General features: G+C 40.0%; 1 protein-coding gene and 1 long non-coding RNA gene across 3 annotated transcripts; both read left to right on the top strand.

The window, feature by feature from the left end:
* Positions 1-43,336: 43,336 nt before the first annotated feature.
* LOC309842138 lies at positions 43,337-54,604 on the top strand. Its single transcript, XR_014299519.1, has 3 exons — positions 43,337-43,407; positions 52,351-52,554; positions 54,200-54,604. It is a non-coding gene; the product is annotated as an uncharacterized lncRNA (long non-coding RNA).
* Positions 54,605-55,076: 472 nt separating this feature from the next.
* Positions 55,077-100,531, top strand: ZNF326 (zinc finger protein 326). Of its 2 annotated transcripts, XR_014300040.1 has the most exons (13): positions 55,077-55,500; positions 57,839-57,883; positions 64,611-64,646; positions 64,744-64,855; positions 66,994-67,399; positions 69,787-69,985; positions 73,860-73,995; positions 79,057-79,204; positions 80,935-81,034; positions 83,270-83,400; positions 85,389-85,484; positions 91,060-92,467; positions 98,725-100,531. XR_014300040.1 is itself a non-coding variant. In XM_082688627.1 (12 exons), exons 1-12 carry the CDS (start codon positions 55,485-55,487, stop codon positions 91,426-91,428), a joined length of 1,770 nt encoding a protein of 589 aa, XP_082544753.1. In that variant the 5' UTR covers positions 55,085-55,484; the 3' UTR covers positions 91,429-92,260. The 2 variants fall into 2 exon arrangements, 1 of the variants encoding a protein (XP_082544753.1); XM_082688627.1 differs by lacking the exon at positions 98,725-100,531 and having other exon boundaries at positions 55,085-55,500; positions 73,884-73,995; positions 91,060-92,260.
* Positions 100,532-144,179: the final 43,648 nt, after the last annotated feature.

Raw genomic sequence — 144,179 nt, forward strand, 5'->3', positions numbered from 1 at the left:
CTGACTTAAGGTTCTGGGACTTCATCAATACCTTAGCATGACTTGAAGGGTCTTGTCAGAGAATGTGAGAAGACGGACTCACATCCTTTTCCTCCCAAAACTGGTCTCGGAGTCCTGGCCTGTTGCAAGTGGTGGTCTGTCTGTAAAGTTTATAATTACTCTCAGAAGTGGGATCACTCCCAGAGAAAGCCTTGGCCTCTGTGGCTGAATTAGAAACTGACCCCAGCTACAGCATCCCAGCCACTCTCTCTCCTCATAAAGGATGAGTTTATAAAATCTCAAGTTCAGAAAATTAGCAAATTGGAGATATAGAAGCACACTGACGATTATGTCCGTACCTTCCATTTCTCTTCAGTATTCACTGATGTATTCAGTAGTATTATGCACCTACTCTGTGCCTACCTGGTCCAGAGAACTGGGAATTCACTGTTGGAATGAGTCTGAATCCTTGGCTGCTGGAGCTTTACTGCCATCAGCACCTTCAAGGTTAGTTGCGTTGACTTTGAGTTTACGGGAGGCAGTCAGAGAAAGTGCTAGCACTAAAATAGAAGACTTTTTCCTTTATACATAAAAAATGTCAAATGGGCAGGAACCGTTGGCAAGGTGGGGGAGAGGATGTTAGTCATGCAAATTATACAAGTGATTGTAATGGTAATCTAGACGGCATATGGAATCTGTGAATGAACTGTGGTTGGGCGGGGACACACTTAGAGAGGAGCTTCCTCGAGGTTTTGCACTTAAAAACTCGGCCTGTAAACACTCCTGAACGCGTCCTTCCCACCAGCCACACAGGGCGCTGTTCTCCCTGCATAGTAATGCCGGCTTCAGACATGGGTACACCATTTTTAGAAGGATGCTTCAGGGGCACCTGGGTGGCTCAGTTGGGTAAGTGTTTGCCTTCAGCTCTGGTCATGATCCTGGGGTCCTGGGATTGAGCCCCACATTGGGCTCCCTGCTCAGCGGGAAGTCTGCTTTTCCTTCTCCCTCTGCTGCTCCCCCTGCTTGTGATCTGTCGTGCTGTGTCTCTCTCTCTCAAATAAATAATTAAATCTTAAAAAAAAAAAAAAAAGGATGCTTCATTATCTTGCTTGTGACATAAACAGGCCAGATCTTATGACCCTTGCTTTACAGCCTAGAAAACTCGTCTTCCTTTCTTAAAACAAGTGCGTGTTGTTTTTGAAAACAAAAATGACAGGACTGCCACTGTTCGTCTTGTTTTTCAGAGAGATCTGTAGGAGCCGGTCTGTGTGACACTGCCAAGCTTGACAGCTGGCACTGCCCGTGGGCACCTGTTTCCTAATCAATACTTGGGGTTCAGTCGCTTAGAACTGATTGGCGTTACAGGTCTTCAAACAACATCAAGGGGGACCTTTTCTCTTACCCAAACTACTGTTGACTTTATCAGCCCTTAATGATTTCCTTGAACTCTGAAGAGTTCATGGTGAATTGGTTGAAGTGCCTCATCCCTTGCCACTGTTTGCAAATAGCAGTATTTTAAAAGAGGTGGCCCAAGAAATGCTGGTTCATCTATCAGACTTTAAATATACTTGGTCTTGGAGTCTCAACAAAACAGCAGATGAGATTATGGAGAAATACACCGTCAGTCCATGTGTTCAGGAATTTCCGTTGGCACTGCATGCACCAGACATGGGAGAGAAGTTAGAATGCACGCGTTTTGGCTTACCGGGATTTTCGTATCTTTTTCCAAAGACCTCTGAACACCATCTGAAGAGAATTAATTTAAAGAATCTTTAAATGTTCTGTGTCTGTGTGAGTCCCACAAAGTCTGAGGTTTACTTTTGGCTGTTTGACTTTTTTCCCCCCAGCTTTCATTTTGGCTCAGCAGAGAAAAGTGACTTTTCTAGGGAGTCAGAAGAATGAACTGGGATTGTTACAGGGACCCCAGTCTTTGTAGTGGAGATTTAGCAGTTTAATAGTAGGTAGAAAGAGTTCATTCTAGATAAGCTCTGGCCAGCAGTTCTGCCCATTTGACACTTTTCATACAGAAAAGAAAAAGTCTAATACTTTTTTGCTAGCGCTTTCTCTGACTGCCTCCCCTAAACTCAGAGTCAACCAGCAACTGAGCTTGAAGTTGCTGATGGCAGTGAACTCCAAAGTGCCCTTGATACCGATGCCCAGTAGCTGTTTCCATTCACCTTGCTGAATAAGAGCCAGAGTGCTGGCCTCTCGCTAGGGTTTCTGGCAGCACTTGCGTCAGTAATTCATTCCAATAAAATGGTCCCTTTATCAACTGAATCCCCAAACAAAGGCTGTACTAACAAAAAGCCCTTTTTATGAAAAGAAGAAGGAGGGGGGAGAACTTTGGAAAACAGTTTTCAAATGTCCTCTAACTTGTGACTGACACGAGAAGTGGTCCCATCTGGTCCTGGCCAGCTGTGGCTCTCCTAGGACAAAAGCTCCAGGTACTCAGGGTAGCGTCTGCTGCTGGGGGAGGGGGCGGTACAGACCACAGCAGGGCCACAGACCATCACCTCTCAAGCCTGGGATAGCCTGAGGTGACAGCCATGCTGCCAACATGAGGGGAATAATAATCTTCTTGGTTCATAAATCTTAAACCCTGAAGGAGGACGCCTTCATTCTTCTGCCTCTGGAAATATGATGTATACATTGTCTTTCTCAGTGGAATGCACAAGATGGTTGGTGTAGTCGGTCCTGTGGGATTCGTCTTGTAGACTCAGGGCTGTCCCACAGCTGGGGGCCCTCTAAGGGTTGAGGAACCTGCTGTTTCTATCATCAGTCCTTTCCTACTCCTAAGATTCCAGGCTCTGGAGTGACAGTGACTGGATTTGAATCCTGACTGCAGCAAACTACTTAAATTCCCTAAACCTCAGTTTCTTTATCTGTAAAATGGGAACAAGAAGAATATCTACCAATAGTGTTTTGTTTTGTTTTGTTTTGTTTTGTTTGTAAAGATTGAATGAGGCAATTCATTTAAGGCGCTGTGCCTGCCAGAGAGTAAGGACTCAATAACATTCCAGTGTCGCCATTGTTTTTATCCCCAACTATGACAGAGATTGCTAGTGTCTCCCCACTATGCATTCTCTCTTTTCCTTGGTATGGATGCACACCTGGCAGCACAGCATAAAATATGCATAAGGTAAAATATGTCCCAATCTTACTTGGGGCTAGATGTGGCCATGTGACTAAATGCTAGCCAAAATAATAGGACTAGAGGGGGGAATGTGCAATTTCTGGATTAGGCCCTGAAAGGGAAGGGCATGCCATCCCCTTCTCCATGGCTGCTGGTTAATTTGCAGGTTTTAGAAGTGAGCTCAGTGTAGACTGCAGAGGCAGGGCAACAAAGCAGGTATGGCCCAGCAGTAGGACAGTGGATCGGGCTCCTGGCAACTTCAAAGAGCAGGGTTACATAAAGGAGGAGTAAACTCTTGTCTTGTTGAAGCCCCTATTCCTTAAGGGTTCTCATACATGCGAATCCCACCAAAGACTTCACTACTCAAACTGCTGTGCAGGGAACTTCTCAGAAATGCAGAATCTCAGATCCTTACCCAGACCAATGGATTCAAAGTCTCTATTTTAACAAAATGATACCCAGGTGATTAATAGGCATAGTAAAACCTGTCCTAAAGAACACACCTGTCAAGAACAAGTCAGCCGGTCACTATCAGGAGCTGGGAAGAGGACGGTGCTGGTGACGGGTGTTTGTACCACCAGTGGGTTCTGCCTCTCTCACTGGGCTCTCCTTGGGGAAGAGTTGGGTTTTTGCTGGTGCTTGTGGCTTATACCAATTTCCATGCCTCCCTTCTGCTCCTGCCAGCAACCGTAGCATTCATATCACTATGGTAACCATAGGAAGGCAACATGGTAGTCACGCTGCTTTTGTTGACTGCTTGAAGAGGTGGTGGGAATAGAGATCATTCTCTCAGGAGTCTGAGGCTTTTGAAAGTCCTATAACTGTTCCAATGACCTCCGTGCCTGTGCTCAGACCATAGATATCCTTCCACAAGTCCAGGTAGCTAAACTACTCTATTGCATTGTTTCACCTTCAGACTGGGCGTCTGGGTTAGCTGCTTAAAGTTCACTCAACCATGGGATAACATGCTCATTTGAGCCTTTCCAGAATGTCCCTGGGAAACAGCCAAATCGCCTGGCACGGAAATTGGCTGGAGTCATTTCAGGGGAAGACCCGCCCAAAAGACTCACCCAGGTGTTAAGCCAAGCTGTGTATAAACTGTAAAGAAACCTATGTTTTCAATTTTCCACCGGGAAACTCTAATTCAGTAGTAGCCTCATAATTCAGGACTTTGAACCAAAGTACTGCCTGGATGGAAATCTCGTCAAAATCTATCTCCAGGGGTTTAACCCAAATCTTCCCACGACTTAGGCCTGCCAGCTCTTTATCTGGCTTGGGTGGTGGTGGAAACTGCTGGTCACCAGCCAGACGACAATCCTGCATCCTTCATCATCTTGAAGATGGTGATTAAATCACTCATCATCTCCTCTTCACCAGGATGTTGTGAAGATTATGCCCAGAGACAGTGCCCAGAGCTCACTGGAGATAAATGGTGAGCAAACACAGTCTGCTATTAATTTATCATCACGCTAGGCAGCAAATTCAGTCCAAGTCAGTATTTTCATTCTGGCCTGCGAAGTAGTCAATGCATATACAAGATTACACCTTCCACTTCGCAGTCCGAAGTAACCGTTATCATTTAGGGGATTGTGTGTTTCAGGTCTCCATGTCCGAAGGTGGAAGAAGACCTTTGGACATGGAATGGACAATATAAGTATTGTCCAATATAAGTAGCAATAAGAGCTCAGACTGTATACTAGATGGGCCCTTGACTTTGACTTACTTGTCACAGCAAACCTGGGAGGTGTGGATCATCCCCATTTGACAGAGGAGGAAACTGAGGTTTTAGGCAGCCTTCCCCGGGTCACCCAGCCAGCAGGAGACAGGGGCACTGTTAGATAATGTGCATAGTTTATCTCATTCGAGCCTCGCCAGACCACCAAGAGAATCACATATCCCCATTAAAGAGGTGAATAAACGGAGTCAGACCGGCTCTAGTTCCACATTGTAAGCAGCAGACAGCCGCCTCAAACTCAAGGGTGAGCAGAGCCAGAGCTATGCTCTCCCACCAAACTACACGGCACATGTCTGGTGCTCTGTCAGCACTTCAGAAAGAGGTTGTGAAAGCTGTGTTGACATCTGGTTATGTAAATCTGCCCCAAGCTAAGGTTTTCCTTCATTCTTTAGTAATAGAGGTTTTTGATGTGTCTCAGCATCTGTCCTGAGCGTTCCGACTTGTTTCCTCCATTCGGCTGTCATGAGAGGGCAATCCACCCAAGGTAACGTAATTATCTCCCCTCGCTAAATGTTCAAGGCATGACCGTCTTTACTCATAGTCGTTTACTCAGAAATGAGAAAGCTCTGTCTTAACCACTTGATGCAGAGAGTAAATGTGGTGAAGAGTGACATTCAACAGGTCCAGAAAGGTGGGTGCAGGAAAACACTGTAACATTTGCTGGGCCCTCGGGGCAGATGTGACTTTTCTTTCCAGCGTGGCATTTCAGACAGATTCTCAAGCTGTTACCAACCCAGGCGGCACCCGGCGCCTGCATCTCCTGACCTTTATTTTTACTGGAGCTCTTTCTTCTTCTGTTGACGGTCACTGTACTCCACCATCTGGGCTAGGACAAGAATCAGATATTTGTGGTCCCTGGGGAGAAAGAACCAGTTTTACTGGAAGAAATTGTTTAGAAGAAAGAATGTAAAAAGTTGAGGAAACTAACATTCCCACCCCTTCCGGCGCCCCTCCTTTGGATTTACATTTCAAACCCCCAAACTATTGTTGTTGTTTTTCCCCTTGGCCTTTCTTATCCTTTGTAATTGTTCCTTATTTATTGTAATTTATTCTAATATCTTACCTAAAGTGAGCTCGGGGGGGTGCCTGGGTAGTTCAGCGGGTTAAAGTCTCTGCCTTCCGCTCAGGTCATGATCCCAGGGTCCTGGGATGGAGCCCCGCATCTCAGGAGCCTACCTCCCTCTCTCTCTCTGCCTGCCTCTCTGCCTACTTGTGATATCTGTCTGTCAAATAGATAAATAAAATATTTTAAAAATAATAATAATAGGGACGCCTGGGTGGCTCAGTTGCTTAAGCGGCTGCCTTCGGCTCAGGTCATGATCCCAGCGTCCTGGGATCAAGTCCCACATCGGGCTCCTTGCTCAGCGGGAAGCCTGCTTCTCCCTCTGCCTCTGCCTGCCACTGTGTCTGCCTATGCTCACTCACTCTGACCAAAAAAAAAAAAAAAAAAAAAAAAGTGAGCTCAATTTGCCAGAGAGTAAATTTTAACCAAAACATGAAATTCCATTTGGAAAACGTGTGTTCTGTTTTGTCAACCCCTCGTAAAAGTGAGCAGAGCTCTTAACAAGATAAAACAGCTAATATGCAGACAATATAAGCAGAAGACTCTTCTCATTCACCAGGACTAAATTTAGAGTTAGTGGTGACCAAGAAAGTATGCAGATGGAGCAATCAGAAGGAGCTCAGAGGAGGCCTGGAAAAAGGTGGGGATGTTTTAAAATATTGTAAACAGTTATTCTATTATTTACAGAATAAAATTAGCCCAATGACACATCTAGGTATGGCCTCAGTTCTTCCAGCAGCCAGAGCTAAAGACATGGGAAACAACACCGGCGCTCAGTGACAGTGAATCAGGACCCTGGTGCAGCTGCTTTTGGGAAGATTGCAAGAGGTAGCCCACTAACTACTCAAACTGAGTTCTTCCTTGCTAGAACTTAGTTGCTTTTTTGATTGTATGAAATGAAATTAATCCTTGGCCTCAGCTTTGATTCCCCGCTTATAAATAGAGCCTTTTGCCAATAGTTTAACCACTTGCTCTTTGTCCCTGGGACTGAGAAACTGCGGAGTGTGGTGGTGAGAGCTCCAGCTTCTGGAACTGCCCTGGAGGCAAGTTACTTCACATGGGTGTGCTTCTGCTTCCTCATCTGTGAAATGAGGTTAAAGACACTGTTCACCTCATGGCATTGTGTGGATTTGGTGAGTTAACACACATGAAGCACTTAGGAAGGTGTCTAGCATGTTGGGTGCTTAATCCATTTTAATGGTTTGCATTAATGAAGGTTCTAAATATTTGGAGGATATGTCCATAAGCAAAGAAAAAAAAAATCTGGAAAATAAAGCTATTCAAATGTAGTATTATGCTAGAGCTAAGAAAATAGACACTGCCCAAGTAGGAACAGATTGTGCCTTTCTCTCCTTTCAAAAGTCAGCAATGGCAAGTCACTGGGGACTTAATGTCTCACAAGCAGCTTTTCATACATTCATTAACTTGTTTATTTTGTTCAGCAAATCAGAGTAGCCAGACTATGTATTATTAGGAACCCTCTTCGGTTGGTTATGAATGTTTCTAAGTAGTTCTCTAAGCTTGGGTCAGACTCGATGACCCATCTGGCCAAAGGCCTGAAGACAGATTTCTGAAGAATAACTAGCTGCAAAGAACTGTGTCTTAGGCTCATTTATGGAGTCCTCGATAAGGAATGTTGACTCTTTTAATTGTGTAAAGGATAAGGAATTGGTTACTGATATAGGGGAGGACAAAAAATTGTTTTCCATCCACCCATCTTAGGGTCATTGAGCTGGCCCTGAAAGTTAGACTGACAAAAGACACTAACAAGAGGAAATCAACAGATGTTTATTAACAAGTGTATGGTACATATGCACAGGGGCACCCAGAGATGAGTAACTGAAAGGGATAGATGGGATTGTGTTGGTATTGCATTTTTTAAAAATTCTTGTGTAACTGAGATACGTCAGATTAGTTTCAGTTGTACAGTAGTGATTCCACTGTTCCGTACGTCACTCAGCGCTCATCATGATGTGCGTCCTGTTAAGTCCCTTCGTGTATTTCACCCATTCTCCCACCCACCTCCCACCTGGCAACCACCGGTTTGTTCTCTATGTTTTAGTCTGGTTTTGTTGTTGCTGTTGTTGATTTGTCTCTCTCTCTTTTTTTTTTATTTTTATTTTTATTTTTTTCAAGATTTTATTTATTTATTTGACAGATAGAGATCACAAATAGGCAGAGCAGCAGACAGAGAGAGAGAGGAGGAAGCAGGCTCCCCGCTGAGCAGAGAACTCTGGGATCATGACCCCGAGCCGAAGGCAGAGAGGCCTTAATCCACTGAGCCACCCAGGTGCCTCTCTCCTTTTTCTAAAGTTGTATTTATTTATTGAGAGAGAGCATGTGAGCAGGGTAGAGGGCAGAGAGAGAGGGAGAGAATCTCAAGCACACTCCGTGCTCAGCGGGGAGCCCAACTTGGGGCTTAATCCCACAGCCCTGAGATCATGACCTGAGCTGAAACCAAGAGTCAGATGCACAAATGACTGAGCCACCTAGGCTCCTCATCTCTCCTTTTTTTTTTTTTTTTTTTTTAAGTAAGCTATATACCCAAGGTGGGGCTTGAGCTCATGATCCGGAGATCAAAAGTCACAGACTCTTTGTTTGTCTCTTTTGTTCATTTATTTGGTGTCCTAAATTCCAAATATGGCCAAAATCCATGATATTTCTTTTTCTCTAACTGACTTACTTCACTTATACCCTTTAAGTCCATCCATGCTGTTGCCCCAAGATTTCATCCTTTTTTATGGCTGAGTAATATTTCATTGTATATGTATACCACATCTTCTTTATCCATTCATTTATTGATGGACACTTGAGTTGCTTCCATAATTTGGCTATTGTAAATAATGCTGCAATAAAAATTGTGGTGCATATATCTTTTCAAATTAGTGTTTTTATATTCTTTGGGTAAATACCCACTGGATCATACAATAATTCTATTTTTAATTTTTTGAGGAAATTCCACACTGTTTTTCATAGTGACTGCACCAGTTTGCATTCCCACCAACAGTGCACGAGAGCTCCTTTTGCCCCCACGTCTTCTCCAATACTCATCATTTGTTGAGTTTTGATTTTAGCCATTCTGACAGGTGTGAAGTGTTGTTTCATTGTGGTTTTGATTTGCATTTCTTTGATGATAAGTAATATAGAGCATCTTTTCATGCGTCTATTGGCCATCTGTGTGTCTTATTTGGAGAAATGTCTACTCATGTCTTCTGCTCATTTTTAAATTATATTATTTGTGTTTCTTTGGTGTGAGTTGTATAAGTTCTTTACATATTTTGGATATTAACCCTTGTATAGGATATGTCATTTGCAAATGTCATCTCCCATACAATATGTTGTCTTTTTGTTTTGTTGGTTGTATAGCATATTAACAGAAGAACAATATATGTTTAGTGAAGTGTCAAAGAAACAAAAGGACTTTGAGCTTCTATGGGTGGCAAATTGTGAAAAGGCAAATGTATGGGGAAATGAATGATAAATAAGGGGTAATTTTAGCAAAGATTGTTTTGTAGATTTTTCTGGTGCTATCTCTGAGCTTATGATAAGGGTCTAGAGTTGTCTCCAGTGATTAACTTCTTCCTGGTAGAGAGAAGAGACAGGGGACCTTTGGAAATTTACATCCTACTTTTAGGGAAATAGGTGTGGGCAGAAAGCTTTTTTTTTAAAATCTGCTTCCCCTCAATTGCCTTCAGCTCAAAATAATCCTTATACCAAAGTGGCGTATTTTGGGATGGCATATTCTGGGCCCCACCCTCCTCTGGGCTGATCTGATTTTGCATTTCTTTTTCATTAACTTGAAACTTGCCCTAAGACAGGTCAGTGGGGCTGCACATAGTCAAATTTTTCTAATCTATTGAAGAAGAAAAAAAAAATCACTGTATCAGAAATAATTGGTCATTGTTTCCTTCAAAGAGTTTTTATAAAATACCTGACTGATCCTTGAAATGCCAAATTTACAGAACAGATGATTAAGGGGGTGGTCATTCACAAAACACAAAGAATCTTTCCTTCTGTTCAGCAGAGTTAGTTCCTCTAGAACTCAGAAAAAGAAGTGGGTTATACGTAATATTTATGAAATGCATCTGTTGCTTATAGCAAAGCACATTTGCACTTTAAACAGAATGCTCATTTAAAAAGCCCAGGCTTGCATTGAGCATCCTTGTCTATTCATCCATCCCTCTGCCAGCCAAAGAAGAAAAAAAAAAAAAAAAAAGTGAATGGGTGTTTGCAAGACAACACAACTCATCCAGTCTTTCCATCGCCCTTTGAACTCCGCCAATCTCAGTCCACACTTAGATATAAACGATGGCGTGATGTAAAGTGTTATCTGAGAGCCTGTGAGATCTCAGCTTCGCTTGAAGGTTCAGCTCAATTTGTTACATGTTTTTGAACCAGACACAGATCATGAGGTATACGCAAAGCTTAAGCCTTCATTTTATTATGTCAACAATCCATCTTCCACAACGTGGTCTCTGATTTAAAGATCCCCTTTAGAATTCAGCTGTACTAACAAAGAAGAGGGGTAAGGAGGGGAGAGTAGGGTGCAGCCTAACAGGTCAGTTCATTCATTTCTTCAAGGAATCATCTGGCTCTTGGCCTACAGAAGCAGGGCAATGTGCTAAGTGCTGCGGTAAATCAGATTTACCGCAGATTCCTTTCAAGGAAGAAATCAGATTCCTTTCAAGGAAGAATTCAGTCCATGGTTTAGTCTCTGTTCTTGCCCCCTATTCGGCTCCCCGCCCCCATCTTTGGCCCAGCTCCGTTCCAGAGAGCTGCAGTTCCCCAGTGGGAGAAGAATCAGAGCACAGGACAAATCCTCAAAGAGTCCAAGGCCAGTGGCCCGATGAGACTGGTACTTCTCATCAGCTGCAACCCACCACCCCCACCAACGGCCACCCCCCCTCTGCCTCTCCCTGCTTTTCTCTGTGCCCACATGTTGGCATTAAAGGACACAGCTGGTACTTGTTAGCTGGCTCTCATGGAGTCTTCTAAATGGCCTGTGTCTTTTTCGTCTTTTTCTCTGATTACAAAAGTAACACATGTTCATTGTTACATAAAAGTCAAATATTACAGAAATGCATGGCTTTTGAAAGCATACCGCTCCATCCCTCCAAACTGCAGACTTTCCTTTTAACTTCAAGTAAAAGACAAAGCCTTTCAAGGGCCTACTGATCTGCATACCCTTTCCCTCTCGACCCCAACTCAGGGCCCTATTTCCTGTGCTCTGGCATTACAGCCTTCAGCTCGCCTGCATTTCAGCACCTTTATCCCAGCTGTTGCTTCTGCTGGAATGTTCTCCTGCAGATATCTGCGTGGCTTCTGTCTTAGTCAGCTTGGACTGCCATAACAAAATACCATAGCCTGGGTGACTTAAACAACAGAAATGTATTTTCTCACAGCTCTGGAGGATCTCAGTGCAAGATCAAAGTTCTAGCCAATTTGGTTTCTAGTGAGAACTCTCTTCCTGGCCTGCAGACAACCGCCTTCTTGCCGTGTCCTCACATGGCCTCTCCTTGGTGAGTGCTCACAAGCTCAGTGAGCCTCCGGGACTTCCTTAGAGGCCCCATCTGCAAACACAGCCCCTGTGGAGGATATTATTTCTCACAATTCTGTGGGTTTGCTCGGTTCCCTGGGGTCATTGAAGAGCTGCAATCATCTGAACCCAGGGGTGTGCTAATGGCCTTCCCCCCATGCCTGGGCCTCAGTCTGCTGGTATGGGGCCTCTCTCTTCAGGAAAATCCCATTCGTTTATGGTCTAGTCCATCACAAATGTTGGACTAAGGTCAAGAATGGAAGCTTTGGGGCTCCTCCAGGCCTGGGTTCCTGATGAACAAGCCAGGGACAGCACACCCCCTGGCAAGAAGATGGGGACACATTACAGTCTGACAGCTCAGGTGTCACGACCATAACAATCTGCCACAGGCTCCGATGACAAGTTGTCCCTCCACTGTTACTTTCTTTCACAGCTATTATCCCTGCTGAACAAATGACAAATATGACACCAAGAGAGCTTTTTGCCCATTTTTGTTCACCATCGTTTCTCTGTTGCCTAGAATCGAACCTGACCAATGGTGGGTGCTTAATAATGATTTGTTAAGTCCCTGGAAACATTCATTTGAAAATGTTTTGAAGCCCTTCATCTTTAACAGCTTTAGGACTGTGGACATGCTTCTACTGTTTGTTGTTGTTGTTGTTGTTGTTATTGTTTAAAAAGCACTTTCCCATAAAAATATCCCATATTCTACTTTTCACAACAACCTCATGAAGCAGGTGGTGTAAGTATCATCACTCCCACTTCATAGATGAGCGGGAAGAGGCCTAGACATGGCGAGTGTCTTGGCCCAGGTCACATGCATGATAGGAAGAGAGCTTCTGATTTCTGGTGCCAGGGTTCCCACCAGCCAGCATGCAGCCTTTCAGGTGCAATTGAGAAACTCACCCTCTGCCTCCCATAGTTTCCTCCCCCTGGGACTTAGTGGTTGAGGAGTTCTGTAGGATAAATAGTTTTGGCTACCCAACTGGCTGCAGACCATGAGGTCTACCAGTGAGAAGAAGTGTTATCTCTTTGAAATCTCCCTCTGGAGGTCAAGACCTAAAGTTCTCAATGATCCAGAGCCATCAAGACACTAAAAGGTAAGGGTATCGGGACCTGTCTCTGTGGACCTTGCCCTGGATGGCACTGCACTGTTTGTGTAAAGTTAAACTTTAAATCTGCGTGTCTAACCTGTGGTTGCCAGGTGGTTCTGGTCTGAACAAGTCTTGGTTTAGCCTGTAGGGAACAGAAAACAGTTGCCTTCCAAGCTTTAGGCTGCTATTCCATTCAGAGAAGCTTTGGTTAATGAGGATACTTTCACCTCAAGGGGAAATCACAGCAGATGGAGAAAGTACTCAACTCTGTATATTCAAATAGTTCATGGTGGTTTAGAGGGTAGAGAGGAAGGTCATCATCTCCTTTAAGAAAAGCCCCTTGAGAGAAAGCTTGCAGACCATAGCCAGAAGCAAGTTAGAGGTTAGAGTAAAAGCAGTCATTTTTAAAGTAGGAAGTTTTCTCCTTTCTGCCTCATTCTTCCTCTTAACCGGTGATGGTGTTTTTTATTTGCTACTTAATGTCATTCTAAATTACAATGTTACATCATGATCATACAATGTACCTTTCATCTTTATATTATGCAATGACCTTTTCTCTTTCTTTTTTCAGTTGAGGTATAGTTGACACACCTGTTACGTTAGTTTCAGGCGTCCAACATGGTGACTTGACAAGTCTGTACGTTATATTGTGATCGTGACAAGGGAAGCTCCCATGTGACAGCAGACAGCACTATTCCAGTAACACAGGCTCTATTCCCTATGCTGTGCCTTTCATTCCTGTGACTTCTTCATTCCATAACTGAAAGCCTGTGTCTCCTACTTCCCTTCACCCATTTTGCTCACCTCCTTCAATGTACATTTTAAAGACCAATATAAGAGTATTATTAAACTTACATGCCAAATAGTTTCTATCTCGTGGCTCAGACACACATGCAGGTTTGGTTCTCTACCAGGAGAGTGGAAGTGCCAGACAAAACTAACTCAATGTTTGGATTTCATCAGATCACACACACACACACACACACACACACACACACATTCCATCAACACTGCCTTTGGTTACTGACGAAGAAAAGACTTGAAAACAGGAAGAACTTTGGGTTTTCATCTTTCCCTTTCTTTCTATGTTATCATATTTTGTACAGGTGGTTGGCTAATTCAGGGAAGTAACATGAATAAGAAAGGATATGATAGGGTTCTTCAGTCATTTGTTAAGTAACTAACATTCTTTACATTTAGAGCACCATTACTTTCTTTCTGCATTCAAATCAAATTCTGGTTCAACTGGGGAGCCAGTGCTCTCAGGACTCTGGATGCCCACCCCCTCTTCACAGACAGAATTCACTTACCTTGTCCTTGCCTTGAGGAGTACTGAACTCCCGGGCACTGTGGAGATCCCTGGTAACGCTGTGCTCATGGGATATCAAGAATGTGACATGCAAATGGATCAGTGAGGACACGGAGACACTTATACCTATCTCCTCCACTCACACACATGCTCCTGGTCCCGTCAATGTATAAAATCCAAGTTCAAAGATAAAATTATTAAAAACCTCAGAAGGCAACAGCAGAGCATTAAACTAGGTGGGTGTGGTATGACTAAATAACTCTTGCATTCTTTTTTTTTTCTTTTTTTAAAGACTTTTTTTTTAGTTATTTTTATTAACATATAATGTATTATTTGCCCCAGGGATACAGGTCTGTGAATCATCAGGCTTACACACTTCACAGCACTCACCATAGCACATACCCTCCCCAGTGTCCATAACCCAGCCACCCTCTCCCTACCCTCCACCCCCACACCACTCCTTTTTTGAAGGAGGTGAGCAAAATTGCTACCCCCTCAGTGTGTTTTGTGAGATTAAGAGTCTTTTATGGTTTGTCTTTCTCCTGATTCTATCTTGTTTCATTTTTTTTCCTTCCCTACCCCCACAATTCCCCACCCTACCTCTCAAATTCCTCATATCAGAAGGAAGACTTTGTTTTTAAGTAACCTCTACACTCAATGTGGTGCCCAAATGTAGAACCCTGAGATGAAGAGACTCATGCTCTACTGACTGAGCCAGCGAGCCAACCCCAACTCTTGCAGTTTCCATGCAGGCCTTCCTTGTTCCTTGCTCTGCACACCAAGGGGAGGGATGGCATGCTCTAACAGACTCCCTTCCAACTGTGCTCCCCAATGTTCTCACCACACAGTCTCTATCTTTGGCCAGGAGAGTGTTAACATTTGTTTATAGAGTTACCCATCCTGAAAGAGATGAGGAAAAGGAACCATTTTTTTCTTAAATCATTCAGTAAGTATTGATTGCCTACTGTTTGCAAGGCACAAACTTTCGATGTCTAATTACCTAATTTGACTCTCAGTAGAAATGCACTTAACATGAGGAAGTCTCCATAAAGTCTCAATAGTATAGGCTTTGGGAAGCTTCCACGCTGGTGAACACCTTCACCTATTTCGGAGGATGAAGCACTTGGAACCCTCCCTGACAGTATCCTATGTACGTCTTCATCTGGCTGTTCATATGTATCCTTTATCACATCTTTTTTTTTTTTTAAGATTTTATTTATTTATTTGACAGACAGAGATCACAAGTAGGCAGAGAGGCAGGCAGAGAGAGAGGAGGAAGCAGGCTCCCCGCTGAGCAGAGAGCCCAACATAGGGCTCGATCCCTGGACCTTGGGATCACGACCTGAGCCGAAGGCAGAGGCTTTAACCCACTGAGCCACCCAGGCTCCCCCTTTATCACATCTTTTAATAACCTGGCAAATGTATATAGTTCCTTGAGTTCTATAAGCTGTTCTGCTAATAATCAAATCCACGGGGTGGAGGTCATGGGGACCTCTAATTTTAGTTACATAAAACAGAAGTTGTGGGTAACCTGGTGACCCTACTATATAAAATTGGCATTTGAAATGGGGAGCCGTCCCATGGGACTGAGCCTTTTACCTGATCTGATGCCATCTTCAGATAGATGTCAGAATTGAGATAACTTGTAGGACACCCAGCTGGTGTTACAGAATTGCTTGATGTTGGGGGCGGGGGGACACACATCTGGTCTCAGAGGCATCATAAACATAATTGTCGTGTGAGAAAAAGTAGAAACATGGGACAGAGGTTTTTCACTATACACATGTTGTTAACATACTTTTTTCCTTCCTAATGACTCTTAATTGGTGATATATTCCTGACAGTACAATAGGAAATATAAAGCGTCCATCTTCAGTGTTCTACAAACTCTAGAATTTACACCACACTGAAAGCCCACTGTAATCTTGTCTTACTTACCTCTGTGATCCTATCCTTGGCAGTCCTGTGCAATCCATTTCATTTATTATCCTGCATCTTCCAAGGCCAGCCATTCTTCTCTCCTTCCCTCCGTCCCTCTCTCCTTCTTTTCCTCCTTTCTGTCCTTCCCTCCTTCAGATTTAAGTTGTATTTGAATATTCATTTATCTATCAAATATGTATGGATGAGATAGGCTAGGTGGGAAAACAGTAGGGGACAACATAAACATGGCCCCTGCTTTTCACAGAGCTAACACTCTGGTGGAGAAAAACCAATAAAGGGATTAGTTAACAAATATTTTCATCTAAAGGTAACTGCGAGCGCATCTGGGTGGCTCAGTCAGCTAAGCATCTGACTCTTGGTTTCAGCTCAGGTCATGATCTCAGGGTCATGGGATCGAGCCCGCACGTTGGGCGTGCTCAGTGGGAAGTCTGGTTGGGATTCTTTCTTTCTCTCCCTCTGTCCCTCCCCACCCTACTCTCTCTCTGAAATAAATAAATAAATCTTTAAAAAAATAAAGTTAACTGCCATCAGAAAAAAAAAAACAAAAAAACAAATACAGGGGTGCCTGGGTGGCTCAGTGGGTTAAAGCCTCTGCCTTCAGCTCAGGTCATGATCTCAGGGTCTTGGGATCAAGCCCCGGTGGTGGGCTCTCTGCTCAGCAAGGAGCCTACTTCCCCCTACCCTCTCTCTCTGGCTGCCTCTCTGCCTACTTCTGATCTCTGTCTGTCAAATAAATACAATCTTAAAAAAAGAAAAAAACAAAACAAATACAAGGTGTAATGGCAAGTGATCTGGGAAGCTAATTTGGATTGAGGGTCAGCTAAGCCTTTCAGAGGAGGTAATAAACTAGACCTTCTCTAACTATAATTTGCATATGAATCAAGTGGTTTGAGTGCAGATTATAATTTAGTAGGTGGGGGTTGTGCCTGGGATTCTTTCTTTTCTTTTCTTTTTAATTTTTTATTTTTTATAAACATATAATATATTTTTATCCCCCGGGGTATAGGTAGGTGAATCACCAGGTTTACATACTTCACAGCACTCACCATAGCACATACCCTCCCCAGTGTCCATAACCCAACCCCCTTTCCCCCAACCCCCCTCCCCCCAGCAACCCTCAGTTTTGTGAGATTAAGAGTGGGATTCTTTCTTATAAGGTCCCAAGTGATCCCTCTGGTGCTAGTCCTTGAAGCACCTGTGGGGTAGAAAGGACAATGAGAAGAATCTAAAGAGACCTCCAGAAAGAATAAACAGCATTTGCATAGGTGCGGAGGTGAGAAAAAGTTTGACGTTTGGGTTAGAGAAATACTGTTTGATAGAGGCTAGGAGCAGTGAGTAAGGGAGAGGAATACACAAGAAGGTCAAAGAAGTAGGCCAAATCATGCAGGGTCTTCTAGGCCAGAAAGTCTCATTTTATTTTAGTGTAATGGGAGACACAGAAGATGTCAAGGGGATGAAGAGTAATGGTGTAGGAAAGACGTTAGGGTTTGAGGCTGACGGCGAAGAAAGAACTCTTGAGATATCTTTGGTGCAAAAAGGTGGTTTTATTAAAGCACAGGCATAGCACCTGTGGGCAGAAAGAGTTGTACTGGGGTCCTGAGAAGTGGCCCATTACATACTTTCAAGTTGGGAGGAGGTTAGGGATAGTCTAAGTCTCTAAGGAATTTTGGAAACAAAGTTTCCGGGACCTTGAGGGGGCTAGCTATTGATGGGAAAAGGTCATTTATTACTGCCTAATAAAACCTGAGTCATGAGACCCTTTAGATGTTTATCAATGCATCGTTTGCTTGGGGGATGATTGCCAACATGTATCTTGGTGTGGGTGTGGAGTGGGCGGTAGAGATAAAGAAAGTTTCTGAAGCAGTTTTTGTATGTTAAAACAGACTTACAGGATCCTGGGGTTTGGGATAAGATTGTCTTTTGGCTTAGCAAAGTATCAACATTGAAGCAGTTGTGTCCCTGGAGGAAAGTCTCTCTGCCTGTTTCAAAGACTTGTCAATGGGCTGTAGGTAGTAAGGAAACATAATAATTTTTCTTCTGCTTTTGTTTCCCACATCAAGTAACATGATCAGATTTAAGCTCTTGAAGGTAAACCTGATAACTATGGCAATAATGCATTTTAGGGGAGCGGGTAGCGAGAGTAGAAGGAGAAGAGATTTTAGGAAACCAGAGTGGCAGTCCTCATGTGAGATGTTGCTGGCTGGGACCTGGACTGCAGCAATGGACATCGGGAGCAGGAGTCGGCTTGGATGGTGATACAGCGGCAGAGCCGAAGGACAAGTGCCTGAATCAGATATAGGGGAGACGGGAAAGGGAATTAAGGAAGTCACCTGGATTTATGTTCTGATCGATAAATACCAGGTGACACCATGTCCTCAGATGTAAACCCAAAGCAAAAACAAGAAAATCAAAACTTGTATTTTTGGTAAATTGAAAAGGGAAAATCATCTAGAATGATTCTTACTTCTAAAGCCTCTGTTTGGGGGTGCGTGGGTGGCTCAGTGGGTTAAACTTCTGCCTTTGGCTCGGGTCATGATCTCAGGGTCCTGGGATCGAGTCCCGCATCCGGCTTCTCTGCTGGGCGGGGAGCCTGCTTCCCTTCCTCTCTCTCTGCCTGCCTCTCTGCCTACCTGTGATCTCTGTCTGTCAAGTGAATAAATAAAATCTTTAAAAAAAAAATACAGCCTCTGTTTGTGTGCGTACTGGTGTAAATTTCATTTAGAATCTGACATTAGAATCAAGGCAGAAGGGCCAATGCGACTGAGAATTCCTTCCCTCCCTCCCTCCTTGCTCTCTTTCTCTCTCTCTCCTGTCCTCTCTCCTTCCTTCCTTCCTTCTCTCTCTTTCTCTCTCTTTCCTTCTTTCTACCTTCTTAGCCACTCAGGGTGCTCTCTCTCACAAAGCCACTCTCCTCCTCCCTCTCACAAAGGAAGAGAAGAAAGATCATCAGTGATGGATGTGGGTGGCTCAGTTGTTAAGCGTCTGCCTTCAGCTCAGCTCATGATCCCAGGGACCTGGGATTGAGCCCCACCTTGGGCTCCCTGCTCAGTGGGGAGACTGCTTCTCCCTCTCCCTCTGCTGCTCTTGCCTGCTTGTGCTCTCTTGCTTTCTCTGTCAAATAAATGAAAATAAAAATCTTAAAAAAAAGAAGAAGAAAAAAAAAGAATGTCAGTGGCAGAAGCAACAGTAAGAGACAGTTGAACCCTCAAGAGAGAACACTACCTCTTTTCCCCATGGTTTCCAGTGCTCTACATGATCAGGGAAACTTCTCTAGTAACTATAGAAATGATGCCTGAAAATATGATCTTGTATCTGAAAATTCAGAAACATTTGGTAATGTATCATTTTATTCTTATTTTTTAAAAACATTTTATTTATTTATTTGACAGAAATCACAAGTAGGCAGAGAGGCAGGCAGAGAAAGAGGGGGAAGTAGGCTCCCTGCCTGAGCAGAGAACCCGATGCGGGCTTTGATCCCAGGACTCTGAGATCCTGACCTGAGCCAAAGGCAGAGGCCCAACCCAGGCATCCCAGTAATGTATCGTTTTAAAGAAAAAGAGAGAAGCAGTGGCTACCCTGATAGGTGATGGAAGTTCTCTGGCAGACAAAATTTTGCATTATAATGTAAGTTAAATAGACTCTTTTGCCTAAGCCTGGAATTTTCCCATGGAAGTTGATTTCTTAGAACAGGGATGAATGGAAAGTTAGGGTATTTCTAAAGACCCACCAGTAAAATAGCAGTGTTTTACCCTCAGAGACTGCTCCTTTTTGGATTCCCATGAATAATTTCTGTCATTTGAAAGAGTTTAAGAAAAAGTTACATTTTCTTTTTCCAGTTGAGCCTCTTTTAATACATTTTCTGGTACCATTAAAGTACTCATATATTTCCTCCTGGAAGAATGTTAAGATTGAATTATTGTTCAAATCCTTTTTTTCTCTTTTAAAGTTATTTTTCCTTCAAGAAGTTTCTTTGTCACTGTCAAGGTTAAGTGAAGTCACTAGTGAAGGAAAGCATAGAAGGAATTTGGAATGCTTTTCTGTAAACCCCAGTGACCTATCCCATGAGAATCCCCTGTAGGGCTCAGGGTTTTTAGGATAAATCATTTTGGGAAAATGTTTTCTTCCTTTACTGTTAGGTTGACAAGGCAAAAGAAATAATACTGTTTGTGTCAACCTTTCTCAAAGCAGGTTATAGAAACCATGGGAATTTCTACCTGAATGGTACAGAATTGCATTTTTATCACTCAATACTGCACATAGCAGATATTCAGTAGATGTTAATGTTAATTGAATTACATTGAATTCCAAGAATCTTCTAGAAATCTTAGATTGGTTTCTTTCATCTTGCTGATAGTGAGCTGGAAATGGAGGGGGACAAGTCTAGCCCCTAGGCAAAGAGACACATGTTGGTTAGGAATCTCACAATTTCCTTTGAAATTGAAGATGTCAGTTTCTGAAGGACGCTTCATAGATCAAGGCCCTGAATCCATAAACATTCCCTTTGCAATTATCTTGCTACTTCTACAGGCGAACTTTTAAGTTTTTATTTACTGCTGTGGCAGGATAAAAAGTGATCCTCCCCGCCCCCGCCCCATCTGGGGAGAGATTTGGGGATCAACAAATTCTATCATAGGAAGTAAACAAACATCCTCAACTAACAAGGGACTTTTGTGATGAAATAAATCCAGGAAGGAAACAAAAACTACTTTACCACAATAATGCCAAAGTTTTCATCATAGGGCCAGGTGAAAAACATGTTAGTGCCTGAAAAATACTTTGCTCCTGTGTTACTGGCCTACATTATCTTTGGAAGATGAGTAATACTGACCACGGAGAGACATCTGTCCTTAGGTAATTCAGGATGAAACTTGCCTCTGTCTGCAGACTTCACTGCCTAAGAGGGGAAAAGCATTGAGGGTCCCCATGTGTTCTACTACATGTCTGGCCCATGTTTGTTCTGTGTGAGAGCTAGCAGCAGGCTGGGCAGAGGAAGTCTTCCATTAAGCATCCAGCTGAAGCCCAAGGCATTAATTTTGCACTTAAGAAGAGACAGCAGCAACTTGGGACTGCTTCCTCTTGTAAAGAATCGGAGCAGTTTTCTGTGGCAAAGGGATGGGGGTGTTACCTAGGCAACTTAGAGGATGTGAGGAGGATGACAGAGGCCTGGGGAGGCACATCCATGTGGTATATAGGTCCCAGAGGCTCAGTGTGGGCCCCTGTCCTATCTGCTCCCCTATCTCCTATCCTTTCCCCACAAGGTCATAGCGAACAGGTTACTAAGACAGGATATCACTACTGGTTCTCTACTAGGAATGATTTTGCAGCCCTCACAGAACTTTTTTGGTTACACTTTTGTCAGTGTTCAGGGGGTGTTTAGGCCCACAAAATTGGGTGTGGATGTGTTTAGGAAACACAACTAACTTGCCAGGTGAACCTGGGTAGAGATGGGTCTAACAGGGACCCACTCCAGACTCTCCCCTAACTAAGATAAAAGGGAGTTTACAAGCCAGCAGATTGCCCCCGCAAATTATCAGACAAGATGTCTACTTTGGCTTGGTCCCCCTCTTCAAACGTTAGCAAAGCCCACATACTTCATAGTTCATGTGACAGTTAATCATGACTATAGATGCTGGGCACATTATGGCATGAGTATTCTTTCTATAAATGCTAATTAAATGCTCCACTTAAAAAAAAAAAAAAAGATTTATTTATTTATTTATTTATTCATTCATTCATTCATTCATTCATTTATGATAGATCCAGAGAGAGCACAAGCAGGGGCAGAAACAGAGGGAGAGGGAGAAGCAAGCTCCCTGCTGAGCAGGGAGCCTGATGTGGAGCTCGATTTTATGACCCTGGGATCATGACCTGAGCCGAAGGCAGACACTTAACTGACTGAGCCACACAGGTGCCCCTAATGAAACGCCTTTAGATGGTAGACCCTCTAAACTTATTTCTGGGGAAATTAATTCTTTGGTCTCTGACCATAGATCTCATAATCTACTGAGGAAAACAACCATGAAGAGATAGTTTATTTCATTTCAATTAGATTGAAGAAGGGACTTTGAAATGATTCCAATTCGTTCACCTGAGTGACCAGAAGGACCTGAACAGGTGCAGTGGCAAGAAGGCTGAAGCAAGAGAGTGAGGCTGAGTCTGAGAGACATTCTGAAGAAGTTCCAAATGGCTTCCATAGGCAATTAGATACAGTGGGAAAGGGGACAGGGTATGGGAGAAGATGCTTGTGGCCTCCTGTTACATCCTTCTGAGCTCATTTATGTAGAAAACCTAAAGCAGAAATCTAAACATCAATATTGTCAGAGTGGGAGGAAGAACTGAGGGGCTCCTCTGACTTGCTTCTGTCATTGATTGCTCCACGCGGTAAGACTTGGCATTGATCTGTTTGAAACTCGGAGGCTTTCAGTTCGAGTTCCCAGGCAACTCCAAGTGGAATTCACTTCCAAGGAGTGTCAGAGCTGCTCCTGGACGTCAGACCCGAGACACTATCACAACTAAAGGAAAGGGTAAGGGCAGCTGCCTTGTGGCATCAGGGCCTTGCTATTCTGTGTCACGAACGAGGGTGTTGTTTTGCCTTTTTGGACAAGTATGTGTGTGTGTTGGAGACTTTGTAGATTCTGGCAGTCCTAGGAAGGGTGGGGCAGAGGACTCACCTCAGGGAAGGGAAGGGAAGGGAAGGGAACAAAGAACATGGACAGAGTAGCTTGTCCAACACCAACAGCAGATACACTGCTATTTTTCTCCTGCAAAAATGAGACAAATGTCAAGATGAGGAAGATACGTTTAGTAGGACAGTGAAGTATGGGCTCCAGAATCAGATCGGATTAATCCCTACTAGCCCTGGGGCCCTGGGCTGGTTACCCAAGCTGTCTGAACTCTTGACAAAAACCTGGCACATAGTAAGTGCTTAGTAAATATTAGCTTCTACTATTCTAAGTAACTCAGAGCAGGAAAGGGAAATCAGAACTATTTTTCTAAACCTGAACAGGAAGCTAAGTAAAAGTAGCTTTCAAAACAGCACTAGAATGTAACTCCAAAAGTACTTGCAAAAAATAAAAGAAAACAAAAAGATTATTTGGACGTCATCAAAATTAAAAACTTTGTGCTTCAAAGGACACCATCAACAAAGTGAAATGAGAACCCACACCTTGGGAGAAAGTTTTGGAAACCATACACATAAGAGACATATATCTAAAATATGTAAAGAACCCTTACAATTCAATAATAAAAATCACATAACCTAATTTTAAAAAATGGGCAGCAGACCTGAATGGACATTTTTTAAAAACTTTATTTACTTAAGCAATCTCTACACCCAACATGGGGCTTGAACTCATGACCCCCAAATCAAGAGTCTCGTGTTCCTCTGAGCTAGCCATGTGCCCCAAATGGACATATCCTTAAAGAAGATATGCTAACAAGAAGTAAGCGCAAGAAGATGCTCAGCGTCTTTAGCAGTCAGAGATGCAAACTCAGCTACAAGGAGATACTACACATACACTAGGATGACCTTCATGAAAATGACAAGTAACAGGTGTTGGCAAGGATATGGAGAAATGGAAACACTGTACACTGCTTGTAGACATGTAAAATGGTGCAGCCACTTTGGAAAGCAGTCTGGCAGTTCCTGAAAAGGTTAAACACAGAGTTACCATGTGATCCATATGAGTGGAGCAATTCTACTTCTAGGCATCTACCCAGGAGAAAGGAAAATGTATGATCACACAGAAACTTGCACGTGAACGTTCCTAAGCTATCACTTGGCAGTAAAAAGAAATGAATCCCTGATATATACTGCAACATGGCTGAACCTTGAAGACAGTATGCTTAGTGGAAGAAGCCAAACATAAAAAAAACACATTTTATATAATTCTATTTATGTGAAATGTCCAGAATAGGCAAATCTGTAGAGACAGAAAGGAGATTAGTGGTTGCCAGAGGCTGGGGGTGTTTGAGGAGGAATGAAGGGTGAATGATAATGAACATGCCGTTTCTTTGGGGAAATGTTTCATCATTTGATGAAAATGTTCAAAAATTGAATGTTGTGATGGTTGTATCGCTGTGAATAGACCAAAATCCATTGATTTATACACTGAATTAATGAATTATATCTTAATAAAACTTTTAAAAAGACAGTACTAGGAGATGGAGGTATTAGTATGTTAAGAATATTCCTTTTAGGGGCACCTGGCTGGCTCAGTGGGTAGAGAATGCAACTCTTCTTTTTTTTTTTTTTTTTTTTTTAAGATTTTATGTATTATTTGACAGAGAGATCACAAGTAGGCAGAGAGGCAGGCAGAGAGAGGGGGGGGGGAAGCAAGCTCCCTGCCGAGCAGAGAGCTTGAGCCTCCCAGGACCCTGAGATCATGACCTGAGCTGAAGGCAGAGGCTTAACCACTGAGCCACCCAGGTGCCCCTCATTATACAACTTTTAAATAGATGTTTATTTTTATTTATTTGAGAGAGAATATGAGCAGAGGAGAGGCAGAGAGAGAGAGAGAGAGAGGGAGAAAGAGACTTTCTGCTGAGCAGAGAACCTGATGTGGGCCCTGATCCCAGAACCCTGGGATCAGGATCCAAGCTGAAGGCAGAGGCTTAACCATTGAGCCACCCAGGCGCCCCGAGAATGCAACTCTTGATCTTGGGCTCATGAGTTCAAACCCCATGTTGGGTGTGGAGCCTACGTAAAATAAAAATTAAAATTAAAAAAGACACCCCAAAAGAGAATATTCCTTGTGATATTACACCATACGGATATTATACCATACATCACCATATGGTGATATTACACCATACGTGTGTTTCAGAGTAATAGATCAATATTCAATGCAACATTTCTAGTGGTTATGCAAGAGATTTCCATTCATAGTGCTGGAAGTTTCTACATTTTCATTAATGACCCAGAAAAGTCCACTTGTGCTGAAAATCTTGCCCTTGTTCCTTCAGATCCATTCTTCACTGTCCACCCTGCTCTCTGTGGAGGCTGACTTGTGTGAACTATGCCAGGGGGCTCCTGTGGCTTATGGTCGATGCAGCAAGAGATCAAACCGGAGGGAGTAGCAGGAGGAGTCTGGGGACGTTAGCTGAAACACCACCACGCCCAAGAGGCAGAAAAAAGCAGAATCCAAAGACACCTGGACTAAGAACAATGGGATGATTCTAACAAGAGGATGTTTACTGCAAAGTCCAGGTGAAGATGTGGTGAGTACACTGTGTGAAGTTTTGATTATTGCTGGATCACTGTGAATCAAGAGGTGACAAAGTGCACACCCCCCGCAACCCGCAAATAAACGTCTAGCTTTCTAAAGCCCAGGTAAGGGAATGTTTGCATTCTCTTCCTTTGTGGTCCAACCACTCTCAGAGTGCTACGTTCAGCTTTAGGTGATACGTGAAAAACCTGCTGCAGATTTTAATACATCTGCTTTAATTTCAGCCCATCTCTTGGGTACATGAACGTGAGTGAATACATGCTACAATATTGGATAATTTGCTACGTAGATGAGGCTGATTCTAAAATCACCTTTCCCTTCCAATTTTGTGTTGTTGTTGTTGTTGTTTTAAGATTTTATTTATTTATTCGACAGAGAGAAACACAGCAAGAGAGGGAACACAAGCAGGGGAAGTGGGAGGGGGAGAAGCAGGCTTCCTGATGAGCTGGTAGCCCCCATGCGGGGGTGGATCCCAGGACCATGGTTCATGACCTGAGCCAAAGATAGACACTTAACGACTGAGCTATCCAGGCACCCCTCCCTTCCAAATTTTAAGAAATTGTTTTCTGAACCACGCTCTCACTTCCATTAGAGTAAATTCCCAGGAAGCTTCTGGAATTTTTTTTTTTTAAGATTTTACTTATTTGACAGAGAGATCACAAGCAGGCAGAGAGAGAGAGAGAGAGAGAGAGAGGAAAGCAGGCTCCCCGCTGAGCAGAGAGCCCAATGCAGGCCTTGATCCCAGGACCCTGAGATCATGACCTGAGCCAAAGGCAGAGGCCCAACCCACTGAGCCACCCAGGTGTCCCGCTTCTGGAATTTTTATACAAATAGACTTAATAATTGACCCCATAGACTTTAAGCAAACCCAGACCTGTGTATATATTTTAGCCTCAAACCAAGCACAGATGGAAGAACTATCTAATTAATAAAGTTGATCAAAAATCATTTCTCATAGGCCTACCTTTAAATGTATAGTGAAATTTAAACTGAGGTCAAGAAATGTCAGAACGTTCATGCTAGAATTGCCTTTGATATCATTTAGTGCAAACCTCCACTATTTTAAGTAGGGAGACTGGGGCCCTACTGAGGTTAAAGGATGGGTTCTCATCTGACTTCGCCTGATTTTTTTTTTCTTCCAAGTCTATTACACATGCTACTTTGCCTTCCTGATGAACTCATACTTCTAAAAGTTCATGAATTTGGGCCAGCTTGGAGTAGACTTAGTGAATCTTATTTCCTCAGTGTTTATTTGGTATCTACATTGTGATAATGCATCGTATACCACATATCCCAGGCATTTGTCTGCCTTACTCGAAACCAAAAAAATATAGTATTTACAATGTTTTACTGAGAGACTTTAAAGTTTTCCTGATTTCTTGTCTTATCTACTAATTACACCAATATTTATCAAGAATCTAGTATGTTCGGTCATGTCCAAAAGGGTAAGCACCACAAAAAGAAAAAAAAAGTTTTTGCCTTCTTAGAACTTATTTGTAATTTTTATTTCTATATCTGGAGTGGACTTCAAGTGAATTGAAAGAATTCTTGCCTTACTTCCTGTGATAGCCAGCCTCCAATAATCCTTACCTCCTGGTATTCACACTGTGTATAATGCCCTCCATGTTACCCTGTATGTGGGCTAGAACACTGTGTAAGTGACCGTGTGTGAGTTTGAGTTTCAGTCATAAAAAATAGTACAGCTTCAGTCTTTGCCTCTCTTGGCTCACTTACACAGGGGAAAGGACCCCAAACAGCTTTGTGGAAAGGCCATGTGTAGGGAAGAATTGAGACCTGCTGCCCACAGCCAACACCAAATTTCCAGCCATATTGAGTGAGTCTGGGAAGTCATGTGGGACTGGATCTTTGGCTGTGTCTTAGAAGCAGACCTTTAGCCTCAGATCAGTCTTTAGATGACTGCAGCCCTGGCTGACATCTTAACTGCAACTTCCCAGCGACCTTGATCCAAAATTTCTAGCTCTGTTATTTCCGAATTTATGACTCACAAAAATTGTAGGAAGTAGCAATGCTTATTGTTCTTTTACACTACAAGCATTCGGGTCACTTGTTACGCAGCAGTAGGGAACTAAGATACCTCCCACGTTTTAGGAAGCCTTCCTAGAGAAGAAGGATCTGAGAAATACCCATGTGTTATAAAGTGGGGAGGGAGCATTATTTTCCCACACTTCTGAGTCACAAGAGAGTCAACACTTAGTGGGAAATACATATAAAAACACAGGCCATTGCAAATCCATGGTTTCTGACAGAGTGTTCAATGTTTTTGATGCTGTCAGAAATGTGGGGTTTCAAAATATGATTAGGAAAAATATAAAGGAGCTACACCTGTATTCCATGGGCAAGAGGAAGAGATCCATGGATGATGAAAAGGCCATCTTCTTGACTACAATAAAGAAGCCTCCAGAAATTCACTTAGTGTAGTTAACCCCAGCAGTGGGCATAGCAACCGAAAATATTGTGAAAAGTGCAACAACTCAGCAAGATTATTTGCTAATAATTTATTTTCATCAAGAAAAGAAAAACATATCCTTGGTAACGTGCCAATTCTCAACAAGAAAATTCATGGCAAGTCTTTCTCTGGGAAAAGAGATAATTAAATCGTTCTGAAGTCTTTGCTCCTTAACTACAGTAGTCATTAAGGCTGTTCACAAATATTCTTGTTCTCTTTCCTTCCTGACATATGGTGGGTTGTACTTTCCCACCCACTTGAAGGTATCACCATGTGCCTCGCTTTGGCCAGGGAAATGGGAATGGAAACTTTGGAAGTCAGGATGCTTCCCTTTCTTATCTTTTTCTTGTCATAGCAACCAGCCATATTCCAGTTAGTGGCTGCTTTGTCAGCCTGGGGCCTGGGGTAAAGACGACAATGGTATGGAATAGCCCCCCCCCCCCCGACCATGCTAGGAAGTAGGGTAAATAAGATACAAATAAGAAATAAATCTTCCCTGGGTGGCTTAGTCAACTAAGCCTCTGCCTTCAGCTCAGGTCATGATCCCAGAGTCCTGGCATCCAGTCCTGCCTCAGGCTCCTTGCTCAGCAGGGACCTTGCTTCTCCCTCTCTGCCTGCCAGTCCCCTGGCTTGTGTTCTCTCTCACTCTTGCTCACTCTCTCTCTCTGACAAATAAATAAAATCTTTAAATAAATAGATAGATAGATAGATAGATAGATAGATAAATCTCCAGGGTGTTTGGCTGGCTCAGTCCGTGGAGCTTATGACTTTGGATCTCAGGGTCGTGAGTTCAAGTCCCATGTTGGGTGTGGAGTCTACTTAAAAAAAGAAAGAAAGAAAGAAAGAAATCTTCATATTTAAGCCACTGAAATTTTAGGGTACCTTCTAACCACAGCATAATCTGGCCTATCCTGGCTGAAATGCTAATAAATAAGTGAAGTCATGTTCATTGGCCCTGCCTGTTCAGACACTGGCTCAGCAGCTCCCTACTGGTTAAAGGGAGCTACCAAGAGTATAAGAGTTGTGCTGGGAGCCAGGGGCCTTTCTTCCTATATCTCAGTATATTTTCACAATAAGCCAGATATTATTAATGCCATTTTACCTGTAAGGAGGCTGAGAAGTGAAGTGCCTTCCCCCAGCTCACTGGCGGGCAGCAGAGCTGGGACGAGAAGCCAGGTTTTCTGAATACAAAACCCAAGCCCAGTCACTGAGCTGTACCAGGGCCCCCTAGTACCGATTATGAATCAAGGTAATTTTAGCCTACTTGATAACTCAGCTGTGACCTCTTCCTGCCTTAGTCACTTTTGTATCCTCCTTCCTGTCTCTGCTTTGCTATTTTCTACAGGAACCCTCATCATGTTCCCCCACTCTGAGGTAATTGTCACCCTCCCACTTAAGGGTGAGTAAATAAATACTTGATTTGCAACCCCAGAAAGGTGTGCTAAACATTCTCTATACATTGGAATTTTACTTAGTCTGTATATGAGCCCTGTAGCAGAAGTATTATTAACTTCATTAGAAAAGCGGGGAACTGAAGCGCAGGCAAGTTATGTAAATGACCTAAGGTCTTTGTTAATTATCATTGGTGGGTAGATTTCAAACCTGTGTCCACCTGACTCCAAACTTCTTGCTCTTTCTAGCATCTGTGCCCACAGTGATATTCCCTGCATGTAAGTTGGAGGGGTTGAGGTGGGGGCAGAGAAAAAACAAAGTTGGAGAGGATAAAACTCCGCACCCCGATTGATTGGGCTTTTCTCTCAAGCAGCAGCCCTTTGGTAACCCAGAGTCTGCAAAGATCCAGGGATCCAAACATCATGAAAAAACAGGGCCCTCCGATCTCCTCAGAAAAATCCAGGGACAAGATCAGCTGGAAATAGTCATTTAATTTCCATCCTTTGATTTGCATATAGAAAGTGCACCATATGTATTTGTTCATAAATTTGAGTTCCCTAGTGGCTTCTCAAAGTCTATGATAGACAAACATGGTCTCCACAGCTTCTGGCTTTAAGGCAGGCTTGGGTACTTAACTGGTCCTCCGGATGGGCCTCTGGCCGCTGCATTGTCCTGGCGGTCTTTTTAACACTTCTTTGCACCCCAATGGACTAGGTTACCACCTTCTTAGCCCTTGGCTCTAGCTCTACTCCTATTTCACTTCTTTGTAAATTAGTTGCTCAGATCCCCCTGGGGAGAATGAAAATACATAATGTTCCTGGGTATTTGAGGCTAAGTATGTGAACCGTTACTCCCCACCTCTTTTTTTTTTTTTAAGATTTTATTTATTTATTTGACAGATCACAAGTGGGCAGAGAGGCAGGCAGATAGAGAGGGAAGGAAGCAGGATCCCCAAGCAGGGAGCCCAATGCAAGGCTCCATCCCAGGACCCTGAGGTCATGACCTGAGCTGAAGACAGAGGCTTAGTGCACTGAGCCACCCAGGTGCCCTGCATTGTCTTATTTCTTAACTCATTCATTGTAAGTAAGTGTAAGCAACTCATTATTCGGTGGGTATTCTAATGGAACATGCCCCAAGCAAAGGCTTCTAATGCATGTTAATTTATTTTTAATTATTTTATTTCTTTTATATATTATAATTAAGAATTAAGCTGAAAATCATGTGCCCCAGAAAGTTCTCCTGTCCCAAGTAAACCAGAGCTGTTGGTCATCCTAGATAGTGTTGTTATTATTATTATTTTTAAAAGATTTTATTTATTTATTTGACAAAGATCACAAGTAGGCTGAGAAGCAGGCAGAGAGAGGACGAAGCAGGCTCCCTGCTGAGCAGAGAAGCCCGATGTGGGGCTCGATCCCAGGACCCTGGAATCATGACCTGAGCCGAAGACAGAGGCTTAACCCACTGAGCCACACAGGCACCCCGATAGTGTTATTATTTTTCCAGAAATTATGTGAACAGGTTATATTATCTAAGAATTTAATTCTGTGATGGCAAAGGAAGGGTTACAAAAGATTTGTTGTAAGAAAGGAGTATTAGGTCTGATGGGGTGGAGAACCTGCCATAGAGAAAGCCCTGAGTCATGAAGGAGTTTAAGAACAGGATCTGTTTCCACAGGCTATCCAGAATGGGAAACACCCAGGGCTGAGTCCAGCCCTTCCCACATAGATAAGAGTTGCACCTCTGGGACTGGGCTGGTGTGTGGGGGTGGGAGGGTAAATCCTGGGGCATTTGACATCTATATTCCTAGTAGGGTGGCCTCCAGCACACATGTCCAGATTAATGCACACAATTATAATTTTTATTCTCGCAAAATCACAAAGCAGGACAAGTTTGTTTCTGCTGCCCTCTTACCTCTCTTTGACACTCCCGTTCTAGTGCTCTCTATGTCCTCATGTGGAAAACTGTCGCCAGACAGTAGCAGTGTGGGCTCTGGACTCAGACCAACTCTGATTTGGACCCCAGCTCTGAGCTAATCATCCTCTGTTTATGCTCCCTTCACTGTAAAATGAGAATAATGACAACATATCGTCTGCATTGAGTTAATGTTAGGAATAAGTAGAAGAAATAGAGTAATGCAACTCATTCTTAGCATGACACATACTAAATGCCTCATAAATTGTATTTACCATTATCCGTTGACCTATGTATCTCTGCCCTTCCCAGGAGCAACTTACAAGCGAAATTACTCATTTCTCATTCTTGTCTCTCCTCTCTCATCTGTGTCACTGATGGCACACAGTCAGAAAGCATTCTGCTTCATGAAGCAATTTGTGTTAAGGCTAAAGTTTCCTGCATTTTAAAACTTACTTATCTCCACCAGAGGATGGTGTATGAGTCATTTTTAGAAGTGAGAGAAGAGGGGCACCTGGGTGGCTCAGTGGGTTAGGCCTCTGCCTTTGGTTCGGGTCAGGATCTCAGGGTCCTGGGATCGAGCCCTGCGCTGGGATCTCTGCTTAGCGGGAAGACTGCTTCCCCCGCCCCCCGCCTGCCTCTCTGTCAACTTGTGATCTCTCTCTCTCTCTCTTTGTTAAATAAATAAAATCTTAAAAAAAAAAAAAGGAAGTGAGAGAAGAGTAGTAGTAGATTTTCCATTGCTCCTTGTTATGGGCTGAATTGTGTCCTCCCTAGTTTATATGTTGAAGCCCTAACCCCTAGCACCTCAGAATGTGACTGTATTTATAGATAGGGCCCTTGAAGTGGTAATTAAGTTTAGATGACATCATTAGGATGGACCTTAATCCAATGTGACAGGTGCCCTATAAGTGAAGTGAGGACACAGACATACACAGAGAGAAGACCAGATGAAGACATGGGGAGAGGACAGTCATCTACAAGATGAAACCTCAGAAGAAACTCGAGCTACCGACACCTTGATCTTGGACTTCTAGCCGTAGAACTACAAGGAAACAAAGTTCTGTCCTTAAGACACGCAATCTGTGGTAGGCAGGTTTAGTAGACTTACACACCCTCTCCCTCCTGTTACAGATCTTTTGCAGATTGAATTTCTAGGGGCCAAATCCCAGATAAGTTCCTCGAATTGCCTTTTCCCTTTTTTTCATCCTTATGGCAAACCCTGGAGATTCAGGCTATGGGTTCACAATGGGGAGGAAAGGAATGAATATTTTTGGGTTCTAGACATGCCAGGTACTTAATCATCATGGTAACTTATAAGTAGTTATTATTACAGGTTAGGAAACTGAGAGTCAGAGGGGTTGCATATCTTAAGTAATCATTCATTCATTCATTCAACAAGAATATTATGGAACAAATATACCCATACCTGTATATCAGGCAATATGAAAGATGCTGAAGATACGTCAGTGAATCAAACTGACCTACTCCTTGTTCTCGTAGGGCTAATAGATTAGTGGGAAAACAGGTTTTAAACAAATAATCATGGGGTAGCTGGTTGGCTCAGTTGGTAGAGCACAAGATTCTTGATCTCAGGGTTGTGAGTTCTACCCATGTTAGGGGTAGAGTTTACTTAAATAATCCCACAAGTAACTATATTATTATAAATGGGATAACTTACAGAGGAGCACAGCATATTAGTAGGAGGGTCAGATCAGTTTAATTCCATGTAATAAAAATTTACTGAGCATCTATTCTATGCTCCATGTGCTAAGTGCTTGGGAAGTATCAAGGAGCATGACAGATATCGACTCTATCCTCTTAGAACTTCCGTAGCTAGTGGAAAAGAGGATATCAAACAAGCCTTACAAACGAGAGAGAGAGATACAGATGTGAGAGATGACTTCAAGGTTGTCTGGGACATTTCACAAAAGCATATTATTTGGTATAAGAAATCAAGGTAGGCTTTCTGGATGAATTGCTATACTTACTGGAACTTGAAGAATCAGGTAGCAGTTAGCCAAGCAGATGTGTGTGAAACTTTCTTCAGTCAGACCATTTCCAGCTCAGACAGTACCTTTCTTCCCATAGACTTTCTGAGCAGGCAAATTTCTCTGCCTGGTCATCTACAAGTTGTCCAGATACAACACTGGGCACTAACCAGAGAACTATTTTCAAAGTCTTGTCTTGAAAGGGACATTCACTTTAGAGGGTAAGCCTAGGAAATTCCATCTCAGTGGGTGACTTTAGGGCACTTCCTTTCCTTTACTGTTCCTTCTTTGTTAGACACTGGAGGTTGGCTTATGGAAAGCCTTCTTCCTATTGCCCTCTGCTATACAAGCCAGAAACAAACAGATTTATTTACCCAGAGTCCCTTGCTGGGATGGTCGGTCATGTGGCCTAGTTCTGGCCAATAAGCAGAAATTACTGAGTAAGCTTTCAGAAAGAACTTTTTAATTATTTTTTGTTGTTGTTATTTTTTCTTTTTAAAGAAAGATTCTGAGATGCCTGGGTGGCTCAGTAGGTTAAGCCTCTGCCTTTGGCTCAGGTCATGATCCCAAGGTCCTAGGATCAAGCCCCGCATCAGGCTCTCTGCTCAGCAGGGAGCTTGCTTCCCCCTCCCCCTCTGCCTGCTTCTCTGCCTACTTGTGGTCTCCTCTCCCTTTCTCTCTGTCAAATAAATAAGTAAAATCTTAAAAAAAAATGGATTTTATTTTTTAAGTACTCTCCCCAACATAGGCCTTGAACTTACAACCCTAACGTCAAGAGTTGCATGCATGCTCTACTGGGTGAGCCAGCGAGGTGCCCCAAGGGAAGAATTTTTTTTTTTTTTTCCTAAGTTGGCTCCTTGCCCAGTGTGGAGCTCAAGGCGGGGCTTGAACTCCTGATGCTGAGAGCAAGACCCGAGTTGAGATCAAGAGTCAGATGCTTAACCAACTGAGGCACCAATGCGCCCTGAGAGAACTTTTTTAAAAGGGCAAATTCACCTGGCACTTGTTTTTTCCTTTGTTCATGCCTGCTTTCTTCTTCTTGCCTTGAATCTGAATGTTTGAACTGGAAACACAGCCGCCATCTTGTGATCACAGGGAGGAAAGCCACTTGCTAAGGATGCTGAATTGTAAAGAAAGGGCCTGGTTCTCTCATGGCTTATGTTGGCCCTGCTTATGCCCGGACTTTGTTTGAGAGGCTACTGAGCCTTTCATTCTTCAGCGTTTCAGCTAGTTCCCCGCACTGTTGTTCTTATTTGCTACTAAACGCATCCCTAACTGATTTGTTCATTACCCTATCTCCCTGGCAACCAAAAATAGGGGCTTGAACATTTCTACCTTAGTTTTGAAAGGTTGTAGATGTTTTCTACAGTCTGCTTCGCGTCAGGATGTACCTGGTTGGGAAGGTCTAGGTCTTAGCACAAATGCATACTGAATCACATTTATTTAGACAATTGTACCCCACGCTGCAGAGCCAGCTGCCTTTTGAAGTGCCCCTAATTTAAACCCTTGGGGCACGTATATTCTAGCATTAAACTTCATGTTAAAACAGGTACAAAGTAGTCAGGGAGTGGCTCCTCCCTAAAGTCTAAACACAATAAAAATGATGCATGTTAACTTTAAAAAGAATTATTGTTGGAAAAAAAACAAAAAACAGAAAAGGAAAGATTGGAGAGAGAGAGAAAAAAAAAAAAGGCAAGAGTACAAAAACGAGTTTTGGGTAGTATATCAGATAATCTTCCCTTTTGTAAGATCGAGATGAGTAGAAATATATTCTCCTGAGGGAAGTCTTTCCTTGAGGTAGGAAATTCCTCAGACATCTCCCTTGCTCCAAATATTACCTCTTTTAGTTACAGGGAGTCCCTTACAAGACAGATTTTCTAAGGCAATCCCATTGCTCTGCAGTATAATTTCAAAAGTATTTTCTTACTGAAAACAAAATTTGCCCTTTTGTTTATAAGAATCTTCCCCTTGGAACACAGCCTCGGAGTTGTAAATCAAAACTACATGTTTACCTTATCGTAGATTACTTTCTCTGATTCAGAAGTTTTGATCTTTGTGAAGTTGATCTTCAAAGAGCCAGATCAGCCACCTGGGTTCAGTGTTGTCCGCCTCACTGGCTGGACTGGAGAGATTGCAGTGAACTGTGTTTATTGACTGGGCCAGATCGTTGCCTTGTGGGCAGAGGGCGAGGAGAGCAGCAGAGAATCTGGAAATAAGACCATCCGCCTCTCACAGTGGACTTGGAGAGACCCACTTACCTAACCCCTCCTCCTCCTTTTGGGTACCTGGCAGGGGCCACTGCTTCGGGAGTAGGCAAAGAACACAACAAGGTGGAAAGTGGAAAGTCTTCCAAGGAGCAGAGAAATATTGAGCCCATCTGGGAAAGAGAATTTATCACAGGTAGAAAACTGGAACCAGAGAGCTGATCAGGGGTCGAGGCAGTGCGAGGGACCGGCTGTTTCCTTTGTCTTTCCCATGGTATGGATCTTCTCCCTCCCGTGCTCTTTCCGCCTTTCTTCTAAGCTATGTCTGGTTTGTTTTTCTCTCTGTATTAATGGGCCAATTCTTCAATCCAAATGCCAGGAAAGAGCTAGTCCAAATGACTTTGCTTAATCACATTGTCCTTTTGGGCAGTACTCTTGGCCCAAGGCACCTTCATGAGCCATTAGCTAGCTGATGGACAGGCTGCCTCAGGCTAGTGCCTACCTCTGGTCCCCTCAGTGATCACTGATGCACAGACATCAGCCTAATCTGACTTTCCTGATCTGAGGGGCTGTCGTCAGGGCAGTGTATGCTAGAAGCAAGTGTCAGATAACACAGTCTCTGGAACTTGCATTTAGACCAGGTCCCAGTGCCATCACATGCCCACTTTGCTGGACCAGATTTGCACTCAGATTTCCTTTTCTGTAAATAGGGAATAAAAATGAAACCTATTTCACAGGATTGTGATGAAACTTGAGCAGGCTAACGTATAGGTGAAAGGGCTTATTAAATTATTAAATATTATACTCATGACATTATTATCAGAAAGAGATCATCTCAAGCCATGGTGACCCATTTTGGCTTCATCTATAAAGAGAACAGTGACAGGAAGCATGTAAGGAGTGTGGGGGTAGGGAGGGACAGGAATGCCCGGTGACCCTGAGTTAAGAGGTATCCAGTCCTGGTAGCCACAGTCCTGGTCCTCAGGGTCTAACAAGGCTCTCGGTGCTTGGTGTATGTGTGTTTGTAAACGCACATGCACACACTTGTGTGTGTGTGTGTGTGTGTGTGTGTGTGTGTGTGTAAAACGATGGACAGAGAATAGAGAACACTCTTTTTTTAAAAAGAATTTTAAAAATTTATTTACTTGAGAAAGAGAAAGAAAGAACACAAGCAGGGGGAGCAGCAGTCAGGGAGAGAGGGAGAAGCAGACTCCCTGCTAAGGAATGTGGGACTTGATTCCAGGACTCCCGGATCATCACCTGAGCCGAAGGCAACACTTAACCAACTGAGCCTCTCAGGTGCCCCTAGAAAACCCTCCTCTATGTCTTCAGAGTCTCTCTTCCCCTTTACTGATGGTCCCTCTCCCTTTTTAAAAACATATTTTATTTTTAAGTCATTTCTACACACAATGTGGGGCTCCAACCCACACCCCTAAGATCAAGAGTCGCACATTTCAATAACTGAGCTGGCCAGGCACCCTCTAATGGTCCCTTTTTGCCACTAACCTTTCCAAATTTCTTTAAATACCAGGAATAAAGTAAACAGGAAATAAAAATATCAGAGCTGAAAAGAGAGAGGTGACAGTCAATAGGCAGAAGTCATATGATACTGGGTGTGAGTTCCCCAGGAGGCCTGGGAGGTTCAGTCCATAGAACTGGGGAATTCTGGCTCATAACCAAACATCCTGTAGATGCCAGTAAGTCTCAAGCTCTTTGTATGAAGAGTGGTCCTAACCTTGGCCAGAGCTGCATCTGGGCACCCCGGGAACTCCCTGATTCACGCCAAGGTAGCTGAATGAGGGTGTGCTCCTGCCAAGTCCAGTGGCTTTACATGCTGAGCTCCCCAGACCCCTCCTTAAAGCACGGGAGGGAAGGTGGGGGTGGGGAGAACTGCCTGCCAAGATCCTTCTTTAGCAGAGCTCCTCTCCTGGATTGGAAACCTTGGCCCTGTTCAAGTAGGCTCCAGTTGCACACATTCAGGCTGTCACATAAAAATGTACTGAAGCATATAGGAAAAATGTAAAATTTATTCATAAAAACAAAGCTTTCCAAAACACACTGCAAGCTGGAATGTCTTGGTCCAGCAGACTATCTACTGAATTCTGCTGGCTGAGATGGGCCAGGGACAGGCCTCATGGGGGAGGAAGATTAAATAGCGGAGCAGGAAAAGTGGAAGCAAAGTTTGGATATGTTCCTCTGAGAAGCACACAGGAAGGGCTAACAAGGGGAGATAGGGAAGTGAGGACAGAGATGAATCATTCTCCTCTATATTTGGCTAATTCCCTCATTGGCATTGGCAGATCTGACTGCCAAATCGAAGTCCTGGGGTCCTTGTTTTCTTCTCCCGGGGCTTTCTGTTCTATGTTAATTAGGACATTGGAGAAATTGTCATGATAATTATAGTGTCTAGACTTGGGAAACTATGGGAAGCAGTAAGTGAATATTTAATTGCAGAGTTGAGAAGACACGTGTAGACAACAGTATTTTAAAAGTCTCTTCTGAGAACAATGCCGCACGGAGCTATATTTCTTGGGATTGCTCTGACGTTGCCTGTTATGTAAGGGGAATCTTGGATGTTTCATCTGAGCATCTAGGGTTGTCAAAATTTTCATTTCCTCAAGAAGATTCCAAGGATCTGCAAAGAAAGCTGTGCTGTAGAGCTCTGATCTTTATCAGTTTTACCTTCAGAGAGTATCGTCATAAGGGGTGGTGGAGACAGATGTTCTAGTTTGTTGCCCAGACTGGAAGATGTTGACTGATCCTCTTGGAAAGATAGGTCAAGTAATTAGGATGGGAACCTCCCACCTTGCTGCATTTGGTAATCATATTTTCCCTTCCACAGAGTCAATGACACACTTTCTTTAGCTGGTTGGTGGAAGCATGGAACAGAATGTTTTTCTTCTCAAGATACAGTTAATCCATGCTTATTGTTATCTAGTTAGAAATCCCCATTATTCAGCATTTCCCCACTGGGAGAGGACAAAATGATTGGTGTTCCTAATGATGCCTGGAAGGTTCCTGGCCATCTCCAGCTGCCTTTTATTTTTCTGGATGGAAATATTATTACTGTTTCTGCTGATTATGCATGTAAAACTGGCTTATTGTAAAGATTCAACATTGAAAAAAGAGAAAGTGGAAAACCCCTTTGTAAATGCCTCACCCATGGCTAATCCCCCAGGTAAACACTCCATAGACTAGTAATAGTCCCTTGAGAATTTTCATGCATATAAATATGCACATGTATAAAGAATATATTTATGCAAATAAGATTGTATTATGCATACTGTTGAGTAAACTACCTTCTTATTTTATGTGTCATAAACAACTATATTAAAACATGTAGAACTACTTCAGTTTTTTTTTTTTAGAGTGGGGAGGGAGGGGAATCCCAAGCAGTCTCCATGCCCAGCACGGAACCTGATGTAGGGCTTGATCTCACAACCCTGAGATCATGACCTGAACTGAAATCAAGAGTGGGACGGTAAACTGACTGAGCCATCCAGGCACCCCTTTAATCTTTTTTAATGGTTTCACAGCATTAAGTAGTACAGATTCATCATCATTGATACCTTTAAAGATTTTATTTATTTACTTGAGAGAGAGAGAGAGAGAGTGCATAAAGGAAGAGAGAGAAGCAAACGCCCAGTGAGCAGGGAGCCCTGTGTGGGACTTGATCCCAGGATCCTTGGATCATTACCTGAGCCCAAGGTAGACACTTAACCCACTGAGCCAACCAGGCACCCCACCACCATAATTGATTTTACTCTGTATCTGTTAGTGAATACTTAGGTTGCTCCCTATTCATTGCTATTAGAACTAATTCTGCAATAACATTTTAGCAGTTCTTTGATTAATTTTTAAAAAATATTTATTTATTTATTTTAGAGAGAGAGAGCAAGCAGGGGAGACAGAGGGAGAGGGAGAGAGAATCTCAAGTAGACTCTATGCTGGATATAGACCCTGACACAGGCCCAATTTCATGATGCTGAGATCACGACCTGAGCCTAAACCAGGAGTCAGATGCCTAACCAACTGTACCACCCAGGTGCCCCTCTGATGATTTTTTTTTTTAAGATTTTATTTAAATAAAATAAAGAGAGAGGAGAGAGAGGAGGAAGCAGGCTCCCCGCTGAGCAGAGAGCCCGATGCGGGGCTCAATCCCAGGACCCTGGGATCATAACCTGAGCTGAAGGCAGAGGCTTTAACCCAGGCACCCCCACTCTGATGATTTTTTTAAAGATCAACTATATTGGGACACCTGGGTGGCTCAGTGGGTTAAGCTTCTGCCTTCAGCTTGGGTCATGATCTCGGGGTCCTGGGATAGAGCCCTGCATTGGGCTCTCTGCTCAGGGCGGAGCCTGCTTCCCCCCTCTTTTCTCTGATTGCCTACTTGTGATCTCTTTCTGTCAAATAAATACATAAATAAAATCTTTTAAAAAAAGCAACTGTATTAGTGCTTCTTTTTAAAGTTAACTTAATTGAAATATAGTTTAATACGATGAAACAAACTCATTAGAAGTGTACACTTCCATGAATTTTGACATAAGTATCCACCCATGTAACCCATATCACAGCTAAGGGATACAGTGTTTCCATCACCTCCACAATTTCCTCCTGCCCTCTTGAAGTCACCCCTCTCCTGGCCCCAGGCAACTGTTGGTTTGCTTTCTGTTACTATAGAGTAGTTTACATTTTCTATAATTTCATGTAAGTGGAATTAGATAGAGTGTACTCCCTTGAGTTTGTCTTCTTCCACTTCACATAATGTTTTTGAAATTCATCCACATAGTTGCCTGCATCAGTGGTTCATGTTCATTTCCAAGTGTTGCTGAGTCCTAGTCCATTGTGTGGGTTTACCACCATTTTTCTATTCAACTGCTGGTGAAAATGTGGATTCTATCCAGTTTGGGGCCATTATGAATAGAGTTGCTATGAACGTTTGTGTAGAAGCCTTTGTGTAGGCATATGTTTTTATTTCTGTTGTATATGAACTTTATAAGAAACCACCAGACTGTTTTCCAAAGTAGTTTGCACCAGTTTACATTCCTACTGGCTGTGTGGCCAAGTTCCAGCTACTCTACATTTTTCTCAATATTTGACATGTTTGTCTTTCTAAGTAGAGCCATTGTATTGGCTGCATAACAGTACACCATTATCACTTTAATTTCTATTTTCCCAGTGATGAATGGTGTGGAGAATCTTTTCATAAGCTTTTGGCCATTTGTATATCTTATTTTAGGAGGCACCTGATGAAATATGTTGCCCATTTAAAAAAAAATCAGGTTGTCTGGGGTGCCTGGGTGGCTCAGTGGGTTAAGCCGCTGCCTTCGGCTCGAGTCATGATCTCAGGGTGCTGGGATTGGGTCCTGCGTCGGGCTCTCTGCTCAGCGGGGAGCCTGTTTCCTCCTCTCTCTCTCTGCCTGCCTCTCTGCCTGCTTGTGATCTCTCTCTGTCAAATAAATAAATAAAATCTTAAAAAAAAAAAATCAGGTTGTCTTCTTATTACTGCATTATTTTTTTTTTTTTTTTAAAGATTTATTTATTTATTTATTTGACAGAGAGAGAGATCACAAGTAGGCAGAGAGGCAAGGAGAGAGAGAGAGGAGGAAGCAGGCTCCCTGCTGAGCAGAGAGCCCGATGCGGGACTCGATCCCAGGACCCCGAGATCATGACCCGAGCCGAAGGCAGCGGCTTAACCCACTGAGCCACCCAGGCGCCCTTATTACTGCATTATAAGAGTCTGTTATATTCTAGATACATCTCCTTTGTCAGATGTGTGCATTGCAAATATATTCTCCCAATCTGTGACTTGCTGTTTTTTTTTCTTAATAGTATTTTCCAAAGAGCAAAATATTGAAATTTTTAATAAAGTCCATGAATTATTTTTTGAAATGTAAAAAAAAAAAAAAAAAAAAAACAAACCCACAACCCCACAAAAAAGAATGAGATTAAATAGTGGTTAGTGCAGTTTTTGTACCAAGCGCATAAAATATTTCAATTCCTTGGTAATTGTCAACGGTGTGTTAATTAGAGTATTGGATTAAACAAAGCATCCCTTTTCTTTATTGCCTTGGCTAACAGAATTCACTATACTTATGTGTCCTCATGCAGTGACTCTGAAAGTCATCTTAAGCCCCTTCCCCCTTTTAAAGAAACTTAATTGGGAAATATAGAGAAAAAAGAATACATCAGATCTCTGCTGACCATTTATAACAGAATACCTTTTCTCTAAATGAGCACTCTATAAAAGTCTGTCAAGAGTTATAATGAAAGCCTGTATCAAGTGCTTACTACTATCAGGCAGTATGTGCTCAATGGATTCTTTCATTTAGTTCTTACAACAATGACCCTAAGAATGGGTCACCATTCTTATTTCCACTTTTGTTGTTGGGGGTGTTATTTCCACTTTATAAAGAAACTTTTCAAGTTCACTGAACTGAACGGAGAGCTAGGATCTAAACTCCAGCTATAGATGTGTCTATATGTTTTATTTTTTTAACTGACTGAGCCACCCAGTCAGTTAAATGTATTATTTAATTGACTTCTCTCTAGCAACTTAAATTATTATGCTTTATTTTTTTTTAATAACTTATTTATTTGAGAGAGGGTGAGAGGGGCAGTGGAAGAGAGAGGCTTAAGCAGACTCTGCACTGAGCACAGAGCCTGACTCAGGGGTCGATCCCACAACCCTGATACCAGGAGCTGAGCTGAGACCAAGAGTCCGAAGCTTAACTGTACAAAAAAGTGTCCCTGTGCCTGTGTGCTTTAATTACCACCCGCCCTTTACTCATTCTATAAGTTTTCTTTGGTGCATTGAAAGAGATGCATTATGTGTAGATCGTAACTTAGCAGTGTAACTCAATTGTTGTACTCTAAGATTATTTACTACCCAATCTGTATTCTGATTTCCCCCAGTCTCCCAACATGTCCCCCAATATATTTTTTTTTTAAAGATTTTATTTATTTACTTGACAGAGAGAAATCACAAGTAGATGGAGAGGCAGGCAGAGAGAGAGAGGGAAGCAGGCTCCCTGCCGAGCAGAGAGCCCGATGCGGGACTCGATCCCAGGACCCTGAGATCATGACCTGAGCCGAAGGCAGCGGCTTAACCACTGAGCCACCCAGGCGCCCTCCCCCAATATATTTTAACACCAATATTTAATCCTTATTAATAGCATGTTTGATGCTATTTATAGGCCAATAATAACCAGCCATTACATCCCAACCATATATTTTTATTTTTAAATAGCATTTATAGGGCTGCCTCCTCACTCTTATTTAGGCATTTGATTTTAAGGGTAAACTTTTTTGAGATTTTAATATTTCATTTCAACTGTAAAAATAATTTTTCCAATGTAGAGACTTCATTTTTAAACTCACACTTGCCACTATTCTTAAGTAAAAAATTCAAAGATTCTGGTATTGAATCTTCTAACTCTCTGACAAGGTAGAACTCAAAGAACAAGACTCTGGAAGGCTAGAGAGAAGTTGCTAAGGGAGACGAAGGCTGTCTCTCATAAATAAGAAATTTTTGCTGAGTCACAGCTGTCCTTCTGCATTTTCAGAAAAAAATAATGCAAATTAGTGGAGCCATGTAGTCGTGAGGTCTCTGTGCCTCACAGAGCTGACTTCTGGGAAGGGGTGGTGCATTTTCAACATGGGGCTGGGAGGGGTGGTAGAGCATGTTAGCGCCATGAGCATTGTTGATTGAATATGGCAGTTATTAGGCTCTGCAGTTGCATATTCTAACGGTTGTCCTGGGGGGGAAATGTCTAAGCAGAGTTGCAGAAGCCAACTCTAGGACATGCAGTAGTCCCTCTTCCTTGTTACTCTGTGCTTTAAAAATTAAATAAAGTCAAGCGTACCATGAACATTTCCTTTCTCCTTTTCAGTTTCCTGAAGCAAAAAACAACACAGAAATTAAGGGGTTTGGAAAAAATTCCGCTGTCTTACATTAATTACAGAACTAAATATCACAAAATTATGACCTTTCTTCCCTTAATAATGTGTAACAGTGGGAATATTTAGGTCATAAAACAATTTGGGGAGAATGGTATTCTGTGCAAAGGACATCTACTACGTTCTGAGAGCATCATTCATTTCCAGGTTTGGGGCACATATTTTGTCAAAAAACTAGAGCCAAACCTACCTCTCCCAGGCAGTTTTGGAGAAAGAGAGGGAGTACAGGGAGAAGAGTGAGTTCCCAGAGTTAGGAATTTTGTCCACTGATGGCAGCCAGGCAAGTAGATCCCTGGAAAAAAACAGTACAGACCCCTTCCCAGCTACAGCTGTCTTATCCTCCTACTCCATCCTGCCCTTGGCTCCACACCTCTTTTTAGAGTTCCTGCAAGGATGTGGTTGGAGGGGAGGAAATTGCAGAGAAGCGAGTGGAAAAGAGCTCTTCAACACTCAGCATGAGGTGTGGGTAAGAAATCTCCTTGGGTTGACCTTACCCATTTTCTAGTCTTCTTACTTTCACTTGTTAGCTAAGTGACCTCAGAAAAGTACCCCCTTGTCCTCATCTGAAAAGTCAAAGGTTGGGATTAGAGCTAGATGATCTTCGAATGCCTTTTAACACCTGACAACTGGGGCTCTCTTCTGTAATTCTTTGGGACAGCTTGAACTTTCTTCATCCAAGACAATGCAAAGCAGCTTGTGCTTTTCATAAGGATCTGTTTTAAAAGATCCAGGTACTTTCCTTTTAAAACAACTTACTTTTCTAACTCCTAGGTTTCTTTATTTTTTATTATTTTTAAAAGATTTTATTTATTTGACAGAGAGAGATCACAAGTAGGCAGAGAGGCAGGCAGAGAGAGAGGAAGAGAAGCAGGCTCCCCGCAGAGCAGAGAGCCCGACGCGGGACTCGATCCCAGGACCCTGAGATCATGACCCGAGCCAAAGGCAGCGGCTTAACCCACTGAGCCACCCATGCGCCCCCATAGGTTTCTTTAAAAACAAGTTTGGGGACTGATTGGTCATAATAATGTGCTTCTAGGAATATCCGATGGTAGGAAGGTCATTGATTGTTCAAATGCACTCTTGCTTTCTCCTTAAGGACTGCATATTGGCCAGAGTATGACTCCATATATTTTTCCTCCCTTCCTTCCCTCCTTCCTTTCTTTTTAAGAGTCTCATGCTCTTCCGACTGAGCTAGCCGGGCAACTCCTTTCTTTTTAATAGGCTTTAATCCACTTTCTTTTTCTTTTCTTCTCTTTTTTTTAAGGTTTATTTATTAGAGAGAGAGAGAGAGATCACAAGCAAGGGGAAGGGATAGAGGTACAAACAGATTCCCCGCCGAGTAGGGAGCCCGATGCAGGGTTCAGTCCCAGGGTCCTGGAATCCTGACCTGAGCCGAAGGCAGATGCTTAACTGACTGAGCCACCCATGCACCCACCTTATTTTTCCTGTATAAAACTGTGGTGGCCACAGTGGGAGCCAGGGTCCTCTGCACAGACTCTGGTGTGGTTCTCTACAAGATGGTATGTGAATTCCTGATAGGGAGACTTGGTGCATACAGTCTCTTTCCAGAGGTCAGGGGTGAGATACCTGTAGGTCTTAGAAATGGCATAAAAATGACCTCAGCCAAGTTGCCCAGGGCGGGCATGCAGCCCCTGGCCAGGGTGTAGCAGTTGTTACTACTGGCCATTGTCGGAAGCTTCTAGGTCACAGGGGCTGAGGCAACCCCTCTGGGGGCAGGGATAAGGTCCACGAGCACAGAGCCATAGCAGCAGGTCACCTTGTATGGGACAGCATGGGCCTTGCCAACCTTGTTCCCCCCATGTGTGGGACAGTGTTGACCTTGTTCCCCCAGCCTCACTGCATGGGGGTGATGGATGGCCCCACGGATGGCAGTGGGGTTCTCTACCTCCTCAGAGAACTTAACACCCCGAGGTATCTATTGTGATCTTCAATGGCAACAAATGCCTTGAACCCAGTCCGCTGGCCCACACAAGGCTGCTTCCGCACAGGCATCATCTTCAAAAGGGATCCTCTCAGGAAAAAAGTCAGTGTTCTCAGATTCCTTGATGAGTAAGAAGAAGAGGTAGATCTCCTCTAAGAACTTGATCTTCATGTCCTTGGCTCGGTGGTCCAGCTCAGTGACAGTGATCCTTTCCTTGTCCTCAGTCTTGACTTTGCCAGCTCTGTAGCCCTGGCCTCATTACCCCACACCCACCCCTGCAACACCATGTATCCATTTGGTGTTTTCTCTGCGAGGAAGCTACTTTCCTTTCTTTAAGCCTGATCTCAGCTAGCTCACTCTTCATCAGGACTGAGGATGGAGCTGTAAGCTTCTCTTTCAAGACAGGAGAGTGAGCCTATGTGCATTACCTCCCTGCTAAGACTCCCCTGGAATAAAAATAAACAGGTATGGAGAAAAGTGTGTGAGGGGAAAGGATAGAAGCCAATCGAGTGGAGATTTAAAAAAAAAAAAAATGTCTGAAAGATAAAAAGTGAAAGGGGAGGATTATGGTCGGATTAGGCAGAAAGTACCACAGGCTAGAATATACAAGGTAAAACGGCAATTAGAAACTTGAGAAAAAGCAAATTCTGAACAATGAAGTCACAGGCCACACATGACGCAAACTACATCTAGGCATGAATATAAGCAGTTAGCAGAGTGTAAGAAAAGGCAATCCATTTGACCTTGATGCTAGAAATAGCCTAATTTGAGAGACCAAGGGGTTATAACACTGGGTTCGTGGAAAATGTCATCCTAGTATATTAATGTTGAACAATGTTCCCATTGATCATAAAATATATACAGCATATTGGCTTATTTCCATTATTTTATATTTTAATAAATTTTATCTTTTAAAACAGTTTTAGATTTACAGAAGGATATAAAGCTAGCAGAGAGTTCCCCTATTATTATCATCTTAAAGATTTTTTTTATTGATTTATTTGACAGAGATCACAAGTAGGCAGAGAAGCAGGCAGAGAGAGAGGGGGAAACAGCAGAGAGCCCGACACAGGGCTTGATTCCAGGACCTCAAGATCATGAGCTGAGCCGAAGACAGAGGTTCAACTCCCTGAACCACCCAGGCGTCCCTATTATTGGCATCTTATGCAAGGATTATCCATTTGTTCTAATTAACAAATGAATATTGATACATTGTCATTTACTAAAGTTCATGTTTTATCAGATTTCTTTAGTTTTTTCCCCAGTGTCTTCTATTCCTATTGCATTTAGTCATCCTGTCTCTTCAGGCTCTATTTGGCTATAATAGTTTTTCCGGCTCTCCTTGTTTCTGATGACCTTGATAGGCTGAGGAGTACTGGTCAGGTATTCTGTAGAATGTCCCTCATTTGGAATTTGTCTAATGTTTCCCTTATGATTAGATTGGGGTTGTGGGTTTTGCAGGGAACACCACAAAGGTCAGTCATTTTTGTCACATCAAACCATGACTTATTGACTTAGCACTCTTATTGACCTTGATAGCCTGACTGTGGCTGTGTTTGCCAGGTATTTCCAGTGTAAAGTTACCTGCTCCCCATTCACACTGTACTCTTTGGAAGAAAGTATATAGGCTTTTAACGTCTTTTTTTCCCCCAAAAGATTTTATTTATTTATCTGACAGAGAGAGAGAGAGAGAGCACAAGCAGGAGGAGCAGCAGGCCTCCCCACTGAGCAAGGAACCCAATGCTAGGCTCAGTCCCAGGACCCTCAGATCATGACCTGAGCTGAAGACAGACACTTAATTGACTGAGCCACCAAGGCACCCCTAGGCTTTTAACGTCTAAAGTCAATCTGTAGACAAAGTAAAAAAGAATATTTTGTGGTTGCAGTACAGAAGGTAAATATTAACAGTTTTGCTGGTGGTAAAGTGGTACTGACAACAATGAGAAGCAGAGGAGAAGTGGAGCCATGAGAAGGGGCACAATACCTTCCATTCATAGAAGAGGAAACGCACAGATACCCTATTAAAAGAGATAGAAATTTGAGTCCTCATTTGAAAACATGAAAATTTAGTTTTAATAGAGGAAATAAAAAGCTATTATTTCTATTGAAATTTGGAAGAGAAGGATAGTGTGAGATACATGCTTATTTTCAAACCGTGGAATCAATTGATATTCACTAAAGTTGGTAATGTAAGAGAGGTAATAGTACAGTGGAAGGAAACGCCACATGATCTTACCCCAGATGACACCAGAGTTTTCACCTGTAGAGGGGACTGGAGCTAAGCAAGGAGAAGAGGAAAGGCTGTTGCTTTTCATTGGAAGTTCTTTTATACTGTTACATTTGTTACCCTGTGCACAAATCGTTTGCTTTAAAACCAGAGATGATGTTTAAGGGGATGCTGGGACTTGTACTAGATCTCCTAGTATGACCCCTTTTGCTAACCCACCTTCGGTCATCCAAACCAAGCAGTCGTTCACAGAAACCACGCTACCATGGTTTTGTTGTGGCGGGAACCTTACTTCTGAGAAAGTAAAAGGGTAATCTTCTTAGGTCTTTGATTTGTAGGAGAGGCATTACCTTAAAAAAAAAAAAACAGCAACAACAACAGCAAAACAAAACAAAAAACCTCCTTTTGTTTCCCTTGAAATAAAGAATAGGAAGATTTCAGTTGCAAAAAGAGAAATTGGCTTTAAGATGCATCAACTGTCTCTGGTTGAAAAGTATTGGCAGTCAGTGGAAATCCTCTGTTTCCTGTGTTTAGCATTTATACAACCTGTTTCAGTTTAAAAGCCCTTTACTGTCATTAGTTAATTACCTCCCAAGGGCTGCAGGGTAGTTATAGGGAATACTGGAACCAAGCCAGCTTTTAGAGCTCTTGGATGTACAAGTGTCTGTACCAGCCCAATTCAGATGTAGTTTTTACACCATTTCCTACACATGGATCGATTGGTTAATGTGTGGCTATTCAATCTCTAAAGTTTCATCTCTAAACTTGACATCTTCTCAATAAGTACAAGTTACGGAAACAGAAGAGAACTTATTCCAATAGCATCTCTTGTAAGTATCTTGAAAATCAACAGTGGTAATGGTTTTAGGTTTATCATTTAATAAGATTCTCCAAAGTGAAGCCCAAGTACTGGCACTTATTAAAAGTGCCCTGGATGATTCTAGAGTAGAGCCAGGCTTGAGACCACTGACTTAAATGGCCAATCAAAGTGCCTTCCCTTATCCCCAACAATAATTTTATCTATAAGGAAAATGAAATACAATATTTGGCTAAGGAGAACTAATTGAAATAGATGTTACATCTTGTATTATATCAAATACATATTTTACATTATAAAAGTGCTAAAGGGGAACCCAGGTGACTCAGTTGGTAAGTGTTCGACTCTTGGTTTTGGCTCAGGTTGTGATCTCAGGGTTATGAGATCAAACCACGCATTGCGCACTATGCTCAGTGCAGAGTCTGTTTAGAATCTCTCTCCCTCTCTCTCTGCCCCTCCCCCTCCCCCTCAATAAATAAATAAATAAATAAATGATTTTTTTAAAAAGTACTAAAGAAATTTGGAGAACATAGAAGAGTAAGTATGTAAAAATTGAACACAGAAAGAATCACTGTTCATGTTTTACATTTTTTCTTTCTGTTTTATCTCTATGCTTTGTCTTTTAAAAAATTATTGGCATTGCTGGGGCACCTGGGTGGCTCAGTGGGTTAAGCCTCTGCCTTTGGCTTGGGCTGTGATCTTTGGGTCCTGGGATCAAGCCCCACGTCAGGCTCTCTGTTTGGTGGGGAACCTGCCCCCCCCCCCGCCTACTTGTGATCTCTGTCAAATAAATAAATAAATAAAATCTTAAAAAATTTATTGGCATTGCTGTTATCAGATTCCATAAAAATTTTTGCATCTTCTTTTTCAAGTTTGCCATTATAATAAGCATTTTCCACTGTTCTGTGCCTTAAAAGATCATCTCTAAAAACAAAATCTACTGAAATGAGGCAAACAGGGGGATTTATAACCACAATTGACCCAAAATAGAAATTCAGGTACTTTCAAAGAGGCTCCCAGGCATATTCTCTACCCCATGTCCCTTTAGAACACTTCAGACCCCCCAGGAACTAGATAGACACGTGCTCCATTTCTGTTGTCAAACCTTGACTATATTTGGTGTGTGGTGCCCTCTACTGGGTGTCCTGGGACTGTGCCCTTTTTCTGCTGATAAACTGTTGGCTAAGGAAGGGGTTAGATTGTATGGGTACATGGCTGAATTTCTTTTGTTTTTATTTTTTATTTATATTTGTTTCCCTAATACAGAATTGAAGTTATTTAAATACAGGATTTGACTGCGGATCTGTTTTCTTCTTATTCATCCAACAACATTTTAAAGTCTACCATGTGCCAGGTATGGTGCTAGCACAAAGATGAGATCTTCACCTTCAGGTGGCTCATAATCTAGTGGGAGAGTCACAGTCAGGTGGGATAACCTACTTACTGAGTCCTGGACAGTCCTATGGGAGAACCTGACTCCGTGTAGATCCTGGCTCTCCTTTCTCCTCAATGAAGCACACAGCTTTCGGAGAGACACATGTTGCAGACCCAGGATGAAAGGGGGCACCTTCCTAGCAGGGCAGATCCACCAAATCAATTCTGGCAATCAGTGGAGTTGACAGATGACACAGACAGCTTGCTTTACATTTACTTAGAAGATTAAAATTTATGGTGTGCTAAACACATTAAGAAGATAAAATGAGTGGCAATAACTCAGATATTTAATTGAGCCCCTAGAAGGGAATAAACCTAATTTTCATAGAAATGTATATTTTATATAATACACACCTAAGGAAGAAAGGTAACACTTATATTTTGAAGTTTTTTTTTTTGTAAGATTTTATTTATTTATTTGACAGACAGAGATCACAAGCAGACAGAGAGGCAGGTAGAGAGAGAGGAGGAAGCAGGCTCCCCGCTGAGCAGAGAGCCCGATGTGGGGCTCTATCCCAGGACCCTGGGATCATAACCTGAGCTGAAGGCAAAGGCTTTAACCCACTGAGCCACCCAGGTGCCCCTGTATTTTACTTTTAATGGAGGGAAAGAGAGAGGTGGGGAAAGTAGAAGGAGAGGGAAAGAATCTTAAGCAGGCTCTTTGTCCAGAGTGGAGCCCAACATGGGGCTTGATCTCATGACCCTGAGATCATGATCTCAGCTGAAATCAAGAGTGGGTCCCTTAACCGATTGAGCCACCAGTCACCCCAAACTGCTACATTTTTTTTTTTTAAGATTTTATTCATTTTATTTGACAGAGATCACAAGTAGGCAGAGAGGCAGGCAGAGAGAGAGGAGGAAGCAGGCTCCCCGCTGAGCAGAGAGCCCGATGCGGGGCTCGACCCCAGGACCCTGAGATCATGACCTGAGCCGAAGACAGCGGCTTAACCCACTGAGCCACCCAGGCGCCCCCAAACTGCTACATTTTGAAAGCAATTTTGCTTTTGGAATTTTACTTTGCTTTTGTGGGGAAGAAAATGCATATGAAGCTAACTGAGTTCTTCTAATCTGAGGAAGGCCTAAAGCACAGGACAAAGTGGGGAATCTCTAAAGCAGTCATGATCCCTTCTTTGCTGTATACTCTCTTTGATTGTGTTAGGTACTGTTACGCAAGATGATCTGTAGATTGGCAAAATCTCTCTTCTTTTTTACCTGAGCACCTTGATGATGACATTGGGTGTACAAGGTTGGCTCCATACGACAACAGACCTAAGCATGACTGTATAATATTTGTCAGGAATATAGAGACAACAATTGCTCATTGCACAGTCTTGGACAAGTAACTTAATTTTTCTCTTTAACTTCCCTCATTTGGAAAGGATATAATTTAGCTTTTTGTAAGGAGGAGAACTAAGGCATGTAAAAGCTTCTATCAAAATATTTGGCACATAATAGCTGCTCAGCAGAGCATGATTGAGATGCATGTGTGGGCTCTGGAGCCAGGCTGCTTGCGTTTGAATCTTGGCTCTACTCTCTGTTTCAGTGGTGTGACCTTGGGCAAGTAACTTTACCTTTCTGGGTCTCAGTTTCCTTATCAGTAAAGTGGGTGACAGTACTATCTACATTTTTTTTTTTTTTAAAGATTTTATTTATTTATTTGACAGAGAGAAATCACAAGTAGATGGAGAGGCAGGCAGAGAGAGAGAGAGAGGGAAGCAGGATCCCTGCTGAGCAGAGAGCCCGATGCGGGACTCGATCCCAGGACCCCGAGATCATGACCTGAGCCGAAGACAGCGGCTTAACCCACTGAGCCACCCAGGCGCCCCACTATCTACATTTTGGGTAGATAAAATGAGTTAACACATGTAAAGTGCTTTGAAACATTTATTTATATATAGGGTTTAATAAAAGCTAATTATTATTTTAATTGCTATTCCTTTGAGCTTCGAGAGACACCTGCATCTTTTCTAAGTTGTGTATTAAAATCAGAGACATCATCTTGTCCTATGTATAAAACACAACCATTCAGTGCTATCCACACCAGTTTTTAGCAGCTTTCTATTGCCATGGGCTCTGTAACCAGCTCTCCTTTGATAAGTCCCACAGTAGGAATTACTTTGTTTACTTAAGTTTGGCTGCTTTACTTTAAGATGGTCATTTTCAGTTCTTGACCTCCCTGAGTATTTATGAATTCCCTAAAGAACATGGGGAGGAAGAAAGAGTTATTTGGAGCAAATCAGGAAAGCATCGTGATATTAGGACTCCCCTTTGTCACCCCATAGTCACTTACTCTCCAAAATCATAAAATCATAGGATGCTGTGATTTTTTTTTTTTTTCAGATGAAGCTCTGGGCATTTAATTTCAGTCTCATTAGGGCTTTTCTTCAGTGGTGATTTTGTTGTCTCTCCTTAACACACAGTGCCAATGTGCTACCTATAGGTCACCTAAAAATGGTACAAAGGAGGGTCTCCGAAGAATCTGAATAAAGAGTTAGACAAGGTTATAACTAACTCACTACAAGAATCCAACTATGCTAATCGCTATTAAGGTGACATGGAGGGAAGGGGTTTAAAAAGAGGTCCCGTGACTATTGAACCTTGAAGAATGGCAGATGAGGAGAGGGACCGCAATAGAAATGGAGAGAACAAGGTGAGCAGGGGCTTGTGAAAATGCATGGCTTGTCTGGAGAGCAGCAGATGGTTCCGTGTTGCTGGAGCAGAAGGTGTGTGGGTGGGGGCTTAGGAGAGGAGGAACAGAGGCCCCTGTTTCCTCAGGGGGTCCATTTACCCAGTTCTCCGGTTCTAGGGAAGGAGGTGGTGGGGCTTCTCTGACAGCTCCCTCAGGATCAGGTCTTAGGGGTAGCTCCCCATCGCCTCCTTCTCTCTGCAGGCTTCTCTTGACCTCACACCACATATCCTTTTAACCGCTGCACTTAAAACAAAACAAAACAAAACAAAACAAAACATAGTCTCTTCTCTTTTCCAATAGGCTTTGCTGGTCTGGTGTTGACTAACCTGCCACCTATTGTGAAATGAATGGAAGATGTAAGGGCCTAAGACTTCGTGCAAAACACTGGCCCCTCAGGATAAAAATCTAAGCCTAAGCAAGTGGGAACAAGCCCAGGAGCCTGGATAGTTTCTGGGGAATAAGAAAGAGATAACAACGAAGGAAGAAAATGATGTTTGGCACATGGTTGGTGCTCAATCAATATTTGTTCGATGCAGAAATTAAGGGATGACTTGATGGACTGTCAGGTATTGCAAGGTGTCTCAGGTCTTGTGGCATAACTCAGGTATTGCCACCTCTGTCAGAAACTTCCTATTTGGGAAAGAAGAAGGGTGGGGAGAAGATATCTGTGTATTCTGGCTCTCCAAGCATTTGTTCTGAGGCCAGATTTCTTCTGGAGTGAGGAGTTCCTTGACCAGCAGTTTCCTCTTTCAGAAAAGAAAGAAGTGTATGTGTGTGTGTGTGTGTGTGCATGCGCGCATGCAAGCACATACAAATAATACACAAATACAAACGGTGACCCAATTACTTATTCCTTACATTCACGACAAGACCTGAATACCACAGGTTAGAAACCATCCCTTTGCCATGATGTCAAAAAAAAAAAAAAAAAAAAAAAAAAAGTAAAAAACGTCAAGAGTGCTCACTTGGACTTGATAAACATATGTGCTCAGCACTTAGGATACAAAGATGACTTGGTTCTAAGCTCAAAGGGCTTTTAATGTGGATAGACATAAAGCCAAACAGAGTATTTAATGCAAGGGAGATAGTGTTCTATCAGCGCTTAGCCCAGGGCCTTGCTACTGCGAGTATGGTTGGACCAGCAGCAGCAGCAGCAGCATCTCCTGGGAAACCTGTGAGAAATGCAGACTCTTTGGCTCCAACCCAGACTGACTGAATGTGAATCTGAGTTTTAATGAGATTGCTAGGTGAGTCATTTAAGTACTGGCCTAGTGTGTGGGGATGGGATGTGGGAGCATTTCTTAGAGGAAGTAAATCCTGAGCTATGTTTTGAGAATGAGTAGGATTCACTGGGTGGTATAACAAGCAGCTAGAAAAGCGTAAGTAAAAGTTTAGGGGCATGAAGAAGCGTAGGGATGTTTGGGGACTAAAATTGCTCACCAAAAAGGAGACAGTACGGGAGAGGAGGAGGGAGAAATGGAGGAAGATGGCCGCTTAGGCAGTGGCCAGATCCTGTTGCACGTGCTCTAGGTTTCAGAGCTTGGCCTTGGCCTAATCCATAATAAAGACCCATGATGATGACATATTCAGATTTGTGTTTAGAACACTGCAGCCCTGAGAAGCCTGAGAAGGTCAAGGCCAATGGGCAGAAAAATGATTTAGGAAGCTACAGCAATAGTGTGGGAGGGAGAGAATCAGAGTTGTGCAGGTACTGTAGGTAGTGCTGTGGGAATGGAGAGAAGGGAACACGTTTAAGAAATTTTAAGAGGTAATAAGCAGATGAAAGACTTCAGTGTGGATGGGGGAGGGAGGATGGGAGAAGCCTGTGTCTTGATGAGATGAATCGTGCATGCTTCCGGCTAGGATTAGTGGGTGGTTGCTCAGGACACCACTAAAAGAGATGAAAGAATAGAGGAGGATGAACAGGTTTGAGAAGGAAAATTATGAGTTCAGTTTTCAACATGTTCAGCTCAGGTGAATAGAAAACATGTATAGGAGGGAGAAAAAAAAAAAAAAAGAAGAGAATAAGGGTGGAGAACTGTGTGAATCAATTGGGGTGGAGAAGGAAAGTGGTGAGGAAGAAACAATGCCCTGTGAAGATTTGGGGCTATAGTAATGCACATAATGTATCTGCAATTTTGTTTTCCAGTCCTATTTCCACAGGCTGCTGTTATGGAACTTGGTTCCAGCAACTGATTGGACCCTAAAGAAGAGAAAATGGTTTTGATTCATGGTTTCCCATCTTGTGATCAACCCATTGTTGACACTATTTGCTCTACTACAAAAGGAAAAAAAAAAAAAAAAAAAAAAAAGGAAAGAAAGAAAGAAAGAAAAGAAAAGAAAGGGGTGCCAGGGTGGTTGGGTCGTTCGGTATCCGCCTGGGATAGAGCCCACATCCGACTCCATCTTCAATGGAAGATCTGCTTCTCCCTCTCTCACTCCCCGGCTTGTGTTCCCCCTCCAGCTGCCTCTCTGTCAAAAAAAATAAATAAAATCTTAAAAAAAAAAAAAAGAAAAAAAAAAAGAAAAGAAAAAAGGAAAGAAAGAAAAAAAATTAACCTGGAGTTAAGCTGCTGCAGAATCAGAACGAACATTTTTTTTTTTCCATATTGCCCTGTGGGGTGAATAATTTTGCCCACTTCCCCAACACTACTTCCAAAGTGGCAGTAACACGATATCAATATGTGTGAGGGTTTGTGCATGGTCATTCTTCAAGCTCTTGGCGACTTCTGTCACAAATCTTCCCTGTCATTGAAATTTTACAGCCCCTTTTTATTTTGCACCTTAAAATTCAGAAACTGGTAATAACTTGTCTTGGATCATTCCCGTAATTATTTCCTATTCAGCAATCTGTTCTCCTCGGCTCACACAGTTGTCAAAACGGTCCGGGACTTATGCCTCTCCACAGCAAAAAGCCCGTTAAGTACTTGAACATTTTCCGCACAGTCGTCACCAGCCAATAAAAAGCAAAAGGTCGGCACGTGGTGTATTAGTTTGGGCAGGAGGAAGGTATTCCGATCCAATCCTTTCGCTCTTGCCAGGATCAAACATGGCGGGCCGCCGCCAGAATTTCCCGAACACCCAGTTCGCTTTCCCGTGACCCCAGTCAGTCTTCCGCGCTCCTCTTCCCACCTTCCTTCCTCCTCCGACGCTCGGAGAGGGTCAGCACCCTGGAGCGTGACAGCCGACCTGCTTCCCGCCCCCACCCGAGAGCCCGCCCACCAGCCCGCGCCAACCAATCGCAGGCCGCGCTGCTGCCGCTGGCAGCGCCGGCCGGCCCCGCCCCTCCGCCTCACTGTGGCCTGCGGCTCCCGGGCCGGTAGCGCCGCTTTCGGTCGCGCGGACTGGTGGTGTGGAACCGCGGGTCCCGGGTGTTCGCCGCCTGCCACAGTTCTGCCCAGCGCCGCCGAGCCGGTGAGCCCCGAGCCTCCGCCATGGACTTCGAGGACGGTAAGCAGAGCTTCTGGCTGGTCGCCACGGCGGGCGGGAGGCGGGGTGGCCGCCCCGGGGGTCTGTTTACGGTCTCAAGATGGCCGTGTGGGCTTTGTTCTGCGGGCCCGGAGGCCGCCCGCCCGCCGCGGGCCCAGTGCCCGGAATCGGCCTGTGTGGGGACCCGCGCGCCCTGTCGCGCCGGCCCGGCGCCCACTGCCGCCGGAGACCTGGGAGTTCCGTGCCGGCCTCGGTGCGGGGAAGGGCGCGCCCAAAGCGCCACGGCCTCCGGAGTGGGGCCCAGACTCGCGCCCCGGACTGGCCCCGGCCGTGGTGCGTGGAAATTGCCCCGGCGCCTCCAGTTCCTCGGTGTCGGGCAGAGAGGAGAGTGGGGCCTCCCCCGCCTCGTCTCGCGTCCGCCCCACGGGGCGGCGACCCAGCTCGTCCGTTTCGTAAATCCTCTACCCGGTGGCTTCTTAGCAATTTTCAGAGGCCCGATCACAGTGAGGTTTCTTGGTTTCGTTTAAGCTGAGTTTAAAGGGCGTCTGTAAGTGACAAGTACAGGTAGATATCTGTACAGCATGGAAATAAGCTGTTCCCCGTTGGCAAGCTAGGATGTTTATCCACCAGAATTGCCTGGTCGTTAATCCCTAATCTGAAATACTTCTGTGAACCAAAGCATTTTTCTTCTGGATTGTGTATGGCTGGGACTTAAGTTAGTCAGAATTCTGGCCCAGCATCCCATGCCCTTCAAATTCAGTTCTGTGCCCAGCCGCCTGGGTTAGACTTCCCGTTTAAATCAACTGTACTTCAGCAATGCCTTTCAGTCGTCTCTCACGCTGGTTCTGTAAACCATTTTCACGGGCTCACAAAGTAAAATGAATTTGGTCTTCACCTTGTCTTCGGAACTTGCCTAACTTTTATAGGAATCGGCGTCAGAATGCGTCCCTCATGACAGCATTAGGGAAGGGGAAGAAGGGTTTGAATGGTTAAACTGGACCTAATCCTGAGTAGCCAGACGTTTCTAATAAAACAGATCGACTAACTAGTTGTAAGTCACATACCCAGCCAAAACCCAATCTTCTTTAACATTGTAGTTAGTGTGATCCCAGCATGTGAGTCTGACTAGATGATCTTTTGATCTTTGATTTGATTTCATGCCACAAAGAATTAAAGCGGCCAAATCTAAGTATGTGAAAGGATACTAGAATAACCCTTTTCTGAATCCTTTTAAATTACTTTCAAATAGGAAGTTCAGCTCTTAAGAGTAGCACACTGATGTTTTTGTTTGTTTTGGTTAAACGGTGATTTTGATATAGATACCTTTAAACTATGAATATTTGAGTGCCAAAGCTAGGAATGAAACTTGAAAAAAAAATACATGATTGTGTTTTCATGCCAAGGTTTAATGACACCCAAGGTACAGCAGCAGCCCCTAGTTGGGGGGAGGGAACAATGGGAGTGGTGTCTCCCCGCCCCCACCCCCACCCCACCCCCACCCCCGCTGGAGAATCCATTTTCTGTAGAGAATTGAAAAACAATAAAACTTAGTATGTTTGCTTTTATTGTCACCATGTGCCTACAATTCCAAACAGTGTCAGTAATAAAATTATAAACAGTGTCAGTGAGAAAATACTCCCCCTCTCTCTTGCTTCCTCTTCGCCTATCCTGCTATATTTGGGAGTGGAATTTGACTAACAGTATATCTGAATCTAATCCTATGTAGTGTAGCTAGATTCTGTTGTATCCGAGTGATTACTATATTAATTTCCTTTCTTTTAGTATTTATGGTAAAATTAATTAAAGAATTTAATGATTATCAAGTCAGTTTTGACAGAAATTGCCAATATGGTTTTTGGTGATGCCACATCCTGGATAGATAGGCACAGATGTACATATGTGCATATGCATTCTGCAGTAAGATCTTGAAAACCTTAGAGAGCAAATAGGTAAAAGAACTATATTAACTTTGAAAAAATTAAGTTACATAGAATCAATTCTCAGGTGGCCCTTTTTGCAATGGTTGATACATAATTTAATCTATCTGGCTTCCCTTTGTTACCCTGTATATATCAGTACTGGATTCCTCTTTTGGCAGTTATTATATATTAGGTTTTATAAGCTAATTTTTACATTATTGTAATTTGGATGATAAACCTGCCTCTTGGGGAGATAGTGAAGAGGAAAAGATCCTATGTTTTCCCATATAAAATATTTGTAATTATTTATACCCCATTTTTACAGATAAGTGAGTTAATGAGATTTTTAGAAATTGTGTTTGATTTGAATAGATGAGTATGTAATTTCAGATTTTTGCCAATATTGTACTAATTCCTTTCTGTTAAATGTGTCTTCATAGATTACACACACTCTGCTTGCAGAAATACTTATCAGGGCTTTAATGGTGAGTATCCTCTTTCGTTTGTTCTTAAATGTGTTAAGGGAATGCATTTCAGTTTTTCTTTACACACACAAAATAACAATATAAAAAGTCAGTTCTACCTTGTTTCAGTCATTGTGTTTTCTCTTGATGTATCACTGCTCTGTGTTAATGTTGTCATACTATGTATAGTATTTGAATTAGGGAATTTGGGATCAGAAAAAGTTAGGACTATTCAGATTAGTTTGACTCTTTGTTTTATTTGAATTATGATTTCTTTAATTTATTCCAAAAGGCCTTGACTGCATTCTGAATGATGAGTTACAAGAAACTAGCTGAGTTATTTTTGCTGAGGGAGAGGCTTTGGTATTGAATAATGTAGATTAAGTAGATTATTGGCTTGGTTTTACATTCCTTCTAATGTAATGCATTTTGACCTTGTTTTTGAGGTCATTTGCTTTAGTGTGTCAGAATGTGTTAGTATATAAAGAGCTGTCTAGAGGAGCACATAAAGAAGCCTGATTATTTATTGACTTGAGTGTGACGTTAGAATTGTGACTACAGAACTAGATAAAATCAGAAGAGGTATGCAGAATACAATTGGATGTTATTTTGATAGTTATTAAAGTTAAGACTCTGCCAGTCAGGATGATAACATAAAAGAATGTGGAACAATTCAGTGAAGTTAAAAAAGGACCCGAGAGTGGAAGTAAATATCCTGATTGCCAGAAAATGGAAAATTCAACTGTTGTACAGAATATAATATATTCATTAAATAAAACTGAAGCAAATGTATTCCTAAATAAAGCTGTGCCATTTTGTGAAAATAATTACTATCCAATTAATTTCTTTGTATCATCTCTAAGAGTTTAGAGAAACTTTATACTTGATGTGAGCTAGAAAGTCTCAAGATATGGGAAGGGGTTGGGATGTATTGAATGCTGGAGAATATAGTTTTGTTTTGTTTTTTTAACTTTTATTTTTAAATAATTTCTACATCTAGCCTGGGGCTGGAACTTAACAGCCCCGAGATCAGGAGTTAAACCCTCTACCAACTGAACTGGTCAAGCTCCCCTGAAGAATATAGTTTCTTTCTTTGTTTTTTGTTTTTTTAAAGATTTTATTTATTCATTTGAGTGAGAGAGAGAGTATGCACAAGTCGGGGGAGAGGTAAAAGGAGAGGGAGAAGCAGACTCCCCACTGAGTTGGGAACCCAGTGGATTGGGAGGGGGCTCCATCCCAGGACCCAGAGATCAGGACTCAAGTTGAAAGCAGACGCTTAGCCCACTAAGCCACTCAGGTGCCGTTTTGAATAGGAGAGTGACATAATAATATTAGCAAAGGAAGTTTAATTTGTATCCATACTTAGGTAGATTGAAAACTGGAAAGTTAGGAGTGCTTGGCTGGTTCAGTCAGTCAGTAGAGCATGTGACTCTTGCTCATGGATTGTAGGTTCAAGCCCCACATTTGGTGTAGAGATTACTTAAAAATAAAACTTTAAAAAAAAACTAAAACAGAAAATTAGCTAAAAAACATTTCATAAATTTGGTTGTTAAGATTTAAAGACCCTGAACTTGGGAGATGACAAAATTAATTTTTTATTTAAAGATTTTATTTATTTACTTGAGGGAGAGAGCACAAGTAGGGGAGAGGGGCAAAAGGAGAGGGAGAAGCAGACTCCCCACTGAGCAGGGAGCCTGAGTTGGAGTTAGATCCCTCTCAGAACCTCAGGACAATTACCTGAGCCAAAGGCAGATGCTTAACCGACAGAGTCACCCAGGCACCCGACAATAATAATTTTTTAAAATATTAAGATGTTTCTAGAGAAAATTAGAGAACTTGTAAGCTGACTAGTAGTGAGTAGAAAATTGAGAAGGACGAATAAAAATGGGTCCAAGATTTTAAACTGGAATGAGTAGGACTAATACTTTTACCAAAGAGAGATATTTGGAAAGATAGAAGGCTTCATTTTCTAGTAGTGTTTACCAAAGAGTTGGGACTTACTGTCTAAATGTAGGACTTTGAAATGCAGAATCATACCAGGCCAGAGGTTTGTTCTCTTAATTTACAGTCATCATGCTATATACGTAATATCCCTGTAACTTACTTTTTTATAGCTGAATATTTGTACCTCTTGATTCCCTTTGCCCAATCCATCCTCCCCTTTATAACTACCAGTTTGTTCTTTATATCAATAAGCTTGTTTTTGTTTGTTTTGTTTGTTTAGATTCCACATACATGTGAAATCATACAGTCTTTGTTTTTCTTTGTAACTTATTTCACTTAGCATAATGCTCTCAAGGTTCATTAATGTTGTTGCAGATAGTAAGATTCCATTCCTTTTTATGGCTTGAGTCCTGTTCATTGTATATGTGTACCCATCTTCTTTATCTAGTCATTCTTCAGGGGGGCTTTAGGTTGTTTCCATATCTTAGCTATTGTAAATAAAGCTGTAGTGAACATGGGGGTACATACATCTTTTTGGATTCATGTCTTACTAATGTTAACGATTTTCATTTTTTTCTCTTAATAGAAGTTCCAACATTGTGATTGTTAGATTCCTCTGGAGAGGTTTTTCAAAGTATATCTGTTCAGGTCAAAGCCTAGTCCTCTTGAATCTTAGTTTTAGACAAGTGGTCCCTGGTTATGCATGTTATAAAAAAGTACTCTGAATGATTTTGGAATGCAGTGCTGGTTAAAGATCGTTTTTGACATTATTTTGAGGTCTAGGTTATCTACATTTTACAAATGAGGAACTTATTTTCAGAGACATAATTTGACTTCATTTAACAAATATTTCTTGAGTGAGTGCTGTGTATCAGATACTATTTTAGGAGCCCATATTTTTGCTCTTGGAGGGAGCATGCAATCTAGTGCGGTGAAATGGAAAGTAAACAAGATAAAGAAGTAACATATGTTGTATGTTAGATGGTAAAAATTGTTTAGGAGAAAAATGACAGAGGGGTGGTAGTGGTGGTGGTTTGGTTGTGTGTGTGTGTGTATATGTGTTGGGGAAGGACTTATTAAGGAGGTGACATTTGAGCACAGATTTGAGGAGGTGAGGATGCAATCCATGGGGCTGTCTAGAGGAGAATGCTGTAGACTTTAAAAAATAAAAGTTGTGTAGTTACCAAATGAAGCCAACAATACAATTAATTGTTAGCATTGTATTTTTCAGTGACTGAGATGAAGTAAAAGGTACTGGAAAATATGTCAAGTTCCAAATTTCCTCCATATCATTTCTTAGAAGGAAGTTTTATTTCCAGTGTTTCCATGTTTCTTTCCTGCTTCATAATAACTTCTTATATAAATAGGTGACAAGAAAGAGAGAGCATTCCAGATAGAGGGAAAGCAGGAATAAAGGTAGAGTTGAGTGCATTATGGTTCAGAGAGACTTAAGAATAGTATTTTGTTTTTTGTTTTTTGTTTTGTTTTTTCTAAGTAGGCTCCATGCCCAGTGTGGAGCCCAGCATGAGGCTTAAACTCATGATCCTGAGATCAAGACCTGGATGCTTACCTAAGAGCCACCCAGGCTTTCCTACCCTAGACTTAAGAATGTTAAGAGCATATGATACTTGCCAAACATTCTTAAGACAAGGTTAGAGTAGTGAGAGTTGAGCCAAAGGCATTGAAAAATCAAAGATAATTTGTTTATATCTAAGAGAGAGAGTAGGAAATAAAGACTTGAAAGAATGGAGGGATTGAGAGGTACAGTTACAGAGAAGAATGTGCCAGGCAGAGAGAGCAGTGCCAAAATGGATGTATATTTATTATATTTCTAGGGACAGCAATGGGCCTAGTATACCTGGAGTGGAGTGGTAAGGGTTTGGAATAGCAGATGATGAAGTTAAGAAGTGATGGGCTGGATTATATAGGGCAAGATTTCTCAACTTCAGCAGTATTGACATTTTTGACTAGATAATTCTCTGTTTATGGGGGATGTCTTGTGCATTTTAGACTGTTTAGCTGTATCCTTAGCTTTTGCACTAGATGTGAGCAGCACCCACCCTTCAGTTTTAACAACCAAAAGTGCTTTCAGGCATTGTCAGATGTCTCTCCCCTGGAGGGCAAAATTGTCCTTGGTTCAGAGCCACTGTATAGGGCCTTACAGATTATTTAAGGCCTTGGCTTTTACTTTGAGTAAGATGGGAAGTCACTAGAAGTTACTAAGCATTGAATATGATTTAAACTTAGACTTTAACAGAATTATTTTGGCTGGTCCACTGGCCACATTGAACACTTGCAGTGTAGACAGTTGGAATTGAGGTGAGCCGTAAATGTAAATTACATATATCGTAGGCAGTCTTAGTGTGAAAAGAACAATGTAAAAGAGCTCATTAGTACTTTTTGCATATTGATGAACTTTTTGTGCTCTGTTATGCATATTGGTACATACAAGTTTTATAAAATTCTAAATTCCACTTGAAAGCTCAAATTTTATTGGCAGCACGTACTGATACTTGTTTTCCTTGAATTGAGTTTTACTTTGTTCATTTTTGAGAAAATGTCTGCCAAATGCTCAAGTATGACAACCTTAGTTTTTGAGTGTTGATCTGTCATTCTAATAAAAATTGTCTTCCTTGTAAGGTGGCTAATTCAGTTAAGCAAGCACTTGCATGATGGTTTTTCCTGGAGTAAACTGTGATATTTTGGTGTGCAGCAAATTTGCTTTCTTTATGTGTAGTTCCTATCTCACTACAGAGAATAATATCAGAAAGAAAGTGTACTCAAAGGTTACAATTTAATAAAATTGATACTTCTTACTGGTTCATCAGGAACATTTGTAAATGGAGATGGCACTTCTTTTTTTATTATTTTTTACTGCAAGTGTGCATTGTTGAGGACTGCAGTGGCTGCTAGTATAGTTTGGTGCCACTGCTTTGATTTGTGCTGTGGCACCAGCAGATTTACCCACCAGTGTTTTTGCTTCTTCAGTGCAAATGTGAACCTGTGAAAAAGGCAAATGATGTTGCAGTATTCTTTATGAAAATAGTTTGATCTTATGGATCCCAAAAGTGCCCTGGAGTTTGATCTTGTGGATCTCTGAAAGGTCGCTGGCAACTCCCAATGGTGAACAGATTATTCCTTGAGAACTGTGGCTCTGGAATATATAAGAGGATTAATAAAAACCAGACCCTGACCACAAGACTGTTGAACATTTAAGATGAGGCCACAAGTTGCAGAATGTAAGGCAAGAGTATCATAAGCACCATATAAGAGCTACAGACTTGTAGCTATTTAGAAGAAAGAAATGATAATCAACTGAGACAGTATCATTAAAAGTGTTCTTGGATGGGACGCCTGGGTGGCTCAGTTGGTTAAGCAACTGCCTTTGGCTCAGGTCATGATCCCAGCATCCTGGGATCGAGTCCCACATTCGGCTCCTTGCTCAGCAGGGAGCCTGCTTCTCCCTCTGCCTCTGCCTGCCATTCTGTCTGCCTGTGCTCGCTCTCTCCCTCTCTCTCTCTGATAAATAAATAAAATCTTAAAAAAAAAAAAAGTGTTCTTGGAAGGGTTAGTGTTTGAAATGGACTTTAAAAGATGAGATTTCAAGAAGCAGATATTTGGGGTTTTAGAGGAGAGCATTTCACGTAAAAGCTATAGCATAAAACTAGAAGGGTGGATACTTACTGAACTTTGGGAAAATCATTTCATCTTTTTGGATTTTAGCTCCCTAATCTATAAAATAAGATTGAATTTTATCCTTTTAGATTGCCTCCAGCTTTAAAGTTGCAAGATTCTGAGTGGTATTTTTGTGAAGTTGTTGCTGTTGTCATTATTATTGTTGTTGTTGTTAGGATCAGAAATATTTAAGTGATTGTAATTAAAATTTAGTGTTTAAAAATATAAATGAAGGTATTTGCTCTATGTATACTGTTGTATTTATTAGTGCATAAAATTTGGGGATGGTGGTAATAAAGGATTTTAAATGACTTTATAGGACACATTCTAAATGGATTAAAAAACTTTTCACTTTTTATAATCGTAGTAAATTCATTTTATTACCTCTTATTGTATTTTTCATGTTAGCAGTTGGGATATAGGTAGAATTGCAGTGTCATAAAATATACTCAGTACTCTTAATATATTAGAAATTTTTTTAGTGTTTTGCATTGCTAGAGTTCACATTCATTCCCTTTATTAAGAGTATTTGAGAATTTAAATGTTTGTTGTTATTATTTACAGACATAGTACCACAGATTGGTCCCCTACTCCATGATTTTAGCTTTTAAAATGTCTGTTTCAGTTAGTATATGAACTTGAAATTAAGCTAGTTGAAAATGTGGCAGCTCCTGGATTTTTAGACATTTTGAGGAGTTAGATACAAAAACTGTACTTCAAACAAAAATTTGTCTTATTGGCATTATTAAAAGCTGACTTTCCTATGAGTAGGAATTATTTATTATTGATTACATACGATGTCATTCCTAAGATGAATCTTAAAGGAATATTCTAATCAATTAAATACTGGCTAAACTGAAAATAATTCTAACAGAACTTTTTAGTTGATAATTTTTGTCTATTTTTTGGATAATTTTTTTTGAAAAATTAAGTTTTCTTAGCAAATCTGATTTTTCAGTAGTTTATCCTCTGAGTTTTTTTCTTCCATGTCTAGTGTGAGTTTAGCTTAAATGTTATTGATGAATTATCTCAGATAACTGATACATCTTGTGTTTTATGCAAAGATATGCAAAGATTCCCAAAGAGTATGGTATATCTTACTGACCTTTTGTTATTAACTCTGTTTTAGGAATGGATCGTGATTATGGCCCCGGATCTTATGGAGGTCTGACATTCAAGGATATTTATCTAAAAATTCTTCTTTTGGGTGCCAGTAAAGGTGAGCATCTTTTAATTTTTTTTTCTTTTTAAACTCTTTATAGGGATGGACCGTGACTATGGCCATGGATCCTATGGGGGTCAAAGATCCATGGACTCCTACCTAAACCAGTCATATGGCATGGACAATCACAGTGGTGGTGGTGGGGGTAGCAGGTAAATTGCTTAATCACTTGGCCAAATAATTAGATGACTATAAGATTCTGGATATTTTAATTTAAGTATTCCTTAGGCATGTTATGATACTTGAACTTCACTATTTGGTATTGAATAATCACCTTAAATGTTTAAAGGTGTTAATTAATGGTTCTAAAAATTATCTCAGGGCCACTGACAGACATTATTTTAGGAAAACTTTAAGTAGCTATTTTCATTTCAGTACGATAGAGTAAGATTTTCTGTCTTCGTTAGTGAATTTTTTTTAAACTTCTTTTACTTTTAACTCCTTATCATTCAGAATGTTCTGAACAAATGATATAAAAATGTTATTGGAAATATTATTTGTGAAGTTATTTTATTTATGAGTTTTAAAGTATCTTTTCTAAGGTGGGGTGTTCTATAAAGCAGCAAATCAGTTTTTGCCTGGAATGGTTTAACTGAACCAGTCTAGCAGCATTCAGTTTCTGAGAAACATGTAAGATAGTTACTTTTTTAATTTTAATTTTAATTTCAGAGTAAGTTGTAAGAGCATATTGTAATAGTAAAACATTCTTTAGGTTCATGTCTAGGTTATTTATTGGCAGATACTACTTATACCAAAAACACCGTGCTCTAAGCCAGGAGCATTGTATCAAAGCCAAGAATACTATACCTTCATTTATTTTAATGCACTAGAGTTCAGATTGTTTTTATATTTCACTGTTGATACTGTGTAAAGCTCAACACTAGTTGAACTAGCATAGGCTTTAGCATTGACCACATTTCAGGCAAAGAGGCTACAGGCACAGATATTTCTACTAAATATAACTAGTTAGGTAACATTTGAAACTATCCTCCTTCTTCATAAGTTGAAGGATCTGGATTCCTTAAGGATGGACTGAATGATGCTTTACTTTTCTTCTTTCTGCTTTGAATATGCCGCTATGGTTTATAGTAGTGGAAAATAAAAAAGATGAACAGATGCAACAATTTTGCATATGTGATAGATGTTTTAAAAAGAGTTGGAAAGAGGAGTAATTTTTATATGGTTACCAGGATTCAGAAGTAAATAGTAATTCTACTTAGTGGTCTGTAAATAATTGAAGTAATGTAACACATTTAAATAAATGTTTTAATATATCCGTTATTGCTATATTGCATTGTAAATGTATTGTGCATAAACTATGTAGATGTTATTGTTTATCTCATGTGTAACTGTGGGCCTTTATGAAATTATGTTGTAAGATACCAAGCAACTTTTGTAATCCATGTTTTGGATTTGTGAGAAGTAAGATGATTGTTTCTTCTGTTGACTCTATTAAGACCTTGAGGAGACTGTGTGCTCCCCTTTTTAGAGTAGTTTTATGTGATAATTTCCTGCCAGGAAAGAATTTTTTAAATAATTGAAGACTTAAAATGTATTCTTTCTCATCTGCCTTGATAATTTATGTGCAGAGGGTATATGCTGGTGGTCTTTTACTTTTATGTTCTATTTTATGTCCTTATCCTTCTAGATTTGTTAGATTTGCTAGTCTCTACAAGTGGAAAGTGACTGAGGATTGATTATTGACCTTACCCAAAGTTGGGCAGGATATCAAATTTCATAACCAGAGATAATTTTCCAAATTTTAACTGCTATAGACACAATGAAGCAGTTTTGTGATATAGATTATTGGGGGTGCAAAAGGATCTCTTTTGTGTCACAAATAGCTTATATCGGTGTAGTCTTCAATTTTGTCCCTATTGAAAGCCAAAATATTGTAAATATTTGGTATTTTCCAATACTAGGGATGGATTCAAAGAAAGTTTGAGTAGCTTGTGAACTATAGTAAATGACTTTTTCCAAGACTAGGGCTGGGCTTAAATACTGACAGACAAATCATTTTAATAAAATAGAAAAGCTGCTACAAAGCAGATTTTTAACCTAAGGTTTACTTAACTCAATTCATACTTAAAAATTGACTCAGATAGCTTTCTATCTGGTCTCATGTTGAACTGCCCAGCCCTAATCAGGTGTGAATAAAAGTAGAACTGTGCAAACCAGTATGGTATAAATGAATTTTAGTTTATAAATGTCATCTGATAATTTGTCTTTTGAATTGTCTAACATTAGTAAGCTTACTTTTGTTTTTTCCCTCACTGTGCAACTTTTCCAGGTTTGGACCTTATGAGTCTTACGACTCCAGGTCTTCTCTGGGTGGGCGAGATCTGTACAGATCTGGCTATGGTTTTAATGAACCCGAACAAAGCCGCTTCGGAGGTAGTTATGGTGGTCGATTTGAGAGCTCCTACCGGAATAGCCTTGACTCTTTCGGAGGTAGAAACCAGGGCGGGTCTAGCTGGGAAGCACCTTACTCCCGTTCAAAATTGAGGCCTGGGTTTATGGAGGACAGAGGAAGAGAGAATTACTCTTCCTACAGCAGTTTTTCTTCACCCCATATGAAGCCTGCACCTGTAGGCTCTCGGGGGAGAGGAACGCCTGCTTATCCTGAAAGTACGTTTGGAAGCAGAAACTATGATGCTTTTGGAGGACCATCAACAGGCAGAGGCCGAGGCCGAGGAGTAAGTACAACAGAATCTTTTCAGATTCTTTTCACTAGTCACTCTTTTAAACCCTTTCAAGACCATGGTTTTCATCTAGAATAAACACTGTTCATCCCAGTGTATTTTGAAGCAAAAGCTCAATCATAAGCATAATTTTTAGGTTGCCTATAAAAGTTTTTTCAGCACTTCAGAAAATTAAGTGGCAGTGTGAGATGATTGTTCATAAGTTTTGCCAAATCTCCCTTTATTAAAAAGGTGAGGATATTAGGTTTTGGTCTAAAAGGGGTTAAAAGGAGTTGCATTTTTCCTTGTAAACACTAGCAGTTTTGCTGGTGGGACAGTTCTTGGATTATTGTAAAAGGTAACTGAACCCTTTGGAGTTTTTGAGTAGGTTAAAGGTGCAATGTATGATAAAATGTTTATACTTTGCTGCTAACTCTAGCACATAGAATTTCTTCAGAGCTCCATATTTCACAATAAACACAAGGGACTAAAAGTTGGTGATAGATGAGGGTAGGTTAGCCATGTTTACATGGTGAAGAAGTTGATAAGTTTAATAGGTTGTAGAATGATTTGCGGTCACTATAATTACTAACTCACTCTCTTGCAATATGTCCTATTGCTGGGTGTTCTGTTTTCCCTTGTGTCACTAGTTTTTACTATTGAGAAATGAGTTGCTACCTGTATAAACATGTCTCTGGCTCCTTCCTAGGAAGTAATATTTTGTAAATCATTGCTAGCATGAGTAAATATACTAGTCTTCAAGTGTTTTATTTCAGGATATAGTATAAACATAATGATTTATGTTCTTAGATAACTTGACTGACATGAAATTTTACTTAGTAAGTGTATGTAGATTGTGGAGTTTTGTAGTTTGGTCATATGAAGGATACTGTGTTTTTACTTTAATGTAAGAAGTTTTTTTGTCTTTTTAAAATCAGTTACTCTTAATATTCTCTTTGCAGAGTAAAGTACTTCTGATAAAAAAAAAAATGTAGTAGGGCACACGTTTTTAACTGTTCATTAGCCTTTGGTACATGAGTGTAGTTTGTCATTTTTGTGTAGAAATTTTGCATTTATAACAGTTACCCTTTACTTATGTAAAATGCATTGCACCTTTAATGGATAATTAATGAAGATATTTTTAATGTGACTATAAATGACCTGGTAACACTAATCTATTCAAGGTTATACTAGGTTAGCTAGGGATTCCTAAGCATAATATATAAATGTAAGCAACTAATATGTTGCTTTTCCACCATAATTAGTGACTATAGGTTAATTGAAAATTGTTGGGGCAATAGGCTTTGGGTTTTGAAGTTGAAAATCAATTCCAGTTTGAAAATTTGAAAAACACTTAACATTTTCCATGCTGTTTATTACTTTAGGCAAATGATTTTTTTTCTTAATGAGACTTCATATATTAATTTTGTTTTCCACAATAGAAAAACAGGCATTCCTGTACGTTGTGTTCACCATTCTAGTCTGAATGGACTTTTCTTTCTTTCTCCTGTTAATGAACTAGATGAACCAACAGGACTTTCTTTTTTAATCTTCACTTGTACAATTCCCATTGGATCCTTCTCTTCAGATTACTCCTCAATCTTTATCTTGTAAAAGTAAGATTAGCAGAATAAATTTCTGTGGACATGTGGCCTCTTGGTGTAGTGGATTCTGTTAATGACAAGAGAAGAGGAAGGGACACAAGAGTCGTTTGGTTGCATGACTCTTCGTCTGTAAACTTTCGCTTCTTGGGCTTCTGGGTCAAAATATGTTTCTCTAGGTAAGGATGTGAATGGAACGTCAGATGTAATTCTTTATCTGAAGTGTGTCCTGGAAGTTGATGCATGGTTATGCTTTAACTCTCCTATTTCATACTAATGTTCCATCTCGCCTTCTCATTCCCTTTTTCAACAGGGAGAAATCCTAAATGATTTCTGGATCTTTTTTACTTCAGACTTCAAATATGGTCTTCTTTATGCATCTTAGTTTTTAAGCCAGGTTTTAGTGAAATAAAGATGTCTTTTAAGGTCTTTTCATGGGAAAACATCAATTAGGAACTCTGAAGAGGAGTTGTCAGAGAGTTGTACAAGTGGTAATATTCTGACAGGCACATATGTTGTTCATGATCTCAAGTAATTTTGAATGGTACAAATAAAAAAATAGGTAGGAAATATCCATATTTGTTCTACTGGAAGTAAAACTACTAATTCACTGGATTTGAGTTCATGTTATAATTGACAAAGCTTTTCAATGTGTTTATTTAGAGTGGACATGTAAAATTAGGTACATTCTGGGGAATTTTCAGGTGAAAATTACTAGCTAGAGAACATGTAAACTTTGTGTGAATTCCTACTTTATCTTTGGATACTATGCTAATACTTCTTGATTTCACAAATTTGCAGCATATGAGTGATTTTGGAAGCATTCATAGACCTGGAATTGTTGTTGACTATCAAAACAAACCCACCAATGTGACAGTTGCCGCTGCAAGAGGAATAAAGAGAAAAATGATGCAACCATTTAATAAGCCTGGTGGAACCTTTATCAAGAAACCCAAGCTAGCAAAACCTGTGGAGAAGATGAGCCTCAGCAAATCACCCAGTAAGTAAGAAAATGTAATTGCAATTGCTTAAGGTACTTCCAATTTTTTAAACATTTGGTGCTTTTAGATAATTTTTTCATGTTCATATGACAGACTGCATAGTAATTATGATTGTAGAAATAGTCATAGAAATTGTAGATTTCTGAATCACCAAGTGTAGTTATAAATCGATCATGGACATCGAAATTACCCAGAGCTAAAAATTTTAAAAATTCACATTCCACCTCTCTTGCCTAAATCCTTATTTAGGATGGAATCAGAACATCTATATGTTTTAAAAGGCTTCTCACATGATTTTTGATTTAGAGTTTTGTCTTGGGTGTTATATTTATTGTTGGGAGCTACTGCTAAAGATACAGTATTGTCCCATTACACAGAATCACCTTCAGAGGACAAAGGGAAGAAATTTTTCATGGTGCCCAGTACCAGGAAAAAGTGTGCTTCTTCTGGAAGATTGCTTTGCTTTTAATCTGTGGATATGACAACTCTTAGAGATAGTCACATTTCTAACTTCACATTGTTAAAAAAAATCAAGAGCCAATCTGAAAATGAAATTAAGGAAACCATTTGATTCATGTTAGCATATACTCAGGAATAAATTTAACAAAAGAGCATATACTCAGGAATAAATTTAACAAAAGAAGTATAGAAGTACTTAGACCTCAAAAACTATCAAACATTGCTGAAAGAAGTTAAAGAAGATCTAAATAAATGGAAAACTAAATAAAGGGTTCATAGATCTGAAGACTTGAAACTGTTAAGGTGGTTTTACTCCCTAAACTGATCTATAGATTTAGCACAATCACTGGCAGAATTCTGCCTGACTTTTTTGCAAAAATTGACAAGCTGATTCTAAAGTTCACAGGGAATTGCAATGCATTTAATAGTGGAAACAATACAGAATAGTGGCAGCAATCCTAAAAAGAAAAAGTAGAAAGACTCATACTCATGATTTAAAAACTTGCTACAAAGGCACGGTTTTCAAGACCTTGTACTGGCATGAGGACAGACATACAGATCAACAGAACAGACCTGAAAGTCCAGAAATAAATTCATAAAACTATGGTCAGCTGGATTTTAGCAGGGATGCCAGAATTAGTTGGTAGAGAACCGTCATCTCAGCAAGTGGTGCTGGGCAACCGGATAGCCACATTCAAATGTGAAGGTGCAAGACCTAAGGGTAAGAACTATAACTATAAAATTCTTAGAAGAAAACATAGAAGTATACCTTCATGACTCTGGAATTTGACAAGGAATTCTTAGAAAACCAAAATAACTGAGCAACAAAAGAAAAAAAAAACAGATAAATTGGACGTTATTAAAATTAAAAACTTTTGTGCTTTAAAGGATACCATCAGAAGAGTAAAAAGGCAACTCAGAGTGGCAGATGACATTAACAAATCATACATCTGAAAAGGAAACTGCCTAGAATGTATAAAGAATTTCTACAATTCAATAAAAAGACAAATAGCCCACTGAAAAGTGAACAAAATCTCTAAACAGGCATTTTTCCAAGAAAGTTATATGAATAGCCAATAAACAAGAAAAAAATGCCCTGCCACTAGTTATCAGGGAATTGTAAATCAAGACCACAATGAGATATTACTTCATGTGACTTGCATTGCTAGAATCATAAAGACAGATAAGTCTTTAGTGAGGGTACAGAGAAATCAGAACTCTCATACACTGCTAGTGGGAATGTAAAATGGTGCAGCTGCTCCAGAAAACATGTTCGTCCTCAAATGACTACACAGTTACCAGATGATTCAGCAATTCTTCTCTTGGATGTATATCTAGGATATATAAAATGAAAGCAGGTGTTCACAAAAAAACTTATATACAGATATTTGTAGCAGCAGTATTCATTGTAGCCAAAAGGTAGAAGCAACCCAAATACTCATCAGTGAATGAATGGATAAAGAAAATGTGGTATATTCATATAGTGGAATATTTCCAGCCACAAAATGGAATGAAATACTGTTACATGCTGTAACTTGGATGAACCTTGTAGGATTATGCTAAGTGAAGCCTGTTACAAAAGTCCACATTCTACATTACTTTTTTTCATATGAAAGTCTAGAATACAGAAATGGATAAAGATAGAACCTAAGTTAGTGGTTGTTCTGGGCTGTAGTGTGAGTAAGGAATAATGCCTAACAGGTACTAGGTCTCTAAGAGGTGATGAAAATGTTTTGAAATTGATAATGTGATATTTGCGTATATCTGTGAATACACTAAATACCAGTGTGTTGTTGGATACTTTAAATGGGTAAATTGTAGGGTATGTGAATCAGTAAAGTTTTTTTATAAAAAAGTTCAGAGGCAGATTACTCTGTTACTTATCTATATTGTTGTATTTTATTTTTTCACTTTGTAATGTATCTGTACATGAAATCAGGTACATCTGATCAAATTAGATGAAGGCAAGGATATACTAAATAAAAGCTAAAAGGAAAGTTTTTTCAGCATTCTTTGTGAAAACATGTAGCAGCAAAATAATATATTCCAAATATTTTGTCTGTTTTTATTTGTACACTGAATTACTTTTTGTTGTTTTTTTTCTTTTTGTATATTTATTTTTGCCTTGATGACTGAGAAGTGTTCAGTCTTTCCCAGTAAGGTGAAATGTGAGTCTTTCTATTTTGTTTTTCTTTTTAGGATTGCTGCCACTATTCTGTATTGTTTCCACTATTAAATGCGTTGCAATTCCCTGTGAACTTTGGAATCAACTTGTCAATTTTTACAAAGAAGTCAGGCAGAATTCTGCCAGAGATTGTGCTAAATCTATAGATCAGTTTAGGGAGTAAAACCACCTTAACAGTTTCAAGTCTTCAGATCTATGAACCCTTTATTTAGTTTTCCATTTATTTAGATCTTCTTTAACTTCTTTCAGCAATGTTTGATAGTTTTTGAGGTCTAAGTTCTATACTTCTTTTGTTAAATTTATTCCTGAGTGTATGCTCTTGTTGATGCTAACATGAATGAAACAGTTTCCTTAATTTCATTTTCAAATTGGCTCTTGATTTTTTTTAACAATGTGAAGTTGGAAATGTGACTATCTCTAAGAGTTGTCATGTTCACAGATTAAAAGCAAAGCAATCTTCCAGAAGAAGCACACTTTTTCCTGGTACTGGGCACCATGAAAAATTTCTTCCCTTTGTCCTCTGAAGGTGATTCTGTGTAATGGGACAATACTGTATCTTTGGCAGTAGCTCCCAACAATAAATATAATACCCAAGACAAAACTCTGAATCAAAATCATGTGGAAGCCTTTTAAAACATATAGATGTTCTGATTCCATCCTAAACAAGGATTTAGGCAAGTGACGTGTACAAGGGCATGTGAATTTTTAAAGATCTGTTTGTTGTTTGTTTATTTAAGAGACTGAGTGCAGGCTGGGGGAGGAGCAGGGGTGGGTATGAGGGGAGAAAAATCTAAGGCAGACTCTTCCCTTAGCATGGAGCCTGCATCAGGCTCTATATCAAAACCCTGAGATCCTGACCTAAGCCAAAACCAAGAATTGGAGGCTTAACTGACTGAGCCACCCAGGTACCTCGAGGCATATGCATTTTTAAAAAGTATCTTTGGGTAATTTTGATGTTCGTGACTGATTAGTACTATACTGGGTGATTCATGGGTTTAACTTCTACAGTTGTAATTACCATATAGTTCATCATATGAACATGAAAAAATTATCTAAAAGCATTGAATTCATGATGATGGTATTTATATGAATGAAGTTAGAGAAATACTGGTTAATCTCAAACTGATTTTTCTGGTGAGTTCATTTAGATTGTGGTCAGCAGGTGAACTTGCACGTCTATACTTTATGAAGTGGAAACTAAAAAGGGAGATTGGAAAAATGATTTTTAGTTTTGACTTTTGCTGATATCCTAGCAAAAACTGATCCTAAAAATGAGGAAGAAGAAAAGCGACGAATCGAGGCTCGGCGAGAGAAACAAAGGCGCAGAAGAGAAAAAAACAGTGAGAAATATGGAGATGGATACAGGTTTGTGCTTAGTAGAGTCTGAAAATTGGTCTCATTAAAAACCGTTTCCTAGAAAATGCAAATACATCAATTGGCATGTGAAAAAATTCATGAGGGTCAAATGAAAGGTCTGATCAAAGATCTTTGGTATTTCTGTGCAGTCAGTCACTCCTTAGAAAATACAAGAAAAAAGAGTTCCATTCAGAATGGTAATCAAAAAGTAAAAAATACCGGGACATATAGTATTCTTAAAAAGAAATACATGTCATAACAGGAAGAAAACCACAAAGTCTTGACCTTTGAGTACAGAGAGACATAGTGATATTCTTGGATAAGACAACAATATTTAGAAATATAACAGGTGTTGTCAATCTCGATTCCAAAGAAGATTCTGTAAAAGAAGAGTATCTAGCTTTTGAGATAATTGAAACATTATAAAGTTGTAATAGTTAAAAATATGTGGTACCAGAAAAATTTTGAGTGTAATAGAATTATTAACTTGTAAATACATGTGTTATAATAAGAATATAATATTTAATAAAGAAGAGGTTGCAAACAAAAGGGGAGTTGCTTAAAAATAGGGGGAGAGGGGTTGCTTGAACATCTGAACAATAAGAAGAGAAAAGTTTACATCTTCTTGTAACAGTGAAGATGAAATCCAGGTGGATTAAAGAACCTACAAAATGGAGAACAACAGGAAACTAAAATAGCGTAATTATAAATAATCACTATAGAAGTTTTTTTCCCTAGGCTTAAAAGTTATAGAATAAATTACAAAGGAAATAATGACCACATTAGTTTAAATAAAAATTTAAAACTTGAAAGCAAACAGACTTGGAAAATATTAACACAAGAAATGATTAATGTGTCTAAGATAAATATCACCCAACCAGTATTTCTTTTTTTTTTTTTTTTTTTTTTGACAAGAGAGTGAGCAGGGGCAGAGGCAGAGCAAAAGAAAGACTCTTAAGCAGATTCCATGCTCAGCAAGGAGCTGGATGTGGGGCTGGATCTCACAACCCTGAGATCCGGACCTGAGCTGAAATCAAAATCAGATGCTTAACTGACTGAACCACCCAAGCACGCGCAACCATTGTTTTTTTTTTTTTTTTTACATGGGAAAAAAACAAGGTGCTCAGTATGTGATTGTCTGAAGGAACACCAGCTAGTTAATAATTTTCAGGAAAATGTTGAAACTCACTATAAGATAAACTGAAAATTTAAATAATAGCATGGCATTTTATTAGTGAGGAGAAAGGAAACATTGGTTTACCAACAAAGATACAGTTAAAGTACACTATTATAATTTGTTGATAACCAAATAGTATGGTTATAATTACTGGGAAGGAATTTAGCAGGTTATTTATTTATTTATTAATTTTGAGAGTGGAGGAGAGGGGAGAGGTAGAGGGAGAAGGAGAGAGAATCTTAAGCAGGTAGCGTGGAGCCCAGTGCCAGGCTCCATCTCACAACCTGAGATCTGACATGAGCATAAACAAGAGTCCGAAGCTTAACTGACTGAGCCACCCAGGTGACCCCAATTTAGCAGTTTTTAAAAATGTTTTGGATTTTTTTATAGTTGGTGGTCTCTTCAAGAAAATAATATAGAAGTATAAAAGAGTTTAATCTAAAAAGATGCCCATTATAATAACATTGTTTATAGTAGTTCCAAACATGAAACAAGTAACAGTGATAGCAAGTGGTCAAGTATGTGGAAGTTTTGACACTCCCTTTATGGGCTCTTAGGCCATTGTTGGAAATGAAAGTTACAAAGCCTGCATTAACATGGAGAAAACACAGGCAAAATAGAAACTATACGACATGTTAAATATGCATGAAAAAGCCTAAAAGAAAAAATTTTTAAAGGACAGTAATTGATATTTTTTCCATCATCTTTTTCTTAAATTACTGCTTATGCCAGGAAGCTAAAGATTATAAAATGTAAAAAGTAAATTCAGTGTATTTTCTATTCAGAATATAGTTTTGTTCTTTATTTTTTTTAAAGATTTTTTTTTGAGATAGAGAGCAAGTTAGAGACTCCATGTGTGTGTGCAAGAAGTGGGGAGGGGCAGAGGGAGAAGAAGGCTCTTCATTGAACAAGGAACGCAACAGGGGACTCTATCCCAGGACCCTGGGATCATGACCTGAGCTGAAGACAGTTGCTTAACCAACAGCCACCCAGGCACTCCTAGTTTTGCTTTTTAAAAGTTAATTTGTTTTGTGTAGCATGAGGGGAATGAGTTATTACACATTAGTGAATTTTCTAGATGTGTAAAACTTTATGTTAGTTTAGAAGATCACTTTTTTTTTTTTCCTCAAAATATTTTATTTATTTATTTGACAGAGATCACAAGTAGGCAGAGAGGCAGGCGGGGGGCAGGGGAGCAGGCTCCCTGCTGAGCAGAGAGCCTGATTTGGGGCTCCGTCCCAGGACCCTGAGATCATGACCTGAGCGAAAGGCAGGGGCTTAACCCACTGAGCTACCCAGGTGCCCCAAGAAGATAACATTTTTAAGAGCAGCATCTGAAGACCTTTCTATGGAAATATTTTTTAAATTATCTGTTGTCTTCCATATTAAATAGGATATTCTTTGTTACTACCTGGTTTTAATATATACGTTGATTTTAGTTATGTAAAATGCAGTAAAAGAAAATTCACTGACATCTGGATTCCCAGATTTTTTTGTTTGCTTAGACTATCTATGATTTTAATGAGCTCGGTATTACAGTTGGCCCATAAACAGCATGGGGGTTGGGGTGCTAACCTCCATCCAGTCACATATCCATGTGTAACTTTGGATTCCTGCAAAACTGCCAATAGCCACCTGTTGACTAGAAGTCTTGCTGATAACATAAACAGTTGATTTAACACATATTTTGTATGTTACAGGTATTATATACTCTATTACAATAAAGTAAGCTAGAGAAAAGAAAATCCTAAGGAAGAGAAAATACATTTACAGAACTGTGCTGTAGAAAATCTGCATACCAGGAACCTGTGCATTTCAAACTGCTGTTGTTCAAGGGTCAACTGTGCTTGTATAATCTTTGCGTCTAGCTTCAATAACCTTGTCCTATGTTCTTTCTGATTTGTTACTCATAATTTGTAAACAGTAGGATTAAGTTTATTAAGGATTAACTCATGAAAAGAAGTTCTATCTTTTAAAAGGCAGCTAGTTTTGGTCCTTAATGAGTATCTCTGCCACTGTGGATAGAATTCCTTCTTTTGACAGGGGTGGAAACAAATTGGAATGAATTCTGTTTCAGGTGTGTAGGAATCTGGAGGTGTTTTACATTAAAAGAATAATTTTTCTATTTACCCTATGAATACTTCCCCCTTTAAAAATTGTAGCTTTGGATAGGATATATCCATGTTAATAAATGGGTGATTTGGAGAAAATGGAAGAATTGAACTTTGATTTAGCTGTTTTCTCCACAACTCTAAATATGAATCTGAGGATATAAGCCAAAAAATGTCAGTTCAATTAAATTGTCATTTTAGGATAAGAATTATTAAAAATAGTCTAAAATTACTTTAGTTCATCATAACAGTTTTATTTTGAGTTAGGAGGATAAGAGATTGACAGTGAATAACTATTCTTATGATAGTTTTTTTTTTGGATATTTGAATGCGTTCAATAAAATAAAGAAGGGAGCCTGGGGGGAAGAGGACAGGGGTGTGAGAGGTATAGACAAACAATAATATATGGGGAAGAGTGCCAGAAGAGAAGTACAAAGTGTTTTACAGGCGATAACTTCTCAGTAGGAGTGCAGGAAAATCAGGGAGATGGTCGGAGGTGGTATTTCAACTGACCGAGGGAGGGTAGGATTGCAATAGGAGCTGTTAAGCAGCCCAGACAGAGGGCATGGTTCGAGGACATAGAAAGAAACAGGGATATTTCATTGATATTCAGGAAATGGAAAGCTGTGTAGATTGAAAATGAATCTAGTGGGGGTTGAAAAGTGTAATTTAAACAATGAAGACATACCATGTGCCAGATACTTTTAAAAGTATTTAGGTGGGTAAAGCCAAAAAATACAGGAGAGATTAAAAACTTTCTTAAATGGCAGCTGAAAGTGTTTTGACTTCGTTTTTTGAGGCTTAAGTCCATGAAGCCAGTAAGGTCTTTTGAGCAGTGAAATGCTGTTGCCTCCTTTAGGAAGTGACAGTTATTAATTGAATTATTACTGTGTGCCAGGAACTATCCTAAGGGTTTTCTATATGTTAATTTTTTTAATCCTCACTGTACTTCTCTAAGTGTTCTTATCTCATTAAGATCAGAAAACTAAGGCCCAGAGAAGTTAAGTAATTTGCCCAACATCACACAAGAGGGCTAGGATATAAACCCAGCAGTAGGCTACAGATCCCATAATCTTAACCAGGAAAATAAATATAATAGTGGTATAAAGAATTAATTGGAAAATGGAGACTGGAGACAAAGAAATAAGTTAAGAAACTTGTCATAATTCTAGGAAAAGGAAATAATAAGAATATATAAGACAGGAACACTTTATGGGAAGAAAAGGGGGAAGTTCATATTGAAGTGACTCCTGAGCTTCTAAATTTGTCTGGTCCAAGCTTATCAGTCATCCTGAAGTAGTCCCTAAAGGGCAGGCTTTTTTGCTCATCGAAGAACTCCAGGGGAGTGATTTAGGGTTGTTTGGTATTCCACCTGGCCTTGTTGATACTACGTTGGTGGATTGCGAGCTTAAGAGTGGAACAGAAAATAAAATAAGTAATGAAACTTTGGAACTTGATATTTTTTGAAGTTTGCTATGGCTTTCTAACTAGTCTAGACTTGACGTGGATATCTTAGGACCAGATTAAGTAGATCCACTGATTTCCATTGTTTGTACCAAGGAGTTCCAGGGTGGGCCAGAAATGTAAAGTGGTATAATAACAGTGTTGTCCAAGTAGGTATTTAAAGAAATACTGATTTTTCTGACTTCAGCTAAATTTAGATCAACCATAAAATGGAATAAAGGAAATCATTTACGCTGGTAAAATTAGGTTTATTAGTATGGCCTTATGAACTCTAAGCAAATAAAGTAATATTTAAAGAAAACATTTTTTTCTTTATAGAATGGCATTCACATGTTCCTTTTGTAAATTCCGAACGTTTGAAGAAAAAGATATTGAACTACATCTGGAAAGTTCTTCACACCAGGAAACACTAGATCATATTCAGAAACAAACCAAATTTGATAAAGTAGTTATGGAGTTTTTGCATGTAAGTAGCTATTTTTAAAACAAGAAGTACTTTATCTGATAACTTTAATTCTTTACTTTTCCAGTTTCCCATCTCTCGTTTTAAGTTTCTAAAAATTTAGTGTACTGTTTACATAAAGAGTTCTTAAAAAAAAAGCCCAGAATTAAATGTGAATTCCTCTGTAATAGATTTTAGATTTGTAATTTGGGAAAACATTTTATGTTTTTCACATTAGTTTCTATCAGAGGTGTCAGGAAAAGAATTAACAACTATTTGTTGATGCAGAATCAGCTATCATTCACTGAGTGTCTACTCTGCACCTTGTGCCGTGCTGGGTACTTTCATTCATTGTGTCATTTGAGCCTGATCTCAACTCCTATTCATCATGAAAGATCACACTCAGAGCAGTGTAATAACTCTGTCAGTTAGTTGGCAGTCTGAATTCAGAGCCAGAGAGTGGGTGTCTGTTTGGTGTCCTTTATATTATCAGTGTGTGGTTACCAGTTCAATAGTTTTTCTTGAATACTTAACAAAAGGTGCTGTGCAGGGACCAAAGACACAGATACCACCCTCTGTGAACTAACAGTAGTTGGAAAGAGAATGTGCTTATATATCCATAGATGGTACAGTTAAGTTGAAGGGCTGGGAGTGAGAGTGTAGTCAGGGGGGTTTGGAGAAGGGGAAGATCGTTGGGGCCAGGGATGCTTAAGGAAGGGACTAGAGCTGGACTGCTAATTGTACATACAGTTAATTTGGACAAAAGCATGAAATTGTTAAGGGGTTAGAAATAAAATGATCATGCATTCCTCCATATCCTTTCAGAATTGTGCACCTTTAGAAACATTTCTTCCTGTAATTTCATTCCTTAACTGGTTGGTTCCTAGTTATCATTTAGGACTTAAGTACTCAACTGCCTTGAGAAGACCTCTTAACTCTTCTAGCTGTCTTTGATTTCTCTTGTTCTTTATGCCTAAAATATATTTTTTTCTTTTTGAACTTTTATTTAAATTCTAATTAGTTAACATACAGTGCAGTTTTGGTTTCAGGAGTAGAATTCAGTGATTCATCACATATACACCTAGTCCTCGTCATAACAAGTGCCCTCCTTAATATGCATCACCCATCTAGCCCATCCCCCACCCACCTCCTTCCATCAACCATCAGGTTGTTCCCTATCGTTGAGTTTCTTGGTTTGTTTCCCTCTCCACCCCCCGTCTTGTTCTATATTCATCTGTTTTGTTTCCAAATTTAATTTAATTCCACATATGAGTGAAAGAAATCCCATGGTTATTTGTCTTTTCTGACTGACTTATTTCACTTAGCATAATACACTCTAGCTCCATCTGCAGCATGGCACATGGCACAATTTCATTCTTTTGATGGCTGAGTAATATTCCACCATATATCTTTATCTATCTATCTATCTATCTATCTATATGTGTACACACACACACACACACACACACACTATTATCTGTATCCATTCATCATTCAGTGGACATTTGGGCTCTTTTCATAGTTTGGCTATTATTGATAGAAAATACATTTTGAAAGCAAATATTTTTTATAAGTGTCTTAGTGCTTTCTTTGTATTTTATGATAGTCTTTTCAACTGAATTGTAAGCTCTTTGAGAACAGATATTAGTTCTTATGTAACTGATATTATCTTCCATAGGCTGTTAGTTTGATGCTAAGCATATTCTAAGTGCTCACTGAAGACTTTCTGGGTTTCTTCCTATTTTGCTCTATAGGAATGTATGGTGAATAAATTCAAGAAAACATCTATTCGTAAGCAACAGACAAATAATCAAACAGAAGTAGTTAAAATAATTGAAAAAGATGTTATGGAAGGTAAGTATTTAAACAAATTATTTTAGAAAATTACATGTTTTTTTTATATACCATACCCTATTTCAGTATAAATGATGGCCTACTAGAGTGACCAAGTCAAGTACATAGTCAAATGTTGTAGCCATGAGTAGGTTATTAGAGATGAATTCCTTTGAGGACGACTTCTCATGCTTACAAGTTTATCATGATCTACTGTTACATCTTTCACTTCAGTTACAAAAAAAATCAGCTTTTCCTCTAGATGGAGGTGAATTCTTCTATATATCTTCTGGCTGTCTTATTCCTTCTCATCTCTTTAAGGATGTCTGCTCAAATAGTGAACTCAGTTTTTTAGTCTTTCTTTTTCTGTTTCTGAAGCCTATGCTTCCATCTTTAAAAAAGAAAAAAAGTCTTCAAAGAAACAAAGGAAAAGAAAAGAAAAACAGACAATATTTGCCCTAAAACTTGCTTTTCCCCTTGAACAACCATGCTTCTTTAAGCATAGTCCACACTATGTGTTTATTCACTGCCCATTACTACTTTCCCACAGTAGACCACTTTCTATTACCAGTGGTCTCCTGAAACTGCTCTGATAAAAATTTCTGACATCAGCTTCAGTAGATTCTTCTGAATTATTATCTTACTTCTATAGCATTTTTACTGATGTTTGTTCATCTGCTTCCTCCCCTGGATTCTGTGGTATATCACTATCCTGATATTCTTTATTCCCTTGCTGTTGTTTACTTGTACTTTTCTTTTTCTGTGAGGCTTTTAGAAGTTGGCATTTCCCACTGCTCTTCCTTTGTTCCATTATCTTTTTTTGTATTCCTTCCTCTTGATTCATCTATTTGCAGAGCTTAAATTAACCCATCTCTGTTGATTACTAATACATTATATGCCTAGCAAAGGTTTCTCTCTGAACCCGAGTCTCAGACATCCAACTGCCTACTGACTTTTCTCTTTAGGGGTCTCACAAAATCTGTGTATCAAAAAATTTGTGTACTCCAAACTTTGAGCATCCTCCACCCCATAAAGAAAAACAAAAACCCTGTTGACCTATCTTTTTTTTTTTTTTTTTTTAAAGATTTTATTTATTTATTTGAAAGACGGAGATCACAAGTAGGCAGAGAGGCAGGCAGAGAGAGAGAGAGAGAGGGTAGCAGGACCCTGAGATCATGACCCGAGCCAAAGGCAGCAGCCCAAACCACTGAGCCACCCAGGCGCCCCTGACCTATCTTTTATTTACCTTGGAAGTTGGCCTCATCATCAGAGCCAGAAGTGTATAGTCCTATGTAATTATACTTTGCTCTATCTGTAACATTGTATTTTATCACTTCTGTCTTTTTTTTTTTAAGATTTTATTTATTTATTTGACAGACAGAGATCACAAGTAGGCAGAGAGTCGGGCAGAGAGAGAAAGGGGGAAGCAGGCTCCCCACTGAGCAGAGAGCCCGATATGGGGCTCAATCCCATGACCCTGAGATCATGACCTGAGATGAAGTCAGAGGCTTGAACCGACTGAGCCACCCAGACTCGCCTGATCATTTCTGTCTTTTAAATATCTTCCAGGTCTCTTCTTTACCTCTTCATTACATTTGTTCAAATCTCCATCTGTTCTCTTGGCAATTATTATTTTCTTTCTTATCTCTAATTCTCCATGACTTATATTACTTCAAGAATTTTAGCTGGTTCCCCATCCTCTACAGGATAAATTTCAAATTCCTATGTCTGACATGCAAAGATCTCCAGGGTGTTTTGTTTTTTCTTTATTCTCAGTGCCCCAGCCATACTGAATTACTTGGAATTCCTATAAAGTGCCATATTCTCTCACACCTTTCCCTTCCATATATTTATACCTTTATCTATAATAAATTTGTTTCTTGTGAATCCAGTCTTGACATTTTTTTTCCTATCCCTGTCCACCCACATTTATTATGGTAATTTTTTTCTTAGTACAAAATCAACATGTCTCTTATATATTTTGGGGATGGACTTTAGGCCTCAGAACATGATTATATAACATGATTAGGAAATACACTGTTATTATATTTTATAATTTTATCTATTATCCAGATTTTTAATCTGTATATGCAGATTTGTGAGATGTAGAAAAACTTAACATAATCTACATACTTTGATTATTTTGGGGGAAGAAGGGGTTATAAATAACCATGGAAACAATAAAAACTTGTTTTGTTGGAAATAAGAATATGTAAATCATTACTTTTCTTATTTATAACTGGCTTTCTTTTGTAGGTGTTACTGCAGATGATCACATGATGAAAGTAGAGACTGTTCACTGCAGTGCATGCAGTGTGTATATCCCTGCTTTACACAGCTCAGTGCAGCAGCACTTAAAATCTCCTGATCATATCAAAGGGAAGCAGGTATCTATCTTAATGAAGTCATTGAATTATTTGTTCATCCTTTATTGTCCTTTAAAGGCCATTGTTTCACACCTACCGGCTTGCATACAGCCCTATTAATCTGTGTAAAAAAAACTATGAAGATAACCTAGAGGGTCTGTGTAGCATAGTAGTTAAGCCTGGTGGTGGTTAAGATTGAGCTCTGGAGCAAGAATTCCTGGGTTTGAATTCTGGTTCAGTATATAATAAGTGGTAAGCAAGTAAATTAACTTTTCTTTGCCTAAGCTGCTTTATCTGTAAAATGGGGATGGATAATCATTCTACTCTTACATAACTGTTTAAAGATTAAGTTGGTGGGGCACCTGGGTGGCTCAGTGGGTTAAGCCTCTGCCTTCGGCTCAGGTCATGATCCCAGGGTCCTGGGATCGAGCCCCACATCGGGCTCTCTGCTCTGCAGGGAGCCTGCTTCCTCCTCTCTCTCTGCTTGCCTCTCTGTCTACTTGTGATCTCTGTCAGATAAATAAAGAAAAAATCTTTAAAAAAAAAAAAAAGATTAAGTTGGTTAAAGTATAAAAAACACTTAAAATGGTGCCTGACTGATATAAGCATTATGTAGTATAAGCTTACATAGTGTAAGCCTTCAGGAAATCAGAGCTGTTGAATTGTTCTTTTCATGAACACTTTTTTTAAAGTTGGTACAAAACAGTTTTATGAGGACAGAGAGAGGGAGAGAGAGAGAGTGTGTGTGTGTGTGTGTTTTAGATCAAAAAAGAAAGGAAAGATTTGATTATAACATACGTTTTTCTGATTGCTGGGAAAAATAAACTAGTATCAGCTGTTATCTATTGTTACATTTCTAGGTAAATTTACTCAAATTCTAGGAAAAATGTACTGTTTTCTTTTGGATTGGCATATTTCTGCTTTTATATTGGTTGATTTTATTTAGTCCAGTTTATTTCAAATAGTGTTTATAGAATGCGAAACTAGCTCGTTTGAGAAGCAAATTTAAAAATTCAAATATTAAAGACTTAAGTTTTATGTACTTTTTAAGATTTATTTCATTTATTTATTTATTTATTTATTTATTTAATTTATTTGACAGAGAGAGATCACAAGTAGGCAGAGGCAGGCAGAGAAAGAGGAGGAAGCAGGCTCCCTGCTGAGCAGAGAGCCCGATGCGGGGCTCTATCCCAGGACCCTGGGATCATGACCTGAGCTGAAAGCAGAGGCTTTAACCCACTGAGCCACCCAGCCGCCCCTTATTTATTTATTTTAGTGAAAGAACAAGTGTGCGAGCAGCAGGGAAAGAGTCCTGAAGCAGACACTCTGCTGAGTGTGGAGCCCAACTCTGGGCTCAATCCCAGGACTCCGAGATCATGACCTCAGCCAATATCAAGAGTTGGCCACTAAACAGACTGAGCCATCCAGGCACCCCTAAAGACTTAAGTTTTAAATAGAACATACCTGAGTCTTAAATTCATATTTTGTATTGATGTGATCCTCATTTAACTCAGACATCATCAGCCACTTTGAGCTCATAAAATCTTTTAAAAATCTTTGTACTTTTCTCTTTTGATATTCCCTTGACACCTTTTTGGCAACTAGACAATCCATATTATTACCTTTCCTCCTTTATATAATACAGTCTTATGCTAACTACATTCCAGACGAAGACTAATTACTCTAGTAGTATGAAAAATTATTTTTTAATGGCATGAAAATTAGTAGTTGGCAGAATTGGGGCAGGGCAATGTGCATGTGGAATAGGAAGGAGAGAAAGCATCTATTTAGTAGATTTGGATGTATCATATTTGGTGACTGGGTGTTTTTTAATGAGTCTGATTGGCTTATTGAATCTTCATTGTTTTAATCCATGGATGATTTAGATTGTATCCCAGTAGCTGCTGTTGGTTTTATAACTTAATTTGCTAGGAAGTAAATCATTTAAATCTAAGAAATATTTTCATGGTATAGTTTCCAAGTACCTCACTGTGTTCTATTTCTCACAGGCTTACAAGGAGCAAATAAAAAGAGAAAGTGTCTTGACTGCTACAAGCATTTTAAATAATCCAATAGTGAAGGCACGATACGAACGTTTTGTTAAGGTAAGATTTTAGGGCAAAACCTTTTTAGGTTATATCATAGTATCTTTATAATTAAATAGTGACATAGTAACTGTGATGTCTATATATAGTGCAACATTAGGAAGAATTTTACTTAGTATCTTGCTTATAAGTAAGACATCTTTTTTCCTAATTGTTGGGATTTGTTGGGTCAGGGAACAATAAGCCATTCCTCTCTTTTTTTTTTTTAAAGATTTTATTTATTTATTTATTTATTTGACAGGCAGAGATCACAAGGAGGCAGAGAGGCAGGCAGAGAGAGAGAGAGAGAGGGAAGCAGGCTCCCCGCCAAGCAGAGAACCCGATGCGGGACTCAATCCCAGGACCCCAAGATCATGACCTGAGCCGAAGGCAGTGGCTTAACTCACTGAGCCACCCAGGCGCCCCTAAGCCATTCCTCTCTTATCCTTTTCTCACTCTAGATCATTTGAGGGAAACGCAGGAGTCTGATTGAAGATCAGAATGTCATTCTTGATTTTTATTTATTATTTTATTTTATTAAAAAAAATTTTTTTTTGAGGTAGAGAGCGAGAGAGAGATCACTTGTGGGGGGCAGATGGAGAGGGAGAAGCAGACTCCCCACTGAGCAGGGAGCCTGACAAGGGCCCCAATCTCAGGACCTCAGGTTCATGACCTGAGCAGAAGGCAGGTGCTTAACTGACTGAGCCACCCAGTTGCCCCTATTCTTGATCTTTAAAGAAAGGATAACTTGGGGGATATGACAAGTGTATAGTTACTGTGGACCTTTGTATTTCACTTTTTTTTTTTTTTTAAGTTTTGCATTAATCCCAGTTAGTTTCATCTGTACGATATAGTGATTCAGCACTTCTGTACAATACCCAGTGCTCATCACAACAAGTGGCCTCCTTCATCCCCATCACCTACTTCCCCCATCGCCCCTGCCTACCACCCCTCTGGTAACCATCAGTTTGTTCTCTTTAGTTAAAAGTCTCTTTCTTTTTTTTAAATTTTAATTATAATTTTTTAAAAATTTATTTATTAACATATAATGTACTGTTTGCTTCAGGGGTACAGATCTGTGATTCATCATTCTTACATAGTTCACAGCACTCACCATAGTTGTATTTCACTTCTAAGTTAGATAAACTTATCTCTCCTTGACCTCTGTTACTGGTTCAGCTAGACAGCAATAAGCTTACCCTAGTTTACCACATGGCCTACAATAGACTAGAGTGTACCTTATCTGTTGCTGGGAGGACACAAAAGAGGGGACCCGGAAAGGACTAATTTGTACATGCCCAGTTTCTTTTTCCAAGCATACTAATTGGATAAGTTGTTCTTGCTTGGATGGGAAAGTGGGAGGTCAGATATGCTGCTTCAGAAAAATCTCTCTCGTGGAATCAGGAGGCCAAGAGAAGAGCTTTGCCCTGAATGTTAGTAAATGCAGATGTGAACAATTAGGTAACCTGGCACACTGCTAGCTATATGTTACTGTGGTACTCTTTACATAAAATTCTTTACATATTATATATACTTAACTGTGCAAATAAGAATTTACTGTTACTCAAGAAATTAACAAATATATTTTAGAGGTTAGCTTTAGAGTCTTTGTAAAATAATGCCTCATTTGAAATCATCCTACACTGAAGAAAGCTATTATGTTGAAAATTTGTAAGTCTGTTATTTACATTTGTAACTAAGTCTTGATTTTATGGATTAGAGAAGTATTATTTATTTTGGCTATTGTAGTGATTAACAGGTACTCTGTGAAGAAGCCTGATCTGTCTATATTTATCTCTATATATTTTTTAATGATCATTAACTTACACCTCAACCAAGTGATTTACAAGCTGGATAAATCTCAGTTTTTTCAGCTTGTTCCTGAGGGTCCCATTTTCTGATTTGTCATATTTGTCACTTTTACTACATTCTTGGCACCATTTTTAAAAGGTGAATGCAGAAATTGTAACAGAGTAATGCAGTCCAACAGCAACAACAAAAAAATAGTGACTGCAGGCCTAATTGAAATTCAGTTTTTTGGGAGATATGGCATCAAAAAGGTAAGAGCATCATTGCTAAATGAGGAAAAATTTTTATCCTTGCTATATCACAAACTTTTGAGAAGTTAATAATGGTCTCTATTAATGTATGAAAGTAATATTTAATGAAAGAAGAATACAAATTTGAGTCACTATGTAGACTTCTCAAGCTACACTTGAGAGTCACTTCATTGAATGAGAGACATCACTGGTGGGGAGTGTCTTGCTGATGTGCATATTGTGGAGAAAATACCTGAACTGAGGAGATCTCTTCTAGAATTTTTTTTATTATGAATAGGATCCACGGACCAGCAATATTGGCATCTCCTGGGAGTTCATTAGAAATGCAGTTTCATTTGAACAAGATCCCATTTGATTTATAGACATGTTAAAATTCAAGAAGCACTGGTGTCACATTATTCAGTGATATCCCTTTGTTCAGCTTTCCTAATCTCCTCTGTTCCCTGCTGTTACTCCCCAGAACATCCTCTGCCTATGGTCAGCTCTGGTCATCACTTAAAATTCTTTCACCTTTAAGTGCTCAGTCTGACAAAATTATCTTTTTTAATCTTTGCCCCATGAAAATAATCAATTCATCAATTTCCCCTATTTCTCCAACTATATCACCTTGTTTTACCTTCACATCCTGGCCTTGATACTCATGGTCAATCCTTATAACTGCAGTACTGCCATTCTAAAATTCCTCACTTACTTGTTCTACCACTTAAGAGTTCCCAGCACTACACCATCTAGGGTTAGCTTTTTTTTTTTTTTTTTTTAATAGATTTTATTTACTTGAGAGAGAGAGCACAAGTGGGTGGGGGGTAGAGGCAGAAGGAGAAGTAGACTCCCCATTGAGCAGGTAGCCTGATGGAGGGGCTCAGTTCAGGATTTGGAGATCGTAACCTGAGCCCAAGGCAGACACTTAAACCAACTGAGCCACCCAGGCACCTTTATGGTTAGCTTTATTAACTGTCTTGCTACAAATGTAATGGAATTGTACCGGTATGGTGTTTGCTAGATTTTCACTGCAGTTAACGGTAATTTTGCCCATTACCAATCAATGTAATGTACTTTCTACAGTGGCTATTTCAAAGCTTTTCCACTCTTAACATATCTAGATTTCATTCTTACGCCCTTTACTTCCTATGTTCTTATCACTTCTCTTGCTTTAGGGAGATTGAGACCACTAGATGTGAACTGTAAGTTTTCTCCTTCCTGCGTTAGATTTATGTAACTTACTCTCACTTTTATTGTTATCTGTGAAGATACCCCCTTTTAGCCCTTCACCTGTATTACTGTTTCATCAATTTTCTCGCTCCTTACTTGTATCTTACTTGTGCCCTGTTTATTATTTTATTCTTCTACAAACAGACATGCTTACAAGTTCCCTAAACTAAAAATGACTTGACTTTTCCTACTCTTCCCCCTTTCCATCTTATCTTTTCTCTTATCACCATACTTAGAAGGGCACTAAGTTGTGCCTTGCATTGTGCTCTTTGCTTCTACTCTTTAAACTGGTGGTTCTCAATTGGAGATATGTAATTAGAATTCCTTGTGAGGCTGAAATCAAACAAAAAGCTGCCTTGGCCTTCTTTAAAACCTTCTGAATTAGAGTTTCCCAAACTTCTCTGATTAATACCTCGTGAAATGCTTCTTAAGTATGCAGGTCACCAGATCTTGCCCCTGGAAAATTTTCATTCAAGAGGTGTGAAATTGATTTGGGAACTTCTGTTTTTAGCAAGAGGTCTAGTACTTGACTAAGTTAAAGTCTCAGTGTGTGGGACTTGGGTCTGTGGATTTTGAAAGCTTAGAGGAAATTCTGATTCATTCTTGGGCAGTCATTGCTGTCTAGCTTCCACTTACATCATACATTTGGAACTGCTCCAAGGTAACTGGTGACTTAATTTTCAAATAAATTTTTTTAAACATTTTTTATTTACTATTTTAAACATATGAAAGTTAAGGGGATAGTGTAATAAATCCCTCATTCAACTTTAATAATTCTCAACTCTAGTGACCTTTTTCAATTCTTTTCTAATATTACCTGTTTGCATCATTTGATACTGTTAATCTGTCACTTATTCTTGAAACTTTGTTTTGCCGGATAATATTTTACTATCCTGAGTTTCCTCCTGCACTGAGTATTTTTTTCTTCATAACTTCTGTCCCTGTGTATGGATGTTTTCAGTGGGTTTTTTTACCATTAGCCCTTTTATTCTACTTATTTCCCTGGCCTCACTATTCACTTGGCAGACAATTCACAAGTCTTACTTCGAACTCTCTTTTCTTTCGAGTTGTGAATTTAAAGCTGCCTCTTAGACATTTAGACATCTTAAATTCTAATTATATATAGCATACATCTGCTTCTTCCACTTTCCCCGTCCTAATTTACATATTATTTTAATGGTGCTGCTACATCTTTTACACTTCCTCTCCTGGATTAGTAGAGTAACCCACTCATTAGTATTTCTTCTCTTACAATTTCAGTTCATTCTGTGCCTTCCCACCTGATGGGTCTTGAAGTATGGCACCAGGCTTATACTTTGCTATATAATAACCTTCATTGCAATTTATTTCTTACTATATTAATATAGCCTTTTGATACGGTCTAGTTTATGAGACTTAATCCAGACACATAATTCAAGTATTTATATAAATTAAAATAATAAAGTTGTATCTGTGAGTGTTAGTGAATTATAGATTTTTAAAAATATTTTATTTATTTATTTGGTAGAGGGCACAAGCAGAGGGAGAGCAAGAAGCAGACTCCCCACTGAGCAGGCTGCCCACTGTGGGGCTCGATCCCACGATGCAGAGATCGTGACCTGAGCCGAAGGCAAACACTTAACTAGACTGAGCCACCCAGGTGCCCGTAGTGAATTAGATTTATCTACTTTTTTAATGTAAAAGTAAGGTATATCTAGTAGGTACCTGGTTTTCATTCATTTGAATTTTTAAAAAGACTTGATTTTCATTTGACTGTTTTGAAGGATCCTACCACCATAGTACATTGAATCTTGGTGTAATTTAGTAAAACATATCTTCACTTTATTTACTTTCTTTCTACCAAAACCCACGTATTTGCTTTTGTCATGTATGTGTGTGTGTGTGTGTGTGTGTATGTGTGTGTGTGTATGTCTCTCTCTCTCTCTCTCTATATATATATATATATTCCTAACTGAAGTTCTAAAATCATATATATATGATCTTAGATTTAGATTTTATATATATAATATATATATTTAGATTTAGATTGTATATATATGGTTTTACATATATGTAATCATATATAGATATATGATTTAGAAATTCAGTTAGGAAAATGTGGCTTTTCAGCATTCCAGTTTATGGAATGTAAAGTAGTGACTTTAGTAATTTATATACCCACATTGGTATGAAATAGGTACTGAACAAAATATCTAGTGGATTTGTCATGTGTTAAAATAAAAAGCTTCAAATTATATTTATTTTTAATGTTATAGCAAATAAAAATTTCGCTGATAACAAAAATGAATATACTGATTTTAAAAGCTATTTTCCTCATGCTTTTTTAGGGTGAGAATCCTTTTGAAATTCAAGATCATTCTCAAGATCAACAAATAGAAGGAGATGAGGAAGAAGAAGAAAAGATTGATGAACCTATTGAAGAAGAGGAGGAAGAGGAGGAAGAAGAGGAGGAAGTGGGAGAAGTAGAGGAAGTAGAAGAAGTGGAGGAAGCAGAGGAAGTGGGAGAAGGAGGAGGAGTAGAGGGAGTGGGAGACACACAGGAAGCAGGGGAAATAGAGGGTGTGGGGGAGGGAGAGGCAGTGGGGGAGACAGAAGCAGTGGGGGAAGGAAAGGCAGTGGGGGAAGGAGAAGCAGTGGGGGAAGAAACAAAGGAAGAGCCTGTTGACTTCCCTGTTGACCAACCTGAAGAAAATTAAATATAAGGTATTAGTCAAATCTAAAAGAAGCTTTAAATTTCTCTCCTAATATGGAAAAGGGTAAGAATTTTAATAGTTTAAAATATGAGAATTAACACCCATGTTGCATGCATTCCACACATTCAAATTTGTTTTATATAATTTCTAAATGTTTGGCATTTGTTTAATAAGATGAAGGTAAGACTATTTTAGTTTAGTTTTTATAGCTATCAAACTTAGATTAGATAAATTGTTTGTATAATTTTTAAGCTTAATTTTTATTACTTTATTGGTGTTAAGGATAACAGATGTGTATTGTTAGTATATCTACTCTAATCATTTGAACTTAAATGCTGCTGTTGGGAGTATATATTCAAGTGTGCATTAATGTTTTGAATACTTACCCTAGAAGAGATAAATTGGGCAAGTATTTTGTGCTCTGACTGTGTATTTTTTTACGGCATTGGACATTGAATAGTAATTTGCGTTAATATACGCTTAAAGGCTTTTTGTGACCATGTTTCCCTTTGTAGCAATAAAACAATTTTTACAAAAACACTTTCCCTGGATTAGCAATTTTAAATGAAACAATTCATCAATTAAATGAGTATTTAAAATGAGGTTTTTGCCTTAATGTAGGCATTTAGCTCATAGATACATCAAGATGACTGAGAAGAGTTGAATTAAATATTTACTTCAAGCATTTTTTAAAAGTACTGCTAAAATATTTTTTAACCTATTTCAAGTTGAGGTCAGTCTATAACTGACTTGTTTATACTTGTTTCAATTCCTTCCTTTTCTTTGTGCCTATGTCAGATCTTGAAATCTTGAAAATACATTTGGATACAAATAATTTTTTATAGTTGTGTTAGTTCTTTTGTCATGTCTGTTTTTAGCCGAAGAACCAAGAAGCAAACTATCACTTTTCTAAAAAAGAAGTATTTCTCTCTTGAATTTTTTTTTTAACTTTTTGTAATTTGTAGGCTTACATACTGAAAAAGAGAAGATGAGATTGACAGTCTATTTTCAAATGAACCATGACCATCTATGTCACTGAAAAGTAATGCTCTTATTTCTTTGACTCTTCACTCTGGCCTCTTTTGAGAGGGGGACTCTCAGTGAAATAAATTAGTTCCTCCAAATTTTGAAGCATTGAATGGATGAGTATATGGGAATATTAAGTAATTCTAAAGCGTTAAGTTCATGAATGTATGGCATTTGTAGAATTTCACAGGTAATTTCTCTTTTTACATACAACAGAGCTATTAAAAATACATTTTGGGGGGCGCCTGAGTGGCTCAATGGGTTAAGCCTCTGCCTTCGGCTCCAGTCATGATCTCAGGGTCCTGGGATCGTGCCCCTCATCGGGCTCTCTGCTCAGCAAAGAGCCTGCTTCCTCCTCCTCTCTCTCTCTGCCTACTTGTAATCTCTGTCTGTCAAATAAATAAATGAAATCTTTTAAAAAAATAAGAAAACATTTTGGAGGGCCAATATGGGCTCATGTTGTGGGCTAGATTTGCTTATCTTTAAGCTTTAAATCCTTTGTATTCACGTATAGGAATTTAGAACCAAATAAGAGAACGTTAGCTGAAGACTGGAGAAATTTGGATCCTACCTAAGAGTCTGTATTTACTTAAATAGGATTTAGAAAGCCTTTGAGCTCAGGAGTTAAAATTTTAAGAATTATAGGACTTGATCGATGGTCTTGTTTCTTATTTATTTAGTTTGTTCTTTATTTAAAAATATTTGTGTAAGTGTAAGGTAAAAGGAGAACAGAACCCTTTGGATTATAATTAGTGGGTTCTTTTGGTACTAAGTAGGGTTTGTTTTTTTTTTTTAATATCCTTAGTAATTTGAAATTTGAAACTTGGAATGAATCCTGTAACAAAAATCTGTATAACAAAACTTCTAAGTAAATACTTTGTTTATTTATTTAATTTTTAGAAAGATTTTAAGTAATCTCTATACCTAGCATGGGGCTCGAGCTCAAAATTGCCAGATCAAGAGTCTCACTCTTCACTGAGTAAGCCAGCGATGTGCCCCATAAATGTTTTAGAATAAGATATAAAGAACATCTAAGTAGTAATTTTTGTGGGAAACATGTAAAAACCTTTATTCAGATTAGCTCATTTGCAAGGTATTATTATTAATAAAGTATGTTTTGTTATACTTCAGAAATCAAAATTTATATATATCCTATTAGATAATTTATAGATAGGCAGTTTAATTTGCAGGCAGATTAATTTTTGTGGTCCTTAGAGTTTTTATTTTCAGTACTTTCATGATAAGAATTATATGATATCTCTAATAACCTTTCAACTTCTGTTATCCAAATATTACTTATTAAAAATCTAAACGTGGGGACGCCTGGGTGGCTCAGTTTGTTGAGCCTTCGGCTCAGGTCATGATCCCCGGGTCCTGGGATTGAGTCCCACATCGGGCTCTGCAGGGAGCCTGCTTCTCTCAGCCTCTGCCTGCCACTCTGCCTGCTTGTGAGCACGCTTGCTCGCTCGCTCTCTCTACCCCCTCCCTGACAAATAAATAAATAAATAAAACCTTGAAAAAAATCTAAATGTGTAGTTACAATAATCAAAGAAATTTATTTACAACTTGCACAGTTATTTAAGGCTGCTGCCTAGGGACCATCCTATATTCTTCCCTTTTTATCACCTTCCACCTCCAGTCTTTCAGAAAGTCTGTGTTTTCTTTTTTTTTTTAAAGATTTTATTTATTTATTTATTTGACAGAGAGAAATCACAAGTAGGCAGAGAGGCAGTTAGAGAGAGTGAGGAGGAAGCAGGCTCTCTGCTAAGCAGAGAGCCCGACTTGGGGCTGGATCCCAGGACTCTGGGATCATGACTTGTGCTGAAGACAGAGGCTTTAACCCACTGAGCCATCCAGGCGCCCAAGTCTGTTTTCTACTTCCAAAATTTATCTGTCCCCTCTTCCACATCTGTTGCTACCAATCCCAGTTCATGTCCCCATCATCTCTTTCCTGGACTATTAAAGTAGTTTATTGAGTAATCTTCTTTCTAGTTTTGCCCTGCTAGATTCAGTTTTTCACACAAAAGTATAATCTTCTAAAAATATAATTAAGATAATACTAGTTACCTGCTTCTTTTTGTATCTGTACCCTTATTCAAGGCAGTCAGGCCTGGCCTAGCATTCCTGCTTTATATCATGCTGTTCTCACCAGCTTTGGTGGCCTTCTGTTAGTTTTTAAATGAAGCTCTTCCCTATATCCAGACCTTTGTACTTTCTGTAATCTATTCCTCTCAGCTTTTTTTAGAATCTTTCTCCTTTAGGTCACCTTAAATGTTAAGACGAGGCTTTTCTAAAGAAACATGAGGGCAGTCGTTCTTAAAATTTTATAAAAGTAAGGATTTGGGGTACCCGTACCCCAGATTTACTAGACCATATTCTTTGGAAATGATGTATTTTAATAGATACACAAGTGATTTTGATGGTAATGGTCAGTGACTGCATATCAAGAACACTTAGAGCAGCCTCAGATTTCTAGTGCCTGCAACTCCTGTATCAAAGCAGGAGCTTCAGTCAACAGGCAGAGGTTTGGGGAATTTTCATAATGTTTTACCAAAGCATCGGAATGACTTGTTACAAATATCTGGGAGTCAGAAAACTGGACCTTGTTCTTGTTTTTGTTCTTTTTCTCCCATTAGGTTATGTAATTCTTACAAGTTGAAGTTCTAATAATAGATCTAACAGTTTTCCCATAAAACAAGCTCTCATATTATTCCCCTACTTTAAATCCTTTATTGGCTTTTTATACATGTTAGTGAAACATTCAGATTCTTGTGATATGGCCCCCGTGGTTCTGTATGTTCTGTTCCTTGCCTGCTTCTCCAGCTTTGTATCTTAGTCTTTAACAATTTATATTAACTGCCTGTACCTCTAAACATTTGAAATAATGACATGCTTCAGGAGGCAGAATGGTTCCTAGAGTTGTCAAGATTTAACTATAATCAATATTACAAAATCTAGATATTATATTTTATATTACTATACTAAATATACCAAATTACCATACTAAATATATTAAAATATATTTTATAATGGTATCGTATTATGTAACATCTAAAAAACCATTAATCCTTTGTAAGAATGAGGTGAAAATAACAATATTTGCAGCAGTTTGTATACCAAAAGTCATGGACATGTAGAAAAAAAAACTACAAGAGCCAATGTTGGTAATATATGCTAAAATGTGTTTGAGAATTCTCTTTTTATTAGCAAGATTGTTCTTACTTAGAAGTAGTTGGTATCAGATTATCTTATTATCAGACTTACATTACTTGACATTTGCTTTGCCTACCAAGTTGTCCTTTCTGTGAATACAAACTTTATGTATATGTAAAATACACGTAGCATAAAATTTACCACTTTTACCGTTTTGAGCTTACATTTCAGAAGCATTGATGACAAATTTTTGATTACAATTTGGAATCCATGGTGTTCTGCTGATGGACAGAAAATGGAGTAGTCATGCAGGCAGAAGTGTTTTAGTCTATGTGACAGTTACAGTACGAATTTTAAATTAGCAGTGTGACTTTATTTGATATTTCCTACTGAGCTGGCTGGTTCTGTTATGCAGACAAAATCAGGGAGCCTGCAAGCTTAGGGGTAGACCCTTGGATGTGGTGAATTCAGTCCCTGCTGCCACCAATTTGGGCCTCCTTGGAAGCAGTTATGCTAGTTTCTTCCTGCATTTCCCTTCCCCTTCTCCTGACTTCCTAGTTTGTGTTTAAAAAATTTTTTAAAGACTATGTTTGAGGTAGGGGTTATAAGAGATGGCCTTCTTGGAGACTGAGAATGTAGAAGGGAACAACTATAACCAGCTTAGTTATTAGATGAATAGACATTATGAATCTGGGGAGAGGTCAAGATCAAAATGACGTACTCTATTAAAGACATCTTATGAAGTTCTATTAAAGTTACAGAAACTATACAATGATAAACAGTTTCAGTAATAAAAATCAATTCATAACCACACTGGAAGATACCAAGGTTGCTGTGAAGCATTGCTAGAAGATAGAAAACAGAGAACCAAATCTTGGTGAAACAGAGAGGCACAGTCCACATAGAGAGAAAATTAAGGAAGTACCTCCATTTTCTTTTTATTTATGTATTTATGTATTTATTTGAGAGCGAGACCAGAGTGGGGGAGAGCAAAGGGAGAGGGAGAGAGGGAACTTGGGCATGGAGCCTGACGCGGGGCTGGGATCTTAAAATCCTGAGATCATGACCAGAGCCTAAATCAAGACTTGGACTCTTAAACAGATGAGCCACCCCGTGCCCGCACCTCCATTTTTATTTTAATTTATTTTTAATTTTTTAAAAATATATTTTTTTATTTACTTGACAGAGATCACAAATAGGCAGAGAGGCAGGCAGAGAGAGAGGGAGAAGCAGGCTCCCCGCCGAGCAGAGAGCCCAATGTGGGGCTCAATTCCAGGACCCTGAGATCATGATCTGAACCTTAGCAGAGGCTTAACCCACTGAGCCACCAAGGCGCCTCTCGCACCTCCATAGTTAGAGGTGGTTGTCAGAGTGGGTGGCTTTGGTATGGTAAGCCATGTCACTGAAGGACTGAATAGTACACTAGTCCCTGGCTTAGGAATCTTGGTTCATGATATTCCTCCAATTTAAAGCCATAACACAGCCTGCTGTTTGCCAATTAGAGTGAAACTTCTAATGTAGTAGACTCCCAGAGCATATATGTATAGCAGCCATCGAAGTGTGGTCATACCTTAGGTGTTTCGTGGATACCACAAGGGGCTTTGAGTCCTCATACTTACAAAATAGGCAATCAGAAAAACCTGGTGGCTGTCCATTTTCCATTTTTCCAACTGAGTCCACCCCCTTTCTCTCTCACACAATTAAAATGCCAGGGAATTTCACTCAAATTGAGAAAATAAACTATAGGTAACAATACTTTTTGGCAAAAATCCAGTAGTTTTACAAACCACCATCTGCAAGCCTCCCACTCCCTGCCTGTTTTCATATGGATTTTAAATTTTTAAAGGGTTGTGGAAAACAAAGGTAAAGAAACTGTGACAGCTACTAATGTGGCTTCCAAAGCCTACAATACTTATTAACCGCTTCTTTCCAGGAAAAGTTTGCTGACCCCGAAGTTTGGTTCTTATTTTCCGATAATACTTAACTCAGAAGCAACAAATATTTAAGGAAGAGAGCGACATGAAAGATAAACAGTAAACTTAACAAGCAGAAATAATCCTGGGGATATAATGCAGGTTAAAAAAAAAAAAAACTGAAAACCCTTAAACTTTAAAATATTTTAATAAATACTAAAGTAAGTATAGTATTTTATGTAATAATAATTAGCAATAATTATACTATTCTTATATGTATCCTTAGATACAGTGTATCATTATAATCTCCAAAGAATTTTAGAGGTTATTGCACTAATTTTAAAAAGTGCAAACTGTAGTAAGAAATATCTTGGAAATAAAAAAAAAAATAGTTGCTAAAATAAAAATATATTTTAGGGGGCACCTGGGTGGCTCAGTGGGTTAAGCCGCTGCCTTCGGCTCGGGTCATGATCTCAGGGTCCTGGGATGGAGCCCCACGTCGGGCTCTCTGCTCAGCGGGGAGCCTGCTTCCCTCTGTCTCTGTCTCTGCATGCCTCTCCATCTACTTGTGATTTCTCTCTGTCAAATAAATAAAATCTTTGAAGAAAAAATATATATTTTAGGCTAATTAGTTGAAGAAAACATGGCTGAAAATTTAGTTATTGAGCTAGAATTGTAAACTGAGGGGTACTTACAGAATCATATAAGAAAAGGTCACAAAATAGAAATTATGAGAAAAGTTGAGACAGAAGATCCAGGTAAACACCATCCATTTAAAATGAAACTTCATGGTCATTACCAAGGCTTTGAGAATGCAGTTTTCTCATTTGCTGTGGACATGACCATAAAAAAATTTTCCCACTAGGTTTTCTTTCTTTCTGCTACTTTGCTAGCATTCAGCCTATTGGGAACATTTTACCAACTCTGTTCTATTTCCATTGTCTTAGATTAGCACTGTCCAGTATAAATTTAACAGAAGCCATACGTGATTTGGTAATGGTCCTATTTCAGATTCTCATCTGAACATACATGGCTAGTATACTGAACAGTGCATGCCTAGATCTCTAAGAGCTGTCTTTTGCTAACTCCTTCCATATTGTAAATAACCATGCAACTTGTAATATAATAGATTTAGTAGAGGGAGGCTGGCTTCAGTTTACATGATCATCTCTGGAAATGGAACCTTACTTTATGTTCTGTTATATAGGAGTGACATTGACAACTGTGGATTGATCAAGTTCTTTTTAAAAGGGCTGTTTTGAAGATTATGAGTCTAACTTTGGAGGAACTATGGTGATGAGCAGTGACTGGCAGTGGAAGGAATCACATGTAAAAACTCCTTAAATAAAAATTTATTGGCTTAAAAAAAAAATAAAATGAAACTGCATGAGATCAGGAGCCATATGTACAGAGAATTTAGCATTGGAACTCCTACATCTATCGCAGTGCTGGGTGCGTTGTAAATGCGCAGTAAATATTTTTGAATCAATGAATATATATATTGCATAGGAGGTACAGAAGTTGAGAACAGAAAAGGTATAAAAAAGAAATAATAGGAAAAAATTTCTTCTGATGAAAGACTGACCACATACTAAAAGTCCGAAGTCCTGAGGAAAAATAATGAAAAAGGAGACAAGCACTTAAAATATATCCTCACAAAATTACTGTAATCCCAGGATAATGAAAACAATCTCAAAATTTCTAAAGAGAAACAATTTACCTATAAGGAGAAAGAATCACATTGGTCTCAGATTTGTCATCTGTACGTTGGGATGCTAGAAGATCCTGTTATTTTTAAAGTTGAGGGGGAAAATTATTTTGAATTTAAAATTCGATCTTGAGTTAAACTGTCATTTTAAGAAAGAGGGCACAATAGAGACATTTTAGAATATCAAGAACATGAGTTCAGAAATTAACTGTCACAAAACTATGCACAACAACATGGTGTCAAATTGTAATGAAAAACTTCATGAGAAACTGGCAAATTTGCAATCAGAGCTAAGTATTTGAATATAGCCCTTTGAGAAATTACTGGCTGAAGAGTTCAAAATTGAGGACACTGGTTTTGAGCCAAGACTTTAAGAATTACAGAGTATTGCTTTTCAAATAACCGTTAAAAATGACCAGGCCACAAGGACATTACATGCAAAAGCTCCTTCCTGTAATCACAATGCAATAAGTTTGAAATTAATGAATGGATAGCAGTTGGTTAATACAATCTAATCAGATATAAAATATGACACGGTCCTTGTATTGCTTACATTTAAAATGAAACAATAACTCAGGAAAATTTAAGGAAGAATTCCTATTTTTTTTAAGCTCTCCCAGATTATACAGAAATCTGAAATACCTCTCAATTTGGTCTCTGAGGCTAGCAGAACCCTTATTCCATAATGTTGCCCATCAAAGGTAACTATAGACCCATCTCCAGTTAGGAGCAAATGTAACCATTGAAAAAACATTAGCAAATTAAATCCAAGGTTAGATGTATCACGACAAAGGGATTTAACCAGAGCATAATCTATTAATGTAACTCAATACATTAGGAAATCTATTACTGTGCTTTAAAAACAAAACAAAACAAAACAACCCCCCCCCCAAAACCAGATGAAATGGGAAAAAAAAAATCACATGATAATCTCAACAGATGCTGGAAAAACATTTCCTAAAATTTAACACTCAATCCAGATTTAAATCTTGTCAGGCTAGGAATAGAAAGAAAGCTGTTTAATTTGGCTGAGGATGTCTACCAGAAACCTTCAGCAAACATCCACATTTGAGACAGGAAAAAGTCTCTTGTCTATATAATCACTTAACGACAAGAAATAGAAATTTTAGGAGGGAGAATAGTATTTCAGGCAGTGTGATGTAGAGATAGTGCATCCAAGAGAATTAATTGAAAAACTATTAGAGATAGGGGCACCTGGGGGTATAAACTTAATGGGAAAAGTACAAGATCCAGATGAGGAAAACTACACATTTTTAAAAAGGTTTTTATTTATTAGAGAGAGAGAGAGAAAACAAGCAGTTGGGGGAGGCCTAGGGGGAGAAAGAAAAAGAGAGATGCAGACTCCCTGCTGAGCAGGAAGCCCGATGCAATGTGGGCTCTATCCCAGGACCTGGAGATCATGACCCAAGCCACCCAGGCATCCTCAAAACTACACATTTTAATAAAGGGTATAAAATGTCTGAATGAATAGTCAACATTCTTTGTTCCTGTTTGTAAAAATTTAGTATCCTCAAATGAATTTATAAATTAGTTGCAATTACAATTTTGTTATTTAGAATTAATGTTGTCTGTAAGAGAAGGTTAAAAATAAAGTGGAAGAGTCAAGTCTTCCATATAAAAGTTTAGGTGGGCAGTGTAGGGTCGTGGTGCCTTTCCAGGTGTTGTAAACTGAGGCTCAGTCTCTTGTTTTGCCATCTTCAACCCCCTAATCTCCAGTTACCCTGACTCTATTGCTGTCAGTAGAGAGGAAGAAGAGAACAAAGTCACGCACCTTCACAGTAGGAACCGGTCCCAGAAATGGCACTTGTGTTTGTACATTATTTCCTTTGCTTACAACAGCCGTATGAACACACCTGTCAAGAAGGCGGGAAAATGTTTTTATTCCATAGGACATCTTTACAGCTAAAAACCAGGGGTTCTATTTTAAACTGATTCAAAAGTTCTTATGCAAATAAAAACATTAAAAAACAACAACAACAATGAAGGTGGCTCAGTGGGTTAAAGCCTCTGCCTTCGGCTGGGGTCGTGATCCCAGGGTCCTGGGATCAAGCCCCATGTCGGGCTCTCTGCCAGCCTCTCTACCTGCTTGTGATCTCTGTCTGTCAAATGAATAAATTAAAAAAAAAAAAACTTAAAAAAACAATGAAAATTCAGTTTGTATTTCTTACTAGAAATGTAAAACAACAATATATAAAATATAAATAGATAAGTGAAACATTAAAGAAAAAAATTATTTAAATATTTGGTATATGGTGAAGGTACAATTTTGAATCAAAGATAAAATATAAAGTTCTAGAAATGGTTTGGAGATAGAATAGTTTCACTGGGAAAAGCCCTACCTATGTCAAACTTCGCACAAAGATAAATTTCAAGTGGATTAAAGAGATAAAGGTAAAAGCCCCTACACAAGGATTAAAATGTAAGAAACTTATTTATAATTTTGGGTTTTTCTCAGTAAGATACAAGCTCCAGCAGGCATAGGGAAAAATATTGACAAATATGGTATATAAAAGAAATGACTGCAAGGTGGAAGACACTAAACAAAATTGAAAGAGTAGTAAAAGGGAAGAGTATTTGCAATATGTACAAGAGACCAAAGATTAAGTCAATAAAGAGCTTCCATTTGTCAACCATTATGTTAATAAGCATCTGAAAACTTATAATAGCGGCTTTTGGTGAAAAAGTCCCTCTTCAGCATGGTTGATGGCTGAATAAATTGTTTCACCTTATTTGGAGGGCAGTTTGGAAGGAACTAGAAAAATTTTAAATGCACAGACTCTTTGATCCAGCCGTCCCACATAAGTAGCTGTTCATTTGCTTGAGACCAGGAAGGCCTGAAATGCGCATGAATACAAAGATTACTTATTTCACCTCATCTAAAATATATTGAGGCTAGTACATCTTTACTTTTATCAGAAGGTGTCAAAAAAGGTTTTTAACATAACAAATACCACTTGGCTGACAGCAGTGGTAAGATGCCATCAATCGTAAGATGCATTCCAGCCTGACAGATGATAAAATGGGGATGGGGAACCGTGTCTAAGAAATGCTGAAACAAGAGTATAAAAGAAGTCTTTGCAGTATTATTTGTAATAATGAGAAACCTGGAACCTAAATATTCAGCAACAAGGGAATGATTAAAATGTGTTGAAGTCATAACAATACTTCCAATAATCTATAGCCATTGGAGACAATGAGAGAGATCTTATGTTTTGACGTGGAAAAATCTCCAAGACATACTGTTTAGAGGAAGAAAAAGAGTTATAATGTATATATTAGATTTTCACTAGGAAGAAATACATATGTAATATCTCCAAGCTACATATTTGTGTAGAAATGCATAAAAATAAAATAATCTATTTACATAGAAGAGAAGTTGGAAATGATACATAGTGTTTACATGTGAGGATGGAAGTTGCATTGTGAAAATGGTTTTTGTTTTGACTGCTTATTTCTGTTTTCTTTTGTTTTTTTAAATAAGGTATAATCATGTGTCTTGTTTATAATGTACATGTTTTAAAGGAACCTGGAAAAATACAGAGAATTACAAAGAATAAAATAAAAATCACCTAGAGTACAATCGCCCAGATAATAGCACCATTAATAGTTTTTGTGTATTTTTTTCTAATCCATTTTTCTTTGTAAGTGGGTAGATGTTGACACTGTTCTTTGAGGTAGGAGAGACAGGAATAGCAGATGTAGGTGAGGAAAACGATAAATCAGTTTGGGGGCATGTTAAACTGGCATTGTTTGTGGGGCACTGAAATGGTGAGATCAAATAAGCAATTGTATATATGGGCATGGAGCATAGGGGGAGCTCATGATCAACTTACAGTATTAATGCTTTCCCTTTCAAGTGATGGATTTTAATATTCATGTGTCTGACACAAATAAAAATGTCATTTCTTGCGGCAGCATAGTGTAACATGACATATTAGCTCAGAATTCAACAGCTCTTCCTTATCTGCTGTTCCCCACCCCCTACCTTCTCTGTATCATTTTCTAGTTCTGTCCATCTGTCCATCTTGGGAAAAATATTTAAATGAAAAAAGGCCTCAATTTTCTTAACCTGCAAAATGAAGGTAATGTTACCTTCCGTGCACTATTGTTGCCAGAATTAAATACATAGCACTGTCTGGAGTGCTTCGTTAGCTCTCAACATGTAAATTTTAGTGTTTTTACTGTTGCCTAAATTTACCAATGCACATTTATTTGTTTAATTTTAAGTAGAGATAAGAGAAATGGGAGTACTGATTTCGTAAGTGTTTGGTAAAATTAATAGAGAAATTTAGGTTTTTTTCTCTTTTTTTCACATTCATTTTAACATAACTCTTGATCTTTCATGATGTACTTTATTTTTTAAAAAATAATTTGTAAAAAGTTTTTTATTTATTTGACACAGAGATACAGAGTAGAAGTAGGCAGAGGGAGAGGGAGAAGCAGGCTCTCCGCCAAGCAGGGAGCCTGATATGGGGCTTATCCCAGGACCTTAACATCATGACTTGAGCCAAAGGCAGCCGCTTAACCAACTGAGCCACCCAGGTACCCCTTTCATGATGTATTTTAAAGATTACATTACATTTACTTTTGGTAAGGTTTGCACAGGCCTTTGGTCAAAATTAACAAAATCACAACCTGGTAATTTAATATAACGAAAGGGAAATAATTCCTGAGTGTCTCCTATAACAGAACTAATTAATCATAGTTATTCCAAACAACTTTTTCCTTCAGCATCGGAGGTTCTTACCTGACCAGGATATTAAATAACCTGCTAATGTTAGAACTCCAAACTCAGCCACCGCAGAGAGGTAAATAACTCTCCTCAACTGGGATTTGGATTGCTTGTCAGTGCTGAGGTCACTATCACTGTTAAATGACAGATGTTTTCCTGAAAATCCCCTGTATCTCTTCTTGTAATATAAAGTTCAGTGCCTGCAACAACAGGGTGGTGTTCTTTAATAACTGTTAAATTTATTCTTTAGAGATTTTACAAAGATGTCCTCTTGCTCCTGGAGGACTCCCTTGACACCCAACTCTGCATTTTCTTTTTGCATAATGCCTACAATTTAGAGCCACCAGGCTCCCAGTTGTATAGCTCTTGTATTCTTGGTTCAGTACAACCAAAATACTCATAAATCTCCTTTTCTTCCAGTAGCTTTCTGCAGCAGCTGGGGTCTGACAGTGATGTCCCTGATCTATAATTCCAGACAACCCTAGGGTGAACACATCGGCCAATCCAAAGCAACTACGTCAGATAAAGTGATGTTGTTTGCACAACTCAGTGTCCTCAAGAGGTCGTCCTGTAATACTCCCAATTTGTATTCTGCATAAAACTCCTTTTACTAGTTATAAACTTCCTACAGGGAACAAACGTATCCAGCTAAAGGATGCTGAACATACGACTGTAATTTTAAGCTCAAAAGGAATGGGCTAAGCTTTTTCCATCCTAGAGCTAAAAACTATAAAAGAATCCAAATTTCTGTGTAAGGATGACTTTCTTCCATTTGGAATTCTAATGAGGCAGTGTGTTCCTGAGACCCTGCATTTGATGTGTAATGCTAAGAATATGACTGAGTAATATAAATATTTGAATTGTACATGAGACAGTCTTTTATTGATAGTCATTACAAAATTTAATTGATTTTTTCTTAATTAGAGATTTTTATTAGGGCAGCCAGAGGGAGGGATAGGGAGAGAGGGGAAGGGGAGAATCCTCAAGGATACCCCACGCTGACTGAGGAGCCAAAATAAAAAGTCAGATGCTCAACTGACTGAGCCACCCAGGCACCCTTATTGACTGTTTTACTATTTGTACTGTACGGACTTACAGTTGAATCAGCTATTAAATGATTCCTATTATCATGTTAAATTGCATTAGAAAAACCTTAAATAAATGACACACAATTGACCCTTCAGCAGTACATTTGAATTGTGCAGGTTCACTTATATGCAGATTTTTAAAATAAATACAGTACAATATTGTAAGTGTATTTTTTTCCCTATGACTTTAAGATTTTCTTTTCCTTGGCTTACTTTATTGTAATAACAGGGTTTATAATACAGCATACAAAATATGTGTTAATTGGCTATGTTACCAGTAAGGCATCTGGTCCGCCATAGGCTATCTTAGTTAACTTCTGGGGGAATCAAAAGTTATACATACGTGTTTGACTGCATGAGGGGTTGGCAGTCCTAACTCCCATGTTGTTCAAGGGTCAACTCTTCTCGTGTTTTGATTTGCATGACACTTCCTAATTCTCTCAGAATGTTTCTAGACATTAGCAAGTGTCCCTGGGATGCAAAACATCTCCCAGTTGAGAACCAATGGTCTAGGTATATTAAAGGCAGTTGAATGTGAAATTGAACTGTCATTGATCTACTTGATAATATTAGGATTAAAAAAAAAAAAAGCCACCTTAGATTCAGCTCTTCTAGGAAGTATTCCTGGGCTTTCTTAGCCTTTTCTCCCTCTCTTCACCAGTAAGCCATGCTGTAGATGTTTCTTTCTCCACTCTATGCCATAGGCCTCTGCTTCCCTGTATCTTCTCTGCATCTTCCTCTTTTTTTCTCCCTCCAACGTCCAGCACAGTGGTTTGCACATGGTAGATGCTCTTTTGAACTGGATTTATGAATGGGTAGTTACAGTTATTTTTCTTTTGGAAGTATATATCTATAAAATGACAGACCTTTTAAAAAATAGACGTGTGGAACTATTTTATTTTGCTTTGTGTTATCACTTTAATTGTTAGAAGCCTGTGAGACTTTATTCATGAATCATTACTTATTCACCTAATATTTATTGGGTGCTTACTATGTGCCAGACATTAATGCTGGGAGCTGAGGACTCAGTTATGAACAAAATATAATCCTTGTCCTTAGGAATTTTACAGATGATTAAGAGGCAGTTACGATCCAGTGGTGGCCTGCACACTTATGTCTGACATCACTGGTTTCCATGTAAATCAAAATTATGTAGGGTCTAGAAACCTCCTCTGGATACATGGCACAGTAGAATCATGGCTTGTAGACTTCCAGGCATTGCCTTCTGCTTCAGAGAGCCTAAATTCTTTCTGAAAGCTTTTGCCATGCTCTAGAACACCAGAGGAGGAATTTTGGGGTCAACAGTAGTGGGATTATCATATGAAGTAATGCAGCAGTGCTGCTTTTAAGGGTCTCTTCATAACAAAGGGCCTGCCAGGAACCTAGAGAGGCAGCATTCCAAGAAGGCACAAGATTTTGCATGGGAAAAAGTGTTGACTAGCTTGCTTTTTCCTCTAGTTAGAGATGCATCCCTGAGTTTGATCAGAGTCCTTTAGCTCTCCAGGTGCTGATGGGCTAGAGTAACAGAAATACTTCAGATTCTCCTGCTCTCACCACTATCTGCTCGCTAATTTACTCTTTGTTTCCCTGTAAATTCCCACCCTCCCCACTCTACCTTTCCACATCCACCAAGGAGTGTCCCACATACATATGTTCATGAATATTTGCTCACACTGCATATGGTCCCTGCCAGATACTGAGGTCCGCCTCTCCATGACATCTCTAAAATCTTCATTGGGATCTACAGTTGGTACCACGCCAGCAATACCATATATAATCTTGTAAATGTCTTTCGACCTCATCTCCTACCTTACTCATGCCACAAGTACGCTGGCCTTTTTTCTGCTCCTCTGATATAGCATACTTGCTTCTCTCTTATGGCCATTGTGTTTGTTGCTTTCTCTGCCCAGAATGTTCTTTTCCCAAGCCACTGCATGACTTGGAATCTTCCATCATGCAGCTATGTTAAACTACAAATTTCTCAGATGTGAGTTGCCTTGCAAGCATTCTCTATCTCAATACCCTTTTACTACCCATCCCTATCTAAAATCATTGTATTTATCTGTTCATTACTTGTCTCCTTTATTAGAATGCAAGCCCTATGAGAACAGGGATATGTATATTTTTTAATTCGGCAGTGGATCCTTGGCACATAGAATGGTGATGAGCACTCAGTAAGTACTTATTAACCTAGTTAATTAATCAATGATGCCATAAATGACTGAGCAGAGGCATATGGCAAAATGGGAAAAGGTATCTCATCAGGACAAGTTTTCTTAACTTTGACTTCATTGGCATTTTGGATGGGATGACTTGTGGGGGCTGTCCTGTGAATTGTAGGATGGTTAGCAACATCCCTGGCCTCTGCCTGCCAGATGCCAGTAACACCTGTCCCCAATTTAAGCTAACCAAAAATGTCTCTAGATTTTGCCAAATGTCTGCTTAAGGGCAAAATCACTTCCAGCTGAAAACTACCTTTTAAAAAGATCCAAAGCAGGGAAACTTGCACACATGTTTCTTACAGAGTTTTATTAGAGATACATTTTTTTAAATCTTTTTTTATCCCAATGCTGCATACTTTGTGTTTGTGTGTGTGTGTGTGTGTGTGTGTGTGTGTGTGTGTATGCATGTATGTATACATACAAACATACATATTCATTTGTTTCTTCTCACATGCCTGCAGTTTGGCTGGGATTGTTCACCATGAAAAGGAGATGTGCAAAAAGGCAAGCACAATTATGCTAGTGTATTTCAAACTTCTGCTTTGTTATGTTCTCAAACATATCATAGACTGAAGCAAGACACGTGGCCAAGCCCAGAGACAAAGGGCAGGGAAATCTACCACCTGGAGTGGTGGTGAAGAGGATTGAGTATTTGCTGAATGGTAATCCGAATGGTGATACAGATCTTTCCATTTTCACTCACAGTTCTCTATTTAGATAGAATCAGTAGAGACTAGAGTAGGAGACAGAGCTGTGTGATAAACACTGAAATCTTCCTTGACAATTACGATTTTCTTCATGGGTCCTTGTAGCTTTGTCCCTCAGGATTATTTGTTTCAGGATGATGCTTAGTTTAATTTGAATCTCTTTTAGACTTTAAGGTAGAACCCCCTCCTATACAAAGTTTTGATAAATTATTTGCCTTTATGCATTAAAGATTCTTTGAAAAATGTAACTATTATTAATTTACCTTTTATAATATTCTCTTATGTATACCCTAAACTGCTTTAGGAGGTTGACTAGGTTTTAGATGTGTTTGGCTGCAAGTAACAAAAATCAATTTATGTTAGCTTAAACAAATAGGTTTACTTTTCTCATATAACAAGGATTCTGGAGTCAGAAAACTGCTGATACTGGTTCAGCTGCTCATTGTCATCTGAGTTAGCGTCCTGGTTCTTTTGGCCTTTCCCTCGTCATCTTGAGATACTGTTTTAGCTCCAAGTAATGTCTCTACATTTAAGGCAGGAAGAGGGGTGGAGGGGCAGGCAGTCCCCAGGCATATCTGTCTCGGTTATTGGGAAACAAGTATTTTCCTGGAAATTCTCTAGCAGGCTTCTGCTTATCTCTCTTCAGTCAGAGCTGGGTCACTTGGCCGTCACTAGCTGTCTGTGGTAGAAGATGGCAAGGAAGAAGAGTGTTGGCAAAGACTGTTGAGTCAGTTTTTTTAAATAAACTCTGGGGAATAGTTTTGATATGCTATGATTTAGAGGAAAGCAGTCATGATAATAACAATAATAACCTCAATTTGTTGACCTGTTGACATATTGACATATCAGAGACTGTACTAGTTGCCCTGCCTTTATTACCTTCCTTAATCCTCACCCAACCTCAGATAAGGATGCTGAGGCTCAAAGCAGTTAAGTAGTGCCCCTGGACCCATCACACACCAGTTCACACAGCTAAACAGGTAAAGAGCAAGCTGTAATTCATGTCTAGTTCTCTCCGATTCCAAAGCGTGTAACTTTAATCTGTTCTGAATACAGTATAAATGAATATTTTTTTTAATTTTTTGAAGATTTTATTTATTTATTTGACAGAGCATAAGCAGAGGGAGCATCAGGCAGAGGGAGAGGGAGAAATGGGCTCCCTGTGGCGCAGGGAACCCAATGTGGCACTCAATCCCAGGACCCTGGGATCATGACCTGAGCCGAAGGAAGACAGTTAACCCACTGAGCCACCCAGGCATTCCTAAATGAATGATTTCTAAACCAGGGAATCCATAGGAGTTTGTAGACTCTCAGAGTTTGAGTTAATCCATTTCTTGGACTTGGGAAGTGGGTATAATGATCCTAAAATTCAGCCATCTAGGAACATTAAATACTTTTATTAACTTATTCAAATACTTATTGAATAGTAAACTCATAAAATACACTATTAGATACTACATGTGAAAGAGGCATAAAAAGTGAATGGAGTGTGTGCTTGGGTGGCTCAGTCAGTTGAGTGTCTGCCTTCAGCTCAGGTCGTGATCCCAGGGTCAGGGATTGAATGCCACACCAAACTTTCTGCTAAGTGGGTAATTTGCTTCTCCCTCTGACCCTCCCCCTCATGCTTTCTCTCTCTCACACTCAAATGAATAAAGACTTTTTTTTTTTTTAAAGATTTTATTTATTTATTTGACAGAGAGAGATCACAAATAGGCAGAGAGGCAGGCAGAGAGAGAGGGGAAGCAGGCTCCCTGCTGAGCAGAGAGCCCAATGTGGGACTCGATCCCAGGACCCTGAGATCATGACCTGAGCCGAAGGCAGCGGCTTAACCCACTGAGCCACCCAGGCGCCCCTGAATAAAGTCTTTTAAAAAGTGAATGGAGGGTGCCTGGGTGGCTCAGTGGGGTAAGCCGCTGCCTTCGGCTCAGGTCATGATCTCAGGGTCCTGGAATCGAGTCCCGCATCGGGCTCTCGGCTCATCAGGGAACCTGCTTCCTCCTCTCTCTCTCTCTGCCTTGCTCTCTGCCTACTTGTGATCTCTCTCTCTCTGTCAAATAAATAAATTAATTAATTTAAAAAAAGATTTTAAAAAGTGAATGGAACGTGGAAACACTGGTGCTGTACTTATAAAATTTTTGGTCTAGGAGGGAAAGTAAGGTGCACAGAAAGAGAACACAAGTTGGAAAGTGGTAAATATCAGACTAAGATACACAGGGGTCATGGTCATGTCTGTTTTTGTTTGCCCCAAGGTGCCAAGACCTAGTATATTCCTGTACATAAAAGGAACTCTATAAATATTGACTCATCTGAACTGAAGAAAGGAACACATGCAATCCGATTGGACTTCAGTCAAAGATTTGCTCCAGTTGAAGGAATTAGGGAAAGCTTTGTGGGAAAAGTATTTTGACTTAGGACTTGAGAGAGGCACATGATTTGGATGGAAAGAACTAGGGTTAGTGGAGGCGGTGGAAGAAAAGCAGTCAAGGAAGAAGTATCAGGAGCAAGGCAGAAGGAAAACACACGTCTCCAGGGAGCAGCACGTGTGTCTCTGGCTGTGGTGTAAGGCACTTGAACATGGAGGCAGGAGCCATTGGTGGCAGACGGCACAGATCATGCCAGAATAAAGGGTTTGGATTTTATTCTGAGGCAAGCACAAGACGGTAGAGTGAGATAAGCAGAGCTGGACTTCAGGAAGTAAATCTGCCAGCATTTTAAAGATGTGTTAGAGTGAAGAAAAGCCGGTATGAGTTGGAGCCTGCAGTTAGGTTAAAGTAACATTCTGGATAGAAATAGCCGTGGCTCGATGAGCGCCTAAGCCAGGGTGACGGGTGACAATGGAGAAGAGGCAGTGGGTTTGAAAGGTGTTAATAGGGGAGGACAATACCTGCAGTTCACTTGATGTGGGGGCCCTATGAGGGGGGAATCAAGGATGGAATAAGATTTTTTGATTTGTGTGCCTGGAGAATAGTAGTGCCATTAAAAGAAATCAAGCTCTCTAAAGGAAATCCACGTATTGGCTGGTTTGTGAGGGAGAAATGCTGTTTGGTTTCAGTCCTTTTGAGTTGGGAGGCATTGTGGGATATCCAGGTAAGAGTAAAGCTTGGGTGGTAAGAGTTCTTGATTGTCCTTTAGCATGGACATGATGACTGAGTCAGATTATTCCAGGAGCACAGACGGGCAGGTTCATGCAGGGCCTCACTGTGTCTGTCACTGGGTCAAGGGAACCAGTGTTTAGATAATATGGGGCTGAGATGACAGGGGATATTTTTGGAACCCTTAAGTTTTAGGGTGTGTGTGTATGTGTGCATGCATGTGTGTGCGTGTGTCCTTCGAAGGGTTAGTGATTTCCAGTTTTAGCCCAAGCAGTTTTTATAGTGGAAGGAAGGGGGCAGCAGAGTCCCACTTTTCAAAGGAGAGTCTGGCCATCACTTCAGAGGAAAGATTGTTTCCATCCCCTAACCTGTAAATTTTTTGTTAATGAAACCATGTCCCCCCAGCTTTTTTAAAGATTCGATTTATTCATTTGACAGAGAGAGACACAGCGGAAGAGGAAACACAGCAGGGGGAGTGGGAAAGGGAGAAGCAAGCTTCCCACTGAACAGAGATCCTGATGTAGGACTCTATCCCAGGACCCTGGGATCATGACCTGAACCAAAGGCAGACCTTTAATGACTGAGCCACCCAGATGCCTCCCATGTTCCTTTTTTAAAAGTTGGAGAACATAATTTGATTCCAGAATTGCTGTCTTTGGGTACAACATATAGATCTGAAGCCTGACTTCAGAGGACCGTGCCTCCAAGCTGATTACATCAACTTCTTTTAAAGATAGGAGTTAAAAACTTCTTTACTGGTGATAGTCTGATGCGATCTCAGTGGTCGGCTTGGTATTGGACTCGCAATGGGGAATCTTTAGCCTAAGGGCTAACTCTACCCTGGCGACTATGCCAACAGCATTCTTTAAGACACATTTACTGTTACAGTTAGAGTCATCGTAAGTTTAGTCCTGGTTGCTCCTGTTGGCTGGTTTCCTCAAATTGGTTGTCCTGGGGTAAGGGTGGGAAATGAAGCCACATTCACAGATATAACTCCTCCTCCTTTGGTTTCTGATCCATTGCACAACTGCTGTACCCCCTAGCACTTTCCAGTCTCTGTCATTGTACCTCTCAGCCTCCTCCCACTGTCTCCCCAGTGAAGCAGGGGCACAGAAGCTCCTCATTTCTGTTTCCAGTGCTGGGCTGTGCCGTCTTACAGCAGGTGGACCTGTTGATCCCTGAGCAGTGGGTCCTACTGTGGACTGTCGCTGTGCTGGTCCTGCCCAGCATGGTGCAGAGCTGCCAGGCTTGTTCTCTGTGTCCTGCTTTGTGACACAGACCATGTCTACCGTTTACTGCCTTCTGCTGTGTCTGCAGCCCCAGTGTTATCCTGCCAATGGGACTGGCGCTTGAACATTTTGTGTTGTTACTGAATAAGTACCACTTGTCACCTCGATGCCATCTGGAATTTTTTTTTTAATATTTTATATATCTATTTGACAGATAGAGATCACAAGTAGGCAGAGAGAGGGGGAAGCAGGCTCCCCACTGAGCAGATAGCCCGATGCAGGGCTCAATCCCAGGACCCTAAGATCATGACCTGAACCAAAGGCAGAGGCTTAACCCACTGAGCCACCCAGGCACCCCATGGAATTTTTATTTTTTTATTTTTAATTTTTTTTTAAAGATTTTATTTGACAGACAGAGATCACAAGTAGGCGGAGAGGAAGGCAGAGAGAGAGAGGAAGGGAAGAGGCTCCCCACCAAGCAGAGAGCCCGATGTGGGGCTCGATCTCAGGACCCTGAGACCATGACCTGAGCCGAAGGCAGAGGCTTAACCCACTGAGCCACCCAGGCTCCCCCCCCGCCATGGAATTTTAATAAAATTTCTCTTAAAATACAGCCCCCGCCCCCGGCTTTTTACTTATACTTCTTCTCTGTCTGGATGTCAGGCAATGACCATAGGAATAAGGACAAAAGTACAAGCTCTCCTGGGCTCCAGGAGTTGGGCGGGGACAGTGCGCAGAGAGCTGGGTGCTCAGTGCCCGTGGCTGAGTGGGGATGTGCCTGAGGCAGGGACTGGCATCCATGCTGTCGCGTCGCTCCAGACCCCAGGCATGCTGCTCTGTCCTCAGTTATCTGATGTCCTTTAAACCTCCAGCCCTTTGTTCATACTGTTTTCTCCCTCTCGAAAGGCCCTTCCTTTCTTCTGTTTCATGAACTTCTTTTTCCCGCCCTAGTTTTTCTTTTGCCCTCATAGAGTTTATCTCTATCAATTATGTAGTTTATTTATTACGTGTGTGGTCTGTTCCCCCATCCTGCTAGAATGTAAGCTCTGTGAGAGCAGGGGGTCTTTGCACCGCTGATAGTTCGCAAGCACCCAGAGTACTGTTTAGAGCCTAGTAGCCCCTCAATTAACGAACAAGTGAATTAAATGAACAAGTGGATCCTCGAAGGCTCGACTTATATGTCAAAAGCTTGCCACGTCTGACTTCTCCCAATCCTAGATAAAATTCACTTATATGTCCTCTATTTTACGGTAGCACTTTGTATTGACATTTGTATTATGGCATTTTTACTCTACTGTATGATAGTTTATAATTTGATAAAGTCAATAACAGAAATAATGTAACAGAACTTTAAACTGGAAGTTTTGATTGCGGCACCAAGATGCAGCACATACAAAATTTCAGACTGAGCTGTCATCCAAAGATGGAAAGTTTCATGAGCTTCTTGACTCAGAAAAAAGCAAAACAAACAAACAAACAAACAAACAAAAAACCCTACCTGCTCACATTGAGGAGATTGAAGGATCAAGAGTGTGGAGATAAGGAAAGATTGGGTGAGGAGGATTTCTTCTGAAAGAGCTCCCTGGTGAGTCCTCCATGCCCACGGGAGGAGCGGGGAGGGCGCTGCTACCTTCATTCCCCTCGAGCTGAGGAAGGGCGCCGCAAGGACTACATGGAGATTGTGTGTCTGGTGGTTAGGGAGACATGACTCCTTTTCAAGTCTTGCTTGGAAATGGTAAAAGGTAAAGACAGGTCAGCCAGCTGCTCTGATGGCAGGAACAAGTTGGGGTGAGATGTGAGAGACTGAAACACTCCGGGGTCATTCTCAATCTTCCCCATGATCACTGCCTGGAGGTTCCCCTCCAGGACAGCTGCAGAGAAAGGACGGGACCAGCCAGAGCAAAATGCATTACCTTCAACAAAGGAAAAGTAGTCAAATACAACTAAAAAAAATTATTTTGTGGGGGAGGCTTTGAGCAATCCATCAAATTGTTAGGAAGCATCACCTTTAAATGCCCACAACAAAGAAGTGTCCAAACACAAGAAGCTCACCCCAAAGAGAATCCTCCAAATTAGAACTTTCTGGCCCCTCTTTACTGCTCCTCCATCCCACTTTCCTTGCCTCTGGCAGGGTGAGAAGCCTAGTGACAAGCTGGGGGAGGGAAGAAATGCTGAGGTTTGGAAGGCACCTTGGGGAAGAGGGAGAGGACAAGACCTGTCTTTCTCACTAGGAACACTGTCAGCCCTCAGCCAACCACCACCCGAGAGATGACTGAACCAGCTTCCAGTTGTATTTCTTTCATAGGACTGGCCATTCTGATTTCTGAATTAACACAGTTCGCATGCCTTAAAGTGACCTGAAATAATAATCTTATTACCTAGGCATCTTCAGAATGTTGTGATGATGTCTGAGATTCTGTCCAGGGCCAGCAGAAGCACTCTCCCTTCTGCATAAATTGTAAATGACCAGTGGGATCATGCTTTGTGAGGACCTCCCAGGAGGCCTGCCTTTTCATAGCATCAGCACCAGTAATCCTACTCGCTGATGTTTACTGAGTATCCACTGTGTTTTCTGGGCACCATGCTATCAAGGTATTTGTCTCATGGTTCTGTCCAACAACGCTGGGTGATAACAGCTCTTACGGTCTTTCACCTGCAGGCAATCTGAAGTCGAAAGCATTAACTTCCCTGAAGTTTACATACCAGGTAGGAAGAGAGTTAGCATTTGCACCTGGGCTATCTGACTATACTTTTATTTTTTACTAGATTCCAGTTTTCTCAGGAATAGGGCTGTGCTCCTGTCCATATTCCCCTCACACAGCACAGGACCTGTCTTTTAGTGATCCACAGAAATTTCAACTAATAAAAGGGGCATAAAGGTCGTTGGTAGTATCTCACAGTAATGCATACAAAGTTCAGCAAAATATCCTTGGGTTTGGGTTTGAATCCTGGTTCCGCCTCTTCATAGCTGTTCAGTCTTTGGGAAAATTACTTAACCCGTTTATGCCCCTCACTTGTAGAATGGAATAGTAATGCCTCCATAGGATTGTGTTGTGCTGTGGACCAAAGAAGAAAATAAGTATATAGAGCAACTAACAATACCCAGCATTTAGCACACAGTGAACGCACTTGCCATAGCGTGTGGCCCAACAATATGATGACATTTACGTATTTGGGTTTGGTGCTACAGTGAATTCTGAATTAGCAGAGGTGGAGCTTAATAATGGTAGGCAGACCCAGTCCAAAGCAAACGGTGAAATATGACTGAAGCCCTTGACCAGACCAGCAGCGCTAGCCGTCTGGAGCTCACGGCTGGCTGAGCCCTCAAGGGTCCAGTCATCTGGCTGCCCTCCAGGGTTCCCATGGGTCCCTGCTTCTTTTGCAAGGTGTGTGGTTACAGTGGGTCCCTATTCTGTTCCTACCTCTGCTTATTTGTAACTATAATTACATGATTTAAATAAATATTATTTAAATGAATTATGAGTGGAAAAAAATTAGAGCACTTTTATGGTTCTCTCCCTGCCTTTCCTTTCGCCTCTACTTGGAGGGGGAAACACTGCCTTCATGCATTCTTCTCTTCCTTTTTTTAGGAGAAAGAACTGACAAAACTCATGTATATTTTTTAAGAGACTTTATTTCTTTATTTTAGAGAAAGAGGGTGCATGGGGGGTGGGCAGAGGGAAAGGGAGAGTCTTGAGCAGACTCCAAGCTGAACGTGGAACCCGATCTCAGGATCCTGAGATCACAACCCAAGCCAAAGCCAGGAGTCAGAAGCTTACCCAGCCGCACCACAAATGCACCTGCTGATTAAACTCATTCATATTAAAAAAATAAATGACGGCAGCCCCTCTCAGGGTCCATTGCATTTTAATGGGTGTTTAATGCTCTAGCTAAAGGAAAAACTCTCAATGTGGAAGGTGAGTACTAATTTCCTTCTGCCCCAAAACATGTCATAAGTCTTCCTTGATCCGTACTCCACATACTTGGAAGAAGGATGTGCTGTTTCTTTTAAAATTGTACATTGTATCTACATTCTCATGACAGAGTAAATACAGGCTGTCTAATTGACATTTATCTCATTTCACTGACAGTGGTACAATATTCATTATAATTTTAAAATTTGGAAACAAATACCCACAAAATAAGTTCCCAAATTTTATTCTTCTAAGGTAAACCTCAGGTCCAGTGCTACTCAAAACACTTAGTCCATAAACTACCTTGTGGCTTCTTCTGCGGTGAAATGTATCTTTATTTGTCTTTGCACACTACTTTGGTAAATGCCCATGGAACAAAAAACTCAATTCCCACTTAATATATGACTATTTAAACTTCCCTTTGATGCAGAATTTCAGAACATGATACAATTGGAATCATACAGCCGGAAAGGACTTAGGGAAATTGTGGTTTAACAATCTCATTTTATACATGAGGATAGTCAGATGAAGAGAAGTGAAGTGACACTAAAAAAAAAAAAAAATTATTTATTTATTTGACAGAGAGAGATCACAAGTAGGCAGAGAGGCAGGTGGGGGGGGGGGCGGGGGAAGCAGGCTCCCTGCTGAGCAAAGAGTCCTATGGGGGCCCTCATTTCAGGACCCTGAGATCATGACCTGGGCTGAAGGCAGAGGCTTAACCCACTGAGCCACCCAGGAGCCCCAAGAAGTGAAGTGACTTGCCTAAGGTCACACAATGAGTTAATTCTGGACCTGGATTTAGGACTCAGGTCTTTCAGCTCCCATCTGGGTCTCTTTTGCTGTTCTAGCTAATTCACTTGCTAATGTGCTAATAACATACAACATTTATTGAGTGCCTGTGATAGTCCAGATATAATTGATAGTTCTTTACATTTCTTAATCACTTAATTCCCACAGCAACTTAAATGAACTATTATTATCCTATTTTAAAAATGAAGAAACGGAGGCATAGAGAGGGTAACCTAAAGTCAGATGGTAGAATCAGATCTGGAAGCTAAGAACTTTGGCATAGCATGTATGGATAGACTGGTGTTTCCTTTTTTTAAATTGAGGTATAATTGATATATAACATTACATTACTCTCAGGTATACAGCATAATTATTCAATATATTTGTATATTGTGAAATGATCACCAAAGTAAATAGAGTTAAATCCATCACCACACAGTTACACTTTTTTGTGTGTGTGATGGTAAATTCCAAGTTTTGCTCTTTTAGAAATTATTTATTTTTTTAAATATCTTTTCAGCGTAACGGTATTCATTGTTTTTGCACCACACCCAGTGCTCCATGTAATACGTGCCCTCCTTAATACCCACCACCTGTAACTTTCAAATATGCAACATAGTATTATTAACTGTAGCTGCCATGCTGTATATCACATTCCCATGATTCATTACTTTGTAACCGGAGGTTTGTAACTTTTCACCCCTTTACCTGTTTTGTCTAACCTACTCCCTCTCTGACAACCACCAACCTGCTCTCTATATGTGTAAGCTTGTTTTTTTATTTTGTTTTAAAATTTTTGTTCTTTTTTTGTTTATAGATTCCCCAATAAGTGAAATCATACAGTATTTGTCTTTCTTCATCTGGTTTATTTCACTCAGCATAATGTCCTCAAGGTCCATCGTGTTGTTGCAAATAGAAGGATTACCTTCTTTTTTGTGGCTGAGTAATATTCTATTGTATATCTATTTCAGATTTTCTTTTTCCACTTAACCATTTGTGAACATTTAGGTTGTTTCCATGTCTTGGCTATTGTAAACAATGCTGCGGTGAAGATGTGGATGCAAATATCTTTCAGGTTAATGATTTCATTTCCTTTGGATAAATATTCAGAAGGGAAATTGCTGGATCATAGTGGTTCTACTTTTAATTTTTTGAGGAACCTCCATACCGTTTTCTATAGTGGCTGCACCAATTTGCATTCCCCGCCAGCAGTGGATGAAGGTTCCTTTCTCCACATCCTTGCCAACATTTGTTATTTCTTGTTTTCTTAATAATAATCACTCTAACAGGTGTGAGATGATACTGTCATTCTGATTTGCATTTCCCTGGTGATTAATGATGTTGAGTACCTTTTTGTGTACCTGTTAGCCATCTGTATGTCTTCTTTGGAAAAATATCTATTAAAATCTTCTGTTTTTAAAAAATTGGATTGTTTTGAGGTTGGTTTTTTTGTTTTTGTTTTTTTACTATTTTACAACTGAAATCATACAGTTGGAAAGGATTTGGGAAAATTGGAGTTTAACAATCTTAGGGAAATTGCTATTGAGTTGCATGCATTTTAAATATATTTTGGATATTAGCCTTTTACCAGGTATATGATTAGCAAATACTTTCTCCCTTTCAGTACATTGTCTTTTCATTTTGTTGATAGTTTCCTTTGCTGTGCAGAAAGTTTTTAGTTTGATGAAGTCCCACTTGTTTATTTTTGCTTTTGTTAATTTTGTTTTTGGTGTCAAATCCAGAAAATCATGGCCAAGACTGATGTCAAAGAGCTTACCACTCATTTTTCTTCTAGGAGTTTTATGGGTTCAGGTTTTATGCTCAAGTCTTTAATTCATTTTGAGTTAATTTTTGTATTTTCTTCCTGGCAAAAAGCTGTATTGTTTCTGCTTGGTCCGGGCTTGGGGGGGCGGGGCTCTAGGGTGGTCAAAAACTGCCTAGTGCTGCAGGGAGAGCCTCAGCCAGAGGCCCTGACACCAGGGGTGGGGTACCAGAGGGGCCCCTCAAAGCTTGCGGGGATCTGGAGGCTCCTAACCGTGCTGGAGGTGGGCGTTTGGAAGAGACGCCCGCCGGCCCAGCCTGAGGCTGCTAGCCCGCCTGCTGAGTCAGGTGGTCGCCATCTCCTGGATGAGCTTCACCTGCGGACCCAGGCGCGGTTCTGCAGGAAGCCGAGCGGGCGCCTACGCGGGCGGAAGCCAAACATAAAGGGCGGGATTGAGGGTCGGCCCCGGGCCTGGGGCGGCGGGCATGGCTTCCCGGCCTTCACGCCCCTGGACTTGAGACGGCTTCTGCTTCTGCTCGTCGGGGCCGCGGCCGGCCGCCACGCGGGTTCTGCGTCTGGGAGAGAAGTCGTCTGGCTTCGCCTCGGCCTGCAGATGCTCATCCTGGCGGTGGAAAGAGAAGCTCGAGAGAGGTGGGTGCGGGAGCCCTGGAGAGCGCGTTGACCCGGCGGTGGACGGCTGGGTGGCCTCCCCCCGGGGGGAGTCATTCTGACCAGTCCGGGACTCGTGGTTGAGCCACTATCAGGAGCTCAGCGCCAGACGCCATGCAGGCTGGTCCCGGCGCCAGAGGGTGGCCGAGAAGAATGTTCCGAGGTTGGGACTGGCAACGAGGTTGCAGGGCCATGGGAGGCTGGAAGAAGGGGCCTGGGACTCTTCCGTCCACGTGCTGTTGAAGCCAGGTACAGAGTCCCGGGGCCGCCCGGCGCACTGCTGAAAACACCTGGTGTTTGACCATTATGGGTGGTGTAGGCTGCAGGTGTTTTGTGGATGCCCTTTAGCAGAGTGAGGAATTTCTCCTTTTCTAGTCTGCTGAAGGGTTTTATGGTGAATGGACGTTGAATTTTATCAGTTTTTTCCCCCCCACTATTACTGAGGTGATCCCAACAGTTTCTTTAGTCTTTTGATAGGATGAATTACGTTGATTTTTCAAATATTTAGCCTTGCATTTGTGGGATAAACTCTGTTTGGCCATGCTATGTTTATTTTACAAATGTACTGCTGGGTTTAATTTGCTCATATTTAGAGATGATCATTGTGTATATATTCAGGAAAGATAATGGTTTGATGTAATATCTTTGCCTGGTTTGGGTCAGGGTAATGGTTAGCTTATAAAATGAGACAGGAAGAGTTCGTTTCTCTTCTGTTTTTTTGGAAGAGTTTGTGTAGAATTGATATTTGTGCTTCTTTCGTAAGAGTTTGAGAAATTCTTGCCAGTAAAGCATCTAGGCCTGTGGTTTTCTTTGTAGGAAGTTTTAAACTACAAATTTATTTTCTTTGGTAGATGGTAGGACTATTCAAATTTTTCTATTTCTTCTTGAGTAAGCTTTAGTAGTTTGCGTTTTTTAAGAACTCTGCCCATTTATTTATTTATTTTTAAAAAGATTTTATTTATTTATTTGACACAGAGAGATCACAAGTAGGCAGAGAGGCAGGCAGAGAGAGAGAAAGGGAAGCAGGCTCTCTGCTAAGCAGAATGCCCGATGCGGGGCTGGATCCCAGGACTCTGGGATCATAACCTGAGCCGAAGGCAGAGGCTTTAACCCACTGGGCCACCCAGGTGCCCCAAGAACTCTGTCCATTTAATCTTTCTTGTAAAATAAATGGCCATAAGGTTGTTTGTAATATTCACTTATGACCCTATGACTGTATGATCTGTAGTGATATCCCATCTTTCATTTCTGATATTGGTAATTTGCATCTTCTCTCATTTTTTCTGACTCAGTCTGGCTGTAGTGTTACCCATTTTATTGATCCTTTTGAAGAGCTAGCTTTTTGTCTCATTGTTTGCTTTTTTTTTTCTCTTTTCAAATTTATTGGTTTCTGCTCTTATCTTTTTTCCCCCCCCTCCTGTTTGCTTTTAATTTGCACTTCTTTTTGCTTCTTAAGATGGAAACTTAGATCATTGATTTAAAACCCATTTTTTTCTTAATAAAAGTGTATACCTTTCTCTTTATGCATTGAATTAGCTATATCTTACAAATTTTGCTTATATTGTTTGTATTTTCATTTAATTGAGAATATTTTTTTTAAAAGATTTTATTTATTTATTTGACAGATAGAGATCACAAGTAGGCAGAGAGAGAGGAAGGGAAGCAGGCTCCCCGCTGAGCAGAGAGCCCCATGTGGGGCTCATCCCAGGACCCTGAGATCATGACCTGAGCTGAAGGCAGTGGCTTAACCCACTGAGCCACCCAGGTGCCCCTAATTGAGAATATTTTCTAATTATTCTTTTGACTCTTTGACCAGTAGGCTATTTGGAAGAATATCATTTTCCAAATATTTAGGGAAATTAAAAAAATATATTTCTGGTATTGAGTTCTGATTTAATATTGTCCCTGCCAATGAACATTCTTCATGTCATTCCAATTATTTTAAATTTGGGGAGTATGATTTATAGCCTGGAATATTTCTTGGTGAATGATCAATGTGCCCTTAAAAGAATGTGTATTCTGCTGGTGTTGGGTGTCAATTATGTAAAGTTGGTTTATAGTGTTGTTCAGGTCTCCTGCATACTTACTGAGTTTCTGGGTTTTTTTTCTTTTTTTCTTTTTTCATTATTATTGAAGTCCATATCATTAAATTCATCATCTATAATTGTGGAGGTATCTGTCTGTCCTTTCACCTCTCAAAGTTCTGGCTTATGTGTTTTAAAGCTCAGCTGTTAAGTATGTAAACATTTAGAATTATTTTTTTTCTTAGTGAATTGCCTCTTTTACCATGTAAAGTCCTAGTTTATTCCTTGCAATACTTCATGTCTTGCATTCTGTCTGGTCTTAGAATAGCCACCCCAGCCTTTTTTAATCATTATTTTGCAAGATATAGTTTCTTCCCATAGTTTTAACCTGTTTGCTCTTTTTTAAAAAAGATATTATTTATTTATTTGGCAGAGAGAGAGAGAGAGCACGTGCGAGCACAGCCAGGGGAGTGGCAGGCAGAGGGAGAGGGAGAACAAGGCTCCCAGCTGAGCAACAAGGCTCCCTGACCTGGGCTGAAGGCAGATGCATAGCTGACTGAGCCCCTGAGGTGTTCCTAATCTGTTTGCATTAAAAAAATATATTGCTTTATTTATTTTATAGAGAGGTAGAGGGAGCACACCTGTGTGTATGCATGTGCAGGAGGAGGGGCAGGGCAGGGAAGGGCGGAAGGGCAGGGGTGTAGAGCGAGAATCTTCGAACAGAATCCCCACCAAGCTTGGAGCCCAACATGGGACTCAATTTTAGTACCCCAGGATCATGTCCTGAGCCTGGATACTTAGGTATCCTGAGCTGGATATTGAACCGACTGAGCCACCCAGGTGCCCCTAATTTGTTTGAATTTTTAGGTTGTTTTTTTTTTTTTTTTTTTTAAGATTTTTTATTTATTTATTTGACAGAGAGAGATGACAAGCAGGCAGAGAGGCAGGCAGAGAGAGGGGAGGAAGCAGGCTCCCTGCTGAGCAGAGAGCCCGATGCGGGGCTCGATCCCAGGACCCGGGATCATGACCTGAGCCGAAGGCAGCGGCTTAACTCACTGAGCCACCCAGGCGCCCAGGTTGTTTTTTTTTTTAAATGATTTTATTTATTTATTTGAGAGAGAGCAAGCATGAGAGGAGAGAGATTAGCAGGAGAAGCAGACTCCCTGCTGAGCAGGGAGTCTGATGTGGGACTTGATCCCAGGACTCCAGGATCATGACCTGAGCCCAAGGCAGTCGCTTAACCAACTGAGCTACCCAGGCGCCCCAGAATTTTTAGGTTTTAAGTGGGTTTCTTGTAGACAGCATGCAGTCGGATTTTGTTTTTTTGTTTTTTTCCTACTGTTTGGTAATCTGTTTTTAAAATGATGTACTTGGTAATTTAAATTCAATGTAATAATTTATGTGGTTGAAATTATACATACCATTTTGCTAGTGAACTTTTTTTGTGTTGTTCCATTATATTTGCTCTTTTTTTGCTGTCTGCCTTTACATTGGGTATTTTTTAAAAATCCACATTGACTCCATTGTTGGACTTACTATTTATACTTTTAAAGATTTCTTTGTTGGAGTCCAAGTGTTTACCATGTACATATTTAAATAATCAGTCTACTTTCAAGTAATTTCATCCTGCTTCACCTGTTGCATCAGAACCTTACAACAACATACTCTTAATCTGTCCCTCTTTCCTTCCAATTTTCTGTGTAGTCATTGTCCTATGTTTTACTTTTATGCATACTGTGCTATTAACTCTCAATTCATTATTACTGTTTTAAATTTAGTCAATTATTTTTAGTGCTATTATAATGAGAAAAATATCTTTTACATATTTCTTTGTTTTAATCATTTCTGGAGATGTAATTTCATTGTGTAGATTCATGTTTCTGATGTCCTGGTCCTTATTACTGAAGAACTTTTTTAAAAACATTTCTTATGGTACAGGTCTGCTGCCAGCGAATTCTCTCCGCTTTTGTTAGACCTTTCCACTGGGTAAAGAGTGTTTTGTGTTTTTTCCTTTTCAGTATTTTAAAGATGTCACCATGTTGTCTTCTGAATTATATAGTTTATGACAAACAGTCTGCTATAATTCATATCTTTTCTCCTTAGTATGTTTTGTGTTTTTTTTTTCCTGCAGCTTTCTCTTGCCTTCTACGTTTTCTTTTTCTTTGTTTTTTTAGCAGTTGGAATATGATGTGCTTAGAATTGTGTAGCTCTGTTTGTGTGTATGTGTGTGTGTGTGTGTGTGTGTGTGTGTGTGTGTGTGTGTCTGTCTGTCTTCCAAGCCTGCATCACTGAAGGAAGCTTTTCCCAGCCTTCTGCCCTGCACCTGTTGTAGGCACATCAGAGGAGAAGAGTGTGAACTCTTTCGGTAGTAATCTACAGTGATTCTACAAACTCATACTAGTGTATGCCCAGCCCAACAATTTGTTAAAAATTTTAGTTGAAACCTGGTGATTCACAGACCTGTACCCCTGGGGATAAAAATATATGTTTATAAAAAATAAAAAATTAAAAGTAAAAAAAAAAAAAATTTAGTTGAATTCTACTTAGATTCTCATACGGTGCCTTGATTCTGTCCTCCTATGCTTTGCCACAAGTTAGCCAGCTTTTGCATTTTTATCCTTTGGCCCATCTTTCCTTATATTTCAGGCTACTTGGTGGCCATGTGGTTTTAGTCCTAGTAGGTTTGAGAAAAGTTAAGATTTTTGTTTTTTATCTGGATTTTTCTTCTCAGGTAATAGTAATGTTCTTACCAGCTTTCTATCTAAGTAGAAGTGGAATCCCTTTAGTTGCAAGATATGGATATGGATATGTTGTATATGGCTCCTATGGTTATGTGCTCTCTCCCTCTTTTTTTTTTTTTTTTGAAGAGATGATTATACTTTATAATTAAGAAAAAGTAGTGTTGAAGTAACATGAACTATTTCTTCCTCTCCTAAACTCAGTATGGAAGCTGTGACATAGCATGCAGAGGGTTGTTGGATCTGAGAGAAAAACATAAAAATTGTGAGGAATCTCTGTGGAGAGAGAACGTGGTTGAGCCCCTTTAAAGGATAATAATGGTGGCCCAGAGCAGAAGAGGGCTGTATGCCAACAACTGGGAATAGGCAGAGCAAAACTTTTTAGTTGTACCATGCTCTTTCTCTCTCTCTCTCAAATAAATAAAACCTTAAGAAAAAAAGTCCCAGAAAATTGTCAGCAGAATGGATATGATACAAATTAAGACCATATTTCAGATCACCAACAAATATTATACTTAACAAAGATGGATTTTTTAATTCAGGAAAATACAAGATGTCCCTTATACTATTCAACATTGTACTGGAGATTCTAACCAATAGAATAAGATAAGGAAAAGAAGTGAGGTAAAGAAATTAAAAGAACCTATCAGTCACCACTTGTGGATTATATAATTGTCGACAGAGAAAATCTAGTAGCATTTGAGTAGTCAAACATAAGAACTGATGAGAGAGTTCAACAGTGTTATTGGATACAAGACGATTTTAAAAAATCAAAACTGCTCCTCTATGCCAATAATAATATGATTGAAAAGAAGATATTATTCACAATAGCATAATATCTAGGAATTAAATAAAACATAGGCCTTTAAAGAGAAAAAAATTAAATTCTATTAAGGAACATAAAAAATCACAACATATGGAGTAATTAAACATGTTCATGGATGGGATGACATTATAAAGCTACCGAATTCCCTCTCCATTAATTTATAAATGTCTGTAATTATTATTTTAAAAAGATTTTATTTATTTATTTTACAGAGATCACAAGTAGGCAGAGAGGCAGGAGGGGGTGGGGGGGAGGTGAGAGGCAGGAGAAGCAGGTTCCCTGCTAAGCAGAGAGCCCAATGCAGGGCTTGATCCCAGGACCCTGAGATCATGACCTGAGCCGAAGGCAGAGGCTTAACCCACTGAGCCACCCAGGCGCCCCATAAATGTCTGTAATTCTGATAAGAATTCTAATAGGATTTTTTAAAAGAATTCAAACATTTAAAATTTACATGGAAGTCATGAATAATTACCAGTTTTTGAAAAAGAATAACAAAAAGAAGGGGCATGTACAAAGCTGTTTTATAATCATGTGGTTTACACATAAGAACAGACCAATGACAAAAAGGAACAACAACCAAAAAACAGGGCAGATAGATCCATGGGTATATGATAGCATCACAAATTGAATAGGAGATTATTTGTTTACTACAGTGTGTTTAGCAACATTGAACCCCTGGCTCGCTTTCTCACCAACTGTCATCTCCAATATAGTTGAATCTCTATTTCATATCAAATGCAAAATTGAACTCAAGGTGGATTAAATCCCTAAATATGAAGTGTAGAGCTATAAATTAAATGGAATTTATTATAAATATTGGTAACCATTGTAGTATTTATAGTACCTGTGAATTTCATTAATAAGAACTACAGGAGTCTTTGTGTCCTCTTAAGTTGTTGCAGATGTCTCATCACTACTTTGAAATTACAGTAGTTATTAGATCCACTGACTTCTCAATTAATGCTTTAATGAAGCAGTATACATATTACTATGTCACAAATGAAAACTTTTTTTTTTTTTTTTTTGCTGTATTTCAATAAATTGGTTTCCTTTGTAACTCCACTGATTCATATTATGTCTTTAGGGACAGTATTCTGAGTAGTCCACAGACTTCAGCAGACTGTCAGAGGGACACACAAATAAGGTTCAGAAATTCTGAGAGAAAAGAAATCCTGTATGGGCTAGATGTTAAAGAAAGGTGCGACAAGATGGAGACTGCAAAGGAGACCCTAGACCTGGCTCCACTGCAGTAGTGATCTTGGAGAGGTGCTGTATTAGGGCAGAATGTGGAGGCAGCAGCTCAATTGTGATGAACTGAGCAGTGAAACCACTTGAGGACATGCAAACAGCTAAGCAGACTATCTCTCTGTAAAGGGAAAGAAGTGATAGGTAAAGGGACTAACAGGATTAAGAAGGAAAACCTGAGGGTCTGCATAAGCCAAGGCAAAGGATCTGGGGGGAAAGGGCCAGGTTGGGGGAGAGCTTAGGAGAGGAGGTGGGATAATTGAAGCCATGAGGTCCCAGACCAGGTAGGATGGAAGTAGGAAGGAAGAACATGGAGGGATCAGCCTCAGAGTTGATAGGGAGGATGGGCTCAAATTTATATGAACTAGGGGAGAGAGGAAACAAGGGCTTTCAATGTTTGATGGTTTCCTTCCCTACCTTTCACCCCTACTGTTCCAGCTTCCAGGAATGTTGGGGCAGGGGTCATATTACAGGCTTTCTGCTTAAAAATATAAAGGTGTGGAGCATGGGAAGGTTGTTGACCAGAGATTAGAAAAATCTTGCAGAGAAGATTTTGGGATCTGGTGTTCAGAAACCATTATTCAGTTTTGGGACACCTGGCTGGCTCAGTTGGTAGAGCATGCAACTCTCTCTCTCTCTCTCTCTTTTTTTTTTTTTTTTAAGGTTTTATTTATTTATTTGACAGAGACACAGTAAGAGAGGGAACACAAATAGGGGGAGTGGGAGAGGGAGAAGCAGGCCTCCCACTGAGCAGGGAGCCTGATTCGGGGCTCAATCCCAGGACCCTAGAGTCATGACCCAAGCCTAAGGCAGATGCCTAACTGACTGAGCCACCCAGGTGCCCTGAGCATGCAACTAACTCTTGATCTCTGGGTCATGAGTTGCATGCAGCTCCATGTTGGGTGTAGAGATTATTTAAATAAACTTAAAAACAAAAAAAAACCCAAACCATTCAGTTGTAATGGATCCAATATACTCAGAGTGAAAAAAGAGACATACAGCTGGGAACAACTGTGAGCAGAACTCAGGAATGAGGTTAAAGAGACTGACCTGGAACTTTTTTTTTTAAGCTATGCATTTCATTTCCTGTGAAGATGAATGTAACTTGCTTTTATCAACAACAACATTCTTTGTCTAAATTATATTTGAAACCATTTATTTTTAAATAACCTTTGAGATTTTTATGTCTCATGCCCTCTTTATTTCAGTTTTGTATTCTTTTTATTCTCAGTTATGTAGAATGTTCAAGAGAGGCTAGGAGACATGATGGAAGGCTAACATATGTTATTTTTTTCTTCAAGAGAATAACATTTCCATTAACATACAGCAAAGTCTCCAATATTTTATGCCTTATTTTGCACTTAAAAATATTTATTTGGAAATATTCTTATCTTCAGATTGAAAGTCATAAAACACAAAAAAGTTAGGAATACTTAATTATTTTAGAGTTTTAACTTTGGAAAATAAATTCAGCAGTGACATCAGACTTAAAAACAGTTGGGGCACCTGGGTGGCTCAGTTGGGTAAGTGTCTGCCTTTGGCTCAGGTCATGACCAGGGTCCTGGCCTTGCAGTCCCTGCTCAGTGGGGGTCTGCTTCTCTCTCTTCCTCTGGGCACATTCTCTCTCTTTCTCAATAAAGTCTTGAAAAAAACTTTTTTTAAATTTATTAATGTCCTACTGAAAAACTCTGTAAAACTCATACTAAAATTTTTGGTTCCAATCTGGTTTGCTTGTTTATAGGGAAGATTGAACACATTAAAATCTTCTGTTTCAATATATTGATTTTTGCTATTTATGTTTCAACTGTTTGAAAAGTACCTTAAATAATGTAAATAAATATTAACTGAAATGAGAAAAAGAAGAAGGCATCAAACTGGAGCCAATCATCTGTTTAATAAAAGCTTTGTTAGAAAGGAAAATAAAGATTTTAAGAATCCAGTGGGAACTCTGAAGAAACCATGTTTTAGCAGCTGTAAAGGAAACTTCGGTACATGTAACTCCCTTCAAAGTGGTCATCTTGGAAATGTAGACCCCTGTTATAATGAGGTTATCTGTAATGTTATTGATAGAGCACCTCTTTGAGAATTTCCTCTGGAGCCTTGCACTTTTTGTTGTTGGTAATTAAATTGCTTAAGTTGACACCTAAAATTAACCATCACAGTAACATTTTCAATAATGGAAACCTCTTTCTTTTGGTTGGTGGTGGGGGCATAAATCTAGCTTTTAGAAATAACAAAGGCTCTTGAGAAATAGGTCTGGTGAAACAGCAACCCACCTATTCTTTGGTCAAAGACAAACTTGATCACACTGTAATGGAACTAATTTTCTTGTGTTGGGAAAAAACCAAAATTGGCTCCTAGTGCGACATGGGTCATGTGCGTGAACTAAATTAGAAAGGCAGGTAAGATTCAAAGCTGGGATTGAAAAGTTACTGCTTTTGAATGTAATTTTAAATTCAGTGGGATATCCATTAAACGTTTCTGAGCAGTGGAATGATATGTATAGTAAAGAATGGATGAAGGGGAAGTGAATAATGTCTGGGAAACCAAATCAAGTATCTTCCTGAGAAATCCAGGACATTATGATATTCTTCAATTTTACTGACCTAATAACCTTTTTCAGTGAAGGACATGATTTGACAATTTATTAGTGAATTGTTACTCTAGTCTTTCAGATTAAAAATAATTTTCCTTGATGGAAAGGTTGGAAGTGCCAGTGGGGCCAAAGGGGGAAGGAGTAATTGTTTATCATTGTGATACTGGCTCATTAATTGATCAAATGCGTTAAATCACTAACTAAATCATTAAGTTATTTGTACTTCAAAAATTATTTTTTTAAAAGGTTTTATTTATTTGAGAGAGAGGACACAAACAGGGGGAGGAGAAGAGGAAGACTGACAAGCAGACTCCTGAATGAACAGGAAGCCTGACACAAGGCTTGATCTCAGGACCCCTTGAACCATGACCTGACCCGAAGTCAGACGCTTAACTGACTAAGCTACACAGGCACCCCCCATATTATTTTAAAATGAAAAAGTAAACACCTTTTTATGGGGCTACATACTGTGTTTTATTTGTATCTACTGCATCTTCTATAATACCAAAAATTTAGAAATATTTATTCAGGACATAGCTGATAAATGGTCATTTGCTCTTATATACTTTTTTTTATTTGAACATAGCAATATTCATTAGATCAAATTAGAAATTTGAGTTATTCTAGACACTTTTCTATGTCATCTACATATATATTAAATATATTCAAGTCTTATTTTGCCACAATATCACCTTATTTTCGGTTCCTATGAATTGTCCAGAAACTACAACAGTCTTACTGATCTTTTAAAACACAGTGTCAAACCCCTGTAATACATGTGTTAATTCAGTTCATCTTCCAAATAATTATCAAATGGCTCCTATATCAGTAACTGTACTGGGCTCTGTGTATATAATAATGAATAAAGTAGATGTGTTCCTGGATCTCATAGATTTGCAATTTAGTGGGAAGGTGGGTATAAACCTGTATGTGATTATGAATTAAATCAGTGCTATGAAGAAAAAGAACAGAGAGAAAATGATACTATAACCAAATTAGTCTTTCTGAAGATCAGATGCGATCATTTATTCCCAGTTGCTGGCAGGATTAAAAATCTAGACCTATTAAAGTGACCTATCAGGAACTTAATGTGTGCACCCTGTTAACCATCCAGCACAATGCCACACTCCTAGAAATTCAACAAATGTCAGTGGGATGAATGAATAAATGATGAAACTTAAAAAATTTTTTTAAAGTTAAAATATACTTGACATATAAAAGTGATTTAAGATGTAGCACATTAACTTGCATTAATAAAGTTTGCTAGTTTTGAAACAGATTGCCAAATACTTCAGTAAAAGGAAAAAAAAAAATGCCTCCATCAATTTTTGAGCCCAGATTGCATTTGGAACTATTTTTTTTTTTTTTTGTCCTTGAAAACACTGCTAGAATTTTAACTGAAATATCAGAAATGTGCTATTACTATAATGTGTAAAACACTGCTTTTTTTGTGTGTGTGGCAGAAGTCTGTAGTGAGGGTAGTGAAAAGCAGATTGACATTTGGTCATTATTTCTTATCAAGGGTGTTTTACTTGTAATGCTATTTGACAGCTATATTCTAGGTCTGACAGCATTGAACCAGTGTAATTCCCACTGAACTGCTCTAAATAGGCAGTATTGCAATCAGTTTAACAACCCCTGGAGGCAATAAAATCTCTCCTTTGAACGAATACTCAAGAGGAAGAAATCTAAGATTTATAAAGGGCAGCAAGTATTCAAGAAAGGGGCAAAGTTTATGTGTGAGCCTATAATTGATGTTTCCTTTGTTGGAAAAAAAGCTTGAGGATGCTTTAAGAATTAATCTTTAACAAGTTCTAATCTGCACTAACAAGTGTGTTCCAATGAGTGAAGGAGATATGTGATTCTGAGAGTTGAGTTGCTTCCAGCCAACTATGAAAATTTGGAGGGGTCATAGAATTATGAGAAGGACACTTAAAAATTAAACTGGAAGACTTGAACCATGCATCTTTGATATCTACGCCAGAGGGTCACCACCACTACATCCAGTGGTGATTGGGTTTTATGATTGGTTCATGGTTTATATTTGTGTAAAGCTTCATATGTATATACCTGTATAAAGAAAATTTCAGTTAGAGGCGCCTGGGTGGATTGGGGCTCTGCCTTTGGCTCAGGTCATGATCTCCGTGTCCTGGGATCAAGCCCTGCATTGGGCTGTCTGCTCAGCAGGGAGCCTGCTTCCCCTTCTTTCTCTGCCTGACTTTGCCTACTTGTGATCTTTCTGTCAAATAAGTAAATAAAATCTAAAAAAAAAAAAAAAAAAAAAAAGAAAATTCCAGTTAAATAGAGTATCCTCATTTTAAATGAACTCAGCAGTTCTACCTCTGTGGGTAGTAATTTAAACACAATATAAGTGCATTTAAATTAAGACCATCCTAGCTTAAACTCTTGGTTCCTGTCACTATTTTTTTTTTAAGATTTTATTTATTTATTTGACAGACTGAGATCACAAGTAGATAGAGAGGCATGCAGAGAGAGAGGAGGAAACAGGCTCCCTGCTGAGCAGAGAGCCTGATGTGGGGCTTAGTCCCAGGACCCTGGGATCCTGACCTGAGCCGAAGGCAGAGGCTTTAACCCACTGAACCACCCAGGCTCCTGTCACTATTAGTGGTGTACCCTTGGGGATATTTTACGGTCATTCACAGTTTTCTCATCTGTAAAATGGGGATGATAGTTCTTTCCAACTGGGGAGGTTTGAAAGTGTATAGCCTAAGAAGAGTGCCTAATTCAGTGTGGGCCACAGAATAAGAGGTGACTTAATTGTGCTAGGCAACCATGAACTTTGAGCTGTTGGATCCTCAGAGTAGCCGTTTGAGGTTGGTGCAAGAGTACAGGAGAGAGGATGCTCTGAGGGTGGGGATATCAGGAGAAATAGGTTGGGATCTATACAGAGAGAGCTTGTTAGTTCTCTATCTTGGACCTAGTTGCTAGGGGAATAGCTTTGTCCCTGTCAGCAGACTCCAAGGAGCTTTGTTCTGAAACTTTGGAATTCCTTTGCACATCATAGTGTTTTTGTCCCTAGAGGGTAGCGAGGGAAGGCATTATCATCAAAACTCCAGTGGCACCTGGGGCACCTGAGTGGCTCAGTGGGTTAAGCCTCTGCCTTAGGCTCTGGTCATGATCTCAGGGTCCTGGGATCGAGCTCCACATCGGGCTCTCTGCTCAGCAGAGAACCTGCTTCCCCCTACCCCCCGCCTACTTGTGATCTCTTTCTGTCAAATAAATAAATAAAATTAAAAAAATATATATTAAAAAGAAACAAGTCTTAAAAAAAAACTCCAGTGGCACCTATTAAAAATTTTTAGAAATTTTAATTCCAATAAACATAGTGTTAATCTTAGTTTCAGTGGTGCAATAAAGTGATTTAACAGTTCTATACATTACTTAATGCTTATATGATAAGTGTACTCTTAATCCCCTCCACCTATTTTATCCAGCCCACCACCCACCTCCCCTCTGGTAACCATCAGTTTGTTTTTTATAGCTAAGAGCTTGTTTTTTCGGAGTATCTCTTTTTTTATTTGTTCATTTGTTTTGTTCCTTAAATTCCACATCTGAGTGGAATCATATGGTATTTGTCTTTCTCTAATTGACATTTCACTTAGCATTACACTGTCTAGATCCATCCATGTCATTGCAAATGGTGAGATTTCATTCTTTTGTATGGCTGAATAATCTTCATATATAAAAATATATATATATGAAGATATGTGTGTATATATATGTGTATATATTTGTATATACACACACCACATTTTCTGTATCCATTCATCAATTGCTGGACACTTGGGCTACTTCTACATCATGCCTCCCTTTGAATTAGTGCTTTTGTATTATTTAGGTATTTTGTATTCTTTAGGTAAATACCCAGTAGTATGATTACTGGATCATAGGGTAATTCTGTTTTTTAAGGAAGCTCTACACCCAATGTGGGGCTTGAACTCATGACCCCAAAATCAAGGGCCACATGCTCTACTGACTAAACCGGTCAGGCGCCCCAGGGTAGTTCTATTTTTAACTTTTTGAGGAACTTCCAGATGGTTTTCCACAGCAACTGTACCAGTCTGCATTCCCACTAATAGGACACGAGGGTTCCTTTTTTCCCCACATCCTCACAAACACTTGATTCTTGTGTTTTTATATTAGCCATCTACACCCCTCCATTTTTAATGTGATTGTATGAGTGTGTGCATGTGTATGTCTACGGCTTGTTACAGATTCCTCCAGCCCTGATTCTTCTTCCCTCATCATTTACATCCATATCATTGGCTGCCACTTTTGTAGCAACAGGCAGGACCAGGTGAGGGATAGATTTCCCATGCTTTCTTTATATAAACAGCTCCTTCTGCCTCCCTTTGCCATCTGGTTCAACTTATTAAATTCTTGTTTCTCTTTTGCATGTCTGCTGAAATGTTATGTTCCCCATTAAGCCTTCCATGACTCCTCAAGACTTGTGAGGACTCTGATAATACCCTAGTACCAGACATAGCCTTTGTCTTTCTGCATTGGCACTGTGGCCGTGCTGCTTCCACCCTTGAATGGAGCCGTTTCTTGACTTCCAAGCGCCTGAGAGAACTGCACCTTCTCACCTTCTTGAAGTTAGGTGTGGCCGTATGGTTGGATTTGGTTGATTTGTGAGCAGATTGACAGTTATCCTGTGCTCACATCCTTCTCTCTTTTCCTCTGCCGTGGCAGTTCTGAAAGCACATGTTGATAACAGGTACAGTGGTGAAACATGATGTGGACGACATCTGCCATGGAGACACATGATGGAGAGAGATACCTTTGTAGCTTTATAGCCACTGAGATTTTTGCGACTGTGTTTACTGCAACATATCCTGACTGATACGGCCATTGCTGGGCCGTCATCCTGCTTCCTTACCTGTCTCTACATCTTACTGAGGGAAGTAATCGTCTTGTTCACTATTCCCATCCCTGGAGCCCTGTTACCGGCCTGCCTGACATATGGTAGGCAACTAATAAATCATTCATGGAATGAAATGATGATTCTGTATCAAGGAAGGCTCTATCTGAAGATTGCATTTCCATAGTAGCCAAACCCTTGGCATGGTTCCGATGTGAGGAAAAAAGTGATAAAAAAAATATTTATTTGAGGGAAAAATAAAGATCATGGTTCCATCGCTAAAGCTTTAGAAAATAAGTTATTTAGAAAAAAAAAATATTTTTTCAGTGAAAAAGAGCAATGAATACACAAGAAATGCATAGTTATCTTTATTTATGGACTAAAAACAGTGAAATAGGCCAGGAATTTGAGAAAGAAGCCCATGCTATGAAGTCACATTGAAACAATTTTTTACTAATTATTCGTTCATTCAACATTGTTTGCTGATTGACCTTGTGTACTGTGGTGGGTGGGAAGAAGGCAATCTGACACATTTCCTTGAAAAGCTCTCAGATAAGAAGAAGATAAACAGAGACCATGGAACGGAATAAGGGCAATAATGTAAATGCTTTGGGAAGGAACACAGAAGCAGCCTATAGTACTTCCGAGTTGGGCAATGATGAATTTGAAGAAGCATCATTTTATCTGGGCCCCTACACAGGTATAAACTTACCTTTCATCTCCAGTGACCATCCTCTGTATTCATCTTCAACTACTACTGTGGCCATATTCTGGGCTTTCTCATCATCTAAAACTGTCCCAACTCTGATACAATAAAATTCACGATCCAACTCTCTGACCAGACCCGCTAGTCTTCCCAGTTTGTTCAGTTATGGTCAGTTACAGCCGTTCCATCAAACTTATCAAGATTTTCTTTTAGTATCTTCTATACCCAATGTGGGACTCAAATTCATGACCCTGAGATCAAGAGTTTCATGTTCTTCTGACTGGGCCAGCCCGGCGCGCCTAAACTTACCAAGATTTTCATTCTCTGATCCCTCCTATTTAAACTTTTCTCTTTTCCCAGCTTAGACCTCCACAGATCAGAATTTTGCCACTCTTTTGCTGTTATGTTTAACTCCTTTATTGTTATTTTGTAGGTTCTATAGAGCCCATGTGGAAAATTCCACCTTAAATCAAACCACTTGTGGCCTTCTCCATGCTTGTATTTAGATTGCTAGAGAAAGTCATAGGCAGATTGGAGATCCTTAAAAACCATCCTTTGCAGCTTTAACTAGAACCTCAGCGTAACTCCGTTATCCATTTGTTTCCCTACTTAACCTTCTTTCCAGTCTTTCACAACAACCATTTCAAGACTTCTTTCCTAATATTCTTTTTTTTTTTTAGATTTTATTTATTTATTTGACAGAAAGAGAGTACAAGTAGGCAGAGCAGCAGTCAGAGGCAGAGAGAGAGGGAGAAGTAGGCTTCCTGCTGAGCAGGGAGCCTGATGCAGGGCTCCAATGCCAGGACTCTGGGATCATGACCTAAGCTGAAGGCAGATGCTTAATGACTGAGCCACCCAGGTGCCCCCTTTCTTAATATTCTTGGGCCTTCCCATCTACCACACGTTCAGCAGATGCCTGTGCCTGTTACTTTTCAGAGAAAATGTAAACCATCACAGAGGTGTAACCTTCTGCAACCCAACATAAAAAAGTCATGGCTCTGTCATCTTTTTTCCTTCTTGTCTGTTAAAAAGTTGACATTCTGTCTACCCTAGCTGGTAACATGGGCATGGATTAAAATATCATATTGGAGTAAAGTGAGGGATGGAATAAAAAAGGGCCCAGGAAAGCATGTTGAGGAATGACAAGCTCTGAGAACCATAGAGGAAGAAGAGGCCACCACAGGGACAGAATGGGGAGCAGTCAGAGAGGGGAGAGGACAAGCAAGGAAGCGTCATGTTAAGGGAGGCAGGGCATGAGTGTGTTCCAAACAGGAGGGAGAATGGACATTTCCAAGCTCTAAAACCATGGAGAAGTCAAGTAAGATAAAGGTGAAGATGTATCTTTTGGATTTAGCCCACAATAGGGTCTTACGGGTCTTGATAAGGGTGCTTCGTTAGAGAGATGAGTGCAGACAGGCTGGAGTGGCTGAGAAGTGAATGGCACAGGGGGAAATGGAGATTCCCACTGCAGATTTCCCTTTAGAGAAGTTCAGCTCTGAAGGAGAGAGGGTAAATGAGACTGAAACTGGAGAGAGTTAGAGGGCAGAAAAAAGCTATATATTTTTTTTAAATAATAGAGACTTAGTATATTTAATTGCCCATGGGGAAGAATAAGTAGCAAGGGAGAGGTTAATAAAATAAGTAAAAGAGGATAGGACAGTTGATGGACTAAGGTCCATATGAAAGCAGGAAAGAGGAGAATCCAAAGTCTCTTATAGTTTCTTTTTCTACCTTCTTACTCTCTAGAACTTTTATGCTTTCTAATATTATATATATGCTAATGACTTCAAAATCTATAGCTTCATGCAAAATCAATCTCTTGAGCACTAGATCATTTTATCCAGCTGCCTAGTGGACAGCTGTCTCTAGCCCCAGGCATCTTATCTAAAACAACTTATTACCATTTCTTCCAAATATGATTTCTTTCAACGTTTCTTACACCAGGAAAAACCCCAAAATCCAGCCAAAATGCTAGTAGATGTCTCTGACTGCCCTTTATCTTCCCATCATCTCTTCCCACTTTCTTTCCCTAGTGTATCAGGTCCTGATATGAGGTTTCCATTTTTCCAAGAAGCCTTCTTCATCCCTACAGGTCAGGAATAGGCATTCTACCTACATGTCCTTGTTGCGTCATCTACATCCTCTGTTTTGGCGCTTCCTAATTTTCTTTTCTTTTCCTTTCTTCCTTCCTTCCTTTTTTTTTTTTTTTTTTTTTTTTTTTTTTAGAGTAGAGTGAGAGATTAGGGTGACGGGAGGAGCAGAGAAATAGAGAGAAAGGGAGACTCAAGCGGACCCAGCATACCCAGCACAGAACCCGACACAGGGCTCAATCTTCCCACCCTGAGATCATGACCTGAGTGGAAATCAAGAGTCAGGCGCTTAACCGACTGAGCCACCAGGTGCCCCACTATTTTTCTGATCGTCTTTTTCTTAGACTCTAAAAGCCACATTGATAGGTACAGTTGTGTCTACTTCACAGTGACATCTCCATCAGTTAAGACATAGCCTTGAATAAATAAATACTAGAGGAATAAATCGTTGTAACTGCTAGCAGTTGGAATAGACCACGTTAAGGCATTTCTACATTTATTATCTAATTTAATCTTCATATAGAACCATGAGAGGTAGGTATTATTTTCCCTGTTTTATTGATGAAGAAAGCTGAGGTTCAGAGAGTTTAACTAACTTCACCCCCAGTCATCCAGCTATATCTCACCTTCCCGGTATTTATTTCACATCATGTTGTCTTTCAGCGAAGGAGATGTGACTTGGGCTAAGGCTTGGTCTGAGGCAGTAAGGTTTCCATGTAGAATGCCACACACTTTCTGATTTAAATACACACACACACACACACACACACACACACGAGGATTTATGTGTGTTGTTGTGTGTATTCCAAGCTCTGTGGGAGATTGCTAGTGTAATAGTTAAAACAAACAAACAAACAAAAAAACCCACTGGATTCTGGCTACATATATTAAGATCCTGGCTGCTACCTCTGAGAACTCCGGCAAGTTTCATACCCTCTCTAAGACTCGTTTTTTTCAAATATAAATTGGGAAGAGCAGTACGTATCTCACAGGTACTTTCCTAAGAAGCCCTTAGCAGAGAGCCTGGCCTGGCTGGGCCTGTTGGTCAGGGGGACTTACTCATCCAATGCTGTCCCCTGTGGGGTTAGCAGTCAGTTTGCTGCTGGGCTGGCAGCAGGACAGACGCCCAGGCTCCTGTGTACCAGGGCAGGTAAAGAGTATCACCTTGCTTCTCCACATGTCCAGAGTGCCAGACTTTTCTGGCTCCCTCCTGCAGGGTGACATCCAGGGGAAGAATCCTTCCTCCCAGGCGTCAGACAGTGTTTTGTGGCTCTAAGGAGGGCAGACAGGGTAGGATTGGAGCCTGGGGCACGCTCCCATTCAGACTGTGGAGGTTTGCATATCAGAGGGTGGGCGGAGGAAGATGGATGGGGTTTAGAGGAGAAACCAAAGCGAGGGTTTTCCAGTAACAAAGGAGAGATCTGAAAAAAGCCAGAAAAAAAATTGAAAAGCTAATAGATCTTGATTGCTTAGTATGTGTCAGGTACTTATGAATATTAACTTTTAAAATTCCTACAACAATCCCATCAGTTGTGATACTATCTTTTGTAATTGAGAAAACAGAGGCCGAGGAAGGCTAAGTATGTTGTGTGGGGTCTCATGGATGCAACCAACAGGAGAGCAGGTCCGGAGTGAGGGGTCCAAGCTGGAGCCAGTCCCAGGAGGAGCTTAAACGTGGGACCTGGTGAACCCCCGAGCAGCATGCCTTCATTTCTCTGGGCTACACGGACTAGCTTGAGGTACCTGGTCTCACTCAGGTAGTTCCTTAAAGATGCTGACAAAACTGGCTATGCATCACCCCCCCCCCCCCCACCCCGGGGATCTTGTTAAATGTGCAGATGCCCAGGTCCTACTCCTAAAGGTTCTGACTCTGTCAGTCTCAGGTAGGTCCAGCAAATCCACGTCTTTAACAATCACCCCAGAAAACTCTGAAGCACCTGGTCCCCTGGCAGGTCTTTCAGAAATCAATACCTTGAAGCTACCCGCCCGCTGGAGGCAGCACAAGGACTTTGTGCCGGCGTTTCCTCCCACAGGCTACCCCCAGCAGCCCTTGCTAAGAATGTATCGATTACTGGGTTCCAGCAGGGGAAGGGCTGGAAATTCCCTGGGCTTCCCAAGTCCCAGGCTTCAGAAGGTGCCCCAGATTAATCGCCTGCGAGTGTAGAATGCAACGTGGCCGTAATTCGGGCTTTGAAAGGTATTCCTGTTAAAACCGCCTGTGTTCTCCCTAGAATGCGGCTGGTCTGTGAGGTTAGCTCGAAATCCTGATGATCGGGCCGAGTTCCTCAGCAGTCATTTGTGTTCTACACGAGTAGAGGAGCAATAAGCATTTTGTCTGCAGCAAAGCTAAATCATCCTGAGGGAGCAGTTTACATCATTAGAATGTAATGAAGGAGGTTGTCACCGGCAGCTGCCAACCGCATTTCTGGTGACTTAGAAAAAGGTTACGTTCAGCAGACATTTTTCTGAGTCGTATTTACTTTTGTGCGTGGAGGGAGGCTGGTTATGCTAGCAGACTGATTTTCTTTCTGATTTCATGTACTTTTAATAATGGTCTGTCTGGGTAAGGACGACTAATCTAGTCAAGTCCCTGATGAAATGCTTGATGTCAGAGCAATAATTCAATGCTTCCCGAGGAGGCCTGCAGAGGCTGCTCTCCTCAAAGATGAAGTGTGTTGCATGCTAAAAGCTATTTATTACCCAACTTTCTTATCCTACTTGTAGGTACGGCGGTGAAAACTCCCAGCTAGGGAAGCCTATGCCTCTTGCAGTTTCCACACGGTCACCTACACAGTCACCACCCTGGCCCAAGTTACTAGAGGCACACCTCGGAGGTCTTGCCCAGTTTGAGACCAGACCACTGCAATAAAGCCAATATCGCAGTCAAGCGAATCAGATTCCTTTTTTTTTTTTGTTTACCCAGGGCATAGAAGTTATGTTCACACTCCGTTACTATCTGTTAAGAGTGCACTAGCATTATGTCTAAAGAAAGTACACACCTTAATCAAAACATCCTTTCTTGTTTAGAAAACGCTAACCATCGTGTGAGCGTTCATCAAGTTTTAATCACTGATCACATATCACTATGGCAAATATGATAATGAGGAGAAGTTTGAAATAGTGTAGCATGGCACTATTTGGAAATGTGGCACAGAGGCACGAAGTGTGCAAATGCTGTCGGGAAAATGGGGAGGATAGACTTGCTTGAGATGGAATTGCCGCAGACCTTGCGTTTGTTAGAAAGTATTTGTGAAGCACAGTAAAGCCAAGCACAATGAGGCAAGGGGTGCCTGTGTTGGTCCTCATGTAGTAAACAGCAGTAAGCCCTTCAATGCCGCCCCCTCCTCTCTTGCCTTTCTATATCCAGTTCTTTGTTTGGTAGTTGAGTAATTGTTCTGTATGTAAATCAGATCATGTGTAACTGTGAATTCCCCAACATTTAGAACACTCTTTGGGACATGGTAGATGCCTAGACATCATTCGTTAAATGAACAAATAACATTTCCTTTCCTGCTCAAACTTTTCAGCCTTGCCTTTAGGATACAGATGACACTTCTGAACGTGAGTTATAAGGACCCTTGCGTCTCCCCACCCCTCCTTTCCACTGTCCTGTCCACCCCAGACTACCTTCAGCTCCTGCATGTTGCCATCGGTCTCTTCTTAGAGCCTTTACACCTGCTCTTCCGTCCCCCCACAGATCTTCCCTTCCCCTCTCCTGCCCACTTCTCTTCGGGTAATTCCCTTCCATTCTTCACATCTCAACCTACATGTCATCTCTTCCAATACATCTTCTCTGATTCTCCCAAGATCAGGTTGCTTGGACTTCATTCATGATCCCAAGTCCTGAACTCCCCGACCACAGCTTTCTCCCACCGCACTGTCATTGCTGATTTGCTTGTCACTGTGCACGGCGAGGCTGTGAGCTCCTTGGGTGAAGAGGTGACCTCTGGTCTTGACCTCCCAGTACAATAAATCCCATTTCCAAGTGCTGAGTGAATGAATCAGGTGATAGTAACAGCTTAGAGAGCCTAAGGCATAGGCTTGATTTTCCTCTTGCCTTTAGTTGAAGAAGGTGCTATAGATACATACACAGGCTCTCCAGAGGGAGAAGACTCTGGTTCAGCTCCCTCATTAGACCTGTGCACCATCACCACTCTGGCCCAGGCTGCTGTTAGCCCTCACCTGGATGAGAGCAACAGACTCCTAACTGGCCTCTGCCCCCTCTTGTCCTTCTGTATACAGTTCTTCATTCAGTGGCCAGCAAAGTTGAAGCCCAGAATGTTTCGATGACCCATCCAAGGCCTTACAAGTGTTTAGGAGCAAAACCAGAACAAGAAACCACTTTTAAGGAAAAAATTTCTTCTTCCAGCTGCTCTATAACCCCAATCTTCCCCTGGTTAAATCCAATTTGATTCTGATTCATACGTGTTTCTTAACACAGCGATGTTACCCTCATTCCAGCCACACTTTTCCTTGAGGTCTTGGCACAAGTCTTAGGGATCACATTGTTATTCCTTCCTTGTTATTCTGGGTATCTGCTTAATAAGTAACATTTTGCCCTTACCTAGTATCTATTCGTAGTCAGAGAAAGAGATTTCACTGACAGGAAGATATATAATAAACCTTAAATCTGCAGAGTTCTTCTAAAGGCTTAATGCCTCAAAAAATGTGTATTCTCAGTGGGGTGTGTGTGTGTGTGTGTGTGTTTAACTCAGTCTGTGAAGACACAAGGGGGAAGGGGAGGAAGCTGGAGACTATTCAGTCCCAAAAGTCTGTGTTATTGCCATAATTTGCTTTTAGCAAATGTCTCCATCATTAATATTATTAGCTTGTTTCACTGAACACTCAAGGACCCCGGAGACAAAATTTCGTTATTTCCAATTGTTTTGGTGCCCATTTTCTTAGCTACTCCATGCAACTGCCATCTTGTATCGTTTGTGTAGGTTCCTGATGTTTGCATGTTTTCCCAGTCGTTAGTGCTGTGATAGGATGCATTACAAGACACAGTGGCCTTTTGAAAAGGAGAGAGTAATGTTACGGTTTTCGGGTAGTCTCAAAGTCCTTCGTTTTTCTTCTAGCCCCTAGTCTAAGACCTTTGCTCTATGATTACCTGCAGTGTTATCCTGCCCTCATTTTCCTTGCCTCACAAGTAGCAATTGGGATTGCCATGTGGTCCTGGGTGTGAATACCTACAAATAAGTATTTTTTTTGAAGAAAGTGCAGAGTTATTTTTAGGGTTGAGGTCCTGTAGTCATCACTTAGACCTGGGCTTCGTGGGGACGAGTTGGGAGGGCAAAGGGGGGGAAAATGGCTTTAGAGGCCAGCAGCTAGGACAACCTTCAAGTAGCAGGTGACGCATCCCTGGAGAATCCAACTGAATAGCCTTGCATGTAGCTGGATGAGCACACCAATCTCAGGGCTCCTTTCCCAGCATTCCCTTGTCCAGACCATGACTTTTTCCTCCCTTCATTTTATTTTGAATTTTGAAATAATTTCACATTTATAGAAGAATTGCAAAAACAGTACATTTTTACATATCCTTCATCCAGAGTCTTCAAATGTTAACATTTTTACTATATTTGTCTTCATTGTTTTTCCAGGTGTGTGCACACACATTTTTCTGAATCATGTGAAAGTAAGTCACAGACATGCAGCTTTTCTCCTATTATTTCAGCGTATGTTTCTTTCTTTTTTTTTTTTTTTAAGATTTTATTTATTTATTTGACAGACAGAGATCTCAAGCAGGCAGAGAGGCAGACAGAGAGAGAGGAGGAAGCAGGCTCCCCGTCTGGCAGAGAGCCCGATGCGGGGCTCGATCCCAGGACTCTGGGATCATGACCTGAGTCGAAGGCAGAGGCTTAACCCACTGAGCCACCCAGGCTCCCCGTATGTTTCTTTTTTAATTATTTACTATTTACTTATTTGACAGAGATCACAAGTAGGCAGAGAGGCAGGCAGAGAGAGAGAGAGAGAGAGAGAGGAGGAAGCAGGCTCCCTGCAGATCCCAAGACCTTGAGATCATGACCTGAGCTGAAGGCAGAGGCTTAACCCACCAAGCCACCCAGGTACCCCTCAGCGTGTATTTCTTAAAAACAATGCTACTATCTTAACTGTCATATAATTCAGCATCAGGAAATTAGCACGGATACAGTATTATTAAATAATTAAGAAACCCTATTCAAATTTTGTCGATTATCCTATTAACGTCCTTAATACAAAAAGAAAAAAAACCTGGTTCAAGAGCCTAACCAAGATTACTACTTGCATTTAGTTGTCATGACTTTTTAGTTTTCTTTAATGTGGAATAGTTTTTCTTTGTCATGACTTTGATATTTTTGAATTGAAGACAATCTAGTCTTTTTTTTTTTTTGAAAGTTCCTCAGTTTGAGTTTGTTTGTTTGGAATTTCCTCATGATTAGATTCTGATTATACATTTTAGACAGGGAAATGACTGAAATAATGTCCCCCTCTCAGTACATCTATTGGGAGGCACTTGATATCAGATACATTAATGGTAACATCTCATTAATGGTAATGTCCGTTTTGATCACTTGGTCAGATTTCTCCACCATGTAGCTAACTATTTCTTCTTTGTTAATAAGGATCTGTAGGGAAATACTTTGAGACTATGCAGACAGCTTTTTTTTTTTTTTTCTCATCAAAGCAGAGCACACTAATTTTAGTATTCATTAATGATTCTTTCCTGAAATAAGTATTTCCATCATAGTTGTCAAATGGTGACTTTGATTTCGTTATTCCTTCTGTGCTTATTAGTTGGCATTTTACTTTAAAGAAAAGCTCCTTCCCCCACCCCTGAAAAAGAAATGAAAGCTTTTCCTTCTAATTGATTGATATTTGTATGGTTTCACATACTGTTTGTTATATTCTATGGTTATAATTTTTTACTCTTATTTATTTTGATATATAAATAATTTTGAAATTTTAAAAGATTAAGATTTGAAATAAACTCAGATTTAGCTATCAGGGGGTTCTTAGAAGCTGACTTTTGTGTCCTTCCAACCTGCCTTTACTAGTCTTTGAATGCTCCTCACTCCTGTGTATAACAAGATGTTCTAGGCTCACCTTACACATCCTGTCCCAGCCCTGGAACTGATTGTTTTTTCACAAAGCACTGTTCCCTTTGGTGAGGAATGGCACTTAGAAACCAAGATCTGGGTGCTAGGGGTGTTCATCAACATTGAAATGCCATTTCTTCTGGTCTCTGTCAGCAGATATGGCTAGGGCATGTACACACACACACTCCTGTATCTTTTCTTTCAATCTGTAGCAAAAGCTAGCTTTTCTTATTCAGTTCACAGGGCAATGGGAAAGGAATTACTGTTGTGTGTGTAGTTAGCCCTTAAAAAACTGTCAAGGACTTGTATTTTCACCAAGTTTAAAAATGAGTCACCCTTTCCTCCCCAATTCCTGGACACATTTCACACATCTATCTTAAATTGTGAAGTCTAGCACATGTGCTACATAAATATACCAAATATAAATCAATGTAAGTGGCCAGAAATGATAGAGAATAAAATCTTCCTACTTCCTAATGTGGCATATGGTCTTGTTCCTTCAGTGATGCAGGTGGGCTGGGAAAAGTTTATTTATTTGGACATATG

Source organism: Mustela nivalis (assembly GCF_964662115.1).
Source record: "Mustela nivalis genome assembly, chromosome: 10".
NCBI classification, from domain to species: domain Eukaryota; kingdom Metazoa; phylum Chordata; class Mammalia; order Carnivora; family Mustelidae; genus Mustela; species Mustela nivalis.

Coding starts and splice junctions, on each gene's coding strand:
- ZNF326 (XM_082688627.1), top strand. Junction 57,884..64,610: donor TACTTATCAGGGCTTTAATG/GTGAGTATCCTC, acceptor ACTCTGTTTTAG/GAATGGATCGTGATTATGGC. Junction 64,856..66,993: donor GGTGGTGGTGGGGGTAGCAG/GTAAATTGCTTA, acceptor CAACTTTTCCAG/GTTTGGACCTTATGAGTCTT.